Raw genomic sequence first — 121,896 nt, forward strand, 5'->3', positions numbered from 1 at the left:
TCTGCTGACCGAATGCCATCGAAGGACCGTGTTTCACTCAGCGGGACGCCGCCATGTGTCGCCAGCTGGGTAGGAGCCTGGTCGCCACATCGATACGACTCCTTTTCAAAAAAATCATTTCTCGCCAACAACAAAAAGTACATTTCCAATTTTCTGATATGTGAAACTAATTAAATGCGCTGACCATTCGGCTACTTTTGTTTTCTCTAGCTCCGCTGCCCACATAGCGCTTCCAGGTCCTCAATGTGGCCACTTTCGCAGAAATCGACAAATCTGTAATTGAATTACAGAACAACACAAGAGCAATTTTAAGCTTTAGCGCTAATAGTGCTATAACAAGGCTTTGTCTCAAAGTCTAGACTCCAAATTTACTTTGAAAAATGCGGAAGTCTTAAAATTTTTCTCCTCTATTGGGACTTGTCTTAATAAGAACTTTTTCAGCCAAATCTAAAATGTCACGAATATGGCGCGTCTCCTTTCGCGTGGAATGATCCCAGGGTGAGTTTTTGCGAACTTTATACGAGCTGTACAATCGTGCCCCGTTAATAGACGACCCCCGTTAATGTGGGCGACTCGACTTAAGAACAATATTTCTGGGGACCAAACTTTTTCAATGTATTTACTACGGCAACTCGCTGCCTGGACAATGGACAGGGTGACAATGCACGGAGCGAGCATATTGGGACCCATGTATTTTTCTCCCGTTACTATCGACAACGACGCGAACAAAATCCCGACTGGCTCTGCGAGATATGTTCCGTCCCTTGTATTCTCAGTGCAGAACACCAGCGAAGGGCAGTTCGAAAGTGCAAATGCCGTGGTAATGGCCTTTCTATGTGTGTTGTTTCACGCTTAACAATGGCAAGGTGCCCGGTCGCCGAGTATTATACCATGTACCGCATTGCACGAGTGACTGCGAAAAAAAAAATCGTTTTGTGCGCTCCGTTGTAAACTACATTCAGCAGCTGTCAGCCGAGTGAGTGCAGAGCTCTTGTGAAGTAAACAGATACTTCATCACACCAAGAGGGGCCATTACGCATTTCATTAACCACTATAGGCGCTCAAAAGGTGCTGAACCAGCACCGGACAATTTTAAAAATAATGGCGACCCGGATAATGCCCTTGGAGCTTCCATGATTGCCCGACTTCCACTTCACTGCCCCTCGTTAAGCAGAGAAGCAGACCCTAATCATAAAGCGTTTTTTTTTTTTCCTTCGTGATTTGTTATTACGAACGAATCGCTTTACGGACACTTTCGCTCGGGAACCGGGTTTTGGTTTAGGTTCGGTTTACGGGGGTATAACGTCCCAAAGCGACTCAGGCAATGAGGGACGCCTTAGTGAAGGGCTCAAGGAAATTTCGACCACCTGGGGTTCTTTAAAGGGACTCTAAAAGGGGCTCCAATAAAGTTGCGGTATGTCTGGGACGTTATTTGAATTTCACCGTCTTCGCGCCTTTCCCTCTGCTCTCGTCACTTTTTTCACGCTGGAAGGTCGGCGCTCCTCCGCCGGCCCCGCCTCCGAGGGGCGGAGCTTCCCGAGTCTCCAGAGTCTCCGCGGCAGCTGCCTGATCTGAAAGAATCCTGCGAGCGACGGAGGAGGGTGCGAGCATGAAAAAGTAGCCGTGACGGGCTCGCCAACTTTCGCGCGTGATTGTGGGTCCTCTGCTGCGTGTAGAAGTGTATTATTTGGCTCAGGTTTTCGTGACAACACAGTGCAGTGATTGAGCGAGTTGATGTGCTCACCTCGGGAAGGTGTTTCAGAGCCCCTTTAACGGGGCGCGACTGTGTATAGACCTCCTTCACCCCGCGACGTCACGAAGATGCGGCGGCGCTGATGTCAGTAGCGACTTTCGCGCGGTAGGCAAAACAGGTTCCGCCTGCCCATGCCTACCGCAGCTGCCGCAGCTACCGGCGACTGCATCATGCCTGCGCTGCGCACTGTAGAAGCAGCATGCACTGACCAGCTGCGTCACTGTTGGATCCGCGTAGTATCATCAAACAGAAAATTAGATTGCCTTAATAGGTTTCTCGCAAATAAATACCGCATTAGGAAATGGGCCGCAGTAGTAAAAGCGCGAGGTCTGGGTGTGACCGGCGCTGCCAGTCAACTTACTTCATAGCAGGGAAGTTGCTGCGCTCATTCACCTGAACAACAGCATGGCACGCTTAAAATTGCACAAGAAAAAAAAAGCATGTATGTTGCTGAGCACGTATTTATCACCCTTAGCTGGTGTGCACGGGCGCCGGCAGGGTCACTCGCCACCAAGGAGTGCGTTATTTTGTTTATAGCACAGCATGTTATAACGTGTGTACAAGTTATACGAAAATATAATTGCACGTTTTAGGGCATTTAATATATACTTAAAACTATTTCTGAACATGACCGACATAATTATTTGATTCTAGTAGAAAGAAGTCTGGTAAGTTGTGACAATCTTGCGCGGTCACGTTGGCAGCTTCGAACAGCGTACTTTTGTGCTAAAGGCCATATGCTTTTCATTGCATCGTGCATGTGTCGTAAGCTGCTTCATGAAGTAGTACATGACCGCGAAGCCTGTTTGGAAAGAAGCAACCGCAGGCTGGCTACCAACAGAGGCACGTAGCGAGATGGGATGAGGCAGTGAAATGTGTTGTCTTTATTGATGCATGAAATATGTAACCAAATTTGGTGCAAATATGAAATTGCTCTGCTAATTTCAGTAATGCGTTTTATTTTCACCTATACCTGGTGCAGTTCTTGGGTAATTACAATTAACACCCTCGCCAAGGCACCCCGTGTCTTGAATAATTAAGTAGAAAGGGCGGAAATTTTTTTACGCCAGCATGTTCCCAAAGCCCTATACTCTATGATGGCGGTATTACTTTTTTTTTAGATTCTCTGTACTTATGCATGCATGTATGAAAAAAAAAAAAAAGCCGAGAGATTTATTGCACTCCTCAACGTCTCTGGAATCATTCTATTTACATTCATTACAAATTTACGAAGGGGTGAGTGATGCCAATCGCAGAAAATGTGGTAGATCATAAAACAAACTTTTAAGTTTATTCCCTCGTTTATAGCCTCTTCGCTTTCGCTTTGGTCAAAGAAATGCGGCACTGAAATCAACGAAGCCTCTGAACCCTCTTCTTCGTAGTGATGCTAGCTAGCATTGTGGTGCTCCGTCGTCGGAAACCCGCAGAATTCGCGACGAGCCAGGACCATTATAAACCCCATTACCTCACAATTTTTGACGATCACAGATCTAAAAACCGCAATTTTATGAATTTCTACTGATGTTTGCTGTAGTTTTTCGTCACCAAACAGAAGACCCAGGCCTAGGAAAGAATATAATTTCAGGAATCCAAATTTTTCACCAAATCGACTAGTTTATGAAGGGGAGAAGTCGGCCTGGCTGGTGCCTGATCTGACGGCTAAAAACAGCTGCTACGCGAGACAGATGAGATCGGGACACAATCGACGCTGTCCCTCTTTTAGCACTGCGCGACTCGTGTGTCAACAGACGGTAAGCGCATGTCTTCTCTGCCGAAAAAACGCCAGTGCTTCCCTCACTACTGTCCCGAGATAAAATCATTCTGGCTAGTGCAGAGTGTCAAAAACTTATTTTTTTCAATGCCTAGGGTAGAAACCAACGGCGGAAACGCTTTCTAGCCATAATACAATACAGTGCGTCGAAATACGCCGTACATGGCCAACGCGAGCCCGTGTACTTCGAGGAATACTAAGTTGAAAGCATCAACCATTGCTATGATTCTCAGAAACTCAAAACGCACCTACAAGCGTTGAAAACCGGCGCTGCACCACCTCAACTGGACGCCACTCCCTGGCCTCTTGCCTACCGCGAGCCGCTAGCGACTGCAGCGCCACCTCGCTTGTTTGCAAACATGGAGGAGGTCTATACGCTTCGTGTACAACGCCGCAACGCTTCCCTCAGCCAAAGTTAGTATATTAAGCCGTGGAAGAGAGAGAGGCGATGGACGACGACGTTCTCAGGCGGGGCATCGCGCCAGTAGAGTACGCTCACAACCTGATTACACTCCGGCCTCTGCGCCGACTGACCTTCCTTGACATGCGAGCGTGCCGGAATGCGCGCAAATCATCGTCGCCGGGCGCACGCGCGCGATTCTTGGCTCGCCGCGACTGTTTTCATTCCGTGCTCGTAGCACGTGCACGCGACGTACGCTGTTCAAGGCTAGCCGTGACGTCACGTCCACGGAAAGCGGCGAACAACTCGATAGCAAAGCATAACACACGCGCACGACACACACAAAAAGGACGTGAAACAATCTGGCAGCCTTTTTTTTTTTTTAATAGAGAGAAATAATGGTAGGATTGTCGGGGAGCTATGCGAAAGAGATGTAGTGAAGCTACGAACATGGAATTCCTAACAGGCAGGCTCAGGTTGTTTTTCTGCGCATTTCTGTGCGTTGAACAAACATCGCATATTTCCTGTATGTACTCCACATTGCGGTACGTGAGAACGACCGAATCGGTCCGATACGAGCCATCAGGTTCGTGTCGTCAATGGCCTCTTGGAAAAGTTGCCTGAAATCAGTCGCTCCTTTTAATCGCTCAAACCTTCCAAGCGCGCGGCAACAGTCACTTCAACAGTCGCACATAGTTGAGCCCCGAAGATGGCACAGAGGCGAAAGAGGAAACCGCGTTCAAAAACCCCGACACCACTTCAAGAAGGGCAGAAATTCAATCAGTTAAGGATTGAAAATCGTAATCGCAACGAATATCCACCGGAGTACATCCATACGGCTAGAAAAAAAAATCTCTGCCTCTCCCGTAAACGAGAGTAGAGTAAGCATGAAATGTTTACGGGCCTAATGTCATCTCGGTGGACACCCGAACCGCACCGTACAGGAAGGGAGGAACGCCACAACCCGTTCAGCGCGATGCCTTGCCATTTGAACGCAAGGTTTTTTTGAGGAAAGGAAATGGCGCAGTAATTCTCTGCCATCTCGGTGGACACCCGAACCGCACCGTAAAGGAAGGGAGGAACGCCACCACCCGTTCGGCGCGATGTCTTGCCCTTTGAACGCAGCGCTTCTCCCCCGGGCCCCTGTGCGCCTGCGCGGCTTTGCTTCGATGCGCGAAGCCCCTAAGAGCACGTATGAGAACGAAGTGTAACGTGGCATTTATGTGCTTTTTGCACGCGTTATTAGAAATTTGAAATTATAATTCCGTGCATTATCAAACCCACAGCTCCATTGATATCTTGATAAACATTGAGAAGGCACTGGCAGCAGTTATATTTTGTCTCGTTTGGAGACCAACCGGCGCTTGCATGCCGGTCGCGTAGGAGGGCTTAGAGAGTCTCGTTAAATCTCGTTAAGTCTCGTACGGTGCCCGGATGTTCTCGTTTCAGAGCCCGGATGACTGGAATTCAGTGCCCGGATGATGGCTCTCGGTCTCGGCGTGACGTCACCACACTGCCGACAACGGGAGCTAAAAGCATTTCATGCTTAAAAAAAAAAAAACGCTACGCTGACTGTTTCATACCCAGCTTTTCTGGAGAAAAGATTTTCTGAGCAGGAAACCGTTTACGAACAATTTTTTCATATAATGTAAGAATTCGCTATAACAATCAATATATGCGCAGATCACCTGACAGCAGTCTTGTACATTTCTTTATATTCCCGTTTTCGCTATCGTCAAAAGCGTTCCCCATTGTTTTTCTATGGCAGTCAGCTAGCTGTTCGATGCGATCGGTGGAAACACGGTAAAAGAAAGATTTTGCTACATATCAGAATAATGGAGCATTATCTTCTATATTTCGATAACAGTGCCTTACAATTTTCCAATTCTCAGAATGGTTGCCCGAGAAAGCTGGACGTGGTTTAAACTTCACTCCTAATAAATTCCCCAGAATTACTGGACTACATTCGTAAATTTATTTCAGTAAAGAAATAAACACATCATATATGCGTCTGATAATTTTGAATATTTAATATCCTTAAAACTGTTGGTTAACGCGCGGCTGCATTTATTCGCGTGCAAGGCAAAAATAACAAAAATTTACGCCAATTTGCGCGTTAGCGCGATTACGGTCGGCATAAAAAAAAAACAAAAAAAACAGCGGCCGAATCGCGGTACTTCATTCAATGCACTGCTTCATCATAGTGCTCATAACTATTCGCGCGTGAAAAATGTTCGTGATTGGTCGACAGTTTGGCTGTCGAGCGCTACCTATTCCAGACGTCACAGCCGTGAGCCAATCATTAACCGTTCTTAGGTGCTTCGAGAACTTAGCCCCAGCTTTAGAGACACGAGTTGTAACTTCAACATGGTTGCCATATTTTAGCTGGAGAGATTCATAGCCGACATCCAAATCTAAAAGCGAAATCTCAAAATCTTTTCATTCGAACTTTTCTGATCGCAGAAAAAAAAAAAAAAAGGAAAATCGCACGTACTATATCAGTTCACTTCTCCGCTTCACCACTGCAAAATGCGTATTTACACACACTCGACGCCTCACAAACAATGGACTTTTCACAGCCTTCCTAGTTACTGCAGGAAAATTTTACAGCAACATATTTCTTTACAGAGGAGTTCACCAAAATGTCCTGTACAGAACCCCAATAAGCGTAGTAAAAAAAAAAAAACAGAATTCACTTTTTTTTTCCGGCAAAATTTAAACCAAACTTAACCGCGACAGTGGATTTTTTTTTTGCTGTTTACATAGTTCACTCGTGCACAGAAAGGCAACAGCACTGTTATACGCATTGCCTACATCCGGAGTTTGCCTTGCTTTAACACAGTAGTATAATCATATTCCAGCAGTTTTAACATTGCTGCCTGGCAGCTCCGGGTATGCATTTGTCACACACACACACTGAAAAGCGAAGGTTATGATCGCAGGCATTCAAATATCAGAGGCGATGTCGAATGTGAGATTTCGTATCGCGGTCAGGGGCACGAAGCCAGACTGCGCTCGCTGATAGTGAAAAGTTTATATGTGCCCTTGCAATGCAGGCTAGGCGTTTTTCGGAGGCCCAGCATCTGCTCTCAGTAAAAATAGACCTAAGCGAGATATGCGTGACCGATTTTAGATCTTCAAAACTTTTGAAGGGCTTCCGACACTCAGCCTTCCCACGAAAGAGAGCTCGAGGGAAGGAAAAATCAGATGCAACGTTACTGCAAATTCTACAGAAGAATATATACAGCCGGAGTGTCCTAACCCACGCACGCGAGTGCCTACAGGAAGGCAATTATCGGGGTCAGAGGATGAACCAACGCGAGTTTACCTTTGCAAGCGTCCCAGACAAAGCGTACCTCCATTCATTTCTTCAGCATTTTGACACCTAGCGCCGACAGCCGATTAGTGCGCGCTCCGTGCTGTCTCTGCGTGCGGCTGGCAACGTACGGACGCTTCGATCGCCTCGTTTCCGCCACTGTCCCTCGAAGGCGACACAAGGCGCACTAACGGCCTTTCAGCGGCTGCACAAGTGTTGTGCGTGTGTAGCCTGCAGGTCGAAAGAGCTCGTCAATGACGCACTCGCCCTGCGTCAAATGGCTCCGGTCCCATGCTGTTTCCTCGCCTGCAACGCTCGAAAGGCAGCCGTGAGAGGGGCATAAATTGCCGGTTTCGCGGTACGTTGTTGTTGCAGAGGAGTCGAAGGTTACATCCGTTTAAAGCGCCGGCCTTGGCCAGCCTACACGGTCAGCGCGCGAAGAAAAAATATAGCAAAAGGCGCCGGGCCGCAGTTTGCCGGAGAAAAAAAAAGGACGCGAACGCGCAGCTCGGACGATGCGCGTGCAAATCGCGCGCTGTCTTCGGGCCGTCATGCAACAATGCCTGACGGAGCGTGCTGGAGTGAAGAGCAAGCTGTCGTACCGAGAGCCGCAGGTGGTGACGGATGGCTTCCGAGGTGGGCGCTGCAACGGCAAAGTGGCACGGCGCAATGGCGGATGCTTGTCAGTCGGGACGAGGTGTGCTTTGCCGGCTCCTCGGGTGTGGGTGCCCGCAGGCGAAAGTCCGCATCAATGCTGCTCACTGGGCTCGACAGCCGCGCCCGACGCGCACGAAAAACACTATTCCTCGGGCGGCGTCCCGCCCGCGCATCCGACACTCCCAGCGGCTAAAATCAAGCACACGGACGGACTCGCGCAGGCGCTCGGACGGACAGACGGCGCTGCGGACCAACACAAGCCGAGAGGGCACGGCCAATCATAACAGACTCCTTCCTTCACGCTGGTTGGACCAGCTGGGTCACATGCGCAGCGCTCCATTTTGTGAACTTTTATTGCGCGCCATTCAGATTCTGTCCAAAATTGAAAACGGTGCAGCGATGCGTGAAGCCTGACATATCCTAGTTGATGCTGTATAAGTGCATAAGTATAATGCGTATGCGATCAGGGTTGCACAGTGAGCGACGTAAGTTCTAAAGGGGCACCGTACGAAGCATGGGAATAGGAAGCGACGAGAGGGTTGTCGGTTCGCCTTGGTCCTGAAGATCTCAAATTCCAATACAGTTAATATTTTTGCTTTACAAGGGGCTCATCAATCTGAAAGCATAGCCTTGAAAAATTATCTTCATTTCATTTCACACGACGTCTGGTCATATTAGGCCTCGTTTATCGTTTTTTTTTTTTGCCTGATGTATATTCAAACAACAGAACTCTGCTTTCATACCGAAAAATTTCCAACCTCACCCTTGCCGCTGAGGATGTCTTATACAGAGGATTATTATGCTTCCAGGCCATGCTCGTCATGCTCTCTTTCTTTCGGAATCCCACTAATAGATCCAGGCAGCCGCTTGTGTTGTAGTCCCCGTCAGCGTTCATCGTAACATTTCGTAAAAACTTTCCATTCGATTTTTCTTCAGTTCAAGGGTCAACATAATGGGCACCGAACAAGAACAAACCTTTGACTTACCCAAACGTCCGTGTAAGACATACCAACCCAGTACTGTACTCAGATTCGCAGCAACCCAGCTGATGTACCGTCACGCACCTATCCCATTCAGCGGCTCATTACTCATCTGTGACTTCAAATAGCCGACCGGCCCGCGGGTCGTCTTCCAAAGTGATGCCTAAGGAAAAGCTGTCCACTTTGTGCAAGTGTCATATGTACGGTGCATAGTCTACGCGTGCATTCTTCATGAGCTCATAAATATGATTTTATTTATTTCTCTTTTTGCCAGCGTTCTCTCGTCAAAACTGCGATCACAGCACAGTGATTGACGCCGTCTTTTCGCTTCGGCCATGGACGCCCATAGCGACCTTGAACGCAGCGTAAATGCCCAATTTTGAATGGGAGGAGAAAGCCACTTTTAACTGTTTGCAAGATGTATGTCTATTGCACTGTACTTAGGGTCATAACTTACTGAACGCCATACGCACACGCACACACAGCGTTTCGGGCGCATGCCCGTTATTCTCCTTGTGCCTGTGCCGTGCTTACTCATGAGCAAAAGTTATGGTTCAATAAGCTGTTTAGCACGCTCCTTATAGCGCCTATAAATGCCTATATCGGACGTTGGCGCCTGTAAATGGCTTTTATCGACCTAGGCGCGCACACACACACAAACAAAAAAAAAATGGCTCTCCGGGCTGCAGCTTCCCTTTTCACAGTTTCGGTTGTTCATATGGCTATGACAACTGTTTCCGCCAGCACAGCTCTCTCGCAGGTCAGCTTTTTTTTCTCCCCGCGATCGGGCGAGGATCTACACCTGAGAAATTTCTAAAGAAAAAAAATGTAGAGGATGAACCGTTGTAAATGTGCTGCTAATGACAGCGGCATCGTGTGCCCTGGCATGCTGGCTAAGATAGGTACTGTTGAAAGATTGAGTAGAAGAGGTTTGATGTCTGTTTTCTTGTAATTGCCATGTTCCGGTAATACTTTTGTTTTGTTACACTTATTATGTTTTCTTTCTTTCTGTTCTTGTACTTTATTTCTGCTAATTGTTTGTAGAATGCTGTTTCCACGTTCTTGAAACTGTTTTCTGACATATGTTGTTTCACTTATGTTGTTTACCTGCTATAATTTCAGTGCTACGGATCTTGTATAATTATTATTGCAAATTAGAGGTAACATGTATGTTTAAAATATATTATGATGTTAATGATACTGCTATGTACGGTCTTCTTGGCCTTAGTCGCGGCCTTAGTCAAGCTGCATGAGCGGCTTTTAGTCAAGGCACTTTCTGGAAAATAAACATTGAATTGAATTTAAATTGAAGCGGTTGAGGTGTTTTTGAGAGCTGGTTTCCAGAGGGAGATTTTCGGGATGATTTTGAGACGCGATTGCATTGCTGAAGTGTTCCGTATTGCCGAAGGTCGGGGTCGCGATGGCCCTCATTTAATCTTGATGCATTTTGTTCGCGGACCTCGGGGTCATCACGCGTTTGTGAAGGATACGTGCTAGTTCCCTTGCGTGATTGCCAGTCTTTGCGCGCCACTTGCTGCCGTATCAAAGCGGCAAGAGAGGCAGAAAAATATATATAAAAAAAATCGGAAGACACTTAGGAGGAGGAGGAAGAGGAAAAACTTTTACTGTGAAACTACACTGCACTTGACTTCTTGAGCGGAGCCCTCAGTCCAGGGCTCCATGTGGGGGCGCGATCCTGCAGGCCCACTAGAGCAGCTGTCGCTGGTCTTGCGGGTCCGTGCATTCACAGCGGTCTCAAGAAGAAGGGCTCTCACTCTTCAAAAAATTTCAAAGAACAAAAATGCTTCCCCTTTGAAGTTACAGTGAGCTTCCTGTTATGATGCAGCCTCTGATCATGAATACCAGTGTCACGTTCCCGGTGTACACTCTCGAGAAACTCTCGGGGTACTCTTTATGCGCAATATGTTTAGGCGCGGTGACTTTTTTTGTTGTTGTCGAGTGATAAGCATCGTTTACTCATTCTGAAAAAAAAAAATCGTTTTTGAGTGTGCATTAGAATACAGCGCAGACATGCTAACTAACAGACTGATGATCTAATATTGAATAACTAACTTTTCAACGATTAGTGTTAGGCTTATTTATCTAGAAGCTTGCAGTTCACCTTAACTAATCTCCATATCAGTTTTTAGAATGACGAAGAATGCCATTCTCGTCGAAGCAGCAGTGCAAGGAATTATGGGGCCGCACACGGGCCAAACGGAACCGCTCGGACAGAAAGAGCGCTAGCCAGAACGCGCGCCACATATCGGTGCGAGTGTCACGTTCTTCTTTCGCCGCAGTGCCATACTGAGAGTTAAAAAGGTGTATTTAGTATTAGTTAACCTGCAGCTGCAAGTTAGCACGCCTTAGTTGTATTTTTATTCACACACCCGCTGTCAATGCTAAACTGAAGAAAGAACTCTTCTAACCTGTGCAACCGGATTATTCTACTAAGCCTTACTGTGTTGCAAGCGTTAATTAATTAAACATTTATACAACATAAATGCAACGTTCCAAAATTACGTGAAAGAATTCAATTCAGTCATCGAAACCTTGTGATGTTCATCAGTGTGAAATTAATAGTGTAATTATTTCATGGTTGAAAGATAATTGAATACTCTCAATATTAGGTTACACGCAACATAAATACCCCTAAAGCAGAAGACTGGACAGCCACCGCCTTATCTGATTTGGTAGAGCACCATACGAGAAATTCGGAAGTCGTGCATTCGGATCCCGCCAGCGGCATATGTTGTTTTTCTTCTACTTGTGCTAATAAATTATCTCTCAGCCAAGAAAAAACTACACCATTAATTTCCCACTGACGAACACCACAAATAAAAAAATCCATTTCAGCTTGAAAGCTCGGTCAACACGCGCTGCGCTATAGCGAACTAATCGCCGGGCCCCTTCAATTTCGTTATAACGAGTTTCAACTGTATGGCTCATAACGAGCCCCTCATTCCCCTACCCTTGTTTGTTCAATTCTCGAAAATGGTAAAGCAACCCCGTACGGTCATGCAGGCTCGCCACTTGTGAAGCTACACAATTTAATCAGCGCCTTGCAAGGACCAAAAACGTGGACGACCCTTGAGCTCCACACTGGACCTTTTTCCAGTAGCGTAGCCCCCTAGCTCCCGCCAGGTTGAAGTACGGTCGGGGACAAAAGTTTGCGGAACTCGAGCTCTTGGAGAAACGTTTCTTGCAGCTCCACCTCGCTGCCCAGTCGCCTGAAATTGTATGAATTATGTACAAAATCCTCTGGCAACAAAATCAGGCAACAGGATAGCGAGGTGGAGCTACGTTTTTTCAATAACTCGTGCCCCGCAAACTTTTGTCCCCGATAGTACGTTTGCTAGGACGGGTCGCCGAAGCTCTCTCCCATCATATCGGCGAAAATTCTTTTACAATGGCGTGGTGAGCTTACTTCGCAGGCAGTAGACATAAGTGCAGCGCTGGCTTCGCCTAGCCTGGCCTAGCCAGAGCAGATAGGGCGGAATTTGTGGGCACACCTTCCGCACTGCACTTGGATTTGTTTAATCTGTGACTAAAGGAGGCGAGGCTGACGAGCCCGACCACGTCTTTTTCCTTAGGGCTGGTACCTGCGGGGACCACGCGTGCTTCTGCGAGGGTTCATATATAACAGGCTATGCGCCAGTTCACGCAGGCCAAGTCCGCGCCCAAAAAATAGTTCGCCATACAACGAAAGTGAACAGAGGCATATTTCGTAGAGACAAACCTCGGGTATCGTGACTGGCAACCTCCTGCACTTCGCTTCGCCTCTCGCCATATATTTACGTCCTGCTACTCATCGAGAAGCAAGAATTACATGTGGCGATATGATACGTGGCTGGCAGGGCAAATGGCGCCGACTCCGTCCGCGCCTAAAAAGTAGGCAAGACTCAGGAAAAATTACAGTAAGAGACCCTGAACACTGAGCGCCTCACAGCTTCGACCCTTACTTTCAATGCTACCACTTCGTTTTATACTGCTGTTAGTTTTCGTGCGAACACTGATCGAGGCTTCGAATACGTGGCAGAGTAATATCGTTTAGTGGACGCACTACTACCGCAGCCTCTGCAACGTTTCCTGATATGCATAATTACTGCCCCATAGTTCGTCGCGTTTAATGAGTAAACGTCGTTCGCGGAAGAACACGCGCAGCGAACTCCTCCCGTTTTCGCCTGCAATAGCCGGCAAAAAATGGCGGACGAGGAGGCGTGGCGTATGCGCATGTCGTTACTGGACAACGGTAATACAGCACACACGCCTCATACCGTCATACACACACCTTAGAACGGATACCACGGATGAGTGATATTGGCGAATGAGCAATAAGCAAAGCTTTCTAACAAAATGAGTCTAAGCATTGTGTGGCAGGCACAATCTAAGAGGCTTAGTTGCATAGAACTTCTAGTTGAAAAATTTATTTACTATAAGAACAGATGAAAAATGTCTGGGACCCAGTAATTGAAATATATTTGTAACGTTGTTTTATAGTTAAGATTCAAATATATATTTAGAGACCATACTAAAAAAATTGGAACGTTGATGTCTGTGATGCACATACTTTGGCAATTTTTAATGCTATAACAGCATTTAAAGTCAACAATGCCACACCATACATTTGATGAAAAATAAGGCTGCGCCAACGAAACAGATGACTGAAACTACCTTCGGCTCCCACACAGGGGCCTTGTTCACATTTTTTTCATTATGCATTATCTCGACCAGATGGTCTCCCGTCAAAGACTTCGTGTTAAACTTTTACTACATGAGTTTCAATTAATTTCAATGGAATAAGGAAACCGACGGTGCAACACCATAGAGCTAAATCCCAAGAAGGGAGGAGTAAGGTTATTCACCACGACGCCAAGAAAGAAATGGGTGAATAGCAAAGCTGGAAGAAAAAACTTGCCTACTATGAGACGACACCTAATAGAAGACTTTCTTTTCTCATCGATTTTCTCTAGAAGCTGCTGATTTTTTTCATCAATGAGGGCACAGTTTGCCTTGATCAAAAACTGCTCCGTTCAACTCCTGGCTAGGGAGTTGTCAAGGTGTGTGGAGGAGTGGGTACTCCTATTGGATGGGGGTACAGTTATCTGTACCTTGTTTTCCCATGCACAGCTGAAAAGTGTAGCCTTTTTTTTTTTATCAGGATTAACCAATAAATTTAACAATTCATTCAGATTTTATTTATGACTGCACAGAGTTGCAGTACCCGACACTAAAGAATTACTTTTGACCCTCAAATGTGAATTAGTCCTCTTTAATTTTAACAATCCCTTTTAATTTCGCATCAACAAGCCTTTCTGGAGTGCACGTTTGACACCGTGCTTTCATTTCGGTTGAGAAATATGAAGGGAGAAAGAGGGTTAACGAATTACAAGGAAATAAAACACTCCAATGTCTTGCTTGACCCGCGCTTGCAGAGTCCAGGGTACAGCTACACCACACGCAATTTCTTTTCCATTCGCTGATCCAGCGATCATTTTTAATGATGAAATATGCACATCCTAACGCTTTTATAAAATACAAAATCTGCTGGCTAGCTTACAGCACATGATACAATAAGATATTTTAATGAGCGATGGGGATCAACGAAATTATGGCGAGTGATGATCAGATTTGCTGACTTCCGTCGCTGTCTCATCCACACTCACACTAAGAATTAAAAACTCAGTCTTTCTTCAGCCGACTCGTATTCAGATTTCCACCTGCAGAGGCACAGAAATAGAAACAGTGAAAACATTGGCATGAACAACACTGATAGAGTGTGATGGAACACTTTCCTAAGGAACATTCTAGAATCGAGTGGTTGGCTGTAGATCATGGCACAGTTTAAAAAACATTACTCAGGTACTGCTATTTACAACTTGACATCGTGCAACTGAAGTGGTCACAATCTGTTGTTTCGGACAGCAAAGCGTCTTTTATCCATCGTGCATGAACTAAACCACATACATCAAAAGATTGCTACAGAAAAACTGAGTGTGATGATAAAATGAACTGAATATAAGCAGTGTTATTCTTCATGATTTCATGGTATAATAAGCAAAATAGTGGACATAATAAAGCCTGCAAAATCAACTTCAGTTGCAGTCATGCCTTTTGCCTTATAGAGCTGAGATTTTGCTAAAGTGTCATTAGAAAGGCATGGTTTATTTGCCGTCATATAACCAAACACCTATACTGTTTAGGACAAATAAAAATGGTGAGGCTGCTGCAGTCAAACAGCAAATTAGTGATCCCAGCCCAAATACAGCGGCCTGCACTGCAGGCAGCAGTACTTAAGTGGGAATAAGAAAAACCTGCTGCATTATCCAGAATTGCTCGCTTCATCTGGGTTCCTCACTTGCAGACATCAACAATTACTTTTACCTCATGCTGACAGGAGAAATGCACGGTCACATTCTCTGATGACTAATGCAGCCCGCTCATAGAAGCTTGGCATGAAAGATTTCAGGAACACTGCACAGATTTCAGAAGCTTAACACATCAAGCAAACTGTTTCGATTATGCAAAATTTTCTTGCCTTAGTATCAGCGAAAACCACATCTTAGGAAGAGACAGAACAGCGAGCTACTGTCCTTTCAAAGGAGAAAGGGTAGGGTTTTCATGACAACCCAAATTTCTTAAGTGCACAGGGTTGCTACTGAAAAAGAACATCTTTTCTTGCAAAATAATAAGAAGAGGAGAAAAGAAAAACGGAGAGAATGACAAAGTCATTGTTTACCAGTGGAAAGACACTGCCGGGGATTGTAAGTGCCATTTGCCTAATAGCCTTAGCCCCTTCTGAGGAAACAAGGATATTTCTCCCACTTCTCATATAACCAACCGAGGCCCTTGAAAAAATATTCCTACAAAACTCTGAAGGGCTCGGAGAGTTCCAAGAAATCCAGTGGTCAATAGCAAACCCATTGGCCTCAGTACTCCTGTTCCGACAGAGATGGTAACACGTTCTTGGATATGCATGAAGTCCCTAATAATATAAACTCAAGCACACAAACTGCAAAACAAGTTTTTCAGCTGCACATAATGCAGTAAAGCTGGAGTAACGACTCTGTATTATATTTACCTAGAGCCTAATTTTATGAATAGCAGATACCAGAGACCACGAGAGTGCCCAGCACTTACCTTGCTTGGCATTCACTATGAGAAGCAAGAGGCAAGCAATGAGAGAGCCTGTTGAGAAAAAAAGAAAAGCAAATGAAACAACTCACACACACACAAAAAATTTTGCATCGGGATACATTTACGCTATTAGCTACATCAAGAGCTATGCAGCACATAACTACAAACAAATATACCAGGTGTCCCAGCTAGCTTTAGCCAAGGTTTAAAGGGGCCCTGAAACACCTTCCGAGGAGAGCACGTCAACTTGCTCAATCACTGAATTGCGGTGTCATGAACACCTGAGGCAAATAATACACTTCTACACACAGCAGAGAGCCCACAATCGCATACCAAAGTTGGCAAGCCCTTCCCAGTGATTTTTTCATGCTCACGCCCTCCTCCGTTGTACACTCCGGGGTAAGGCAGTTCAGAAATGGCTATTGGTTAGATTCTTTTAGTTGTCAGGCAACTACCATGTACGCGGCCATTAGGCAGTGTAGCTCTTGCGAGTGAGGAAGTTCTGACCCTGGCGGTGGGACTGGTAAAGGAGCACTGACCTTTCCACGAGCAAAAAGTGGCTAGAGAAGAGGGAAAGGTGCAAAGACGCTGAAATTCAAATTTTGACTACAGATAACTTAGCTTCTACAAATCGCATTAAAAAAAATTCTAGCTGGAGGATATTTGTGAAGCGGTGCCCTTTAACATCCCAGGCATACCACAACTTTATTAGAGCCTCTTTCAGAGCCCCTTTATTACATGGAGCCGCACTCTCAAGTGGCTCTCTGTACGCACCTTCGCCATCCACGCAGTACAAAAACAGGCATTAGCAAACAAAGCATTTCATATTCTGTTCAACTGAACAATTAAATAACAAAAAAAAAAAACAACACTATTTGGCTATTGAATTTTCAGCAGATTCCAAGTGTATGATTCTACAGCATCCCCCCCCCTCCCCCTCCAAGTCTACAGTCGCCGACCGATTATTCGGACCTCACGGGGACCGCCGAAAAGTCCGAATAAACAGTCCGAATGTTGATCGCTGACCGCAGGTTGACAGCATACTGCTTGTCAGCGTCGATGCACAGAACCATGCGGCTCAGCAGGCGTGACCTGTATAGCACCTTCAAATTTTTTATCACGCCCTGGTCCATGGGCTGTAGGACGCTCGTTGTAATATGTGGTAGAAATTCCAACTGAATGGATGTGAGGTCATCAATGTGGCCATGTGCACCGCAATTGTCCACAAAGAGCAATACCTTGCGGTTTTGTGCTCTGAACTTCCGGTCCAGCTTGTGCACATAGCCAACGAAAAGCTGCTGCGTTATCCACGCCTTCGAATTTGCTTCATACCACACGGGCAATGTTTTCACCCCTTTGAAGCACCTCGGGCTCTTGGATTTTCCGATAACAAGAATCGGGAGCTTTTCGCTTCCCGACATGTTGCTGCCAACCATCATTGTGACCCGTTCTTTGCTATGCCTTCCGCCGTGGCAGGGGTCGCCAGACACGGACAGTGTCTTCTCGGGTAGCATCTTGTAAAACAGGCCTGTTTCATCACAGTTGAAGACGTTATCCGGCGAAAACTGGTGCAGCAGCGACTCCAGTCTGTCGGAGCGGTAATTAGTAACAAGAGCCTTGTCCACAGCACCACTCTCACCACACATCTTCTTGAAAGTGAGGTCATATCTTTTCGGAGACAGCCTGCTTCGAAATGCCAAACTTCCAGGCAACTTCGCTCTGCGGGCGGCCGTTCTGCACTTGAATCACGGCAATCTTCTTTGCCATCGTCATCGTTGAGTATTTGCCGCGGACTGCCCCGATGTCGGCGCCATTCTCGTATGCTTCGCTGGCTTCACTGCTAGGCGTACACAGCACACGAGCAACACAACCAGAAAGAGTACCGCGCCGCACAAACACACCGACACAAAGAAAGAAAGACGAGATGGCCGGGCCAGCAGCTACTGGATTGGATAGGCGAGACCGGAAGTAGACTAGCCATTGTACTGAAGCACACAAAAACGATGTTGAGCGAACGCCGCCACCACCGCCACCTCATGGGGCGGTAAGGAGGCTCACTTCAAAATAAAAATGGCGCTCGCATGCGGCGGTCAGCGTCGGCGTGGGGTCCGAAAAATCAAACGAGAGGCTGCAAGGTGTTCGAAATTTCGGTATTTGTTATACATTGCGGCCTATGGGGAGAGTGATGGTGCCGCGAAGCAGTACGAATAATCAAGCATGTCCGATTTTTCGGAGTCCGAAAAATCAGTCGGCGACTGTAAATCATCAGTAGTTTTAATCTTGATGTGCAGTACAGACTAGTTTTAGCCGTGTTGAATAGAAAGTGCACAAAATATGAAAAAATCCCACGTGACCATGTGATCACATATGCACGATGATAGCAGCTCTCTCTAACAAATACAATGTGGCTGCTAACACACAATTCATAGACAAATGTTCCAATATTTTTTTTCGTGGAATTGTGGAAACCTAGGTGCCCTAGCCATGCCCTTCACACATAAGCTGTGAATAAATGAATACAGGTGCAGTGCATGTGAAGTATGGATAGCATGAGGATTACAGTTCAGAGGGTTGTACGGTAGCAAGCCAAGAGCAGGCTAGCTGACTTACAGCAAAGCCACGCCATGAGGAAGACCTCGAGGATGAAATACCCACTGCTGTCAACAATCATACCGGACACCATTGCAATGACAGCAAGGCCCAGGTTCTGCACAGACTGCATTCTGCAAAGAATGCCAAAGAATTAGTCTGAGTTTGCATTCGTTAGTACTAGTAGTACTATTGGGAAATTAGTTGTGGAAAGATGGACAAAAGGTGATATAGGAATATACCCATTTGCAGGCATAATCAGTATGTTGTCAGTGAGAATAATACAGACTCAGCAGAAAGAATTCTCTGCAATTCTGTAAAAAAAAAAAGGGGGGAAATGTAATAACCAAGCACGGAATGTCAGTGTCAGTATAGAAGAATCGTGGACACACTTGAGTATCCACCTGAGTGCATCTGCAAGGCTGTGCCTGTGCTCAGGTGGATACTAATGAGCAACTTCCCAAACATTTTCATATATATTTTCAACCATGTCCTGCTCATTTCTAATACAAGAAAAGGCAAAGATGACACCTGCACTTTGTAAACAATGAGCTTTGTAAAATTTGTCACGCGAAACAACTAAAATTTAGGGGTTAAGAATATTTGAAATTTCGAATATGAATACGAATATGTTTGATATCCGATTCATATTTGTTCAAAAAATTAATATTCGAGAAGTTTCGAATATTCGCCACTGATCGAATACCGTGCCAACTTCCATAAATTTGACCATGGAAAACCACAATATCTGAGCTGCTATACTCCGCTTCATACATAGAAGGCGACGCTGCCAAAGCTAGCGTGCCAGTTTGCGCAGGCTAAGTCCGCCCCCAAAAAGTAGTTCGCCATACAACAAAAATGAACACAAGCATATATCGAAGGAACAAACCCTAAGTGCCTTGGCTGGCATCTTCTGGACTTCGTTTTACCTCTTGCCACAATTTCATCCTGTGACTCAGCAAGACTTTGAAAAGCAAGAATTACATGCGGCAATATGATACGCAGTTGGTAGGGTGAATCAATGCGCGCCCAAAAAGTGGTTCACACTCACGGAAAATTTTAGCCAGACGGCCCGAACACTGAGCGCCTCACAGCTTTGACCATGATTTTCAATGCTACTACTTCATTTTATACTGCTTTTTGTTTTCGTCCAAACACTCATCGAAGTTTCAAGAAGAACGAATGATATTTTCCATCTGCCATGACGTAACACCAGCGCCTCGCCGCGGAGCCGCCGGCACCGTTTGGTATGACGTCACACCACTTGCCCTGTCGTTGCGCTTGCCTCTGCTCGCTTTGCCAGCTGTGTCACATGCCTGCTTTCGCTATGTATATCCTGGCATAGCCGAGCTAAGCCACTGCCTAATAGTGTTTCGTGGACACACTACTGCAGCAGCCTCTACGGCATTGCTGCTACACATGAAACTGAGTATAGGATTGGAACTCGCATGAAATTCCATAAGTGGGCTTTCTCACACGACACCTGATGAGAACAAGATCGCCAACCACCCACTCTGAACAATCACAGTGAAAAAAATGCAAGCTTTTTCTTTGATCTTTCCATAATGTGTAACATACGTTTTACATCCACACTGATGTTATTTGTACTGTCACCTTCCTAACTCTCCTAGTGTGAGCTCCGCCATCTCGTTTTCATCTAATGCATGTGGGAAAGCCCACATGAGGAATCTTACATGAGACTCCTGAAGAGGAGAACCAAAGTGCCACAGCAGGGCAAGCAATTGTGTGAAAATCCTGCCTACTGTTTGGTCCATTGTAACCTGTGCACCTCTTCTGTGCACATAATGGCAGACATGATGTCAATCGGAGGGTCCCTGTGGCTGGGGCAAAAATAGCTGTGCTATGTAATTTCAGCTTCTGAACTTCATCACCAGCCCACAGCGGCTATTGGCTGCACACTTGCCAGCCGTCAGAACCCAGCCGGGGATCGCTCTCGGATGCCAACTAACATAATGCTGGTCATTTCTTTTTCCTAAATGCAATCTCATTGTTCTGCGACACCTATATGCATTTGCACGCTTGCGTTCACCTCATTATGTCCGCGTTGTTCCTCCAGCGCGCTGAAACTGCGCGCTCGTCCAGGACTTTTCAGTTTTTGTGCGATGGGGCCTATTCATAAAGCTTCATCGCATTATTATATTTTGGCCATTTTTACAAATTGACCTTAGGATAATTTGGGCATTTCTTCCAGTCTCTTTGAAGTCTGAATTAATGAGGTTTCACTAGCTATCACATTATTTTTAGTTGCCAGTCAAGCATCAGTTGATTGATTTTTATTTTTTTTCTCATTCTGAATGACCACATTACAGGTTTCATACTGTTATTCTATCTAATCAATCAGCATACATTTCTGTGCACACAATGTTTCTTTATATGATGCTGAGTCAGTCTAACTTTATTTATTTTAGTTGCAAAGACCAAACGCAATTTTGCGAAATGTAAGGGACAACATCTGCGTCTATATTTTTCTTAAATATTTTTTTCATGCTGATCAGATATTCGATATTTTAAGCCATTTTTTTTTCATAACTTTTATTCTATTTGTATTAGAAAATTTCAATATTCGCAAACCCCTCCTGAATTGTGCTTAACTTGCCCCAAGGCTAATTTAGGAATGAGCAATCAACAAAGGTCAATGTCAGCTACTGCCACTGCTACTACTGAGGGAAGCAAGATTGCAATAATGCCACGGTAATGCGATGTCCGACCAGCTCTGAATTCCTCTGGTAGACTATAACTGATTAATCTGCCTCCCTAGAGCATAAATAATAACACCACGACATGCGGCTTAACTAAAAGCAAACATGCGAGCTGATTGCGAGACTGTATTTTAGCCCTCAGAATTATTTAAAATGATGCAAGGTGTTCTATCAAGGCAGGGAGAATTCACAACCCCTTTAGAAGTGGGTACAGTAATGTCTGGCCCGGTGCTCGGCTTCTTTGGGTCAAAATGCTTCGGAAAGTGTGTCTTTGACCTCACAATGTGCAAAACAACAACACGTTAGCTAGTAGCCCTGGTAGGTTTAAAATCAAATCACCACAATGGCTATGTCACAAAATCATAACCACACAAGCAGAACCTGTGCAGGGAGCCATTATTGCAAAGACATCAACCAACACTCCTGCTGAAAAAGTTGAACAGTATCAGAGATTTGCAATCAGCAGTGCAGTGTGTGGGACAGCTGGGGCCACTTCAAATGCACTGCAAGCCCCAGGTGTGGCGACCAAGACCAGCAGGGAACTAAAAGGGAAAGTCCAATGAGCAGTGGTGACTCACATGCCGTAGGCTGTGCCCAGCTGATGTTCTGGGATCACCATGGCTACCAATGGCCAGAAGGCACATGCCAGGAGTGAGTACATCAGCCCCATGAGAACCTGCACAAGGCATTTGCAATGGCACAGTCTGAAGCAAAATGGAAATGCATAGTACAAAAAGGCCAAATTCTTTCCATTGTTTCTAAGCAGCTGCTCGCACCAACAATCAATGTTTAAGCAACCATGCTAAGTTTCAACACACTATTGGGATATCTTAATATTCTCCTTCTCAAAGCACAAGATCTTTAATATGGGCACTATCTTATAGAAAAATGAAACACACCATGCTGTTTAAAAGTGGGCTCACACAGTAAAAGAACACAGAACCTACATTGTGTATTATGCGTTGCAGCAAGGTGCATTTAAGCAGCACTCAAAGGGAATTCTAAAGTCCATTTATGTCAGGCATCAGGATACACACTCAACACAAAATTGTTATTTTCCCAAGTGAGCAAGGTGCATGCTATCATCTAATGTGTTATTACAGGGCAGGTGATCATGCACTGTTCATGCAGCATCTCCAGTCAAACGGACCAGAAGAACTACATTTTTAAGTTCTCTGACAGCCTTTCAAAACTTTGTACCCATGCATGTGTGGACAGCATTTCAAAGTGTCGAAGGCTGTGACAGTAAGGGCATCAGAGCTATGAGGTAAAGATATGCATGAAAATCAAGTGTAGATTAGAGGTCAACTCTGAACTAAAAAAAGGATCAAAGCCACTATGGTTTTCTAGTGGTAAGATTCTTACTCAACCCCAAAATTCTTCCACAATAATTGTGCACACAATCATACTCGTCTTAATTTGGTGAAACTGATAGAAATTGAATGAGATGCTAGTTCAAGCCAATGAGGACAAATCTAAAGAAGCAATCTGTGAATGAAGCCTCAGGGTTGAGCATGTTGTAGGTGAACCAGGACATGGACAGCAGAGATGTTTGCGGAATTACCATAGCGACCCAGGGAGTGAGGAAGGTGAATGCCAGTAAACCGTGAGCGCCAAGTGTCCCAAAGACAGCTACTGTGACCCAGATCAGGTTTCTGCCCAGCAAGTCCACAAGGATGCCGAAGACAGGTGAGGCGAATGCCGAAATGAGGTATGGGACACTAGAAAAAGAAGAATGACAGGGAGGGAAAGCAGGAATTTGCTTTCTTTAGTACTCCATGTAGCAAACTGCGGTTTGAATGCAAAACACATGACGGGCAAAAAGTAAGCATAGACAGCAGGCAAAATGTAGCAGACTCATGTGCAGTACCGTATTTTCCGGTCTATAAGTCGCACCTGTGTGTAAGTTGCAATCCCTTGCAGATGGGAGTTTTTCAGAAAAAAAAAAAAAAGAATGCACCAGTGTACAAGATGTTCCTGTTAATTTGGTAAGCTATATAAAAACAAGCTGTCCATCTCTTCGTAAGAAAGTGTGACAAAAATAGTACACGCTTACGGCAGCTGCCGCACGCAGATGACTCTAGAGGTCTGTCCAGCATCCCTCAGTCTGCCCTATTTGTTGGCTTCATAGACCAGAGAACTCTTGTGGCTTTGCACCAGTCCTGAATAATTTTTTTCACTCAAGTCGAACTGTCTCCCTGCTGCCTGGTTCCCGTTCTCCAGCCCATATATACAATTCAATGGCATGCAACTAGAATTTTGCATCATAGCTCCTTCGCCTCAAGCAGGCAGTGTCATGTTGAGCAAAAATAATGCATGACGAATGTGAGAATAATGCACAACAAATATGAGAATAATAAACATTTCATTACCTGCCATGCCGGCTCAGTGGCTTTAACATTTGGCTGTTGATCCAAAGGCAGTGGGATCAAACCTCGCCTATGGCGGCCGTATTTCTATGGAGGTGAAATGCAGAAACGCTCGTATGCGCTGTGATGTCAGCACACTTTAGAAGAACCCCAAGCGCAGTCAACTAATCCGTAGCCCTCCACAACTGCGTTCCTCATAGCCCAAGTGTCGCATTCGGGCACTAAGCCACACATACCATATGAACATTTCAAGCCATGCTGTAAGGATAGACCACTGACAAGTGAGTGCAAAAAAATCCCATGCTTAAGATAGATTTTTTTTCCAACTGAAACACCCATTGCCAATGACCATTTCATCAAGAACACAGCAACTTATACGCTTGAATATGAACTCATGGTATGGTGATCTTGCAAAAAATGAAAGGGTTTTAGATAACTACACAAGTAAACGTGGTTTGTGTGTTTTTGCATAAAGGCAGCAAGCTTTTCAATTTGTTATGAAGAGTGAGGGCAGAATCAGAAAGCCAAAGTGCAGTCCATATTAATCACTCCGTGGCTGCAATCATGAGAATGTTCACAGAAACTCTATTGAGTATGAACTCACCTGTCAACTGAGTTTGCTTCGACAGCTGACAACTGGTATTTTCTCTGGAAGAACACCCTGTCAATAGATAGAATAATCACTGTGTGAAAATTATCTCATTGGTAACACCATTTGATTAGAACTGCTTCGTGATCCAGGGATACTGTCATTACACTTTTAGCACACAACTGTATTAACTGATGCACCTACAATTTAACGTAAAAGACAGACCAGATGTTTACCCTCACGGTATAATATAAATTTCAGCAATAGCTGGGGCAGAGTAAAATGCTCAGGCCAGGCAGAGTATCTAGTAACTCTGGGTATTAAACATGCACAGTCATGGATGGCTGTCAGTCTATACGAACACAGTAACGTCACGACTCCGATCTGACCAATCAATGTGACACATGTTGGACCTGTTGTACTGCACCAATGAACACGAATCCCACATAAGTGGGAAACGTGGCTTTAACACTTGTTGCTGTAAGAAACCCGACTGTTCTCGACTCTCATATCCTCAATGTATGTCAACAGTGGGCAACACATGATATCTGAGAAACCATCCTTACGATAATAAAGTTTGCCAATGCAAACACCTGCAGATACTGCATTGCAAGCAGAAGATATCTTGAACCCAAAGAGGTCTTTTCATCTGACTGTCATGATGAACCGCTCATTACTCTCACAATCCAAATAATGACCTTTGCTTCAGAATAAGGTCTAAAATGCCCCTATAATTGTGCTTCTCTATCAACATCTGTGCAGAGCATGCTTGGATGGCTCCTCGATTCCAGTGACACCCCATGACACTAGCGGCGTTTTCATGAATATGACAGTATGATCACTGTACAGTCCGCAACTGCAGATAACCTGCACAGTGTAAGAATTTCAGAATTTTATATGTATTCCTGTGCACTGTATAGAGAATATTACGGTATGCTAGCTTAGAAGTGCTCAAGCAGAGATACTGCTCATATGCCTGCCCATAAGCTCAAGGTTCTCCTTGCCCATTCATCAGCCATCCTCTGCTGCTGTCACCAGAAATATCAGGGCTGATTTGCCCCAGCCACCGAGTGGAAGCAAAAAAATTCCAGGGGTAATGACTGATTTCACACAAGAGATCAATAACAGAACAACATTCACTATTAAATTTTCTTAATTGCACTCACGTGCCCAGTCCAATAAAAGGAAAAATGGTGACGTAGTAGGACACGCAGATGAAGCACAGCAGCCAGAAGGTCTTGGGAAAGTAGCGCACATCAGTCAGCTTCACCACCTCACCTGCATGAATACCACCACCACAAACTGTCACCGCAAGGCAAGAGTGATGCCATTTAGACATATCCCTTTAAGACATGCATTATGTTCTAGTACTACCAAGAAAAATCTGAAAATCTGTGTGGGTATATTTCGAGCCCCTATTTCACAAAAATAAGACAACATGACTGAATCAAGAACTTGAGGAATTCAGGCATGCTGTGCACTTCCACGCTCACAAAATTTCAGCCATATTCTATCCTCAGACGAGCAGTAGGTAGTGCTTAAGCAAACTTCCAATAATCACCGAGGCACGCGGTGCATGTCTCTAAATATGCAAAGCTAACAGTTTCCACACTCCCTTGCTGCTCCAAAACGTATGCGAAGTTCACAGGTGTTGTTGCCTGCAATGGCCAACACTCGGAGCTTTGCCCCAGCATGAGACATGCTGGAGCGTGAGGTTGCTTGGGAAGCACAATGTGCTAGAAGTGCGCGGTGCATGACTAAGCCAGTGACACAACAACACAACAAGGTGGGGCTGAATCACAGCTGCGCAGTGATGCCGGTCAGCCTTCAATTCAGCGATGGCAGCTAGTAAATGAAAGTTTGCTGCGGCCAGCCTAGGCCAGCCTAAACTGTGGAGCCCCCACATTGCAGAAAAGCAAATTCATGTGAGAACAATATGTGGTAGCTATGGATATGGGCACATATGCATGGATCAGAGTGTGACTGCTCGGACACCGGCGCCTGCGATACGGAGTGGAAACTAGAAGGGAGAGTGTTTTCTTTCCAGACGTCAGCAACTGCAAGTGTATTCTTTGCATGCTATGCCATGTTGCCAGTGTCACTGCCCTGATGCATCGCCACGATTCGATTTATGCACAGCAAGCCCCAGTTAAGTTTTCTTGCGATGTGCGGCGAGTTCATGGCTGAACTTGAGCTGACGATAGGTCTGCTTCAACTAAGACATTCACAATAAGCCACTGTGTCACTAGCGAGGATGCATGGAGTTTACTGCAAGTTGAGTAGGGAATTTCATGCAAGTACATCTCAAGTGGAACTACAGCCAAGCATACATGCCTGAACAAGGTTTCACTGTATTACGATGGAATGAATAGCTGACAAAGACTTCAGAAATGACTCATCAACAGCAATCATGCACCATGAAAAACAAAAGTGGATATGCCCTTTTCTATTTTGATGTCAGGCATGAGCATTCAACACTTAGAGTGTAATGTAAATTCGAAACAAAACAAAACTACATACATATATAAACAACGCTATTAAAAAACACACCACTTTTTCTTCAAATTGAATGAGATTTTCTGCCAATGTTGGCACACTTCCAACAACAAACTGAAGCATAAAGAGGGCGCAATTATTTCTGCTACAATGTGCAAATCAAAACTAAGTACAAAGCACTTTTTGTGCAGGAATCTTCCTCAATGAAACTCTGGGCGCTGGCATTCACTACATGAACTGCAAACAAATGCTTTTTCTTTTAGGTGACTACACACAGAAACGACTTAAAGGCACCCTGAAATGATTTCGATGGTCATATCCTAGTGCAACAGATCTGCACAGGTGGTCTTTGTGGATTTTCGAGTCCAATTTAAAAGCTCTGCATGGACCCTATAATTTATGAACAATTTTTAAAAACCGGTGCTTGCAGTAGCTTGCGACTGATCAGGGAGACGCCTCATTGCATGTCCCCTCCACTGATGACGTCAGTGGGCAGTCTGGGCGAGCCCACTGATGCCATCGGGACTGCTCAGGGAGCGTGGGTGAGTTGGTGGGATGGGGTCCAGCTGGGTGCAGTCCTGGCCTGTTCTATTTTTTCTTGTGCGCCAGTGTGTATGAGTTGAGGAGGGCGAGGAGGAGCACCATTTTTTAATATTCGATGTAAACAAAGCTAGCTTAAAATTTTTTGTGCTGTGTGACGAGTGATGAAATACTGATCGCTTATATCTAGCTTAAAAGTTCTTGCGGTGTGGTGACGAGTGATGGAATACCGATCACTTATGTGCTTTTCCTAATCTCAGTATGTACCATTTCATGGTCCCTTCAATAAGTGGCAAAAAAGCTGTGTGTGAGCTCTGCACTTTTACTGCTGTCCTCAGCAGCTTGCTAATGCCAATGTGCAATTATTACGGTGCGAGTCCACTTGCCTGTCATGGCATCATCACGTCCCATGATGCGTTGTGCTCTGCGGTCGAGCAAAGCCAGCACGACGGCACACAGCATCGACATCACGCACCATGAAGCAGCTGGAAGCAACAAAGAGAGTCATCGAGGAGAAGCTGGCAGGTAGTTTGCCGCAGTCTCTTTTCATACTTATGCAAGGTTGATAATGACCTGAATAAAACAGGCATTTCAAAGAATCACAATGTTTCATACAGTGCCAGGCTAGTGGGCACAGGTACTCACAAAGGGTTTTGAAATACAGTCAAACCTGAGTATAACGAACTCGGATAGAGCGAATAATTCCTTACAACAAACACTCGAAGTTGTGATATCGTTATCCATGTAAAATGTATTTTTTATAACGAACTACACATTGGATATAGCGAACTCTCAGCAAGCGCAATCGCTCGCCAAACGCCCGCCAACGCACCTTTGTGCCCGCATCCAGTATCTCTAGGCAGCCATTGCCAGGCCACAATCGGTGCCGCAATCGCGTGCAATCGGTCTCAAATGACCGCCAATGCGCTATTGCGCTGGTTCCGAGGAGCACGTTAAGCACCATCTTGAAAAACAAGTCGGCCATCAGACGAAATGCGCAGGAGCACCCAAACGCTGACGGCTGTCACCTCCACAAGCCGGCTTACAACCAAGTAGAGAAGGCACTGTACCAGAGGTTTTTGGAAGTTCGCGCGTGAAATCTGCCTGTATCTGGCCCCATGCTGCAACAAAAGGCAAAGGATTTCGCCTGCGTCCTGGATGTCGAGGGGTTTACGGCTAGCAGTGGTTGGCTTCAGCGCTTCAAGGACCGCTACTCCATCACCGGAAAGGTGGTTGCAGGTGAGAGCCAAGCAGTGGACGCAAAAAGCGCTGAGAAGTGGGTGCAAGACGTGTGGCGTGCTGTGGCAGAGATATACGAGCCGCGCAACATTTTTAACACTGACGAGACTGCCTTGTTTTGGCAGCTGCTGCCGAGTCGAACCTTGGTGCTAAAAAGTGAGAAGTGCCATGGCGGTAAATTGAACAAGGCCCATGTCACCACGACAAACATGGACGGATCATTGAAGCTCCGACCGCTTGTCACTGGCAAGTTCAAATCTCCTAAGTGCCTGCGAGGGTGCGCCTCGCTCCCGGTCATGTACAACTCCAACTCCAAGGCCTGGATGACTAGGGCGTTGTTCGAGGCCTGGCTGCTTGACTGGGACGAGGAACTTGCAACGAGCAGGCGCAAAATTTGCCTCCTCCTCGGTAACTGTTCCGCGCACCACTGCGGTGTGTCTCCCTCAAGACTTTTGTTTCCTGCCACCCAACGCAACAGCGGTTTTGCAGTCCCTCGATCAAGGGATCATCCTTGCTTTCAAGCTGGGCTACAGGAAGTGCGTCGCTGAGCGGTTGTTGGTGAAATTGGGGGTTAACGAAGAGCTCAAGATTAATTTGCTGGCCGCAATAGAAATGATCAGTCGTGTCTGGCAAGACGTAATGCAATCCACAATCCGCAACTGCTTCCACCGTGCTGGACTGTGTTGAGAGGATGCACAAGTTGCCAGAGCAGTGCAAGCTGTGCAAGACGACAGTGACATTGCCACGCTGTGGGGAGAACTTGCCGATGTTCCGGACGCGGTGCCTGAAAACGCTGACCTCTAGGATTTTTTGGCTGTTGACGACAAAGTAGCAGTGACAGCGAACCCATCGGACTCTGAAATTGTTGCTGACTTGCTGGTGTCTGGTCCCAACAAGGAGACCGAGGAGCCGCCGCTGGAAGAAAGACGATCGCCACCGCCTGACGTTGCATGAAGCCCTCGCTGCTACTGATGTACTGTGCCGATACTGCTCCGGAATACAGGGAAGCAGACTGGAGTTCGTGGAAATGATGTCGCGCGCCGGAAATGTGATTCTCACTGATGAGGCTAAATGCAGTGTTCAGGCAAAAACCACTCCCTACTGCAACTAAGTGTGCATTCCTCTGCAATAAATTTCTTTGAATACCTTACTCATGGTGATTGACACATTTTTTTTTTCGTTAGCACGTTTTCGCTCTGCCGTACAGGACATCGTGTATAACGAATTTGGTATTGAGGTTCGTTAAAGGTTTGTTAAAAGCGGGTTCGGTCATAACGAAATACTTCATATAACGAACAAATCGTGTTGAATCACGCTGTTCGTTATAACCGGGTTTGACTGTGTATATATATATAAAAGGCAAGTAAGGTATATGTGGGCATTCATGCATTAGGCGGAATAAATACCTCAGTTTAATTAGCTCTACAGAGCAGAATGAACCCAAAAAGAGCAAAACTCAGTGAGCACTATGCAGTGTTTCAAGGAGGTGCAAGGAATTAACATGGCTTGCACAACACAAAACCTCTTGAATGGTAGTAGCAGATGTATCCACTAGTGTTACAGCATTTGTTTCATGCTCCTTTATAGATCATGCCAAGCAAGACTGAGCAACATACAGTGAGCATTCTATCAAACTTTGCAACATGATGGTCACAGAAGAGGGCATGAATATGAAAGAGTTAACGGAAAGGGCTTGCCCACTTTTGCATGCGATTGTGGATTCTCTGCTGCGCGTAGAAGTGTATCGCTTGGCTTGGATGCTCATGGCAACACAGTGTGGTGACTCAGCGAGTTTATGTGCTCTCCTCAAAAGGCGTTTTAGAGCTCCTTTAACAATAACAGCTAGATAAAGAGAGAGAAAATATATACTCTTGTTTTAGGAACAAAATCGTACAGCGACAATAGTCCTGTCTGAGAGAGCGTAAGCAGCAGCTCAGCATGTTAGAAGATAGGCTGTAAGGCACTCAGCCACACTCACCAATGAGAAGAGCCATTCCCAGCCCTGTGACACCAGGGTACACTTTCGCCACAGCAGCGTACAGAAATGGCATGGTCATAAAGTTGGCTGTGCTTCCCTGCAATTTGAAGTGCTCAGGTAAGAAGAAAGTGAGCTCCAAACTTGGGAACCTCCACCATGAGAAAGCATTAGCGCTGATGTACACAAGGTCTTGATCGAGCTACTGCGCATGCTTCTTAACAGCACATGCAGCACAGAGCTACGCTAAAAAAAAAAAAAGAAAAATGCATGGCAACCACCAAAGCTTTATAGTGAACCCTCATTATTCAAACTCACTTAATTTGAACATTCAGTTTACTTAAACTGACACTTTGGTCCTGTAAACATCAAGTCTGTATCAAAAAGACTTCCCTAAATTCTAACTACAAAGTTCGAGCAAATTTTTGTTTCCTTTAGTATGAATTATTAGTGTGAAATTTAGCCTACTGGAAGTGTACCTCTAACCAGCATTGAGCTATCCTTGTCGGCTTTTTCTCGTGTTTTTTTCAGCTGTAACCACCATTCAAGACATCGGCATTGGTACATTCGAAGCTGGATACTGAACACAAAGGGGATCGCGAAGAAACTGGTAGGGACAGTTAAGCTCCGCCTTAAGGGCATGACCCAACAGCGTAAATCAGTCCCTTCAGTGGCCTGCAGTGGTCTTCTTTGCATACCACTTTGCAGACATGGTCCTTGCTCTTTCTTTTACCACCACATAACACTTAACCTACCCTTAAGAGTACAAAGCCCAGGCAGTTACCTTGGCTATTGTTTTCTTTTTACCCGTCTTACATTTCTATACTTTCACCTCGATTCTATGAAAAACTGCACGTGCCACTCTTGCAAGTGCATCTCCTTCAAACCACTTGTGTGCAAGTCTGCTAGAACTGGCAGTCAGTGTAGAAGTTTACTTTGAGCGAAAAGCACGAACAAGACTGTTCAACTTAAGCATTCTTTCTTTTCCTTTACGCTATATTAAGGCAAAGATCTAGCACTTACACACCGAAGAATTCAAGACTGCAGCTGCGCAGTCGGCTCTCGATAATCAAAACTCAAAGGGGACTGATATTTTGTACAACCTACGCTGGGTTAGAATTAAGATGAGCCTTTTTTTAATGACCACTTGATTGCAACTGAACCAAATTGTCAGTTCGAATGATAGGTTTTAATTGATCGAGTCGTAATGATAGTCAACAGTATGCAGGCAGGTGTGTTGACAGTTGGCTGGTACCCATCTATAGGCCGAGAGACAGTCCGGCCACATAGTTTTGTTTTCGAAACTTCGCCGCTTGTGTGCTGATTACTGCTTTCACCGCGGGCTAGCGGCAACAGCAGTGATCCACACACAAGTACAATGGCTCAGACTGTCAGATTGGCAAACCTTGCATCTGTTCTCGTGCCATCGAGACATGGCCTTAACTTCATGTCAGGCTGTCTCTGACTGCACTGTGATAAAGAGAATGGTGATCCTGACAATTTCAAAGTGCCAAATGTCTTCTTAAGATGGACCACTGACCAGCCTCGAGATGCTCAGCTGAAGACCGAAGACCGTGTTCAGCTCCTTGTCCTTGAACCAGGCCACCGAGTAGGTGTTTTGGGCAACAGCCAGAGATTCACCGCCAACCCTGCATAGAACGAAGCTCTAAATGGAGCTGCCAATACTTTCCGCAAATAGTCAACAGAACAGCTTAAGTTAATGCTCTAAACCTAGACATCAGAACTCACTCTGTTTGTTCTACTGTTTTCACTGCGTTATTCAACACTTAAAATTGGTGCAGTTTTCACCCTTCCTTGTTCACATCCTATGCTGTTCTGATTTCATGCATGTGGCTCTTGCAGTAGACTTCTTATTGTACTAGTTGCACCTTCCTTCAAATCCTAAGCACCCTGTCATGGTACTCTGAGAGTCAAAAGATGTGTGCATTCTTCATCAGCAGCCACCGTTAAACACTTAGAGCTATGGCGCCAGCCATCAGCAATTTTCGATCAGTATATTTTTCTACCAGTTCATAGATCACATGGCAATCTACAATCTCTATGCTTAGTAACAAATTCCACTGTTCTCTGAAACACTGAGCCTTTGGAGCTGACATGATTTAACAGTTCCATTTACCACATCCATGCAGATGTGATGCTGATTGTAAGAAAAAAAAAATTAACAAATTTAATGAAATTGAATGCTTGAATGGATGCCTCCATCTGTATATACAGTAGCTGATCTAAGAAAGGGACAACAAAATGATGCTTACTTCAAGTATTGCTGTCATTACAGCACAATGTTTCAAGCAGACAGGCACACCTTTTGGCAAGGTGTGGTGAAAGTGTGTTCAAGCACAAAAAAAATTGCCGACGATTACGTTCCTACCTAATGCGAAATTTGAGTGCAGCTCATCAGCTGCTCCAGCTTTTCAATAGATTGAGGCAAAGAATTCGAGCAAGACGTGTACAATTACAGACAACTTGTTATTTTTCACACATATTCCTTCTTCAAGAAACACTCCACTAACAGTCCTTTATTGTCATGAAGGAAGCTTTGTGGTCGGAGAAATATATGGATATATGCTTGACTTGCTGCACCAATGCCTGGTTCTCAAGGATAAGGTCTATGCAAGTATTTCGCGAGGTTGTCACAGCCATGGGAGGCATTACGAGCGAGAGGAACGGGATGTTCTCCCGCATACGCAGTAAGGAATTCTGAGCCATGAGCGAGGCAACCGGTAGAAGTCCTTCGTCTGCTGCTGCTGCTAAACGAGCCGCCAGAGCAGAGGCCTAGCGCTGTCGCCGCCAGAATCCAGAGGTGCGTGCCGCTGAAGCAGAAGCTTACTGTTGCCGCCGTCGAGATGAGAAATGGTGCCAAAAGCGCGTGCAGCTAGAGCAGCGCGCTGCCCCGGCCGCAGAGCTGGTTACGAGGGACAACGTCGCCGCCGCGAAACGCAGGAACGGGCACCAAAGAGCTGCGCTCTAAAATAAATGGCCACTATGACAGATTCTGAGAGGGTGCTCACCCAAAAATGAATCTTCCGAACTGCATCAACCAGAAGCGATTGACAAAGGCTCCCATAGCAAAGACCACCTGAAAAATAGTTAAAACAGAAGCACTTCAATATACAAAGCTTCAAAAACAAGCAGCAAAATGCTTAGATTCTGAAATAGAAGGAACGAATACTTAACAAAAGAGCTCTTGTGGTTGTGATCCAGGCTGTTTACAGAGTGCACGATCACAACAGTTTACAAACCTCACGCAGTTTTCTCCTTGCTGTGATAAACATGCTGGGTCTCTGCATAGGATGGCACTGATCCTAGTGATGCCTCTCTGCTTTGAAAAACCTACTAAAAATGGCAAAAACTGCTTTTGCAAATCTTTCAACTTTTGGGGGCTTTTTGACCAGCAGTCTGATTGCATGATAACTGCAACTTTTTGTTCCTATGGCGTTAAAATCCCTTCGGATACCTCACTGCCTATTTGACAAATAAATCGGTAAGACTTCTTAACCCAGCACAATTTGCCACAATTAACTCAATAATGCATAGCATTTATTTAGCGATTACTTCTTAAAGATGATGGAATATTCATGGCATCAGATGGTTGTGGTAGCAAGTAGGGCTAGTCTTATATCGAAAATGTTGGCAATTCCTCTGTTTGTGTGGCATAGTCTAAACAAGATATAACTCCTGTCACTGCCCCAGAAGGTCAATGCCTCCTAAGAATTTCAAAAGTATGCTTGCTACCATGTGCTTTTTAAGCTGCAGACCATCAGGGAACCCCAAATCAGCGATGCTGTTTGGTGGCACATTCCATCATCTCCTCAGGCTATGCTGAAATGTTTCATGCTCGTGAGAAAAACTGGGGCACACTAGGAGAAAATGTTGCACATCACGCACAATGGCATATTGGCATAATGAGCATACTGGCGACATATTGAAGATTTAAACAGATTGAAAGACGAGGACATGAAACGACAACATTAACGATAAAGTCAACTATGGAGCTGCTTTAAAATCGCTCTACCTAGGACCAACCCAGCGATCAGTCAGTACTCTTGTTAATAAAACTCAGTCAAAAAGAATTTACAGCGCACTTCTAATGACTCCTCTTCAACAATGGACCGCTTAAGTTCTTATTACCGTGCCTGTCTTTCTCGCTGTCTAAACACGCTTTAGAATTTCAACTCACACGAAGGAAGTCATCTAAGAGCCATTGCAATGCCTCTCAGAGAAGCCAGACATTTGAAATGGCCAAAGATTCCGCCACTGTAGACGATACCATTCTGTGAAGTCAAACTTCCTAAGATGTTTTGAGGTTAGTGGCCACAAATGTGGCAGAGCATGATTACTCTTAATCACTAACTGAGCCATTAGTGCACACTTTCACTGTTCAAAATAAAACCTACTAAACTCAAGACCTGCACAAATAGACTGCTCCAGTGCACATGACCTCGTTCATCCGTTCGCCGCATTAGGGCAAAGAACAATAATAGAGCATGTGGCGCTAATATATACCTCGCTGGAAAAAATGGTCTCCTATATCATTTTATCTCAAAGAGGACGTGTTTATTATTTATCCATGTAATCATCACGCATCATTAACCCCCACTTGCAGGTGATCTCTATAGTCACTGTTGAAAACAAGACCTATTGAACTGAAGACCTGCACAAATTTCACTGTTCTAGCATGCGTGTCTTAGTTCATCTCTTTCACCACACTAGGGCAGAAACAATACTAGAGCATGTGGCAATAATATATACCTTTTGGGAAAAATTGGTTCCTCTAACATTTTACCACAAAAAGGATGTGTTTATCATTTATCCATGTAATCATCAGTCATTGATCTATGCTAGGTGTGACTTTGCCGATGAAAAGAAAGGAACAAAAGAAAAGACACTTTTTTCTTTTTCTGTTTTACAGCGGAAAAAATTGTCGTTGTGGATGTTTTCATTTATTTTGAGAGAGCAGAGAAAGTCAAAGTATTTGCACTAAAAGTGCACGCACAAAACATCAGATGCTGATGGTGATCACAGCAGATGGAGAGGCCAATCGAGCGTCCTCAACGGCCGAGGAACTAATGAAAGTAGGTGCACGCGGCTACACAGGACCTCGTTATCTGTGCACGTCTGTAGTTCAGCAGGACTTCGTTGAGATACTCCAGCACCAGGGATCCTGTCTCCGCTCTGGGTGTGAACCGAGCATATAATTGGGATGACTTGCTGGCACATTATACACCATGGAGGATTCTGCAGACCTCCCAGTGGTGTGGAGGGTGCAAATGGCAGCAAAAGAGTGACTCAGTTTTATTAAGCGAAGTAGGGCTCGACAAGATAGAGTTTCTCCAAGTCGGACTAACGGTGCCAGTTGTCTATGTGAAGTCCGTAGAAGTAACGGAAGGCAATGAGCTTTGCCCCGGACTTTGTTAAAAGTGGCTTGGTTTGGGACTCCCGGTGCTATTTTTAGACCCTCTATTTAGGTGATTTTGAGACGACTAAATTGAATATTTGAAGGAATAAAAATGGTATCAGTTCTTCAGGTGTATGTGGACGCAAGGCTTTTATTTTAACGAAACAGTACGCTTGTGTGCCTTATAAGTGAGGTTGATAACCGCATGTGACAGTGTGAAATAATTCTCATTCTGAGCATTTGACAGAAACCAGGGCTACTGCTCTAATTTTAATAAATGGCATTGTGCTTTTCGGTGAAGCAGTGTTGGTATCAATGAATTGTTTAGGAACCAACACAACTAAAAAAAATAACTGTCACTGTAACCATCTCATACAGCACTGGTGCCACTGCAAATCTAGGAATTCAGAACTACAAACCGTCGCACTGGTTTTTCATGGTTTTCCTTTTTTTTTTTTTTGAAGTCACACACACACAAAATAACACCACTTTTGCAGGCAGCTATTCAATAATCATAACATTCCGAGTAGGTTCAAACAGAACAAGAGAGAGGAGTGCCTTGCCTGGCCCACGATGATAATAAATGAGAAGAGAAAGGCGCCAAGACGGATGCCAAAGACACGGTCGATGAGAAAGCCGCCGGCAAAGCAGAGGACTGTGTTTGGCCATGAATACCAGGAGTACAGGCTGCTGAAGTCTGAAGCCCGCACAAACATAACATTTTCAATTTGGCTCTGCAAGGCACCAGGGTTGTCGAAGCAGTAGTAACTACCTGCACACGTGAGCACACAGAGAGAAAAAGACATTCTCGCGATTAGTCAGCAGAACACAAAGAACAGGCTGCATATTTAATGACATATATGACTGACTGCATAGATCCCAGAAACGATATTCTTAACAGCTTAAGCTTGACAAGCAAAAACGACCCAAAACGGGAATAGATCAGTGTGGTAAGAGTGGTGTGCCTAGAGGGGAAAGGGCCTTCTAATCGCACAAGCACTGAAGTGCTATGCTATAAACCTGTAATCTTCGACTGTCAACGTATCCGTGGTCCCGTGACCACTGATAAGGGAGAAACAAAGGAAAGCCACCCCAGGATAAGATAGGTGGCGCAAAATCTTTACATTCTTCGCCATGTGGCCTGTACCGCGCTCCATTTTCATTTTTTTTCTCGGCACTGGCGTGCACGGGGACTTTCTCGTTGTGGGTACGTACTGATAACCCAAGCTATGAATGATGGTTCATTAAACGTACGTTGCACACTGCACACATAATAGTGGCACCGCAAATTCGAAAAAAGACAAAATCTATGATATAATGCGGATACACACTTAAACCGCTCGAGAACGAGGAAACATACACAGAGTACACAGCTGCACAAGCTATATGACAGTTATCAACAATGGCAGTTTCTAACGCTACCTCCTGAGTCCCAAGCTCCGTTTTGTTTCACCCTAAAACTCTGAATAAGAAGCTCCGCAGGCAATAACTGCTCCTGCAGCTGGCGAATAGCAATTAATCGTGTTCAAAAGAAGACCTCGCAGCTACTCGAACGAGCCAGCAGGCAAGATAAAATGAATGAACTTACCGAAAGCTAAGAAACAGAGGAAGAATAGCACGATAAGTCGATGTGCCCTGGTTCTGGGATCGCAAAAGGCGCTGGCGCAGTTTCCAAGCCGACGGACGACGACGTCATCCTGTTCCTCAGTGCCTTCTTCAGAAGGCACGAGCCCTGCTGTGTCCGACTCCGTCATACTCGCGCAGAAACACCTCTCACGTGCCTCCGCGAGCGCTCAGCTGTCACCAACTCCCCTTGCTTGTTCTCCTCCCCGACCGGAAAAGAGAGAGGTCTGACTACCGGATACGATACCTTGGTTTGTGGCTATTCATTCAGTTTGCTTTGCTCTTCTTTTAACGCAATTTTTAATTTATCATTTGAGGTTTCTAATCAACTGCGTAGCGTCGTTGCTTAACGTCAAAAAAGCGGCAATTTCAAATTTGCTCTTCCGTCATAAAAAGCCAGCAAAGGCGACGGTTGAGCATGAACGAGGCTGTGATTACAGAGATACGCCACAGTGCAAGCAGTGTAAGCGGCGTAATGCGGGAGGATGGTGATCGGTCGACACATAGGCGTTCCTCCAAATCGTTGTTGCTGCTTAATGAAAACTCTTGGTTGCGATTTTCTAGCACTGTCAAAATTGTCGAAATAAATGATTATTGCAGGCGTAGATAACGACTAAATTTAGTTAAACAATAATATGCATGCATGAAAATTAGTGCAATCAGTGCATTAGATGATAATTGAAAGATGGCGGAACACTAACAGATTTATGAGCCAATCGGTCATGAAGACTGCTCGAAAAAATCTGCTTGCGGAAAAAACAACGAACATCGAAATGTTACTTGCGCGACGGACATCGTTCGCAATATTCTCAGCCGCGGCCGAGTGTACAAGGGTAACTGTGCTAACGACAGGTTATGCCAACACGCATCGGCGTTGCAATCTGGGGCTGGCTCGCACCTGCGCTTGTATTGTAAAGATTGCAAAGACTGGCAGCACGAGTGTGTGCCAATTTCAGACACCCTGGGCGCTACTAGAATTGTCATTTGGGCAAAGCAGAGATTTTAGACGCCTCCAGCATAATCTCAACCAGTAACGACTCGTGTCTGTTGCACAACTTGGCATAGAGCAGACTTTTTTAAGGCTTGTTGATTAATTTCCGATGCGCTTTCCTTTGGCATGTTGATCATTTCAAGTCCAGAGACACGTGTCGCCGAGCTCACTTCACTTTTATCTTCGGTACCCTCCTTCGTCATGATTTGTTTTTATGCTTCTTTACCTGTTTAAGAATACGTACAGCGCACATGTTGATCGACAGCTGACTTTCCTGACTCGTTTCAGCTGTTTGTCGCGCCCGTTTCCTGCCTGTCTTTTCTTTATCTGTGCCTTGTCTTGTCGTGAGCCGTGTTTCGTGATAACCAATCAACCTCGGGGTAACCAAAGATCAGTTAAAGGGGAGACATGACGAGAGAAAGCCTGCTTTCGAACCGCCTGCTCAATTTAGTGAAATTTCGGGTGTGCACACTTGATCACCTTCAAGACATTTATTCTGTTCGAAGTTACGCGCATCCAAAAATGAAAACGACTGTGGCTACTTAGCAAATCTTTCGTTTTGTAACAAACGGTAAATTTCTATATTTGTGTGGGGATGTGCACGGGATTGTAGTCATGGCATTTTTGCTACTTTCGTACACATCTTCAGTCGTCGATTTAACGGTGTTTCAGAAGGTAAACTTCACACTTGTTGTTTCGTGAAAAGCAAAACAACAAGCACACAAAATCTTAGCGAAGGTGACTCTATCGACTCATGATCAATGTTCAACGCATTGATATCCCTCACGTGGTTACTGGGGCGACTTCAGTATGTAACTACGGCTGAACCTGTGGCATATAGAACCAACTTTATTGCTGCCTAACATTCTCCACACGATGGTACTGCAAAAACGCCTTGTGCTATGTTCGGGACAATCGCTATTATGATGAAGAGGAGGAGGAGGTATTCGGGCAGGTGCTAATTGGACTGCCTCCAGAAAATTTCGTCATGCAGGACCTCACGTTCCACTGCAGGACCTCATGTGCCAACTGCAGGACCTCATGTTCCAACTGCTCAATCTGTTCTATTAGATGAATAAATGTTGTTACACATTTCGGGAGACCGCCAAATGTATCGGCTCTGGGCGAGAGGTTGGAGGGAACAAGAGAAGGCAGAGGGCAGCGGTGCTTAGACGCTGCCCATATTTGTCTGAAGTACGACTGATAGGGAAGCTGGGTAGACTTCCCGCATTGCGCAATGCAAGCCGAATGTGGGCAGGCCCACAGTGGGCACGAATGGGCCCAATGTGGACCCAGTGTGTGCCAATGTGGACTCCCGGTGCAGAAACCACGCTGATTTCATGCACAGGGTCTCGGATGCGCTGCCCACATCGGACCTATACAAGGACTCTCACTTCATGACCCACTTAGTGTTACATGGAAAATTTCTAGACATCTATAAATATTCGCAGACGTGTGGAATACAACCTATTTTTTTATTGCAAGGGATAACTGCAGTGTTACAAATTCGGGGTGTCCGACGAAACGTATCGGAGGGCTGAGGCCATAGAAAGGGCGTGGTGCAACGCTGAGGTGATGACGCGCGCTGCGCCGGATGTTTCTGATACTTGACGCCTCGCGGAAACACACCTCGGCTCGGATCAACGCACGCTGACTCAACTAACACCCGTGGGAAGCGCCGGCTGCGAGCCAGAGGCACGAACGAAGCCAGTGAATACACTACGCGGGAAAGACAGGCCCTCGGATGTGAAGCTAAAGGATGGGGAGGGGGGGGGGGGGGGGGGGGGGGTTCAGGGTACACAGGGTATCTGGCTGTTGCGCAGCTGGCAAGGGCGCTTCGACGCATGGCGGCTGCGGCGCGCGTCTACCTTTTCTTTTATCTCCCTTTCTTTGAAGTCTATTCTGTCCGCCCGTGGCAGTATTGATTGTAAAACATTTTATTCGCCGGAAAGAGCTTGGTAAGAGGCCGCGTTAAGTGGTCGAGAGTACGCAGCCCTCGACGAATTTGTCAGCCCACTCCACCGCCAAAACTTGCGTTCTGGGGTTACAGCTAGCCAGCACGGTCTCCCACCGCTCGAGAAAAGGAGCTGTAACTAGATCACCCGGAGGTGGCTCTATTTTGCAGTCCCACAGGATGTGATCATAGGTGGCTCGTTGGCCACAGTGTTTACAATTTGGGTTGTAAAGATCTGGATAAATGTGAGCGAGGAGTGACCTTGTAGGTACTATTCAAAAGGCCCGCGCAGTTCCTTTTTCATCTTTCACGCAAACACACACACATAAGATTAAGAAAACACAAACAATTGCACAAAGAAATACTAGTTAACTGCAAGCTGACGTTCGCAAGAACCTAGTTAAGCGAATGAAAAATCAGAAAAAAAACTGAACGTTTTCAATTAAACGACTTTTGACGAACATTACATCTGATGTTATGTGGGTGACACATATTTGTTTCAGACAAAATTTATTAAGGAAGCTTACACATTGTTTTCGACCAACCCAACCGCGAACGTTTTCTCAAAGTGTGCGTAAAATGTGCGTGTCTGTGCGAGATTTCATTCGTGCTAAATGTTTTGTGATCCATGCTGTGCCCAAGCTATACTGAAATATTTGTGTCCGCTGTTTTCAGCCGCTTGTACCAAATATCCGTACTGCAATTTCTTGAGCAGCAAGGGTAACTGCTGCTCAATAAAATTGCTTCATGCTTCCTCCGTTGTCCAGCGGATATGCAGTGGGCATTTAGACGCCCAAAATGTCTGAAAAGGATATCTACCGGCGTTCCATGATTATACGGGGTTAGCAGTAAGGAGTTTGACGGAAGCTCCTCCGTTCGAGTTGGCACTTGACGAAAAATAAAACGACGCCGACCAGAGGAAAAATGAAATGATTTTTCGCCTTCACTGGGAACAGGGCTCTCACTCGGGAGTTGAAACTACAGGTCGTTTGTGTTTTGTTTGTGGACGCTTTATCTTTCGTCATACATCGACCGTCTCTTAGAGTCTTAATTGTAAACATTATTATTACCAAAGTGCGCATTCAGCATTTTAAACATCCTCCATTGTATCACTGGACATTCACCCCTCCCTCAATGCGCTTATTGCTCGGGATTCCGTACCACCATGCATGTGTTGTGGGGCTGCTCATTCAGACTCTAATTGTGCCAACAGCACATCGACTCTCTCCCACAAATTATTGACATCGATCTCCTCAGGAGCTCCTAAAATCCTCAAGCATCCACCAGGCTCTTCCGTATGCTTTAAAATTTTTGCCGTGACCCCGGACTTAGCACCCACTTCTTTCCTGCCACTTTCTTTTTTATAAAGTTTACTCACTCACTAAAATTAAGGCGAAATAATCTGTTCAAAGATTTTATAATCTAAGACAGTAGAATGATTCGAGTGTGTGTTTACGCTCACGCCTATTATGCAACCGCGTCGCTCGCACGCTACTGCAGACATCTAGTGGTCTCGCATCACTCACCGCTGCTCGTTTACTACGTTTCTGGCAGCCCCGGCGCCTCATAACCCTCATCTGGACGCCAGCACATGCTGACCTCCCTGGCAACGAGGAGGCTCATTCCCTAGCCCGAGGTCTCACATTCCGGGCAGGAGTCGAGCCCCCTCTACGAGCCTCGGAGCGCCTGCTCTCCTTCCGTGATATTCTCTCGTACTACCGAGACAAACGAATGGAATATGCACCCCCAGCTCCATCTCTCACCATAGCGCAGGCTGCACATTGGCGACAGCTACAAACCCGGACTGCTACATACCCAATACTGCTGCATGCCCGGTACCCAGACCAATTCCCGTCATCATGCAAACTTTGCGACAAACCAGGAGACTTCTTACACACCCTCATCACATGCCCCACCTTCCCTCATCCCCCATCACCAACCGCGGCGGAGTCTTACTGGTAGTCTCCTCTGACCAGCTCGTCCGCTCAAGACCAGCGCCGGATCATCTCCAGCGCTCACAGAAGGATTGCGCTCCAGGGGCTATCCTTCGCGTTGTAAGGGTGCCTCCTCCTCACATTGAGGAGGCATCCAAGTGCCATTTATGGGGCTTTGCCGCCACGGTTTACGTCACTGACACTATACGTTTTCACCACCACCACAGTAAACATAATGTTCGCATCGTCAAGTGCAAGCCTCGCATGGAAGAAGAAATTGATGAGAGGAGCATTCCATATGGCCTCGCAGAGCTCAAAGCTCAGCTGCCACAGCTCAGCTCAGTCGTGCGTGGCAGCTGAGCGTGCGTAGCATCAACGAAGCGCTTTCTTGAATATCTTCAAGATACGACCTGCGCGTGGCCCACGTGCCGTCGACCAAGCTGCCGAACCAGCTCATCCTCAGCATGACTGAACCCACTGCAGGGCAAATGCCTCTCCCATGTCTCTACAATTAACCCTGTCCTAATGAATCAGCTAATGAAAGTCAAATACCAATTATCTGATGAATAGTTTCCAGGAGTTGTCTGCAAGATATCTTTCCTGAACGGCAATCATGCCTATATCACTGAGACAGGAAAATTCTCGGGACGCATAAGGGAGTCCTCAACGGGATGTGAAAAACGACACGTGCGCCAGTAATGCACTCGGGGGCTACAAACACGATTCTGGCCACCAAACTGACTGGGGCAAAGCCTCCATCTTATCCACAGAAAGGAAACTGATGACGCGCCTTCTGCTCGAATCCCTAATAATCTAGACTACGCAAGCAACTTTATACAAGACCGAAAACCCAATGCCAAGCATCTACGCCCGTTCTTTATGTCATATTCTTCGCGTATAAAGTCGCCACCGCTCCTCTCCCGCTCATCGTGAACAAGAACTCATGTAGTCGAACTCTCGACTATATGAACTACCGGAACATTTACGGACAAGACAGAACATTTACGGAGCATTCTTGGACAAGACGTGGTAACCAAGATAGCTGCCGCATTCAACATCCACCTTGACTTCAACCTGATATGCAAGTGGGAAAACCTGGTACCCAAGTCCCTCCGCCTGAAAGCCTTTCTTCCACACCGTTTGGGGCCACCAGATCATCCAACAGGCCGAAAAAAAAATGAAAAAATAAGAACTGGCACGTGTCCAGAAATGCTCTCAGAAGATTAAGCGTCTTGAGACCGAAGCGTTTTTTGCATGGAGACAACTCAAGTACGTCGCTGAAGAGCGGTTTCCGGACATACAACTGCACGCCAACTACACGACAAGTGTGAGGGAACGGCGTCGCAAGAGAAGATTGATGCGCTCCGGCCTGGAAAGAAATGGGACGAAAAAAAAAAAAAAAAGGATAGGGTTTTAACGTAGTTAAACCGTGTAGACGCGCGAAAGCATTTGTTTAGTCTGGTTTGCTCATTACTGGGTCGTCGGCACGTCTGGCGACGGTATTAGACTCAGGCTAAGCTCTGATCGAGGTTAAGAGGATCTGATCTGTTCGCGCCGCAAAAGGAAGTTGATGAAGACGCCGATGTGCAATGCACAGCGCAAAAGTGTGTTGCAGCTTAACAGAAGGCGTGATTGGCTGCAGCGATAGCATAGTGCTCTCATGCAGTGGCTAGCGAAGCTGATCTGTTTGCGCCGCCACAAGTTCGAATCGCAGTGACGGCATTATTAATTAATTTATTTATTCAAGGCCAAGGCTTCAGCGAGGGCCCAGCTTTTGCAGCTTTGGTGGGGAGGTAGAGCTTTCGCTTTAAAATAGTTTCTACTCAACCTCTCCCCCCACAAGCCAAGTGCAGCCCCCCAAAAAACCGACCTCTAGTGCTGCTATAACTTCAACACCTGGCTACAAGAAGGTTATGTGTGCTGTAGGGCGTGCGGCAAGCCTGCTACCTACGAAGGTCCAAGATGAAGTCCGTTCTCGGGCCTTTGGCGTAGTTCCAAAATTGTGGCGTAAGGCTCTCCTCTTTGCGAGCTATACGAGACCTAAGAAAAAAAAAGACTGGAGACGGTCGTCTTAGCGGGCGAGAAAGGGAATGGTACCACCCCGCTCAATCGTAATGAGCGCAACAATAAAATGCTGAGTTTGTTGAACGACTGCACCTAAGCGCCTGCACCGTGCGATCTTACAACAACCAGACTGCAAACAAAACTGCAGCAACTGCTGCCGGGCATGTTCAAACTCGTGCCTCCAGACATTCATGGCGAAAAACAGCGCAAACTAGAAGGAACACAGAAGAAAAGTAAGACACTAGCGTTTGTGGCGCCTTCGTACTCTAGTGTGTTCCGTCTAGTTTGCACTGCTTTTCACCAAGAATATCCACCAACTAGCCCAAATTTCTGCTTTGCTGCCATCAGGCAACAAGAAGCCTTATTACCGCCTCTTGCACATAAACGGTTCGGCAAGCACTATATACGTTCTTCCCAAAGATCCACGAGCCCGGGGCCCCCTAGGACAGGTTATAGACTTCGAAAAGTCGCCCATGCGCCGACTTTCGGGTTACCTTCAAAACGGGCTGAGCCCTTTAGCCGGAATGACCACGACGTACGTTGAGAATTTTTCAACGTTTGTTGAAAAAAATGCGTTACCTGTATTTAGACGCAGAGGACATATTGGTCTCTCTCGATGCCACGGCGCTCTTCATCAGTATCTCAGATGATCTAGCCGTCACTAAGTGCGAGGAACCACTGCGGAAAGACAGCAGTCTGGCAAGCAGTACTCCCTTTGACGTTTTAGAGCTGAGCACACTACTACGATTTTTGCCTGAAGAACATGTACACCCTACCAATTTTTTAACGGTATCACGCGAGCATCGACCGTTCGCTTGATCAGCGCCCTATGACGGAACGAATCGGCAAACTCGCCGAGAGTTGCCGCATGCGCCCGAAGACCAGGTCATGGTGGCCGCCGTCTGCTAGGCTGTTTCAGGAGCTGCGCGCCGCCCCCGACGCTTCCCTTAGATCGTAATACTGCTGGCATACGAGCCGCCGATATTCAGGAGAAGCCACGTGCCGCCCAGACGAAAACAGCTTTACTCACCGTTTCTCGAACGAACCTTGCGATCAATCTTTCGTTTGCTCTTGTTTTGTTTGCAGTTCTATGCCAATATGGCTGTGGCCCATGATTTTGATATAAGCGGGAGATAAAAAGACACTCTGGAAATTCTAAAGTATGCTTGACGAAGCCTTGTGGTCAACCCACTGCCGCTTCCCCGAACCGCTGGGCGTGGTGGAATCACTGGGCCGCTTCAGAGCCATGCGTCTCACTCACTCGACTGCAACGAGACGTCTGGCGAAGGAGCGGCGGGGCAGCTGCCACCGCCGACGCGCGCGCGCTCGTTCTACCGCTACTGTGTGATGTCACGGTTGCTATGAACAGCTGCGCCCCCCACCGGCGCGCCGGTTGGTAAGGAGGGGAGGCGGTTGCGCCGCTGCGCGGAGGAGAGGCCACAGTTGGCACGATTCCAGCGCACGGACGGACACCGCGAGCATGAGCCATTAAAGGCTTTCGCCTTAAAAATACCAGATAGTGCGGTTAGCGTAGGAAAGGGTCGGGGGCAGCGTGCAGCTCCAGGAACAGCCTGACAGACGACGGCCGCCACGGCCTGGTCGTCGTGCGCATGTGGCAACTCTCGGTAAGTTAGCCGATTCTTCCCGTCATAGGCCGCTGATCAAGCGAACGGTCGATGCTTGCGTGATACCGTTAAAAATTGGAAGGGTGTACCTTTCGTACGATTCGAAGCTCTAGAAACAACTCAAGGCGCTTTCATAACAGTCACCACTGCAAACCTCGTCATGGAAGCACTAGAGGAAAAAGTTCTGGCAAACCTTCATAGGTATGTCGACGACTGCTTTTGCATTTTAAGGAAAGATGACACATCGCGGTTCCCACACGAACTGAATAGTGTAGACCAAAGCTTCAAGTATACGATCGAATTTGAACAAGAAAACTGCCTTCCCTTTTTGAATGTTCCGGTACAGTGAAAAAGCAATCGCCTTTTTATATCGTTGTATATAGAAAGCCAATGCACAAGCGCAGGGCTTGGATTTTAATTCAAACCATTCGGTTGTGTGCAAAACTTCCTTCATTGCCTCTCTAATAGTGATTCTGCCCTGAGGTTACATGCAAATAAATACACGTTTGACGTGCGTCTGGATAGAGCAAGACCTGCAAAATGAGTTAGGAAGATTGCACCGGAAACTTTCAGCCAATTGTTATCAGAGCCCCTTCATAACGAAGATATAAGAGCAAGTCACACATCCGGCGACCGCTGATCGCAGGGATCCCATACGTGTGTGGCATCAGCGAAGCGCTTCCTTGAATATCTTCAAGATAGGACTTGCGCGTGGCCCACGTGCCGTCGAAGAAAGTGCGGAACGAGCTAATGAGCGTCACAGACCGATTACAAGATAAGCAGTTTTGAGGAGTTGTCGAGAAGATACCTTGCCTGACATGCAATCATGCCTAAATCAGAGAGAGAGGAAAATACTCGAAAGCATAAAGGAGTATCAGCGGGATGTGGAAAACGACACGCGCGCCAATAATGCGCTCGTGGCCCACGCACACGCCGTTGGCCACCAGGTTGACGAAGGCAATGTCAGTCTTATCGAAAGAAGGGAACCTGACGACGCGCCTTCTGCTTAAACCTCTATTAATACAGGCCATGCAGGCAACATTAAGCAAGACCGAAAAACCCATGCCAAGCATCTACGCCCGACCATTACGTCATATTATTCGCATATAAATTCGCCACTTCTCCGGTCCGGCCCTTTGCGAACAAGAAGCTCGTACGCGTTTCGAAATGTCTTTTTCTTTTCGACTATGGTCAGTGACTGCATCTTGATTTCATTGCCTCACTTAAGTCCTGCAGGGTGGATTCAACAGTACCCGCGAAGGGGAGCAACGTGATTTGTACTTTATAAATTAGGAGCAATCTCACACGACATAAACGAAAGCCTGGGTGGTGGTGGTAAACTTTATTCAATAAAGAGCTTTGCGCCCCTTGAACTGGGAAAACGCCCCCTAGTCCAGGACTCCCACGGTCTTAGCTCTTTGCTGCGCCCGCTGAACCAGCTGTCTTTCGTCCTCTGGGCTTGAGCTGGATAGCACGGCTTCCCAGTGCAGGTTGTGGGTTCGGGATTTTAGAGGCGCATGCAAGCCCGTGTAGTGTGACGCAGTGTGGGGTGTTCCCCGCGTAGCGGGCATGTGTTTGGGTATTAATGTAATGTGTATGGGGTGTAAGAGGCTGGTGTATGGGTATCTATTCTTCTGCAGTTGCTTTCAAGCTACGGCTTCTTCCCGCTTCAGCTTCTTGTGTATACAGAGCGTGTGCGGGGGAGGGGGGGGGGGGGGGGGGGCAGATCGGCCGATATAGCTTGCTGTAGTATCTAGCTGAATGGTTGTGGGACCGGCTCCGGGGCCGCTGAGCCTTTTATCGGGGCCCGGTTAGCAAAAACTCGGGCTACGGCGCGCGCGCGCTGATTACAGCTCAGAAACTCGTGGCGTGATTTCCAGCTGAGTATAGTTTCAAGAAGTCGGTGTTTTCGCACTGTTAAATACGGTGTGCATTTACTGATATGCGGCCATTTTCGTAATTTCGGCATACCGCCTGGGAGTCTTAGATCACGTAGATTTTGTCTTCCGCGCAGCTGGAGGCCACTGCGAGAGCGATGGCCGTCTCTTCTGCTTCGACGGTTTTGGAGGCATTGTCTTCCTTCCGCCTCTTGCAAAGCAAGTGGTGACCTTCCGAGTCCAGGCTTGACGTGCCTCAACCGTTCTCCAGCATTCGCATCTTTTTCAAGTCTTCACCCATCACGTCTTCACCCATCAAGCCTCCCCCATCATTCCTTAGGTAACATAAGATGGTTCTCGCACAGCTTCTTCCCTCTCCGTCTGATAACGTTAAACGTTACACTAGCAGTAACAGCCGTTTTTAGCACATCGGAGACCTATTATCGTACACGTATACCTGTTTATCGGATGCCGGCTGCGCACGCGCAGTGGCATGGATATACGTATTCGATAAACCGGTATACATATACGATAATAGGTCTCCGATATGCTAAAAACGTATAATATAGGACCAATACAGAACGTACTGCATCCGCCGCTATGGACGAGGCTGGCGCTGGTGAACACTCTCAAACTTAGGTTACATGCGACATAAATATCCTTGGTGGTCGTGGGATCGGATCCCACCAGCGACGCACGCAAACGCGCACACACCGACACGCCCACATGTAGAGTACAAAATACTATCGACAGCTCGTTATGTTCGCTTTTGCGTGTTGCATATTGATACAATGGCATCGCTGTGAGTGGTATCGTCCAGTACATCACGTCAGCATCATGTACTCCCTGAAAGACGTAAACAGCGTTTGTATGAGATTCAAGAGGCGTCTGTTTTATCAATGTTCAACACAGAAAAGCCATCTTGAAGAACTTTCAAAAACGTTTTTTTTTTTAATGTTTGATACCTCGAATCACGATTCCGGTATCACTGCGGCGCTGCACCGGACATTTGTGATGTGCGGCACCTGTTGTGGACTTGCCCAGCGACGGCCTCTATTAGAAAACGGCTCCTCAGGGAGGTCGGCCTGTGGTGGAACCGCGACGGGGACTATGTGAAGTGGACTATGGACAATCACTTCACCAGCAGCCTATGCGAGTACCTCGCCGAAACTGGTCTACACTCCTTCTTTTAACTTTCTGTAACCTACATTCCACTCCCCTTTTCTCAACTTATGCCTCAAGGCAGACTTCACGAATAAAAAAACAAACAAACTGCTCTCGCGTTCGATTCTGACGGCTTTGAATTCCGCAGTTATAACCTTGATTCCTAAAATAAAAAAAAGTTAGTAAGATAATTTTAGTTTATTATTAGTCTTTTCATTATATTCTATCTCGTAAGTAACGTCCGCTTTAGCGTAAAATTCAATTTCGGAGACCGAACTGAAGAATCTTTAAAAAAATTAATTGAATTCCTAACTTCTAAGTGAAAGAATTCCCATATTTATTTCTTATATCAACATAAGCAGTATAAAAATAGTATAAGCAAGTGACATCATCCTGTGCTTTCCGTGGCCTCAAAGTCCGTTTGGTTTTAGTCATTGGTTTTATGGCGTTTAACGTCTCAAAGCGACTCAGGCTATGAGAGACGCCGTAGTGGTGGGCTACGAATAATTTCTACCATCTGGTGTTCTGTAACGTGCGCCGACACCGTACAGTACACGGCCTTCTAGCATTTCGCGCCCATCGAAATGCGACCGCCGCGGCAGGAATCGAACCCGCGTCTTTCGGGTCAGCAGCCGAGCACCAAACTACTCAGCCACAGCGGCGGCTCAAATACTGTTGATGTCTTTCTAAATATATCTTAACGAGCCCATTAACTTACCAATTGTGTTCTGATAGCAAAGCGAGGGATTGGGTTCTGGCAGTATTGATGACAAAGGTAGAGTAAGAGGGTTCTCCAACAGTTGCCGATGGCCATATTGACCTCGAAGGCCAGCATCGTCGATTCTGGACTGGTTTCTTCGTGTTCCATTTAATTTATACAGGGTTTCTCCTCCTGTCCTTTTATTCCCCCTTTTAAGGATTTCCTTAGCCCTGTTATTGCTGGCGTTTTGGGTTTTATGGTTTTATTATCTTTGCCTTTTATCTTTTAGGTTGCTCGGGAGGTGCAACCCGGGCCGCACAAGCACTACCGGTTGCCGCACCTGCCATCGGATGGCAGTGGCACATCGCTTAACCGCTGCGCCACTGCACCAGTTGTGGTATGAGGACTCCGAGGGATCTATGAATGTTAAGTAGAGAATGACCAATTGTGCATATATGGGCGTGCACAAAAAAAAAAAAAAACGGTGCCTTGACGATGGTGCCGTGTTTCGAATTAAGCACTTACCACACAGGAGGGGTACCACACTTACACGCCATCACTGCGGTACCAAGAACTCGAACTGAATCTCGACTTTGTGCGCAGTACGTTTCCATATAATCGTACGAGAATTTTATCACGCAATCTTCAGCGGAATTTCTTAGTGAGTACATTTTACGACACCGGTGGTGGTGGTGGTGGTGAAAACATTTATTAAGTCATAGGGAGAGGTGTTGGGGGTCGTGACCTGAAGGGTCACGCCCTTACAACCACTAGGTGGAATGCCTAGACAGGTACCCCATTGGCGTTTGCCGCAGCCCGGGCGCGCTGCGTTAAGGCCCTTTGGGCCTCGAGGGTGCAGCAACCGGACAGGGTCGCCTCCCAGTCCTCTCGGGCGGGGTTTGGGATAGGGGGTAGGGATGGGTTCTGCTGGCAGGCCCAAACCATATGGTAAGTGTCAGAGACCTCCCCACAGTGTGAGCACCGCCCGTCGAATTGAGGATCGAAATGTTGCAGAGTTGCCGGGCGCAACATCGTGTTGGTGAGCAGGCGCAGGAGTACCCGCTCGTTGACCTTCCCCAGCCCTTTGCACGGGGTGGGAAGAGTTTGGTGCGTGGATTTGTAATACTCGCATATTTCTTTAAAAGTATAAATCGGATTGAAATCAGTGTCCTGGTCGGCGTCAGGTCCCGTGGGAAATGCCCGGAGAGAGAGCGCGCGGGCGGCGGCGTCGGCTGCCTCATTTCCGTGGACGCCTTGGTGACCTGGAGCCCAAACGAGAGATCGGTGCGCGGGATCCGAGTCTCGGCTACAATTTTGGTAAATGCGATAAGCTAGGGGAGTAACCCACCCTTGCGTGACGTTACGGCAAGCCCCTCGCGAGTCGGTGATTATGTATTTGGAGGAAGTGTGAGAGGCTGCCAAAGCGATGGCAACCTCTTCTGCGTGAATTGCTGACTGGGCCTTGAAAGTAAGGGCGTCTACTGTTTTACCCTCGTGGACAACCGCGGCCGTGTACCATCCCCTGGCGTCCGGGCCGGACGCGTCCACGTAGAAGACTCCTGGTTTGCTCCGAAAATGGCGGTCCAAGGCTTCCGCCCGCGCCAGGCGCCTGCCATTATGATCCTCTTTGGACATATTGGTGGGGAGAGGCCGCACGTGGAGGGCGCATCTCCAGTGTACGGGAAGGCGGCACCTCTCCTCTGTGAATTGAGTGTGCTGGATGTGAAGTCGGGCTAAAAGGCGGAGACCCGACCCTGTCTTTGTGAGACGAGTGTATTGGTTGTCGAGGTGGGCCTCCCGAAGCTCCCTAAAAGTGTTAACCATCCCCAGTGCCAAAAGGCGGCTGGTAGAGGTAGAGACCGGGAGGTCCAGCGCTCGTTTCATGATTTTGCGGAGGATGACCTCGAGGGCATCCTCCTCCTGTTTCCGCAGGTGGACATAGGGAGTCGAATGCAAGATTCGATTGGTCACGAATGCGTTCGCCAGCCGCAAGGCGTCTTTGCATCGTAACCCACCGCGCTTGTTGGAAACCCGGCGGACCATGCGGCCCACCTGGTCCCCCACCTGCCGGAGCTTGGCGAGTGTTGTGTCGCAGCGTCACTGGTTAGAAGTAGCATATGAATGCCAGGGTAAACCTTTTTTGGCTTTGCCGCAGTACTACTGTGTAAGGCAAAAAGCTAGCTTTAGGTTGAGCATCAAACGGCCATTTTTTTTTTTTTAATATGGCGCAAATTAGCGCGTGCAGACACAGATACGCACACGCACACGTGTGTTATCGATTTATATTCTTATTAAGTGACAGATAATTGGGTATCAGAGACAAAACGCTGGCCAGGTGGCACTCCTGGTGGTTTAGGTGCGGGCAGTCAGCGCACTTCGCGATGGAAAAGTCAGTTGGTTGGGGGCTAGCACAGCCGCAGTGGCGCTTGACTACACGTTCACTCTGTCGAGAGATCCACCGCTATCACGAGAACATAGAAGACGAAGCAACTTGACGCGTACATAGCTAGCGACCGAAAGATGGCACCACTATCCACCAGAGAGACGTGGTGGCACAGCTATCGTGCCACCAAATCAGCTTGGGCAGCTTTAGAGGTTTATGGGAGAAAGAACCAGGATGCCAGACAAAAAAAAAAAAGGAGCTATGGTAATGTCTGCATATTCGCACAAGAACCTCGTTGCCACTATCAAACGACGCGAGAAACTAACGTTCTCTAGGTTGGCTCTGGCCAACGATATTTCTTATCTGATACCAACCGCTCCATGTTCTAGTCAATAAAATTGCGACTTAAAACCAAAATAAAACGAAATTCTACCTAGGCTACTACTTTGCTAACTCGAGTGTATTGACCTACCACTTCGGCAGTCCCTGGTGCGTGCTGTAAAAGCGCCTTTGAAAATCCCAGTGGAAACAAGTGCATGGAGTAATCGCCCCTTATTCTCGCGCGCTCAGTGACATCGGTGCGGGAGCTGGGAGAGGTCGCTGCCAAGAAGTTTTATGCTTACGTGCCCTGACGTTGTAAAACGGTTTCAGTTCACTGCGCTTACTCAATGTCGACCGAAGAAGCCCTGTTACGAAGTCTAGAGAGCAGCGCCGTCTTGAGAAACCATTCTTAAGAAACCATTTGAAGGACGTGTTCAACGAATAAGAAGGCAAACATTTGTTTTTCCATGCTAGCGGTCTAACTGCAGCAGTATAGGACACGCCAGAACTTTTAAGAAGAAAGGGTGCAGTACTAAAAAGGTGCTGACGAAAAGTTAACGAAGAGACGGACAAGTGATTGTGAAAGTTTGCGTCCGTCTTTTAGACCACTGAATCCCGCTGACGTAACGGGCACAAATCCAGAGACGAGGCGGCCGCACTGCGCCCCGGCGCACCTGGTTATCTCGCTGCCTCCTCCCCCTCCATCCCTAGCCCTTTCCTTCGCCCCGCATAGGTCCGTGGCCCGACCGAGTCGAGGAAAGCGGGCCTCGCTCAGTGAAGACGTCTCCGTTCGCTTCATCCCACGCGCAGCGCCTCTTCGCTTCGTTCGTCCTCTCCGCTCTCCCACCGGTGTTGTGAAAACACCGGCGCTGGGAGCGGGTGAGCGAGCCGCGGCTCGGGGCCGTGGGCGCGCGCCTGCGACCGAGACCGCTCGATGGACCGCGCAGGCGCGCTACCTCCGGAAGAAAAAAAGCGTCTGCCCGGGCGCCCCCTGACGCCGGGCCCGAGCAGCGTCGTGAGCGGCGGAGGCAGCAGCAGCCATGGTTGTTCCCAGGCGGCGATCGTCGACGACCGCGATGGCGGGTGGTGTTTCTCCTGGTCGCGCGCGATGAAGGTGGCGGCGGCGGGTGGCTGGCGGCCGGCCGCCTTGTGTGTGCTCCTGCTCGCGCTGGGCGGCGCCCGGGCCGAGTTCACGCGCCTCAGCTCACGCACGGTGACCACCAAGTACGGCGCGCTCAAGGGCTACATCGAGACGCCGTCGCCGCCGCCGCCTGGGCCGCAGCAGCAGCAGTCGCGCCAGCAGCACCCGCTGCAGCCCGTCGAGGTGTTCCTGGGCGTGCCGTACGCGGCGCCCCCGACCGGGGCCATGCGCTTCATGCCGCCAGTGTCGCCGGCCCACTGGAGCGGCGTGCGCATGGCCGACCGGCTGGCGCCCGTCTGCCCGCAGCGGCTGCCCGACATCGGGTCCGAGAGCGAGGCCGTCAAGCGCATGCCGCTGGGCAGGCTCGAGTACCTGCGCCGCCTGCTGCCGCACCTGCAGCGACACAGCGAGGACTGTCTCTACCTCAACATCTACACGCCGGCCATCGGTCAGTGCCCGAGCATCGTGCATGCACCCTGTCGAGCCCGCCACTGACGCGGTGGTGACGGAGAGGCTCCCCAACCTGAGCACTCGCACGGAGGGGAAGGAAACGTTACCAGAGAGGGTGGATACTGTTTCCACAGTGCCTAACGTTTCTGCTTCCATCCCTCATATTTGCCCTTTCGTTTGGGATGCGGGTCCTGGGTGGAGAGCCAGCCTCCGAGCGCTTGTATACGTAATGGCACAATCAGGTGAGCCATGGTTCCCATGCTGGGCATGGCGCTGCAGTTGTTGCCCGTTCTACCACTCCATCGGGGTGGCCTGTGGATCTCCGTTAGCGGGCGGCAAGCATTTAGTTAAGAGAAATAAGCTCTGATCCCGTTTACCGCGTTGAGCGATGTGAACGGAGAAGCTCTCTCGTTAGCTGTCCGATTCTGTATCGCCAAGCCTGCTCCCGGAGTTCTCGTGATTCGCTTCCGTGCACTCGAAGCGTCGTCACAGGCGTTGTTCGCGAAATGCTGCTTTTCCCGCCGTTCCCTATGTACGTACGGCTACCCACTGAGAAACATAACAGCCGTTTCCCTGGACCCAGTCAGTCTGCTCTCGAAAAAGAAGTGGTCATTCAGTTTTTTTCCGAAGGTGCGATATGGCCATTCATGGGTGCCCGTTCTTTACCTTATTCCTTTTCTTAGACTGTCTAAAGAATGACCATGCACTTACCAGACGAGCCGTTGTCGGTACGCTATGAGAGCCCAATGTTCGAACAACTCGCAGAAACCATGCTTACAATTGCTCACCAACACGATTCTTGCCGAATACTTGACTCACAATCTCACGTTTCGCAAGGTATCAGGACGCTTTAAAAACTTATGGAGGAAGTCACATGAGCTAAAAAATATCGGAAGTAAGCAAAAGACCGAATTATTTCGGCAAAGATAGAGCTCTATGCTTTTAAAGGCCCAGCCAAGGTTCAGTGAGAGCCCAGGATTTTTGTATTTTTGTCGGCATGCGAGGAACCGCTCATCTTTCCAGGCGTACATCAAGCGCTGCATATAATGAGACTCACCTCTGGCATCAGGTGCGATCTAATAAAAAGAAAGACTTAGCTCGAAATTAAGAAACATTTTTTTTTTTATTTTATACATCAACATGAAAAATGCATTAAAGCGATTATGTGTCTGCGGGAAAGCTGCTTAGAAAAAGAAAATGCTTCTCACTCATACTTGGCAAGCTTCATTTACATGCAGCCAATGTGTTCCCCGTAATAATGCCCTGAACTGTACAACCATAAGTACTCTGGCGACATCTTTCGGCATGCCGGCGACGGGGTGAGGTGTGAAGGAAGGAAAGTGGCAGTAGTGCCATTTCACGATTCCGCATGCCCGCATTCTCAATCGCCACTGTGTATGGAATACGAAAAAAAAAATAGAAAAGATGAAACTAGCATTCTTGGGCTCCTTTTGCTTGATTTGGTTAACTCCTAGTTATTTCAGCACACGATTAAGCCGACACGCAAGAGAGAACGGGTCCTTTGTCTTTGTGTCGTCGTCGTCGTCTCGCTGTAAAAAGTGAGCTCCAACCAAGCGTAGACGACTGCCGTGTGCGTAGTCTACCTTCGTAATACCGCCTGGCTGCCTCAGTGTTTGGGGATCTTGATGTCGGAGAGAAAAAAAAGAAAGAGTACTCAGTGCATCCACTGTGAAACAAAGGCCGTCCTTCTATTCTTTGTTTAAGCCCCGTGGTTACGCCTCTTCCTTATTTTTTTATTCTTTAATAAGCGCTCAACCCTCACAACTCCAAGGAAGGAAACAGAAAAGGCAAAAATAGTACGTAGTACAAGCGCGACACATATTTGTTAGCTGCAGGCAGTGAAAGAGAAGAGACTGCCTGAGAAGATCGAGCCGCGTTCGGAAGAACCGACTGAGTCCGCGCTGCTGTTTTGTTTTTACATTATGGGGCCATCCGCGATTTGTTCGCTCACCGGCGGCCGGGAGGGATTCGCCGTGCGGGGGGGGGGGGGGGGGGGGGGGGGGGGGGGGGGGGGGGGGCTACACATCGTCTCCGTGGAGGAGTCGTTTCGTATCGACTAGCCGGTTAACGGGGGCTCCGGTCGGGCGCCGGGAAACCGCGATTGCTCGGAGGACGTACGTCGTCGTCGAGGCCGAAAGAGCATGAACAAACAGGGGGCGTCACGCGGACCAGCTCCGTTCGGCGGCGGCCGACGTGGAAGCCGTAAGCGACGCTCGAGCGTGGCCTTCTCCGCCGCGCCTCATTTGCATGAGCCACGCAAGTCGCGCTCGGGCGCTGATTAAAAAGGAATGCAGCCCGCGAGGGCAAGCGGGCCAGAGTGTTCGAAATACAGTCCAATACTAATCGAATGCGGCGGCAGTGTACGCAATGGCGAAGGACTCAAGTAACTGTCGACGAGACATTTTTATTTATTTTTTTAAATTTTTTGCCGGATCGATATATGCAAAGATGAACGTGTATTGTTCGACTACCGGATGGGGTGAAGGAGCGGTGTTCTCTTATGCGTTTCCTGAATTGTTCGCTTTTTCTTTCCTCGCAGCAACGTTACAGCGCCCATGTAGCAAATTATGACAGCAAATGGCGACATATAACAAGAATAAGATGGATGAGGGCTGTCTTGGACCAGCGGCTGTGAGAGGCTCTTGTGTAAAGGCTGTTTCCGTCCTTTCCGCGTTTCACCGATGTTAACTGCCCAGACCTAGCATCCAATTCACAGCAGATGAATGACGTCATTTAAGTCGGTTTCACAGAATGGCACGTGTTTGAGATGTTTCGAGAAGCCAACGCTTTCCACTTTCAAAACCTCAAACGCATCAGAGATGGATCCTCGCATAGCCATGCCTCTCTCTTCATCCCACTTCGCCACGCACACACACACGCGCACACAAAATCGCGCTGAATGTCGTCGTCGGTAGCAGGTGACAGCTTGAACTGTTTTGCAGGAGCAGCGTGGCGCATTCTAGGAAAGGTCAATGGGCTGTTCCTGGCAACACTCTTTGCCTCGGTGTCCGCATAGGTGTTTAGCTTGGCGCTCGACTGCTTTTCTTTTCTGGCATTCAGCCACTTTCTCCGTCCGCGTGCCGTCGTATAAAGTATCAGTTGCCGATCAGTCGAGCTTTTTTGTTATCCGGGGTCCAAGTGTGCTGCGGGACAACATACATTAAAAGAAAAAAAAAAGCGCGCACGAAAAAAACTGACCCAGGACCTGAACGCAGCCTAAAACGCACCAAGCGCAGCTCGATCGACGCAATATGCAGGAAGTAGTAAAAATGTAAAACGAAAATGACCATTTTATGCTGACGTGCTTGTATACCTGGTGTTTCAGGGAATACTTTCAGAAATTAATAAAAAAAAGGCTTTTCGGGGTAAAATTATGGCTCTTGCGGCATAGCATTACCAGGGCTGTCGGACACCAGAAAACCAGCGAATTGTCTTAAGTAGTTAGATGGTTAACTAATTTTTACTGATTAACTTTTTAACTAGTAGAGTTAGGCGCCTAGCTGCTGCTAGAGATTTGTAGCCGGTCGTTAGTAATAGCTATATAAGTTTTAAAAATTTTGAAAACGCGATTATCCTCGGCGCTCTGGCTCGACATAATTTGGCTTTTTTTAACTAGTTACGTGCACTGGAAAGGTTGCTTTACCTGCGTGCTTTTCGAAAGCGCATGTGTTTTGGCACGATGTAGTCAAATTTTGTCGAGTTACAGCGCCGTGGATAATCGCATTTTCGAAACTCTAAAAGCTGATATGGCGATTACTAGCGACCCGCTACAAATCTCTAATTGCAACTAGGCGCCTAACTCTACTAGTTAATAAGTTAATTATTAAAAATTAGTCAACCATGTTACTACTTAATACGATTCAGCGGTTTTCTGGTGTCCGTCACCACTGGTAACACTATCCTGTAAAAGACATAATTTTACCCCAAAACGCCTATTTTTGAAAATGTTTGAAAGTAGTTGTTGACACATCTGGTATTTACGCGTCTACGTGTTGCGTTTCTGCAGGCCAAATTTTTGTTGCAAGACAGCGCTTTCAGAGTGCGTGTTTGCATCCTCATCCGGTCGTACTACAGCGCAGTTTTTCTTTTTTCTTTACAAAGTCGCCGCAACAATTCGCCTGACTTTCCGCAGTAATAACAGTGCATAAACATTTGATGTTCACAAATGACAGGATTTCGGCACTCAGAAAGACCGCGCAATACGTTGCCTTTCCGAGACAAGACAAAAGTCAGAAGTGCTTGTCTCGCGTTGTGCGGCACCTTCAAAGCCTAGATCAGAGGCTTGGGCAGGTTGGTATCACATTATGATGAACAGAGAGTGTACACGCTAAGAAGTAGCACGCGGAACAGCGCACGCGGTTGAAGCACCATGGTCTACAGTGCAGGGATTGTAGACGCGAACCATATTTCGCAGGAAATAAAGCGGTGAGAAAGAATAGCAATAACTTGCGAGTACGTTTTTCGCAGGCTAGTTGGTGAGTTACTCCAGAATTAATTCCTTAATAGTAATAAATGTACGCGGGAATTCAGCGAAGCTGCAGAAATCGTTTGCTTAAAGACTGCGTGCATTTGCGTCCATTCCTTGGCAAGACCCGCAAAGGAAGTTGAAGTGTCAGTCGCTAGATTGTGACGCCATTGTTGCTCAATCAGCATTTTAAAAGTTTTTGACAACTAGAAAACACAGCTGAACTTTAAGACAGGGACAAAGAAAAGACGGACACCACAGCGCTGTGGTGTTCGTCTTTTCTGTCCCTGTCTTAAAGCTGCGCTTTGTTTTTTAGCTGTCATGAATTACCAACTAGCCCGATCAACCGCGCTCGTGTTTGTGATTCGCTGTTTTTTCCTCGTTGTTCGGAGAAAGCCAGATGCATTTATACCAGGTTGTTCAGTCAGCAAAACTTTAGTCGTATCACCAGTGTGTCAGCCGTGTTCTTCTTCCTGGTACCCTGCCCTGTTCCGGATAACCTTTCCAACCGCAGGCAAGCCGCCATTGAAGCCATTGAAGCCGCCATTGAAAAGTACTTCCTCGGCAAGGCTCGCATTTTGAATTTGTAAGCCGCGTGTCGCGGGTAGGAAGACACGAGCGCGCGTGTTCCGGAAGTAAGCCTTCCAGGAAGTGCATTCACGTGGAGCGCCTCGTGATGGAAACAACTTCCGCCGGAAGTGGCCTACGCAGACCTCTACGTCAGACCTCGCTTGCACGCCAGTCACCTTTAAGGCACCACCAAGACACTTCCTACTAGAAATCAGCAGCAGTGAGTCTCCTTAGAGTCTGCGTCATTAGCGAAGTTAATTAAAAATCATGACCTTTGTCGTCGCCTTAAACCTATACTCTCGGAGATGAGTATAAAAGCATCGGGATATTTTGTTACATCTTGCCAAATGGTGCCAATCACGAGCACAGATATATTAGTGCGAAAACACTATTCCGATGGGTAAACCCCGATAAAGATCTTGCGATGTTTGTGGGTTTGTGCCAAGTGAAAGAACGAAATAAAAGTAAATATTCGCTACTGGGATTCGAACCCGCGCCGGTGCGAACAGATGAGCTTCGCTGGCCACTGCGCGAGAGCACCAGGCTATCGCCGCTTTTTTTTTCTTAAACATGGTATTTATTACAGCGAAGCAATGTTTTACGTACATGAACTATGTAAAAAGCATGAAGAAAACTATCGCGAATAAACACAATGCATAATAAGACACACCTAAACCAAGCACAAGAAAAGACAGAACACAGCCGTACACGCCTCGTGTTGAACTGCAATAAACTCTCACGCTGGGCACTGCACATCGTCTTCGGCATCAAATAATAACTATCAAACTAATATTCGCGCTATGAGCTATGTGGTGGCAGTGACAGAAGGATGTGCGTTGCATGCGTTGGCGTGGACAACACTGTGGCACAAACACAGCATTGGAGCATAGGCCACCAGCGTACGTTTGGTGCATTGGCATTGACGGTGAAAAAGTTAAAGACGTGCATAACTAGTTCCCTGGGTCAGTGACACGTGTCACTGACTCAGGGAACTAGTTATGCGCGCCTTGAGGTACCTCACTCTTTCAAGTACTTGGTGGTGGGGTTCACCTGCAACACCACCTGGTGGTGTCCACCTATTATGTATTAATGTTCTGTTTGGATCTGTGAGATGATCTGCAGTATGAAATAAAAATAAATGAAACTATGCCTTCCCAGAATATTTTGTGCTTATCAATGCTAAAACGCCAGTCATTTTTTTAATTGGCAAAGCCTGGTCTAAGAGGATGGTATCGCCAAGCTGTGTTCTCTTGTTTCGGCTAACATGGCAGACAACTATGAAACAACAAAGGATAGGTTGGGGCAACCAAAAGGAAATAAACATAATAAGCGCCTGCCTGCACCACGTACGTACAACAGGTTTAACCCAATTTGAAAATAAAAGAATAGGCCCGTAGGCAAATTATAATTTCACCACCCCTGGGTGGAAAAGTAAAATAAAAGGGAGAAAAGCTACTGTAGCGACCCACAGCCGGGGGAGCGGGCCCGGGGAGACTCCCCTGATCTCCCCTGGGAAGTAGCGGAAGGGATGGGCAAATGGATGGGAATTTGGAAATTGGTTTGGGTTGTGGGAATTAGGTGGGATTGGGGACAGCAGGGATTTTGACCAGATTTGATTTGATCCTGAGTTCCTTTTCAGGCCTCCTTGAAGGGCGAGCACTCAGTCCATCAATAGTGGGCCCTTGGCGTCGAGCGCACTCTCACACCACAGAGAACGTTTTGTGGGCGATCTCCGACCGTCTGAGACAGGGAAAACCTACAGGGGCTCGACTAGGATCCCCTCCCCCAAGCCAGGTTCCGCCACCCCGACCGTCCCACAGTACTAAGATGACGGCTTTTTCACACCACTCGTTCGGTGCTTCGGCTCTTACTCCACTGGTACTCACACACGCAAAAGTTATCCTTTCACGGTTTTCGCGGCGTTCGTGCCCACCGACGATCGCCCCTGGCAGCGCGAATAAGGACGGGGGCGAAAGTAAAGACTACACAACAGCGCTCGTTGTGCCGTCTTTACTTTCGTCCTCGTCCTCATTCGCGCTGTTGTTTCATAGTGGACCGACTCCAGCCCGCCCAACTCGCTCTTCTTCAACATGGCAGACGTCGGGAGTGAATATACTGACTGCACTTCATGACCACTCTCTAGTGTCATACAGCTTCATAGTCAATTTTTGTTCATATAAACTATAGGCCGCACACCTTTTGCTCTTTTAATAAATCACAGCGACTTTAATTGTTTAACCTTGTTTGGGAATATTTGAAAGCGTTTTCGAAAAAGAAATCGCGCACTGCCTCGGCTATGCTTGCAATGGCGCTGCCATATCGGTAATAGCGGTTGTTAGCATCTGCTATAGATGCCACCAATGTTATTTTATTGATAGCATCTTCAAAAGCACCTTACTGCTCTGAACTCTAGGTTTAATAAAATATATGCATTTCTGTTTATGTCTCGCTTCTCAACGCTACAGCCAGGTATTGGTCTATTTGTGCAAATTAGCATTCGATTGCCGGACGTGTTTTGTTTCGACATTTTTTTGATACCACTTTCAGAGGCTTTGTTAACAGTTCAGTGCATGGGACATTATATCACTGCAATAAATACTTCGTTTACAGCGTAAAAGTTCATGACCAAGTAGGTTTGCCGTTATGTACAGAAGAGGTCAGAGGTTCGGCTCCAGCTTCCACCAGTGGTGCACTGTTTGTTTACGCGATAGCGTTAAAGAACTCGTGTCGCGGAAAAACCGGCGACGGCGTTGACGTCGTTGACCACGAGCGAAAAATCTCCAGAGAAGCAACCTGAAAGAAGGAAGGCGGGCAATCTCGGTCACGTGACCTTGCAGCGTCATCACCGCATTGTAAGTAAACTGCCCACTGTGGCAAGTGGCGGTTAAATTAATGACTGGTCGCTCGGGAAGAGCAACCTGTGTCGCACAAGCCTCACCTGTGGCAGCACCTGCCATCCTAGTAGGGCAGTGGCGCATCGCTTAACCGCTGTACCACTGCGCCAAGAGTGGTACGAGGACTCCCAGGGATCTATGAATCTGGAGTAGAGAATCAACAATTCTGCATACATGGGAATTAACCCATTGCGCTGACGCGTCATACCCTTAAGGCGGAGCTTAAATGTACCCTCTAGCTTTTTCCCCCTAAATACCTTGACATCCAATTTCTGAGCGTTTTGGGTGGAGTCTCAGCAAAAGCTAGCAGTACATTTGCGAGAGTTCGGTCGACCCTTCGTTGATACCGCCTGCGAGCACGTCGCGGGTAATGTGACAGCTTGGATGTAGATGGCGTGTGCCAAAGAACGATGAACAACTAGAACGGAATGAAGAAACGGAAAGCCCCTATCTTTGACTCGATGTGTGCGAGCTTGCGTGTCATTGATTGCTTTCGTCTCGTCTCCCTCTCTCGCTCAATCTTTACAGAACACTAGTTGAGGCTTTGCTTTGTCATTGGTTTATAACAAGCGTTTGTTCTGCTTTCTAAACGCAGAGAGTAAAAGTAAATATTTGTCTGTACGCTTCGGCTTGCCCTAGGCTACGAAACAAAATTGTCGGCTGGGCATGGTGCCTTCCGTCGATACCCAGCGAGCGGTATCGTCGCCGTAGGCACACGGCTGTTCTTTAATTCAATGCGAACAATTATAAGCGTACGCCTTTCGCTGAATTAGGATTTCGCTGCGCGAAAGAGAAGACACAACCTAAGAAAGTGTTGGGGCACTAAAAAGAGTTTCCGATTGAGCGAAAAGCCGCCAAAAAGAGATTACCATTTCGCAAGAAACTGGAATCCAGTTTCTTTTCGCCGTCGTACTGTCACAGCAAATTTAGTAGATAAAATCTTTTATAAAATGAAATAAAAACAGAACAGTAGTTCAAAATGTGAGGAACTTGGGAGACAAAGCGGGCTTCAACCTCGCGATTGTCTTGTACATGCGCTGTTTTAAAAAGCACATAAGACTAAACTTGCCGTGAAATCCACAGTGCTTGAAGCCACATTGAGGAGAAATTCAAATTGGCCTAGATCGATGGATTACCTCTGCCTAATGACAAAAAGCTTTCTTTCACTTCAAACTGAATTTATATAAAGTAGAAAACTGCGAAAAATTAAAGATAAGTATCGCTACCAACAGCTTTTCCACAGGCGGACTGCGTTAGCATCGGGTGAATGTTTTGTTGAATATAAAGGAAAGAAACGATTAATTGCGCGCCCGGAAATTAGGCTCTTACATCGCGACAGCTAGTGCACTTTTAGCCACAATGAAGACAAAAAGTAAAGCTGGACGAGAAAAATAAACGAAGCAAACCCATGACAAGAAGAAAATCAGTGAGGAGAAAAAATATTCCCTTTAACACCAAATTTCTCGGCAACGTAAGCGTCTTAAGCTCCATAACAATAGTCGGCATAGTTACAAAAAGCCCTACTAGCGGATTTTATTAAGAATATAAATGTGATGGAATTGTCCTCTAAAACAGCGCCACGTTTTGCAAGTGGCGTACCAAAATTTTTCCAGACGGAAATGTTGTTCTCAGACTTTTTGATTTTTATTTGTTGCGAAACGCTGCCAGACGCAATGCACTTTCCGCAGGCAGTATGCTTTGCTGATAATCCATGGAGCTTCACCACAATGGGCCGCAGACAACAGCTCGGTACTACGACTCTGGGTTTCAGAAACCGGGTTTTCAAATGTGCGAACAAGAAATTATCTTTTCCTCACTCTTTTTGCATAGAAAAGCATTTCGAACTCTTCTCTGCCTTTCTTCCATCCATGCACCCCTCCCTTTTTTAGTGAGTTCCTTCCGCACACCATGCATATAGTGAATTTTTGTATTTGCGCACACTCACTCCAGGCCTGCGTGATTAATAATACCGAGTCACGACATTTCTGATACGACGGGTCGCACCCTCAACGCGAAGAAAAGTGGCGCTTTACCTGGAAGACAAAGTACGAAACTGGAAAACTCGCGACTGAGCGAGATTAAAAGTACGCCATCCGCGCTGTTTTTTTTCCTCTTGAACGCTTTTCTTTTTTTTCTCCATCCTCTCTGCTGTAATTTTTGGCGCCTAATAAGTCCTTCAGCTTTCCAACTTCGGTCGCGGTCTACGCGGCGTGTCCCTGCCGTTAGCCGACTAAGCGTACCTTCGGCTTGCGTTAATCTGTGCTTGAAATCTCTAATTGGTACCCTAATGGGGGTAAACCGAAAGCAGGTTTCGTTATGCCACGTGCTTGTCGGTTCAGAAGCGGGCTATTTTCCAGCGTTGCATAAATGCATGCTGCAGAGTTTAGCTCATGAACCGAGGGTTGCAACGAGTTCGAGTTTCCCAACAGCAGTGGAAAACGTAATAACGGAACGTCGAAAAGAAAGAAAGAAAGAGAGATTAAGAAAGGAAGAAGGAAAGAAGGAAGAAAAGAAAGAAAGATGGAAAGAAAGAAAGATGGAAAGAAAGAAAGAAAGATGGAAAGAAAGAAAGAAAGATGGAAAGAAAAAAGGAAAGAAAGAGGGAAAGAAAGAAGGAAAGAAAGAAATAAAGATAGAAGCAAAGAAAGAAAGAAAGAAAAAGAGAAAGAAAGAAATAAAAAGAGAAAGAAAGAAAGAAAGAAAAAGAGAATGAAAGAAAGAAAAAGAGAAAGAAAGAAAGAAAGAAAAAGAGAAAGAAAGAAAGAATGAAAAAGAGAAAGAAAAAGAGAAAGAAAGAAAAAGAGAAAGAAAGAAAGAGAAAGAAAGAAAGAAAAAGAGAAAGAAAGAAAAAGAGAAAGAAAAAGAGAAAGAAAGAAAAAGAGAAAGAAAGAAAGAAAGAAAAAGAGAAAGAAAGAAAGAAAGAAGGAAAGAAAGAAAGAAAAAGAGAAAGAAAGAAAGAAAGAAAGAAAGAAAAAGAGAAAGAAATAAATAAAGAAGGAAAGAAAGAAAGAAAAAGAGAAAGAAAGAATAAAAAATGACGATGTCACTTTCAGGTGCAGTAATCGCCTTTCGAATTTTGTGCACTTTCAAACCCTTTTGTTATGCATCAAAGCTTTCAATTTCGGTATGAAGACTGGTGCGGGAGACAGAGCTTGACATTTCGAAATATACCCTACATTGTTAGAGAGAGATGAGCTGTTCGATCCCGGCTGCGGCGGTCGAATTTCGAAAGAGGCGAAATTGTAGAGGCCCGTGTACTGTGCGATGTCAGTGCACGTTAAAGAACCCCAGGCGGTCGAAATTTCCTGAGCCTTTCACTACGGTGTCCCTAGTAGCCTGAGTCGCTTTGGGACGTTAAATCCCCATAAACCATAAAACATGTTTGTAGGCGTCATTAAGCCTTTCCAAAACTGAAAGGTAAAATCCGAAATATTATGAAACATGATGACAACTAGCAAAAATTGCGGCCTTTGTGAAACATAAACCTACGATGGGTTCAGCAATACATAAGCTTGAAAGAGTCTTCGATCGCAGCGCCACCACGGATGGGTGGATCACCACGACTTTTAAGTGTTTTCGAGTGGTCGCCTCTTTTCGCCAAAGGCACTGTCGGAGTACTAGCTGCCCAACCGAAAATCAATAGATCGATATATATTATGCACCAAGCACGCGGCGCAGCGCAAGTTACCACTTCTCAGCAACGCCATTGAAAAGATTTCAAGAGTGGGCGACTGAAGCACCACGGATTCGTCTGCCAGTGGCAGGGTTAGGCGCCCAGTGCGTAATCTTGGCCGCGCACTACGTGGCCTCTTTCCCTGCACTGTAACCATAGAGTCACACAGTTCCTCAGTTACCCGGAGCGAAAGTGGCGTCTGTGCGAGCACTTCGTTCAGCTCGAGAATGCCGGGAAGATAAGATTTCGTAATCGGCGCGGCTTATGTTGGGGTGTAGTTGGGCAATAAATGCAGATGCTGCTTCGGAACTGGTAGCAGTTGCCGCGCTGCTGTCCACTGTGTGCAGATTAAATATTTTAATACTGCGTTTTTCACTTCAATTAATTAAACGCGAGTAAAAGTTCGACGTTAGCCTGGTGCGGAAACTTTCACAACATTTCTTTGGGGTTTGCCTCGAGAAAAGTTAAATTGTTACGGGTGTACCATAGTCTTATGCCCAACAACCATGAAGCCAAATACGGCACCGCATCTTCTCGGCGGGACTCGTTTTTCGGACTTCGCTCGGTTCCGGTCACTGGATAAAAGTGTTCGAAAACGCTGGGGTCACGTGTTGCAAGCGTTAGGCCACAGCTGCTTTAGATAATTTTTTTTAGGCGCTGCGTGGACGTGCTCGCCGCCCTTTGGCTGGGGCGCGTTTTTTCTTGCCTTTTACAGTTCAGCCTCGCTATTTTTGTGTCTTCTTTGTGGCGGCGCGCGCGCTCTCCGCAATCTGACCAGGGTTCGGCTTGTCTTTTTGCTGCAATTTTATTCCTTGATGCCTCCCTTTTTCTGTTTAATTTATTCGATTCCTACTATTTTGTTTTATCTGCAGCTTCGAAGTGGTTAGCCGTGGTTCCGGAGCCTGTCCCCTTCTCGTCAAAATTAGTTCTTTCGTAAATTGCGCTTCCTTCATCTCGTTAACGAGAAGACGTCTCCTCATAATGCAGCCCGTATTAGGCTTCCTCGCTGGTAAGCGGGTACGCGAAGCTCTGGCTGCTGCAATTGGTATATTTCATTTATTTTATCTTCACGTGAAGCGGTGCCACAGAGGCGTCATGCTTCCTCCTATTCCTTCCTGTCCGAGCTACCTTACCCCGAATATCCCGGCGCCCTCCCGTGTTTTTTCTCTTCACCACCTTCCCGCATTATTCGTGCGTTCGGAACAAACTTTTTGGTTTATTGTATATGATGGTTTAACATCCCAAAGCGACCCAGGCTATGAGGGACGCCGTAGTGAGGGGCTCCGAGAATTTCGACCGCGTGGGGTTCCATGCAGTGCCATCGCACAGAACACGGGCTTCTAGAATTTCGCCTCCATCGAAATTCGACCGCCGCGGCAGCAGTAATAACAAACTTTTTGCTACTAAGCCTGCTCATCCACGTCCTTGTGCTGATTCACCTTGTGCAAATTTATATGGACCAGTTATCCCGCCTCGGTGTTGTACATGTACTTACTGTGCCTGTCGCCCGCGAGCAGAGCAGCGGGAGTTGCGAAAACGAGTGAACAGCTCGTGCAGCTCGCACAGATGCAGTGCCTACTTACAGTGAACTCTCGAGCCCATTGGCTACAGCTGGCGCGACGGCCTCCTCCCATTGGATACAGCTGGCGCGAGGCTCCTCCGAACTAACCCGAGCTTATCCGAGTTACCTACTTCGAGGCTTCACAGAAGATTATTGGTCAGGCATGACTGTGTTCAGTAGTACTTTCAAATTAAAACGCACTATTGAAATCACTCAGAGGATACCATCGCAGCGCAACTGCCCATCTCGAGTCAGAATCCGCGTTTCCGGCTCAACGCTAGCCGAGTCAAAATCCGAAACCGCGTCTGTCGGCATTCCCACGGTGCTAGAAGTGGCCTTTAAGAAACTCGCACCGACGGTGGCGCCTGCTCTCTTCTGGGTAATATCGAGAAACGATATGGACGCCGCAACTGGTGTTCTGTGCGCATGCGCGTACTCCAGTCCGTTTCACTAGTGCAGTCTTACATGGGACGCAGAACGGTCATCTGGTCGGCCATAGGCTATGGGTCGGTGCTCCGGAGACGTTGCCGCGAAGCTTTTTACTTTTGTTTGTTCACGCTGAAAGCCGCCGGCACGCGACTGTCACTTTGTGACGCGAGATGCGACCAGTTTTATTTGGAATGATCGCAACCACTCGCAACTGCTTCTACACTGTTCGAGATAGTTGTAGCTGCTTTTAGCTCTTTATCGCAGAGGTTCTTAGCCAGGTTTAAAATGAGCGTTGCCTAGAGCGGTGGTGATTCGGCACTGCAAACATTTGTTGCTATCACCGCTGCCGAGTTGTTCAGTCATTTATAACTTTAAAGGATCGCTTAAAAAGACACTTCAGTTTGCTGGTCCATCGTCAACAGCGTTGGGATCATCACGAAAAATATGACTAAAAAAATTGTAGAGCTGTACCTGATCGAGGAGTTATTTGAGCGTAAAATGATAATTACGTAATGTAGACCATCAGATTTCTTACCATTGAGTTCATTTTCATGATATTTGTGTCCAGTATAAATCCTTGAATTAGCACATGTTCTCTCTCCCCCCCCCCCCCCCCCCCCCCCCTTAACTGTACACCCTTACTTGCGGTTTTGTGCACACATCGTTATGTAATGATTACATTTATTTCAAACGCTTCCCTTATTTGGTCGTTAACTGGCAATTTAAATCACACTCCGCTGACCTCACCGCCTTTTAACGAAGCTTTATTCTCCAATATATTTCCGCACCTTAGTGCAAAGCCACACTGATAAGCTTTACCTCGTTGTCGGTCATGCTGTTATCGTTAAAATATGTACGAAACAGTTTCATCGCGAACTAGCACCTCGAGGACTCTTTCACGCACGCAAAAAAAAAAAATAAAAAGTGTAAATGACCTCCTTTTTTTTCCCCCTCGAAATCGATATTTTGCCAACGCGGCTAAAGTTGGCGCCCCAGAATATTTAACGGGAATTAAATTATGCGAGACCGGAAGAAAGACAAGTTGTTTTAATCTTTAATGAGATCCCGCGAACGCCAGCCTGCCAGCCAGCAGCCTCAACGCAGGGCTTCGAAACCGTCGAGCGCTATTTCGCATTTGGAACGATGCCGAAGGAAGCGCGGGAGTGCTTACGTCAGCTTTTCGAGAGGCTAAATTCGCTCTTAGTATTAACCAAATCGCACACATTTTTTTCTTCCCGCAAACAGTCGGAAGTCCGCGAAATTCTCTAAAATTATACTCTCGCTTAAATTAAGGTCCCGTGTGCAGCAACTAGAGGTACTCATCTCATCAGTTTCTTGCAGTTCCTGTGGATGAAGCAAAGTGCCGTGGAAATACGATTCCTTCAGCCGTACTTCTAAAAGTTTTCTCAATAGACAAACGCGAACACTCAAAGTTTTCAGAGGAGTGCTTAACCCAATCTGTTTTGAAACAGGAGGCAGTTCACGACAGCGCTCCGATTCTTCTCTGTCGAGAGCAATCTTAAGACAGCTGTAGTGCACTGGAGCACGTATCATTTCTCCTTCCTTCTGGGTCCCGTAAGGTATCATTTATTATCTCCTTGTATCTGTCTTGAGCATTTTTCAGCAACGTGTGAAATGTGACTGGCGTGGTAATTCCTGAGCACTAGTTGCTCCTCTTGAAGGTTGCGATGGAAGGATAGTTTATAAATTTTCACTGGCGGCTACTTTTCAAACAAAGCTGGCATTGCGCGCACTGAAAAGCGCTTGACAAGTTAGCTCGTGTGTACACGAAAAGCAGCGGAACAGAAATTGTATATCTTGGTGCAATATCGGCCATCATACCTAATCCTGACCACAACAGGCATTGGGTGTGTAACAATGGAGTCGTTCGGATTATTTTGTGGGGAAGAGGTGGCGAAGGTCAATAAAAAAGGAAGAGATAAGGAAAATAAAATTACGTGTAAAAAGAAGGCAAGGAACCAAGAAATGAGAAAAGAAGAGCGAAAGAAAGAACAGGAAAAGAGAAAAAGAATGGGGGAAAAATGTGAACAAAAGGCGATTCGAAATAAATGAAAGGAGAAACTGTCCTGCAGTGAGGAAAGAACCATAATTGCGACCTCGTTTCCGTATTGACTACCGCGTATCCAGCGCAACGAAAATCTGCTATCGGCTACTTGTCATGATTATTTGATTAATCTCAACTGCACGATGGGATGAAACAGATAAAACGCTGCGCCATAGTTCGGACGACTCGGAATACACGAATATGCAAATGAAGTTTTAGTCGCAGGCGAAGACGAGCCAAATATTTTCCTAACCCGAGTGCAAGTTTTATAGCTACGTTCTTTACAGGCGCCAATTTTTTAGTTTTATATTGTGAAATGAGCCCATCACCAGTCTGCAAAAGCATAGCCGAGAATTGAGCTTTTGCCACTAGTGCAAAAATAAAACCTGGCGAAGGCAAGTGTCACGAAGTTGGTGTGGGGTCTAGAAGTGTTGAGCATTTTAGCAGCCATTATGATGATGATGAACCGAGGCAGAAGCAATAGCTACTGCGTCTTCAACTTTGGTGTGCCGAATTTTAATAATAAGAATCTCCACTGACATATTCTGCGACAGTGTTGACTCTGGAGACTATGCGTGTAGTCCCGCCACTCCAGTGGCACTAAGAGTGGTATCCTGCAATATGACCGATTCGTGCCAGCCTATCTGAAATTTAGCAAGGTATTTTCTCCTAATCTCGGAAACGTTGGTGAATCTACCGGACACCTAATCCTGACAACTGTGAAAAGATGGGAATATAGATGAGCATTCATTTTGTTTAAAAATCTTCTTTAAGCAGAGACACACAGAAAAGGCACATGACACATGCGCTGGTGTCGTCTTTCTTATTTGCCGTGATGCAGTTGTAAGAAACGCAGCTGTATTTTATTCAATAAAAAATGTCACGTTCCGGTTGCGCTCGTTCCCAGATTTACCCTCGGGAGATCCTTTCTGGATACATTCTAATGGGGAAGTAATTTTACCCGACAGCCGCTGCACGGACGAAAACGAAATATATGACGCATTTGAAGGAGTCAATTGAGATATAGTGAATTTTGGAAGCAAAATTTGTATTTAGGTATGCCCTGATTTGATCGTTAATAACTGCCATAAATCGCAGAACGTCGCTATTATGGAATTTTGGAAAATTTAGCTTTGCAACTGAATGCTCTTCAAAGGACGCAAAACTACTATTGCTAAAAGAGATTATTTGTTTCGTTTTTTTTTTTCATGACACTTGCCAAACACATGTAACCAGCTTAAGTTTTCCTGTTGGTTACGTGAAATGCAAGTGCACAGCAGCATCACATTACCGATTTATTGTTTAAACGATGGAAGAGTAATTCACGCTATTTTGCATCAATTTTTGTTGCAAAGCTTAAGAGTTTTAAGGTCAAGCTCTAGCATCTTCCGATCCTGATACATTCTCTAACGAGTTCATCGTGAAAAATTAGTCCGAAATTGAGCTGTTAGTATCCGCATGGGCCTCTTGTGATCTTTATTTAGATGTGTGTTAAGGACTTGTTGACACCCTTTTAGATTTTGATTGCTCACTCTCTGGTTATGTAATGCAGCCACAGGTTTAAAAAAAAACAAAACAGAAAGACACCGAAACAGCACGGCCACGTCCCGTCCTGTCCTCCTGTACGCATAAAATTTCCTCATCCGAGAGCTTTACCCATAACACCACGCACGAAATCTTACAAATTCGAGAGCATTGGCAAAAAATATATCATTAACTAATTTGCCTTGAGCAAGGTGATACGCGTACCATACGTACGGCATATACAATCGCAAGACATGCAGGGGAAGACAGAATGAGAAGATAAAGGCACGCACCTAAATAAGGTCATGGTTAGTTATTGGTTATTTACCATACAGTTTGGATAGAGTACACTGATATCATTACATTCAGAACAGCCTTGGTTTCTGTGCAGATGCAATAAGTTTCATCCAAAATAGGGCAGTGGTGTCCCAAAAAAGCACTTCCCCCGTTTCCCTTGATTGCAATAACGAATGCGGAGGGAGGCTTGAGGTAAAGCTTCCCCCGCAGGATCGCCTGCTGTCTGTAGGCGTATGGCCTGTTGCGGCACTATGGAGAGTCAGTGTGGGCTGTACCCACCTACGCTTTAGGTCGTGCGTGGATTAGCAGTATCCCTTACAGACGACACACCGGAGTCGACTGACTCACCACGGGGAAATCATCTGTACACATTCTGCCTCTCTATATATCCCCTATATCCCTACTTGTCCCCCCCTCCTCCCGGTGCACAGAGGAGTGTGGGAGTAAGCAGTGCCTGAAGACAATTAGGGTGTGTGTGCAGCCGATTTTCCTTTGCAACCACACGCACGAACGCACGCACATACTAACTCTTACTCCTCAGCGCAGAACATCTTTCTCTGCCGGGTTCTGTGAGACGCACGTACGCCACCCCACTGCCCACCAGGCTCTTGCTGCAACTCGGCCGCAAGCCGACGGCGTCCACTTGCGGTGGATAAGGGACCCGCAAATGCCTCCTGATTGAGGCATAGAAATAAGTTTTCTTGCGGTTTTCCTTCCTCCATGTTGAAACTTGCAGACTTAGAACGACTTGCAGATAGAAGAAAGAAAGCCCGTCTCAACTTCCTTCATTCACGATACTTTTCTCGACTTGGTATTCGACCCGAAAATTACATCGCTAATGATTCTAGATGAGCCTCGCGCCATAAGCATATACCTTAGCCTGAAACCTATTTTTGCGCGCACAAATACATACAAGTTTTCTTTTTTCCCAAGAATAGTTTCTGAATGTAATGCTCTACCGGAGAACTTCCCGTTGCTTTCTAATCATTCTTGATATCTTCACTGCTGGCTTTGTAGCTGGACTGTAACCGCATTTTCAGTTGTACTTTCTATATTGTTCGGCACTATCGTACTTGCTTTGCTTTTTCTCCTGTATGTATTTCCCTCTCCTGCTTGCACATAGGGCATGTCCGCAGTATTTAATAAACAAATAAATAAATAAGTAATTGAGAGCGTGGTATCGGCACGGAATGGGTATTTCCCCTTACGCCGTGCTTGGATTTCGGCACTTAACACATTGCGGAATCTGGAAACTTTAAGAAAAGACTGAGGCCGCACCGACGTGACACGATGCCGAAGAAAGATCCAATGCAAACAGATTATTCGAGCTACAGCACTGTGAGAGCCGTCAGAACTCGACAAATAGGTTTCTCAGAAAATTCCCGGAATCAGCGCTGGGCTCAACTTACCTATCGTTTATTCTAAATTATTATTCCTTGTTTAAAATTACCACCCGCAACATGTGCTTCACCTCTTCATCTCAGCAGGGGCGGATTAATGGATACGTCTTGGAGGGAGCGGTTGGTTGGTTGGTTGGTTGGTTGGTTGGTTGGTCGGCTTATGGTTTATGGAGTTTAACTTCCCACAGCGACTCAGGCTATGAGAGACGCCGTAGTGAAGGGCTCCGGAAATTTCGACCACCTGTGGTTCTTTAACGTGCACTGACATCGCACAGTACACGGGCCCCTAGAATTTCTCCTCCATAGAAATTCCACCGCCACGGCCGGGATCGAAACCGCGTCTTTCGGGTCAGCAGCCGAGCACCATAACCACTGAGCCACCGCGCCGGCCCGGAGGGGGCGATTGGGATCGAGTACGAGAGGCGATCGCATATGCGCCGTGTATAAAAAAAAAAAATCTGGAAGAGAATACCGCTCCTGAGGAAGCGGTCTTCCCCAATGAAATTCTCCCCTACCCCTAACGCCATTACGAACCGCTTGGGATGGTTTCTGTGAGGCTGCCTGCTCGCAGGGCTGTCTTCTGTCCTATAGGCCTTCGGTGTGTTGCGAAATCACCAACAGGATCACAGCGTATGCTGAATTGACCCCCCCCCCCCCCCTCCCCTACGCTAATAGACTGGGCGAAGTCTCTGTTTCTACATTATCCCTTTTTCTTTTATTGCACCTCTTTCTTCCGTCTCAACTTTTCCCTTACGGAACCGTTCATGGCGGTCCACTCACGATGGAGCACTTACCACAGCTTCCCTCTCTTGAGAACCTCTTCCTCTGTGAGGCTTCAAATATGGCTCAACGGACGTAACTTCCTAGTTTTTATTTTTTCTTTGAACACGCAATATAAAAAATGACGAAACCAGACTATAATGTGCGTAACATGGCTAAAGTCACCCTCACTAAAGGAGGCAATCTAACAATGCTGTTTCCACGGAAGCCGACTCGTCTTAAGTTGCGGCCAAGTCCGGAAGCGAGAAGCGGGCAGGAAATACGCTGGGCGTCTCTCCACGGACGTTGTTGGAGTAAAAAAAATAAAAAAAATGAAGGAGGGTTAGAGAGTTGGGAGCGCGCTCTTCGTTTCAAGGGGGTGTGCGAACTCGCGGGCCCTATCTCAACGCCACCCCGGGGAGGCTGAAGTGAGCGATAACGCAGATGTTGCTGTCAGAAATCCGCCGGGAAAGAGAAGGTGAAACAAAAAAGGAAGAGGAAGGAAGAGAGGAAGAAGAATATGGGGAGAGATGTGAGCAGCGAGAACAGAAGGAAGCAGCAGCAGCAGCAGCGTTGGTAAAGAGAGGCCGGCGAGGCAGTCATTTTCCGTAAAACGGTCCGCGAAGAGGCCTCGCCCACTCCATATCAGTCAAACGGGCCGTCTCTCCGGGGGGGCGAAATCGATTAAAGCGAGCACCAAATAGTAGTGGACTGCTGCTGCAACATCTCAGCGCCGCGCAATTTGAGCCCCGCGCGAAGGAGTGATCCATGATTCGGCGCACGCGGACAGACAGGAGGAGGCTCGCGCGCGCGAGCCGTCGGAGAGTTTGTGCTGTGTGTGTTTCGCGAGGCTTTTCTTGCAGTTCCTTGCTTAGGTGACCTGTTGTGTGTATCGTTGTCTACATAAAGAAGAGATGTGGAGAGAGTGTCTAGCTTAAAAGGAACTCCGGTGGAGTACACCCTCTGCCCATCTCGCAGCAGAGTTACAACAGGTGGCCAGGGAAGAAATGTAAGCGATGTTTGGAAGAAAAAAAAAAGTGTGTCAGCCGGCCATTTGAGCATAATTGAAGTAGCCTGTTGGCCACAATGCATTCAGGGTTGCATCGGGATGTCAATGGCCGTGCAAAGATGACGACAAGTTTGGTATATCAAATTGCGCTGCAGAGACGATGGCAACAGAGGGAACGGGAGCAGACCAGTGCACACCAGTTGGTTGCTATTACATCTGTGTCCATCGTTTTTGTAACGCAGTTAAGTACACTAATGTCTTACCAACTATAAGTTGAAACCTTACTAAATGCAGTTCCGAATGATCGCAATTTATTTATTCCTCTCGTAATGCGTTGCCTGAAATCAAGGCACATGAATGCCCTTGTATTCCGGAGAACAATCAACATAATTTAATTGAAGGAACGAGTAGCTTTATGTGACAGAAGGTCCGGTTGATGAGACAATTTAAAGGGGGTGTGTGTGAGGGAGGGGGGGGGGGGGGTGATTTTCTGGGACAATGCGGCTGCAGCTGGCGTAGAAGAGGTTAAGTTCACAATATTGGGAGAGGAGTTAGTCCTGCATTGCACTCAGCCGGTCGGCTGACGATGATGAATGTGTAAGTAGAGACAGTTGCATGTGGCGGTCATACCAACGCGTACGAACTATTTGTCAGAACGTTGCCGAGAGGTCGAATTGAACAATTTCTTCGGGGTCCATTGTGCGTGACGTGAACCGTAAATAGATTAATTCTTTCCAATGTGCGTGCGTGAGATCCCTTAAATAGGAGAGTTGCAATGAACGCGCACGCGGTATTTGCAGGCGCGAAACAGGTGTCTCAGTTTCGTGGGGGCAAAGAAAACATCTGCAGTGTCTGCGTTGCACTTGATTATCAGCTTTTACGCCATCGGTGTCGTATTGAAGCTTCGTAAAAAAAAAAAAGAAAGGCGCTATGGGTACCTTCTGCGTCCAATGTAAACGTAACGCATAAAGAGTTGCTTTCAGTTGAAAGCCTCGCACGCAAGGAAATAAGAACTACATTTCCGCGAAGCGCAAAATTGAATAGCGTTTCTAAGCCTCCCAGGAGTGCTTTAGAAACTCAGTGAACTTCTGCTAAATTACATTTGAGGGCTAACGTATCGCGGAAACGATGAGTGTTTTTCTTAGGCCTTCAATCCCGGGAAAACATTCTTCAGAGATTCGAAACACCTTTTTAGTTCGTTTGGTGCCTTGAGCTAGGAAGTTACGGTGCTGTTGGCATCCTCCACTCATCCTTCCCCTTTTTTTCCCCCTTTAACAAACAACTTCAGTTTACTTTCGGGAGTGCAGCTGTCGTCTTTCTGATTCTGTTCCGCGATTCCACGTTCACCTCATCAAGTTAGATTAGGTTCGTTCTCTTTAAGGTTCGTCTGGTCAGTGCTGCACCACGTTCGGTTGATTGGATTAGCGAACGGTATCGAGTAATAGTGTGCATCGAAAAATAAAAGCGTCAAGTAATAGAGTAAGGTGGGCAAGCTCATGCGTCACGGTAGTCTTCTTCGAACTTCAGTGCACCTGACGGCTCCGACTAAACTTGTTCAAACATCGCTTGTAGCCCCAGCTTCAGTTGCACTCGCTAAATTCTGTGGCATCAGATGTGCGCCATCTGTAGTGGCTTAATAAAAAAGAAAGTAGCTTGCCTCGCAGGCCGAAGTATAAATGCGCATGATATGCCCAGAAAGGGGCCCTGCGTTGGAATGAGAGTTATTTATTTGTTTATTTATTTATTTGTACATACTATCGGTCCAACCTGGACCAAGATAGGAGTGGACACAACATTGAACTTGTGGCGGACGCAGACCAGCAGGAACAAGATGCAGTCAATATAGTAGAAACAATAAAACAGTGTTAACAAAGTACAGTCATAAAATACAGGTGAAAAATGGCAGTTCGATTGTTCGACTCCAGGTACTGGAAAAGCAGTTCACGATTTCCCTTCATGTATCATTAGTGTCATGTAATGAATCCTATTTCAAGAAGACCTTAGCTGCGGGCTAGGCTGGAACCTGGCCGGCACTGCTTAATATGAGTTTTTTTTTTTTCATCGACATTAGTCAGTGCATGTACGATAACTCCTGGTGATTTGTGCTCCACCTTAGCCATTATAGCTGCCCTAAGTTTCATTATGACAAAGTCGCAAGGGCCAATTTTATAATGCCTGTTGAAAGAAAAGTTGTTGTCAATGAGCGTACATTTTTGAATCCTGTCGAAACGGTAATGCAGTCGCGAAAATAAAGGAATATTTCTTCAGAAACTAGAAAAAAAAAAAGGTTAGAGCGTGGGCCCCACTGCCCCGAGAAAGTTTATTTGAAGCCTATTTTTCTGCGTTTTGCTACTGTGTCCGCACCAGACAGCGCAGCAGAGCTCGTTCTAGGCAAGCCCTACGAAATCCAGATGCAAGCCATGGAAAGAGTAAAGCTTACCTCGCTACAGTGAAGATTCCTCTCACCTTCCAACTCCAGCAATCCTTCAAGACACCTTTGATCATGCAGCTATAAGGTTTATCCGCACATAAAAAATCAGGAACAAGGAAGGAATGCTGTGATGTGCAGACGCAAGGCATTCAGAGCAAACAAATCAGTCTTGTATGAGGCTTAACAACAAGCTCTAAATACACTGAAGTAAAGATGCCTAGCATTTACTGTGGTCCGTCCCTGGCCCCACACCGCCTCCTTCGTGGATTACCGAGACCTTGATAAAGGCAAACACGCGCCTTTTTCACGTCTTTGCAGTGATGGATGCGTCCCCAGGTAACCCTCACGTGTATGTCGATTTATGCTGGCATAAAACTTCCTTTACTTCGCATTTACATTATGCAAAATGATCGCTCTTCTTTGTGAACAGAAGTGCAAATCAAGTTCGTGTTTAATAAGCAAACACCGAGGGGAGTTATACTCAGCGCGTCGAGCTTTAGTTTATTCAAAATTTTAAGGGCTTAATGTTGAGTATTCAATCAAGATCGGGACCCGTCTGCCTCCGAATCCTCTGGTGGTGTTGTAGGGGTTGACGAATAGTTATCAATCCTAAATCACCACTTCGCGTGCTTCATGGGTGCGCCCGGCATATGAGGTGCGTCCCGCTACAAGGCGTTGAATAATGGCTAGTGCGGAAAGGCTTCGGAGAAATCGATTTTATTACGTCTGCTAGGTGTCTAGCGTGCTTGGTTGCCAGCTATTCACACAGCGGTGAGCGCAGTGTTCTCCAGTTGCAGTAACCCCGGCGCACAAGTATTGATGCGTGCAGAATCACGCATTTTCTTGGACATAAGTTATGCTCGTATCTGAGAATATCTGAAGCAATCGAACGCATGTGCCAGAAGACCTTACACAGAACCTATTTTATTTTTGTTTTATTTTTGCATACTACAGTCTCGCGTGAGGCTATGGCAAGAGGAGATAAAAATGAAACGACGCATGGATGCAATTCTAACAATCATCAGGAGAAGACATACTGTGAAAGTACACGGAAACTCAGTCTAAAAACACGTCCTCTACAAATCACGGAATTTAAAAATTCTCTCAAAGCTAGCACACGATTAGGGCTAGTAAGGGAGGCGCAAATTTTTTGGCGTACGAAAAAAAAAACTGTATCTGAGCAACAAATGCGAAAATTAAATGTGAAATGTGTAGATCATGATAGCATCTAAACGATGACGACGTAAGAAATTTTAAATAGTTTCCAGGTGACTGAAATTGCGGAGAGTTAACGCGTGAAAAATTACAGTGACGTGAGGGAAATGTAGTGAGCCTTAGATAAGACAGATGAGATAACAAGAAATCTCTGTCGCATCGGTTAACAGTAAAACGGACAGCCTTTTCTTTTTTTCTTATTCGATTCCAATTGGTTCACATCCACAAGGTCATTTGGACCGCAAACGATGCAACCAGAATTTAGAATTGAGTGCAAATAAGTGACTTTGTATATATTGCAAGAAGACGCAAAGTGCGGCGTGAGTATCCAAGCCTTTGGAGAGTTTTGTTAGAAATAAGATCGATATGTTTAGACCATGACACATCTTGCGTGAATGTAAGGCCGACGTATTTCTTTCCAGAACATCTTTTAGGTAATTGTCTTTGAACGAACATATCGAGAATGAGATGAATGTCTGGAGAGCCATAAGAAACGGTTTTGTGGAAATTAATGTTAATTAGACTGATAGCGTGCCCCTTACAGAAATCTGAGAAAGACGTGTTAAAAAATCATGATCGGGGAGGGAGGGGGGAGGATCTAATTGTACCATACAGCACATAATCATCAGCTTGTACTGGCGCATGTTCATACATGAAGCAGTAGATCAATGATGTAGAACAATTAATTAGGTAGACCCAAAACAGAACCCAGTGTGACGCCTGATGAAACATCAATAAAATTAAACAGTTGAAATTAAATAGATGTACTGTGAGCTTAGGTAACAAAAAAACTAGCTATCTCGTTAAAAATGGTAAATTTTTGAATATAGGTAACCTTTGGAAGAATTTGTAGTGTGGGACAGTGCTAAATGCCTTCGGTGAGTCTATAAATATGTAATCAGTCTGTTCGCCCATATCATCGCAATGGGGGATGTCAGAGAATCAGACTAATTATGGGATGGTGCTAATCCACGACAAAAATCATGCTGGAATTTACTCAAAGCATTTTTGGACTCGAGGAAGTCTACGATATGATTGAAAATCATGTTTTAGCAATTTAAATGAATGGCCTGTCGAGGAAATAGGTAAATTTCTGAACAATATCTGCACGTTACCGGATTAGTGCAGGGGGATAAATTTTGCTAGTTTCCATGACAGCTGTGGCATTTGAGAGAGATTTTAGAAAATAGCGGTGAGGTTTGTACTGGTCCAAACAGCCGATAGATGAATTGGGTATCTCATCGGGTAAACTTTTATCAGTGCCGAAATTTAAGAAGAAATTAAGGACACTTTCAAAAGAAGCGTGAGCATCATCAGTTGAAGAACATGAATTTCAGGTGAAGGAAAGAATTTGAAGCTTGCCTACAGCGAACACTGATTGAAAGTAGGTCCACTAAGCTTTATGCAAACTGTACGAGGTTGCAACCTTAAACGAGTTAATACGCGAACTATCCTGACCTCGCTGCGGCGGCTTCAACTCGTTTGCACTATAATGGAGGCGCAGTTGACAGACAGGCATTATAGTATGAGGCCCGTTCTGAAAGCATTTATCGCGACTTGTTGCTTATTTTGAAGACGCAAAAAATACATTCGCACTTAGCTTTTTGAAGTCAACGCCCATTAAGCAGTCAGTACGAAGTATCGCGATTTACCTTGAAACGCCGCTGATTACCGTTTCTTACACATACTGCACCCGTTCGGTGGCGAAGGAAGAACAGCGTCATGCTACCAAGACTGCTTCTGAAGCGAATTTGACGAAACAACCCAATTTCGATGAGTTGTCAAAACAAAATTTCCTAACATGTTCGTGTCGTCCGGTAAACGTTACACAACATCAAGGATTACGAAAGTGAACGCAAGAGGCCAGTTGGTGTCATACTGAGAAGTGTCGTGAGGAAGCGACCGGGCGCGCATGCGCAAACAGCTCCAGACGAATAGTGCGTGCACGGCACTAGACTTTTCTATTAGTGAAACTATCCTGGCAGAAAATGCTCTGCCGCTGCGGTAATTGAGAACCGCCGCATCAGTGATAGCTGATTCGCTCGCTCAAATTTCTCGCCATCGATTCCGACGTACGTGCCTTTTTTTTCTCGTATAAACCAAATTCAGAGTTCCAGGAAGGAGCTAGAACGCTTTTCCTATCTGAACCACGCCAACGGAACTTTTTTCTTCCATGAAAGAATCTAATTTGAACAGTTTAGTTTGCTTTGCTCAGACAAAACTTTTGTTCAATGAAAAAAAAAAAAAAGATCTTTTCATTCCAAGTTTGGTCTAAAGGAGTCCTTTTTAATGCGCACTAACAGGGTAGAGGTGCCTTCAGGGCTTTTAGGATGAGACACGGCACTTCTGGGCTCCACACACGTTGTGCATGGAGACCTTGGGTCAGACTTTTATCCCGTACCATGTTATCTATTTTATGTGCTTTATGTGCTATTTTATGTGCTCGCCGAATTCTCCCATAGTTTTTTTGAATAAATTTAATTTAGTCTGAAGATAGTGTGGGCTACACTGTGTACTAAAGTAGTGCTAAGCATGAGAAGGCTGTTAACTCATTCATTGTTATAGATCATAACTTCGAAGGGAACCAATCGTGAACAAGTGTGGTGCCGCTTTACTCTAGGGTGTGCATTCAGAGTGAACGCCAAATTTGTACACGAGCCAACATAACTGCAACATCTTTTCTAGCTTACTGCGGAAATAACTGGTCGAATAAACACGTCAGTAGAATAGCAGTCGAAAAGAGAGTAGTCTGCGAGACTCTAAGTCAGGTGCGAGCTGTAATCAGCGTTGGAGTAATAACTAGGCGTTCCCTTTAAGAGTGAGCAGGAGTGTATACCACTGCGAACACACACATTATATCGGCAGTGAGTGATTTCCTTTTTTTTTATGGTGTGATTATTAGAGAAAATTAGGCTCCACAAGAACTTAGGAGACTCTGCCAGGTCGACGAGAATCCGCGGCGGCTTGTCAGAAAAGCTTGGTTCACTCCGCCGTAAGCTGGCACTTAGCTGTTAAAAAATATAGCTTGATCATGTGGTAGTAAAAATCGGGTGATTAGGCATTCCTTCTTTTCTAGGACTTTCGACTTCATCCGCTCATTTGCGCAATTAATTTTGCTCATTTGGCTAATCTACACACCTTTTTAGTTCACCCCGCTCTCCCTCACTCTCAGTTGTCCCTCTTTCCCTCAGCTTCATCCTCATTAGATGGAAAGCGAACACTTGGAATCTATTATGTCGAAGGGCCGAGGGAAAATCGTACGGAATTATGTTTTCATGTTGTGCATTTGACAGGGAAGTCAAAGAGAAATCGTTTTGTAGCATACCTGGTGCCCTACACATTCATGCTCCGTGTTTCGTTCGCGATATTTTGTGAGTACGTGAAAACGTTTTCTGCGCCGAATTCGTTGAGAGGCCCCGAATCTTTTTCAAGAACTTCCGAGTGAACCTGTACAGAAAGGCGCAGGTCGGCTTATTAGTAATTCTTTTTTTCGCCTTAATTGGAAACATCGAGGTGATTAGAAGAACGTTATAGGAGTAATTCTCTACATCGGTTCTTCGTTGCGAACATTCTCTCCGTTTTACTCTTTTCAGACTAAGGTTCTTTCAAGGAATATTTTTTTTTTACTTCGTTGCCTCTGTAATAAGGGAGTAGTTACTCATTTAGGAGCGTAGGAGTACATTTCGCTCGCTCATTAAAATTTTGCATGGCGCTTCTCGGAATCACTTATATTAAAGGCGCGTAGTTAGGAGTAATATTTTTTTCCTTGGCCTAGATTTTTTTATGTTCGCTCCAGCTGCGTGCGGCCGTTGAAAACTGCTTTCTTCGATTCGCAGTTACTCAGACGCATGTCCACACATGATAGGGGCACTTGAGCAAGTCCAGCAGTTTCGAAAATGCTTCATTCCAACTCGTGGTATTTTCTCCTGAGCTCGAGTTAGTATTTATATATTTCAGAACACGGCAATTTCTCGCTTTGAGGCATCGTCAAAGCACGTTTTGCAAGTGGCCGGACAGCGAAATTTCCTCAGAATTCCTCGAAACCTACCTTCAGCTGATGAATGTCTACCTTGAGTGCAAGAGAGACATCGATACCGCTTAAGAACAGGGCAAGGAGAAGGAAGTGTGATTCTTCTTGTCCTAATTTACTCGAGGATTTCTCCTACTCAGTCTGCACAGCTTACTCTAGGCCTCTGAGATGTTGAGGGGTTTAGCGTGGGTCTGACAGCAGCATTACTATTTCATTGTCTCCTTTAATCGCCAAAGCTTAGCTTTCAAAGTGCGATACGTGTTACTGCAGTGTGTGATTGACTGAAAATGGGTTTGCGATGAGGTGACGTTTCGCTAAATTACAGGGTAGCGACCAGAGACGAAGAACAAGAACGGTTTGCTGCTAAAGACTCGTTGCGCGTGCCATGAAAAACTGCGGCAGAAGACGGGTGCCTTGAAGAGGATAAATATGCTAGTGAAGTAGGATGCGCATTTATGCAGTTGTTGCTTTACTACTAAAGCGTAGAAAAAAACGTATTTAACTAAGAATCTCGCTCTCGCGCTGTACTGCACAAACGCAGTTATGGATGCTGAGTTCCATTGACCTGCAGATGCAGACACTTTCGAGAGAGCCTCCGTAGCATGCAAGCATGCTGGTTACCTCAGCAGAACTATGAACTGCCGCCGCGATGGCTCAGTGGTTATGGTGCTCGGCTGCTGACCCGAAAGACGCGGGTTCGATCCCAGCCGCGGCGGTTGAATTTCTTTGGAGGAGAAATTCCAGTGGCCCGTGTACTGTGCGATGTCAGTGCACGTTAAAGAACCACAGGTGGTCGAAATTTTCGGAGCCCTTCACTACGGCGTCTCTCATAGCCTGAGTCGCTTTGGGACGTTAAACCCCAGAAACCAACTAACCAGAACTATGAAGTGAAATGGCGCAGACAGCCGCTGAAGCACTTCTTCGCCGTTCAGGGCACGACGTGCTCTCTTCTTTCTTTTACTCTATCCATGTACACATATGATGTTACTACTAACGTGGCCAATCGGACGTTAAGCCTAGTTAAGATGCTCACCTTTCCTTTCTTCGCTGTAGCCTCCTATAACGTTATATGAGGAACGTTCACGCAGGAATCAGTGATTGAGAACTACGGAAGTGAAGAGTGCTTCTAACAAAACTTTGACCGCATTTACATTTTTTAACCGGACATGCTGTCACTGCCTTCCTGCGGGTCTTTTGTTGGCCTGCCCTTGTGTCTTTCTTAGCTGAGCCCATTTCAGGATCGTAACCAACCAAGGGGTGAAAAAAGGGAACCCGATCTCCCTCGATTCAAGATTCTCCCCACCATTCTGGAAAGGAGGTCTTTGGGCATGCGCCCCCCAGCCATACCCGCAACCCGACTTTTTTTTCCACAGGGAAACTTTGAGTCACCTATGAACAAAAATTTTCGCTACGTGCCTCGTCGACTTATACGGCCTTCATTACGGCTTAGAAACGAACGGTAAATCCGTTTCGAAAAGCTTAAAAAGCTAGACCTAGAGCTTAACGAGGCGCTGCATAGCGTTTGACGCTCTTTTGTGGAGATATACTGCATTTGGTACCCCTGGGAATTTCTCTTTTCGCGGCTTTTCGGAATTTCTCTGTGGCTCATTTCGCGGCTGGAAGAGGCTTTTTTATTTGCGCTATTTCTCCATACTGCGTATTTAAAGAAAAAGATAGGCTCATTTGGTTGATGAAGTCCAGCAATGGTGTATGCTGAGGCGCATGTGTTAACTTGCTCAGTGCGTCGGGTCGGGTCCGTACGCACGTGTCGACACATGTCCAATATTCTTGGACAAAAATTTTGAATATCATAATATGGTGGAAATAGTGAAGGTAATGGCCCATTCTTTCGATGCGTAGCAATATTTTCTTTTTTGTTCATTTGTTCGTTTATTTATAGTGAGGTGTTCACTTACTCCCGAAGGCCTCTTAGAACTACAAAATGATGCCAAACTGTATGAGTTGGAGTGGGGTTACTGCTGCACTGCAGCTCGAAAATATGAGACGACGGAGGAGGCTTTCGTGTGCGCTTTTCCTGTATGAAAACATGCGCAAAGAAATATGATGACTAGATTAAGAAACACCTTGCTTTGTCTGCGTTTTTCGTGATGTTTTCGTTCCTTTCACATTTGCTCGCTATCCTGTGCAAATTGCTGGCGGCCCCACCACGACTTGGAGGCTTTTATCAGCCGTTTCGGAAATATTCTTTGTGACATCATCTGCCTCTACCACACTGTCTGCTACAAGCTCTTCGCTTGATGGTCGTCGTGGTGATGCGGCAGCTTCTTCTTCAGAAGCTGTGTTTTCAAGCCTCTCTGCAAGAACCTCAAAAAGCATAAAATGCAGACAGCACAAATATCGACATATTATGAACCGATAGCATGCAAGAAAATGCATGAGAAACACAGACTAAAGCTTTTCTTTCTTCAGTATTGATAACCTCATTGTCTAAGACCAGGCCCAAAGATTAAGAGCCGCGGAGAGTTTACTATCCTAAGACATGCCCTTTTGTGCACTCTGCTCTTTTGCATCATTAAAGATGTAGTTGTGCCGATACTCTATTCAAAAGAAGCCAGATTTAACCTAGTTAAGAGCACAGGATTGAGTGAAACTTTACTAACGCGCACAGAAAGCCATTGCACCGATGTGGTGCGATTCAAAGCATTGGAACATGAACATTTCTACAGATATATGGCCAGCGGGTGAATCAGAGAGAAAACAAGGTAAAACTTTGACCAAAGGTCTGTTTTATGCTTCACAGCTAAAACTCCGCCTACTACAGTGCTGCTAGTATGCATTCCAAACCAAAAATTGTCCCGCCGTGGTGGTTCAGTGGTTATCACCCTCGGGTGCCGATCTCTAGGACGCCGATTTCGAGGAAGGGGGATTAAACCCGGCCGCGGCAGCCGCATTCCAGTTTGGGGGAATGCAAAGGGCCCGTGTAATGTCCGATGTAAATACGGGTAGGCGAAATATATCCGGGGCCCTTCGCTACGGCGTCCTTCATATAGCTCCAATCGAATCGCAGAACGTTGAAACACGCAAACAAGAAACCACTAGATGCACACACGCGTGCGTTAAAACGCTTACCTCACGCCGCTTTCTTTTGGCGAAGGCCCCTCTTGGAGGTGGCGAGGCGCTTCTATTGTGCGGGAACACTGACGGAACGACTCCGGGCTTCAGTCGCGCTGATTTAATTGGAATGCCGAGTTCCCGTATCATTTTCAAGCTTCGACAATAGTCACTGCCACGGAAATGGTTGGAGCATAACCCAGTTGATTTCGTAGGCACGAAGTTTTTCCTTTTCACGTCAGGGACCCAGCGCTCGGAAAGTTTCCTGTCCTTTGGGAACGTCATCTCGGCCGCCAGTGTTCGCGTAACTGAACGCTGCGCAGAACGAGGGCATGATGGCCACTCGTCGTTGCACGCACTCAACACAGGTCGCCCGAACCAGAGAAAGCAGACGGCACTGGCAGAAGAGTGCGTTGATCCGTCATTTACCAAAGCACGGGACGCAGTAGAGCAAGCAAAGCAGGGCGGCCGGCCGACTCTTCGTGGATGGCGTCACTTCCGCCAGTTCTCCCCTTTTGCCGTGGCCCCACCCGGCGCTTCCGGAAGCGACGAGATTGTTTCAGCGGCGGATTTTTAACGAGCGATTGCGGCTCTTTTTGCGGACAAAATGGAGGAAAAATATTTACGCACATGATTTTCAAGGTCCCTTCTTCCCAACCACAGCATTTCATGCAGTTTGAAAACCTTTTCAGGTTCCCTTTAATGGCAAAAAATAAAGGCAAGCCTGCCGAGGGGACGTCTGCGCATATATTAATTGTTATAGTGAAATTTTGCGATTTATGAAAGAATTCCGTTCATAAACTCTTTCCCGTTGCTTTTGTCCAGAATTGTTGGGCATGATTCTTAAGCACGCTTAAACACATGCTTAACCGCGTGTCCGCATGCCAAAGAGGAGGTTTGAACAGCGTATCTTCAGCACCTAAGACGCATTTTGTAGCGCGCCGGGAATTAAGTTACCACGCCGCTTGTGAGCGAAGACTGTGCCTGTTTGCGAAGCGTCTCAAGGCTCCAAAGTAAAGAGCCCACTTTCTTTCCTCTAAGGAGCGGTTTTTGCAATTACTTCCCAGCCAAGGCGCGTTCTTGTTGCTACCCTCGGTTCACCTTAATCGCGCAGAAAGTGCGCGGGGTTTGCTTTGATTTTTGACGCACACGCTACGTAGCACTTAATGAAAACAGGTCACCCCTATTATGTTAATGCACAGAGCTACCTAAATAAGAGGCAGGACGGACGACGGCGGATCGCCTATGCTGCGCAAAGAGCTGAGTCGCCCGCGTATAGTTCCTTCCTACGCTCGCCGCTGACTTTATTCACCGTGATTATGCATGAAAAAAGGAGTAAAAACGAGAAAAGAAGGTGACATTAAGGGAAGAAGGTGGGACAAGAGCAACACATCTGAAGACCCTTGCTTGTGGCGCTGGCCACTACAGCAGGTGTAGTCGTGGAGGATTAACCTCGTGGACAGCCGCTAGGGAAACGAATATCGCTGTGGCGGGGGCGGTGCAGGGCTATTTTTGCATTCCGACGAAACGGTCGCGTCTTGTGGAGGGCCTTGCTTCCACGTGCAGCGGCGAAGAGATACCTCCGAACACGTTAATTAGCTCTCGGTGGCTACCAACCGTTGCGGGAAGAGAATTTTAATGCGGAAATGCTGATAGCTAGGGCTCACAGTGGGCTAACACGACACGTTTGCGGCGGACTAACTTTTGTGCCCGCACTGCAGCTCGCCTACAAAACAATAAAACATCTGCATAACAACACAGGTTCGAGCTCACCAGCGTTGCTATATAAAGTACCCAAACGTCTATCAGCGTACACTGTATAGATAGCCACATATTGCACGTACTGTGTACACGGAGGCGTAAGTAGGAGGATCAGTTATCCATGCGTCATTCTGATGAGATTGAAAGAATAACAAGCAGATCAAGAAAAAAAAAACATAACAACGTGTATATTAAAGGTGGGCTTCTATGGATGCGTGTGCTGTGCGTTGTCAGTACACATTAATGATTTTCAGGTGACCGAAATTATTCCGGAACTCCTTAGTACGTGCCTGTTCCTTACTCTCTTCCTTCACTGCCACCATCCTTTCTTCTCCCACGGCTTGGCTGAGGTGTCCACCGAGAGGTGAGACTGTTACTGAGCTCCTGCGTTTCCTGGAATCTACCGAATTTTCAATGATGGCTTCCTCGAAAGGAAATGCACAGGAATGACGCGGTAATCCGCTACCAATCCCGAGTGCAGTCGGTCACAGTATACGTTTATGCAGCAGTTGTAGGCAGCGGTTTGCGGGTCTTTAGGGTTTTGTTCTTATTCTCGTTATCGCAATTCATCAGCATGGCTCTCCCTCCCTCTACCCTCCCTCCACTTTCAGTGAAAGAAAAAAAGAGAGAAAGGGGGGAGGAATACCCATTCCTGTGCACTATACATTATAACTCTCAGCCCTAAACCTTCTGCGTGCTCGGGTGCACGGACGCATCCTCACTTCGTTCCGCCGTCTGCGTTCACGAGGCTTGCGTGACCACAGCTTCGACCGGGTTGCGCGTCTCCCTTGGCTTGCGCGCGCATGACCTGTCCTTCGTATTTTATTCTTTTTGAACTGTCATTAACCCTTTTTATCTTACACTCCCACGCAGCCCAGCATGCGCGGTGCTCAGTTTTTAGCGTGCACTTCTGCAAATTTCGTTAGTACAATGCTCGTTTCCTTTTAGCTCTCCTACAATGTCGGTGCACAATACCCACCTCCCGTTTGCTTATGTTAATTAAATGCACCGATAGCTCACCGCAGAGAGCCTTGCACCCTTTCTGACCTGAGTATCGAAGCAGTACGGGCAGTATCCCTCAGATATAGAGCGTGCGAGCGATATTTGGTTCGACGTCTTGATGCCGCCATCACGTCGATCACGGGTGGTGGTCCAAACAAGGATGCTAATTGGCCATATTAGTACTCACTAGCATTCCTACGGCCACTCAACCCCCTTTCTTTTCTCGTCGAAGCCTCTTCCCCGTCGAGCACTTCACCTGACGTGGAGCTCAAGCGCACACGCTGCAAACTCCCCTCCTCGTTCACTGCTTTGAACACAGACCGCGCCTCACGGTCTGCGCTCATTCTGGCGTCTTTCCGGACCCCGCGCGTGTCATCTGCTAATACGCGCATTTAAATTTTAAGCGGAAGTTGACATGCTCGGCCTCCGCGACTGCTACGTGCGCTCTTGTAATGAGCGCAAAACCCTTGTCTGTAGAACAAAATGTCGTCCAGAACGTGCGATTCGAGTGTTTCGGATTGCATGCGCGACATTTAGCGACAACGCCACTGGTTTGATGCACTCTACGCATCAGCATGTGCGGCCTCATTGAGCTTGGATTGGATTGGAGAAACTTTATTGATCGAGAAGATCGATGGGGTGGGATTAATGGCCCCCTAACGGAGGGCGACCTTTCCCACCCAACCTCATTGAGCTATTGCTAACCTGCTTTCACGCGTTATCGCTAGATGCCGTGCGTGCAGGCCGAAGCCCGCAGCTATAGGCGTTCAGGATGAAAGTTTTGTCTCGTCGTTTTGTTTTGAAGTACGGCACGTCGTCCCATTGAACCCCTCCACCGCAGCCCCAAACTCGGGGTCTGCAAATAAGTGCTTTCCCCGACCGAGATTTGGCAAAGCGTGCATTTTCATGTTCGGAAAATGCACACTTTGGTAGACGATCATCCCACGGCAAACGGATGCCGCCTCAATACTTGAGAGCGCGTTTGAGAACGAAATCTTTGTGAAAACAAGTTTTTCAACAAGCGTACTGAAATCCCTTTTCATCGCTTTGTATGCGGTCCTTTCGTAAGCGCGCATCCATTTGCAATGCTTCTTGTATTGAACTAAGCCAAAAGAAAGGGTGACAGTGTGTTTGGTTCGACAGTGTAACCATCCATTCCACGAGCGCGATATAGGTATCCTCAAATCGATGTTTGAATTGATGTGTTTCTCCGCAAACACGGTCCGAGCTGCTTTTTTCTTTCCTGCATTTTTTCGTCCTTACTGCCGTCATCCATTTCATCCTTCTTTCACGCTTACCGCCGCAGACCACTCCTTTGAAATAACTACTTTTAGAGAGCTTTTCTGTTAGGTTATTTGATTGTGTGGTAAAGCTTCCTTTCAGTCTGTCATGCACTGTGGCTGGAAATACCAAACCACGATTTTACTGTCAAGATGCGCGCGAGAAACTCCTCAGAAAACACCGGATGGAAACGGCCGCTATACCCAGGGAAACATTATTTTGCTCAAGTAGCACTGAATCACAGGAGCACAGTGTTCAAAGAGAACTAGCCCCGTGTTTGCTATAGTCCACGCCCATAGTCCTCGCTCGTCATAGTTTAGGTCTTAGTGAACTTTACTTAACCCACCTTACCCTGAACGTCGCAGATACATATTATTGATTCATGAATTTTAGCCGCCAAAGCAAAGATCTGGGCTTTAGTAAAGGTCTCCGTAAGGGAGGGCTCAAAATTTGTTTTGTCCAACTGGACTACTTCAACGCGCACTAACATCGCAGATGTTTGTAATGCTAGCGTACTTTATTCAGAGTGCTGGTGACATAGTGGACGAGCGATTGTTGCAACGAAATTCATAACGTGAACGGAATGAGAAGAAAGATAAAGAAAGAAGAAAAAAAAAACGCGAGGTGAAAAGTTTTGCACCCTTGTAATTTTCGTTTTTTTCCCACCCTTTCATCGTGAATCATGCACCTCGCATGTCCAACCGTGCGACACTACGCCGGACGGCTCGTCCGCCAAGACACCTCTTGGTCAGTCTTCAACTCCATCGGGGACGCGTTGTGCCTGGACCCGTCGAACAAAGAGGCTGTGTACTGCATACGGGTCAACGATGCACCGCACAGCATATACTACAACCCTAGCGGCGGCGGAATGCAGGAAGAGCACAATGCAGTCGCACGAGTGAGGGAAAGAAAGAAAGATAGAGCCAAAACAAGAAAGTAGTTAGAAGGGGCTCTGCCCGTCCGGACTCCAGAGAGCGAGGCGAGCGGAGGGCAGAGGGAAGAGCGCCGGGCGTAACGTCCGAGAACCGCCAAACACGCAGTTAACGCTGACGCCAGATGGCCGCAGCACCAGCCCCGCCTCGGCTCCTTCGCGCACACACACACGAGCGAACAGAGCGCTGTCTTCCCGCGCGGCCCAGTGACGACGCCTTTTCCGCGACACCGCTCGCCGGACGGCGCGGGAGAACGCCTCCCTCGTCGCCTCCGGCGCATAGTGCCCGCAGAGGTCGGGAGCGCGCTCCGGTGTGCGAGGCGCTTTTGTTTTGCTCGGCTTCATCCGCGCGGCGGCTCCTGCTGACACTGATTACATGCGCGCGCCAGTCCTCACTGCGCGGCGGTAAGGAAAGCGGCGCCGGCCGGCTGGCGATCTCCGCTGTCAGTCTGTCCGGGCGCTGCGGCAGGCAGCCCATCCCCCGCCGGCCAACAACGTAGCGAGAAAAATGCGTCGCCCTGTGTGTATGTGCGGTGAAGGGAAAGAAACGGTACGCGCGAAAATGGGGGGGGGGGGGGGGGGGGGCGGGGCAAGCTAACGTCGATGCGACGGTGACAGAGGCGAATGCAAAAAAAGCGTGACCTTTCCGATGGGAGTGAATGAAGCAGTGCAGTGCTGATGCTGCACAGTGATGTGTGAGTGACGTCGTGGTGGAAAGGGGCTCCGGATTAATTTTGACCGCTTGAAAGGCTTGTTCAGACTCTTTCCTTACCGCTCCGATTGAGCGTTGGTATACAGTGACCACTTGATATCTAGCGATATTTTGAAGCTACCTGTGCGCTTTACGACTTATTACGTCATCAGTTATGTGTGCTAAGAAGTGAATTTTTAGTTTTGAGGTAATTAATAATTTTGTTCCGAAACAGTGAATTTCGGGGCGGGACAGAAGAGCGCGTTGCGCGACATTTCTTAACAAGCATGGCAGGCTCACTGGAAGCAGGACCATCCAGCGAACGACCCTGGTGTTGTGATTTTTTTGGGCTTAGAGGTAATTTTTTTTGGAATGCTAGCAGAAAAAAAGCACCAGTTTTTTTATATAAGAGCGAAAGATGCGGGGAACCTAAATGAACGGCTGTTTCTGCGCTTCTTATCTGTCGAAGAGCAGTAACCGCGGGACCGCGCTCGAAACTACGTCCTCGTACTCAGTACCATAACGCTGCATCCGCTGCCGGCCCGCCAGGCCGGATATTGCGGTAGGTATTGCCTATGCGCGGAACATGCGGTGACTTAATATTTGGGTCAGACAGAGGTGTCACTTTGCTGAGCCGGCAGCGATGACTGAAAGCGTCCCAAATCGCAGAAAAACGAGGCTCTCTGTGATGTTGAATAAATTGAAAAGACTGCCAGACTTGCGGTTCAGAGATCCAGCCACGCGAGAAATGCTAGTACTGCGAGGGGGAAAATGTTCATTCTCCACAGCCCCTGATTTGTTCACAGAAACTAGCGACGCTCTCTCGCGGTTTTCATGTGTTATTTTCAGAAACGCGACATCGGTCAACTCAGAAAACGTGTCACAATTCCCCCCCCCCCCCCCCCCCCCCCCCCCCCCAATCCTACCTCCCCCCGCCGATCTCAACCCCTAGCCAAAATTGAACTCGCTAACTCATGTTAGTGTGTAAGCGTGTGATAGTGGGATCAAGAGCGTTTATATGCAATTCATGCAGGGATGCAAATCGTTTTCTGCTACACAGTCGGCTGTCAACCCCCCCCTCCCGATGTCGCGGTCATCGTCCGCATAAAATGACGTCATCACATAGCACGGTCTGATGACCGCGCACTCATCCCATGTTGGTGGTGAGAGACAGTCTAACCATGAACAGAAACACCTGCATCGATATCAAGGTGATGCGGGTGTTCCCGCATTTCGATAGTGTTCTGAATATAGATGAAGGGTAACGAGACAGTCTGAGAGCAAGACAAAAAAAAAAAGAAAGAAAGAATGGGTTAGCCAGCAAACCTGTACCAACAACATTAAAACAAGATGGGGGTGAAACGCTGCGAGCATGTTGAGCTGAAAGCATTGTGAAATGGCAGTGGGCTGCTTGGCGTGCGCGAGTTACGCCTCGAGTTATACGAGGCGGCCGTTCCAGCATGAAATATGTTATGGCGGAGTGCGCCTTTTTCGGAAGGCTATAAATAACGGCTTCGACGCACCGTTCGCAAGTTTTATTTTCCGTCTGAAAAAAATTACTTGAACGGGAATTTCTCTTTGCATGGTGATTTGCGTGCGGTTAGTGCGCACGCGCGAGAAGTGTGAGAGGGTCGTATTATTCCATTAGGATGCAACAAGCGATTACTTGCGGAGCATAACTGAGAAGCATACTTTGCTGTCTTCTTTTCTTCTGCAACGTAGTTTCCTTCTGAAAGTATGACCCTCATAATGCTTCTTCAAGTCCGACTTTGAAAGTAAATTCGGTCCTTGAACAATAACTAAGAGTTCCACCACCACACTGCTTGTTGCTGCACGCAGTATATAGCAGGAAAGTGTGGCGGCGAAACGATTAATTAAAAACAGATTAAGCGCTGAACACAGTTTGAAAACGAAAAAGTTATAGTCAGCAGTGCCCGCACCGCGTAACCAAAGAGCAACAGAGAAAGAAGCAAAATAGCTCTTGCCAAACACTTTGACTGTTATTAACTAGATATCGAAAGCGACCAACGTATAGTTACCGCTTCGAAGACATCCAAACAAAAGAAAGAAGAAAAAGGTAAAGACAAGGGTTAGCTGCCAGAATGGCAATATGCATCGTATATACTGAACTGAATGATCGCGAACTTTTCTATTAACTAGACGATCCGAGGGGAGTATGCATGCACAAAATACAAACCAGACTGCTCAATTCCCGCGCCCAGATTTAGAAGCCGTCTGTATACAAGGGCTTCGTTAAGATATGCTGGCTGGTGTCTAACGAAAAAAAAAAAAAAAAACGAAAATGAGCGAAGTCGCCAGACGACTAGGATATTTCGCGTTCTTCCTAACATAGGTAATGATCAGTGCATGTGTTTAAATAGCATTCCCATACGAAGCAGAGGTGCTCTGCAGTTCTGGCCAGATAGCTGTTGCTTCTTTACACGAAAAGGTATACGCGAGTGGTTCGTCTGTAGGCAAACAATTTTTGCTTTGCTGCAGCAATAGTTATGCATGGGAGTTTTGAATCATCGTCGCCTTTGTATGCCATGACGGTAAACTTCCACGTTCACGCCAACATCATTGAAGATGCCTTCCAATTGGGTATGGGTCGCATGAGTGATAGGGCTGGTGGAGACGGGGAGGAGGGGGGGAAGGGGGATAAGGCACGTATATTACAGTAATCGCGGTTATTTCATCATTCCGACTGAAAGCAAAATGTTTTAAAGTTGTTTTTATTTTGTGACGAAACAGTGAGAGCTATCTTTCATACCGGGACTCGATCCAATGAAGAGTGACATTCGTGACTACGCAAGCACAGAGCATAAATCAAGCTACAGGTTTCTTCCCGAATTCAAGCAGGAAACACGCTAGAATGTAACCATTCGGGACGTCCTAACTTTCTAGTTTCTTTGTTTTTTGCCCTACTGCGAACGGGTTTCCCTTCGAGCGCCTTCGCGTTTGATGAATCGGCGCATAAACAGCCTCAGCAGCTGGCACTTCGAGTGTTTTACGGCCAGCAATACCCTCTCGTCATTCATCAGTTGTGCGTGTGGGGGCATGCAGTGCGAAGCGCGACTGCTGGCCAGGGTGCGTACGCGCTCGCATTGGGAGACAGTAGGAGTCCGCCTGAATGGGCGAGAGCGCGCGCGTAGTGATGCCTCCGTAAGCACTCGCAGCTCGTCTACGCTGAATCCTGCCTGCATCCGTCGCTTCTGAATGGCCAAGCAGGGAACGACTTTGAACGCCTGCAAATGCAGTTGAATGCCGCTGAGTGTCGGTGAACGCCCGCAACTGCGCGAGAAACTGCGGCGAACACGCGCGGACGTTCTTAGCTGCGACAGGCGCGGCCCGCTAGCAGTCATAGAGGCGGAGCAGAATTTCTGTGTAGCGCACATACGTCGGCCCCTCGTGCGGCCTCGTCGCCCACTCGGTAGCTACAGGATGTTATGCAGGAAGCGGGGTTGAAAGGGGGAGAGAGGGGGACAGCAGTCGGCCCGAGGTCTCGACGCGCCCTGTGCCGAAGCCAGGGCGAGCAAGGCTGCTGTTGCTCCTAATCCGGCCACGGAGGCGGAGGAGAAGGAGCGAGGGGGGAGGAGAGGTTATTTTTGCGCGGCCCCGGGAGGATGGATGCGTGCAGATGGATGCGTGTACGTGTGCGTGCAAATCACGCGCTCGCTTTCCAAAGCCGGCAGGCGTCAGAGCCGCTGTCTGCCGAACGTTCTCTTCGGTGGCCGTTTTCGAGCTGCCAGTGACACTTCCTTTGACCGGTGCCGCGCGGCGGTTTCTTTAACGCCTCCGTCCAACGGCAAAAAAAAAAAAGAAAAAGAAAAAGCCGGAAAGGTGATGGCGCGCGAGCGCTTTGGAAGGTCGTCAACCCTTTGGGAAGTATGGAATTTCGGAAGAGAGAGATATGAGCGCAAGCAAGAAATTATGCTCGAGAAAAGGAAAGAGCGAGGGCACTTGGGAGCTGCCGGCTCATAAGTTGAGCGCTTCTCTCTAACGCTACGCAGCGATGACAAACTCGGAGCCGCTGTCAGCGGGGCCAAAATAGGCTTCGCAGGCTTTCCCGGTTCGCCAGCGGATGTGGTGCGTGTTACACTAATTATCGTCTGATAACATGAGACATGGTGGATCACGTGCCGGCAAAAGAAGGAGGGTAAAACAAGTCACCCCTTTCTCTCCGCTCGCTTTGCATCCCCCTCGCATGTCGCGTCATCTCACGCCGAGCACCTGGATGGATGCTGAAAAAAGTGCGCTTCCAAGAAGGAGGCAACGTCGCCGAGCTCCGCGACGCGCGTCAGCCGGCTTCCTCTCGGAAGCACCGGGGAAGAGGGGGGGGGGGGGGGGGGGGGAGAGGGCGTCGACGCGACGCCGTCCGCGCAAGATGTCGTCGTCCGCCTTGCTTGTTTTGCGGCAGTCAGATGCCCGCCCCGTGACGCGACGTCACGCTTACCCGCGATGGTCTGGTGCATGCCAAGCTACGCTGACGCAGGTACTGCGCGAAGCACGCTCGGTTGCGCGCGCCGTGCGACGTCAAGCGCGAGCGCCCGGGGTCCTATGAATGCTTTTCCTTGTTTTACTTTTTGTGCGAGCGGAAGCGTTATCCTTGCGACGTTATCTTCCCAGGCTCTGTGCCATTCTCAAATCGCCAAGAGCCAGCGGTGCACCGCGGTCATTGCCGAGAAGATTTGATTTTTCTTTCTTTTTTTTTATTACTCGTGCGTGCGCATGTAGGGTGTTTGTGTATGAGGTAGCTAAAACTCAAGACGTGGCGGCCAGAGAAGCTCGCTTGTTTCCTGCTTTCTCCCTTCCTCGTCGCTTTAGTGCAGCTGATGCCTGCTCTGATAAAGCGAGGATGCCGAGGTAAAGAGTGTTCGCTCTCCGTCGTCAGTGAAGGGGAGGACAGCTGCTGAGACTTCTTACACGTCTAGTGCTCACGAGTGTTCTATTCTTCTCTGGTGCCGTAAGGCGACGGGGAGAAATAACCTCTGCGGGTACTACTTACAGTAGGGTGCCAAAAAAGTGTGCTGAAGAATAAATATCTTTAAACTCGAAAGGGCTATTTTCAAATGTTATTTGAGATATTCTCTCTGGCGCCTGGTGCAGGATTTATGTATATACATGTTCCACGCTTTTAAAGAACGCTTGCTCAGTCGCCACCTAAGTCGCAAGTGTGTTTCCTCATGCGTTTCCAAACTTATGCAGAGCAAACTTCGGCAGATCATAAAATAGCCAGCTGCTAGGTGAGCCGGTTGAGTTCACTTTCGTGTACTTCACGACAGCATCGAGGCTCAGCCGTTTGAGCCACCACTCCATGTGCGCCAACATGCGTTTAGAGGAAGCTGGAAAACGAGAGAGATTTTATCGAATAAAAGCAGCGAAGTCGGGGTCTTATCAGTGAACATCTGGCCTGCTACTAAGCATAGAAAAAAGAAGCAAAAGCACAAAAAAGCGGAAAATGCATAGGAAGGAATTTTGGTAATATATGAAGATGATGACCCACTTGCAGTACGAAGCAAAAATGCCACTGAGGGCTACGAAGTATACACAAGTGTTGAAACGCATCCCGAACAATCGTTGAATGTGCTCTTGAAAATGTGAGCTTCCTGCTGACAACCCAAGTAGCCCAGGCAATCGATCCAATATTGGGTATGGGTGGTCTCACTTTGGTCCATTGTACGACCGGCCTTTTCCTGTACATTTCCAATATAGGGGGGCGATGATTGAGTGCAAGCTGTACTAGAATGAAAATGCCGTTCGTCACAACGGTGAAGACATCGCGAGGTGCGTGCATCGCACTGTAAGGACAGCGCATAGCTCTTTACACCCCTCTGCTTCCCTTTCCACCCTTATTCCACTTTTCCTTTTCTCTCCGCCTTCCTTTCCCGAACGCGGAGATGCCTTTTCATTCAGCGAGTCTTGCGCAAAAGATGCGCTGAGCTTGGTGCTCCCTCAGCGACCAATAACCGCGAGAAAATGGACCTGCAGATACCGCATTAACACAAATGAGGCGCTCAGTCATCTTAAAAAACGCTGTGGCTATTTGGGGCTGCGTATTTCGGAAAGGAAATAAATATTAATAATAACAAATAAAAAGGAACCAAGCTAAGTGTACTGAACCTATGAGAGCTCCGATGCGAAGCACCCCTAGCGTGAAGGTGAGTGATTTAGAAAAAGAAGGAGCGGTGGTTAGGCTCGCGTTTATACGGTACATTACGCAACGTCTTTCGGCTCGCGAGTCGGGCAACATCGTCCAATTCCAATTTCACGAACCAGATGCCATTCCCGAACAGATAGCCTCAGCGTTACCGTCGGTGGCTGCCGTGTGCAAGAACTATCCACGAAGTCCCTTTGTGCTGCCGTTTTTCCGCCTAGCTCATTCAGCGCTCGAGGAGCTATACCGTTTCCTGAGAGTGTTTTTTTAACTTTGCAGCTTACCATGCCACGATCTTTGATTTCAGTTTCCTCTTCTCGATTCATTTGCTTAGACAAATACGCGGTTAGCGATGGACATATATCTGACCTAACTGCTTCTAACTAGAGTTAATAAAATTCGCACAAAGAGACCAGGCACTTTCGTTATTCCCCTGCTTGTTGTGCCGTCACTTTTCTTCTTTTTACCTTCTTCTTATTCTCTTTGGTTGCCTGGATACCCTTCGATTCGGAGAACTCAAATCGCTCCCTTCGAGAAACTACCTTTCTCGTCTTGCTGTTCCTGCGAGAAGAGCTTCACCGTAATCCGCATAAGTGTGCAGAGAAGCCACTCTCAAGAAGGGGCTCTGATCGGGGGGTACAGTCGGGCTAACTAGAAGTGGATCTTCAGCTGAAAATAAAACGGTGCTTTGGCAAAACAAAGATCAGATGGACACTTTTTTCGTGCCCTCCTCCTCCCCATTCTCCTTCTCTCCCGTTTTTATTACTTTCACCTCATTTAGATCTCAACATGCCAGAGGGCATAGAGTGATGGGTGGACAATTTCGCGAAAGCTCTCCGTTATGCTAATGACTAGAGGTCGTCGGTTCATTTTCGTCAGTCCCATGGCGGCTGCGCTTTGATGGGGGCGAACTGCAAAGGCGGCCACGCATAATGCTGAGAGACGTCCGTACAGAGACGTCGGAGAATCCCAGACGGTGTTTATATATATACTGTACGTTTTCAATTCGAAGCGTGCTGACCCGTGGCAAGGGCTGCCGGGAATTAGAAACCGACTGCCCCGAGCGTGCGCTGAAACTGTTCTTATTACATGGTCGAGAGCATTTGCTGGTTCTTTAATCTTGCTGACTTCTGTCTCTCCTTTATTTCGTAGTGGGCCGAGACGCAGTGCGTCTTCCCGTGCTGATGTTCATACACGGCGAGTCTTACGAGTGGAACTCTGGCAACCCTTATGACGGCACGGTCCTGGCCTCGCTGGGCAACGTGGTCGTGGTCACCATCAACTTCCGCCTGGGCATTCTCGGTGAGCTCGCCCGGAATCACTGCACGCAAACTTCGTGATGAATACTTTGCTGTGCCACCGGAGAGGGAGCTTGGACGCAGTCATTTCTCTCAATCTCCGTGAGCCTCGCGACAACCGTTTAAAGGACTTGTCAGCGCTATACAGACTAGAAGAGTTAGCAGATGGGCTCACGTAGTTGAAATGTGAGTGGATCTGTTGTATGGGAAAGCTGTGGCAAAGGAGGCTGCGGCTGTTAGCGCGACTTGAGTCAGCTTAAGGAAGAAGGTTTGCTCGGGTTCATTCGAGCGATGCTTGCATTGTTATGTTTTTAATGAGTGCATTTGACGTATGCATTGTATGCAGATGCATGCCTGCATAGTGCGTGCAAACGCAGGCCTTCTAAGTTTTCTCGGACAGCTTCTCATCTCCCCACATTTTTGACAGTTTGCGTCAAACAACGCAGAGTGGCTTGAAAGGAGAAGTGAAAGTGATGAAAGCTTGCTTGGATAACAATCTAGCCCCAAGATAACCTAGATAGCAATAAAGACCACCCATGTCTTTGGAAGTGCTCACTACTATGTACATGGCTGCGTATGGGTGACGTGAACCGTGCTGTATACAGGGCTGAGCAGGTGAAGGAAAGGTTATCAGAGTTATCCAAGCATGGGGCATGGAAGAGGAGAGATGAATAAGAGAAAAATTGTCGTTATCATCATCCTGACTTCGTCTACTGCAAGGCAAAGGCGTCTCCCATATCCCTCAATTAACCCGGTCCTTTGCCAGCTGCGGCCAGCTTATACACGCTAACTTCTTAATCTCATCCGCCCACCTAACTTTCTGCCGCCCCTGCTACGCTTGCCTTCTCTTGGAATCCAGTCTGTTACCCTTAACGACTAGCGGTTATGTTGCCATCTTGTTACATGCGCTGATCATGCACATTTCTTCCTGATTTCAACAAGGGCGTCATTAACTCGAGTTTGTTCCTTGACCCACTCTGCTTTCTTAATGTGACATCTATCATTCTTCTTTCTGTAGCTTTCTATACAAGGAAATAATAGACGAAGAAGACAGCTTGGACAGAAGAGGCCCGCATGAAAGTTCAGTGCATGCCCAACGCTCAGTGAGCATGCATGGCAACACAACATGCATACCTTGCGGTGGGGTGAACCAGACGTATGGGTTAGCCTGCAAGATTTTAAGGCGAAAGCCTCATAATGCCTCATACTGTCGTTAGCAGACGCGTCGGCAGCCGTGTCGGCAGATTTGTCCGCCTTTCGGCGTCACTGCTTAAAAAGAAACTGCGCCGAGGGTGGGAATCGAACCAGGGCCTTTGGCATTTGAAGAGGAGACGCTACCACTCCGCCACGAAGGCTCAAGGTTCGAGCATGAATAAAGGCGCATCTAGTGAATGCATGGGTTTCATAAATAGAATAAAAGGAATAAAGTCAAGAAAAGGAAAAATAAAAATAAGAAAATAAACAAAATAAGAACAAAATAAAAATAAGATATGAAAATAAAAACAAAAAATAAGAAAAAGAGCAAGCATAAAAAACAAAACATGAAAAATTAAAAAGTAAATAAAAACAAACAGTGCGCCAGGAAACGCTTTCGCTTTGCAGCACTTTAGAGAGCCAAAATGCCTCCTGAATTTTTTGCTTTATTGTCTGCTCAAACTTGAAATCTCACGCGGGCGTGGCCGCATTGCTGCTAATGAAAACTGCTTCCCACGTTCATATGATGCACGGGATCCTGGCCAGGTTATCAAACTTTTCATCACGGCACTCCGTGTCAGCGCGTAGCCGTCCGCTCTTTTCTCGCTGGTAGGGTCTTTTGAGGGGAGCTTCCTCTCGCGTGCGTGCGCTAAACCAACGCGCGGCTTCGTAGGCTTCCTTCCGGCCATGGGTAACAGCGCGCGGGCCAACAACGGCCTGCTGGACCAGATCGCGGCGCTGCACTGGATCCGCGACAACATCGCCGAGTTCGGCGGGGACCCGGCCAACGTGACGCTGGCGGGTCACGGCACGGGCGCCGCCATGGCGCACCTGCTGCTGCTGGCGCCCATGGCCCAGTCGCTGGTGCACCGCGCCCTGCTCATGTCCGGCTCGGCGCTGAGCCCGTGGGCGCTGGCGCGCGACGCGCCCGCCCACGCTCGCCACGTGGCCCGTGCCCTGGACTGCCCCGTGGCCGAGGAAGAGGGCCTCGTAGAGTGCCTTCGGCTGCGCCCCGTGGGCGACCTCCTGCGCGTCCCGCTGTCGGTGCCCGACCACCTGAGCGCGTTCGGCCCCACCGTGGACGGCATCGTTCTGCGCGGCGAGCCCCTGGAGCTGACCGAGTCCCTGGCGTCGTCGGGCCGCCGCCTCGAGCTCCTGATGGGCGTGTCGCGGTTCGAGTCGTACTTCTTCGTGAGCGCCTCGGAGGAGAAGTACGGCATCGAGGCGGACCGGCGAGACCGGTTGCTGCGCACCCTGGTGCGAAACCTCTTCTCCTTTCACCAGCAGGAGATATTCCTCACCATCGTCAACGAGTACACGGACTGGACGAGGCCCTTCCAGGTGGGGTCTCTCTCTCCCATTTTAACGCGAAAGCATTTCTTGGCTCGTCAGTTGCGTTCGTCCGACATACAGATCCATAGCCAATCCAACACTGCCCGCATAACAATCCACACATTGGCTAAAGTGGCTAAAGTTATAAAAACGAACATAAAAATGAAAATAAATTAGCATTTAAAAATGAGAAAATTTTAAAAAGAACAAAAAGATGACAAAAGTGAACAAAAATTAAAAAAATATAACATATCGAAAATAAAAAGAACAATAACGACAAGAAAAATGGAGGGAGAAATAGAGGATAGAGAAAGGCTTTAACATTTCTGCTCTTGAGCAGACAAGTGCAATCCTGTTATTTTTTTCATTTCCCTACCGATAGCTGAAGACAGCAAGTTCCACCTGCCTCTTTCCTTAGTTCCTTCATTGCTAACCTCCGTGCGGTGCAATGAGCAAACAGAGGAGGGGTAGAAAGATGTAATTGCGACAAAGAACACGCGTGCATTTATTCCGAGTTAACAGCCCTTATTTTACCCCTTCCTTTATGTCGCGCCCTACATGCTTCTTTCGTGCATGCGGACATTTAGTGCGCTGTTCGTGACCACACGTGGCGCCTAAATCGAAAGACAGTGTCGTTTCTTGTGAACCGTGGGGCAAAAAAGAATTCTCTATCTACGTCTGGTCATATGGGAGGTATCTTTGTCAGTTAGCATATGACACCAGTTAACATATGATACGTACACCAAGTATTTGTAGCACGAACATGGGACGTGATGGGCTATGATGCACGTACCTCAATTCATCAGATAAAAATAGAAGCCCTCAAACCGCCTAGTTTTCTGCGTACATGCGGCACATATGCGGGTGACATCTAGTTAAAAAAAAGAAATAAAACTTGTTCGTTAGCGTAAGGATTTTCACGCACTCGCTTTATCGGTGCGACGCTATACGTTAGGGTTCCTTGTATGCGGCCCTGTCTCCCGCAGAGAGAGGGGGGTCCATCTCCCCTTGGGAAAATGAAGTTGGGCAAACGTCAAGCCCTTGAGGCTGTTTTCTTTGCGCCCGAGCAGCCGTGCAGGCGCCGATGAAACAGCGTCGGCACTGCGGCAGGAGGCCTCCGTTATTGACATCTCGCTTAATTAGGCGACCGCGCGGGCACCGTTCGGGTGGCGTAATGCGAGCTCTTCGAACGAAACGCGAAAGAACCAATAGAGCTCTGCACTGTGCCTCGCTAACTGATGTCCCACTCGCTGGTGACGGAGGCCCGTGGTAAAAGCTGTCGCAACGAACGCTTTCACGAGCCCCCCGCCGCGACTCTGGCGCAAAGTCAAGCATATGGGGTTACGAAAACAATAGATAACACAGAGCAATGGCGACACAACCCGCGGCGGAGATTACGAAACATGATCGCGTAGACAGTGATCAAAGGTAAAGAAAACTTGTATCGAGTGGGTGGACACCAAGGGCCTAGCGACATAACAGGTTGAAGACACAGGCGACGAGACCGAAGAAAAAAGACATTAGGTCAATATACTTGAACTGTACTGTGAATAAAGCATGATAAATAACCAATAAACCTAAGATAAAACTGTTTCGTACGTTCTGGAGTTGCCTGTCAGGCTGATTACGAGACACACATTTCCAGAGAACAGTAAAGAGTGTTGCATAGCTGGCGTTGCATTCCTTGCGATCATGGAAACGTGAAGGTATTTGGAAGCGATAGCTTCACTCTGCTAGGTAAAGCTGGGTATCGCCGCGTGGGCAACATTACCTTCGGAGAAGCAATCCAGGTGGGCCACCTTGGTCACGTGACCTTGTGGCGTCCTCATAACCTGCCCATCGGATTGTGAGAAAACAGACTACCGTGGCAGGTGGCTGCTAAATTAATCATTGGTCGCGCGAGCACCATCGCGGCAGCATCCGCCATCGCAGGGCAGTGGCGCATCGCTTAACCGCTGCACCACTGCGCCTGGAGTGGTATGAGGACTCCCAGGAATCTATGAGTGTTAAGTAGAGAATGACCAATTCCGCATATATGAACCCATTAACGCTCTCGCGTTAAGGCGGAGCATAAGTGTCCCCTTCATTTTTTCATTCACTCCTTTAGCGCGCACACGCGCTCAGGCTCGCATTCGTCAAGTGCGCAGGAGCAGATTGTTCCCTCCTAGAGCAGTCTCCCTCAACGCAACGCGTCTGCCGTATTGGTGCAGCATCCTCTCAACATCCTGGACAGCACGGGTGAGGCCGTAGGCGACGCGTTGGTGGTCGCTCCGCTGGTGCGCGCGGCGGGCCTGCTGTCCCGCGCTGCGCCCACTTTCCTCTACGTGTTCGCCCACCAAGCCGAGCTGTCGTCCGACTACCCGAGCCGTCTGGGATGCGTGCACGGCGAGGAGCTCGCCTTCGTGTTCGGAGCGCCGCTCGTCGCCGCCTTGGGGCACTTCGGCCGCAACTACAGCCGACCCGAACAGGCACTCGCCGAGGCCACCGTCACCTTCTGGACGAACTTCGTGAAGTTCGGGTGCGTATACGTGCCGACGCGCTTACTAAACGTGGAACGCTTACAGCAGCCGGAGTTTGCCAGGTTCTGTCAAGGTCTCGCACTGCCTATAAACACTGACGAGGCGCGGAAAGCCCGGCTCCGGAGACCAGAGCCTTCGTTTCGCTTTACCATACGCACCAAATCATCATAGCATAAACAACCCAAACATCTTTACCGCCCAAATGAAGAACTTTAAGTTATATTTCATCAATTCTGCACAGTCTTTCTGTTCTTTGCCTAGGTGAGCATTGTTATGGGTACTAAATGTTTTTTAAGTTCCGCCATGTTGCCTGCATACTGCTTGAGGATCGTTGACATTCAATTACAGTCTTCATTCTAATTTGTTTGTTCCATGAGCGCAAGTATTTCCCTTGTTTTTTTTTTCTGTTTTCCATAGTACATAATTTCATTCTCTATATGTATGTTCGCCTTGAATGTGCACATGTTCTGCTCTTTGCCTTTAGCGGGCCTCGAGCATCTCTCAAGCTACCCTTGTAGCTTTTCGCCCGAGGCGCATTTCCTGTATGTCTAGAAACAAACTTTCTATACTGCAGTCAAATCTACCAGTTCTGTCAAGGTATCGGAAAGCGTAATAAATTCTGACGAATTCTCCACAGCCCCTGGCATTATCGAGTTTCTCGCTGACTGCCACCTAACACCGCCTGTCAGTGATCATGGCGCTTTTAGAGCGGTCCAAATCCCGCTGCTAGACAGGCGTACCTCTGACTGAGCCAGATGGCATAGTCCCAGCGAACATTTGGAAACGCTAATATTTCCGGCGTATACGGCGCGCTACTTGTAAGAAAAGGTACATAACTGTGATACATCTCAGTGAGGAGACGACGATGGTGATAACGAGCAGGCAATGGACCTCGATGATGGTGATGAACTGTTCAATGCCCACTGTTCAGTTTAATTCTATCTTTAATACCAGCTGTGAATTAAAACTCAATGTAATACTCTTTAGTGTCCTCTTGTGAGCACAGAAGCAGATGTGTACCGGTCCAGGACAAGCCACTAGTTGATGTTTCTTCCGCTCTTTGAGGATTGATATTCTTTGCGAAACGTCAGCTACACGGATACATGTGCACTTTTACACAAAGCTGGTACTTTTTTGGGTGGTACAGTTGAAACACGAAAGCAGTGTGCTCCAGCACAGTGGAGTTATGTTAGAAAATTTCTGGGACCTATTGATACCGATGGACGAGCTGCATGTAGACCAAGCTGCCACAACCACGATACAGTTCACGATAAAATAGTTTCCGCCTGATTGATTACCAAAGACGGGGTCTCACTGAGCTGCGTGGTTCTCACCACTTCAGGTGGTTTTGAACGAGGAGAGCAGCGTATCACGTGGCGTGATGTCACCAGTCCGCGATAACTGGTGCGCGTACAGAGAAAAAGAGAGCAAAATTTGTTTCCAAGATTTTTGGCGCGCATTTTATAACAAGACAAAAATAATGTAGGCCGACAAGTGACAGTTCTTTATTCATTTTTTTTGCCAGCAGTGTCACCGGTTGACAAACTTTTGACAAAATGTCAACTCACACCTGCTTCCGAGACGAGTCGAGTGCGTCTGCTGGAGCTGATGCGAGTGCTGCTTGACAATAGCTAGTTTGCTGGGCTTGCTCTGTCACATGCATGTTTCAGTTGTCGTGTGAGTGCTCTCAGCTGGTGGAAAGCCTGCCGAAATGTCGCGAGGTCAGGCATTCTTCCGTCAACTTCCGTCAACTTGGTGAATCCTCTCAACCGGTACGCGACCATGGCAGCGAGCGAATGTCCCGTAGACGTGAAGCGGTGCAGATGTGAAGGGTAACCTTTTCTTGGCAAATTTTGCAGCAGTTCACCATGATGTAGCGGATTTCTCGACGGCCACTCACTTTCTATAGTTACAACACACTTTGGGAGTGTAGGGACTTGGCAGCGATGGGATCACACGCTCGATATGATAGTCGCAAGAATGGCTCGTGGACTCACAAATGCCTATATTCAGAAGATTCCGACAGCCAGTGACGCAGGTGCGCTCACGAATCTTACACACATCGCACTCTGTTCGCAGAGGTGTCCGTGAAAGCTGTTTGTGAGTGTCACGTTCTTGCATGTACTGTGACATGCCTGCCGATAATAAAGGTCACGCACTGGCTGTCTCGATCCCACATGCCACCTGTAGATGGCGTTGCAACGCAGTTCTCCGTTGCTCCGGCTCCCGCCGCGTGGAGTATACCACTTTTGTCCCCGATAGTACACCATCCGTTCGCTGCCTTATTTCTAACAATCACGTGCCAACTCGGTCGCCTTTCGACGTTACCAGATCGGAAGTGTGACGCAGAACTGTCGTCGCCTGTGCAGGGACCCCAGCTACACGGGCCACACCGCAGGCAGCACCGGGGCCGGAGGCGAGCTGCACGCCAAGGGACGCTTCGAGCGCATCGCCTGGCCACCCTACGAGCCGGCGCACCAGAAGTACCTGCTCATCGGTACGTGGCACACGCAATGTAGCTGGCCGTAGCATGTAATCTTTTTCCTTCCTGTGGCGAGCTGAGCACACAGCGTACTTTATGCGGCGTGACTTCTATTTGCACTCTATTTGCAGGCACGGGCCCCACGATACAACAGTGGTGCAGGGGAGGTTGTCCTTTTTGACGCCAGTTTACACTCTGTATTTTCAGGCACTTAATTAGTGTCTCTCGCGATCTCATGGACCCAGAACGGGGACGTAGCCCGAGTGTGACGTTCCCACCTGTCGGGGGTCAGTCACAATGCAACACAGTTGTTTGTTGCTATCTACGGGTTCTGCTGAAGCGAGGAGAATTGAGCCAACATACAACGCCTCCAAGTCAACCTAATTTATTTACACTCTGCCTGAAGGTGAAACTGGGAGTTCCGCTCACCGCTGTCTTGAACTAGGCGTCGGTGCTGTCCGGCCAACGGGTGCCTCGCTCTCGGCTGCTCTGGCAGGTGTGGCGCTCAGGCTGGTGGCGGTCCCACGTTTCGGTGACTATGACGGGTTGCGGCGTCAGGCTTCTCGGACGTCTCGGCTGGCGGTCCTATGACGGGCTGTGGCGTCAGGGTTCTTGGGCGTCTCGGCTGGCGGTACTCTGACGGGTTGTGGCGTCCGGCTTCTTGGGCGTCTCGGCTGGCGGTCAGTTTGCAACGGATGCCCTCGGGTCCGGCCTCACCGACTCCAGACCAGCGCGATCTGCTTCCGTCCACCTCGCCCGTCTCTGCCCGTTCTTTCCTTTGTCTCTGTCCCCAACGCGTCTCTCTGAGGACTCCCTTTCTTTCCTTCGGTGTCCTCCTCGCCTCCTCTGCTGGGAGCCCTCTTGGTGCTAACTTGCCGGCCTCCCCCGCCACCTCGAGCCATTAGTAAGGCCGTCGCGCTGCAAGACAATGCAGGCCAGTGGGCCCGCGAACTCCGGGAAGCTGTTTGTGCCGCGAGCGTTCCGGCCTACCCTCCGCGCCGCAGGGTGCCGGCCTCTTCGCGAACGCGGAGCTCATGTTCAGCCGAAGACGCACTCCTCTCGAAGTTGACATATTTATGAGGGTCACGGCTGTCCTCTCTCTTCTCGCATCGGAACCCGGGGTGGTCTCTTCCAAGAACCGCGGCTTGGACACGCGACCACGGCATTCGAAAACTTGGCCGTCAACGGACAAAGGGAGTCCTCCCTTAGCAGCGGAAGAGAGCAGCTGCCCGGGGAGACAGTCTGTTTTCCAAGGGCATGGTGGGGCCCTCTTTTCTTTTGGGTTAACTTCCCTTAATAAAGACCCAACTCCTAGCCTTCTCCGAGTCCACAGCCCGTACCTCGCAACAAGGCCGTCTGCAGGCGTGCATGCACGCACACACAAACGCACAAACGTGCCTGTCTCTGCGCCAAAGGGGGGGGGGGGGGGGGGGAGTTGGGGACGCGCTGCAAAACGGGCCGCAGGGATGCGTGTGGTCGCGCTGGGCGCCCCGCGCGGCCTCTCCTCTTTTGCCCTCTGGCTATTTCGCACGTCTCTGTGTTGCGCCCGCTGCATTCCACACAACCGCCTTCGCTGACGGGACAGGGCGATAATTTTGAGACAGACACAGTGTCTCTGGTGTTAGTCGATGGAGAGAGTTCTTTTGGGCCATGCCTAGGCCTCCCGTACACAGTCCTTCACACGAGTACTTTTATTTTATGTCAAATGGAACACAGATTTTTAGTGCTTAACGATTTAGGAGTACTTGAGTAGGGCTAGTTGGCCTATGTTATAAATCTGAATGGCGTAAAGGACACGGACACAGGAAATGCAGAATGTACAGAAACGATATATTTTTTTAAAGATTTAGCGATTTATCGGGCTAGCTGTAGCACATGCTGCGCTTGCCACAGCCAACCTTTTCATCACTCCTGTTTCTTGTATCAGCCAGACATCTCCTGTCAGTTGTTCAGCAAAGACACGGTCGTCGTTACTGCCAAGCTGGACAGAGCTACCACAGCTCTGTCCAGCATAGCCAGGAGAGTTCTGTCTTGCGTTGCGTTATTGCGTAGCATGGTCTTTCTGCTCATTACTCGATGCCAAGTTTCTACGCGGTCTTTCATGTCGCATTGTTTCCTCTGTGGCGGAGTGTTTGTGGTGACCACGTGACCGGGGACCCTCCTCTGTCTCCCGCAGGGCTGAAGCCCAAGGTGAAGGACCACTACCACGCGCACCGGCTGTCCCTGTGGCTGCACCTGATCCCGCAGCTGCACCGGCCGGGCGCCCCCGAGGCGCACCACCTGCTCGAGGACCACGACAACCCGCTCAGCTACGACGGCCACGTGCGCTCGCTAGACGGCACCGCGCCCGCATCGTCCTCTTCCTCGTCCTCCTCGTCCACGGCGCCCAGCAGCAGCACGAGCAGCAGCAGCAGCAGCGCCGCCCCGCTCTCGCCGGCTCCGGGGGTGCCGCAGGCCTCGCAGGCGAGTGGCTGAAGGGGAGCGAGGCTGCGCTACGCGAGGGTGCAAGGGGGCAACCAACAACTGCGCAATGCATTCGACGCACGCCGAGATGGCCTCGCCGACGTTACGGGTTCAGCATGGGGTTCAGTGTTTCCTTGTGCCCTCTCCCTCCCCTTGCCTTCTCTCACCGACGCGCCTGCCTTTGTATACGCTTTCGCCATTTCACCACACTCCTCGCAGTCACATTTAAGTCGACGCGCGACCTGTCGCTTGCATGTGGATGTCGCCCGGAACAGCCGTAACGTAGCTAGCGAGGGGGCAGCGTTCTACCAAGGCCACTCATTCCACTGATTACGGTGCCTGAATAGAGCGTTCCTTTGGTACCACTATTTAAGTCGCGACGCCATTTTTCGGATTAGCCGCGGTGAAGTGCTGGTTGCGAGCTCCTGCCAACAGAATCAAATGAGCTTTATTGTACAGTTGTCTTTGACCTTGTACTCCTCGTCAAGTTGCCATTTAATGTCTTTTCACGTCCTGTGGGCTACACATCGATCAGTTAATTGTAACCGCTCTACGCCGTGCTCTTGACAAATATAGCTCGCACGACTGGCTCTTCATTTTTCGTATAGCTCCTCTTCAGCGTAAGAGCAATATTCTTCATAGTACCGAAGCCATTGACGTAATACTTATTTCTGTCGTCACAAAGAGGAAGGAATGGCGATGAATTTTTGTCATAATACAGCATCCTGTCATGGCTACAAGGCATAGCCAGGAGCTGTCGCTGGAAAGCTGCCTAGAAGATAGTTTTGTGAGGCTTGCTGGGCCAGTCACTGCATGCTTTTCACCCTTCTTCTGGCTGAACTTGAGGCTGAGGCTGGGCAGCAACTGACCAAGGTACCTTCAGACATTCTTCGTGTGTACAGAATTTGATCTCAGCTATACTGGAAACTGGTCTTCTGCCACATCGAAGTGTCGGGTAGTGTAGCTCCAGCGTCTCGGACTCGCCCACATCTGGTCCCAGTGACAAAAATGCTGCATTGCGACGTTGTCTATTGCAGTCCAGCAGTCACAGCAAAGTAGCCTCCTTTTGTTCCTCCACCTGCTTACAATCACCGTGTGTTAACGACGTCGGCACGATGAAATATGCTCGCTGTGAGAACTTACCCGACATGCCACGCGAATAGAATAGGTTTCTGAGAATCCAGGGTACGGTATACCTGCTGACGCAGAGGCCCCGGCAGCCATATCGGGATGGGAACCAATCGCGCCCGCATTCAGAATGGCTAAATCATAGCAGCGGAAATTCGCTTGACCACGTCTGCGGCACCATGAGCTCCGTAGGGTAGCAAAATGTCTTACTGCCCTTCTGGTCGGCTCGCAGGGCAACGAGAGCGGTGCGTGGCCCGCCGAGGCGGCGTCCACGGCGCGTCCTCTGTGGGAGCCGCTGTCCGGTGGCGGCTACTCGACGGCGCTCAGCGTCACCATCGCCGTCGGTTGCTCGCTGCTGGTGCTCAACGTGCTCATCTTCGCCGGCGTCTACTACCAGCGGGACAAGACGCGGCTCGAGGCGAAGCTGCACAAGCGCAGCTACAAGCTGGCCAAGCCGGGCGAACCTCCGCACCTGACCACGGCCGGGGGAAAACCGCTGGCGCTGCGAGCGCCGCCGCCGTCTCCCGTCGGGCCAACAGTAGGCGGAGGAGGAGGCGGAGGCGCAGCCAATATGTCGGCCGGCGGCAACGCGGCGACGCTGCCGCCGAAAGCGCCGCCGCTGCCCGAGGCGCAGCCTCTGCTCGCGCAGGGCGCCAGCCTGGCGCGACTCGTCCTACGCACCAGGCCGCCGTGAGTATGACTGCAAGGTCGATGCACGGCTCAATGGCGTGTGTCGGGGATACGGTTAGCTGGTGACCAACAGGAAAAGGCGAGAACGAAACCAACGGGACGCTGGCCTTCGCTTTATCAACGCCGGCTCGAGAATATGAGCTGAACAACGCGCAATGCATAATGAGATCCGCTGTCTGAACGTGAGATGACGCAACGCACGTCCGCATCATGTCGTTCAGCCCCCAGCATCCAGATTCGTGAATTCACTTTCGACTGGGCATAGGACGGAACGCCTAACGTTCTGTAATGGATTGCCATGTGGTACTTAACTGCATTGTGCACATTGTCATGGGGTTCCTTCTTTCATATATTTACGCGCTTATGCGTTATACAGATACTGCAGCAATTGAATAGGATGGTATAAAAAGCATCGGCTGCACGAGGTCGAACAGGACCGAAGTTCGACGTTGTTTAGAGTTACAGTAATTTTTTTTACTGTTTATTTGATTACTGAAGGGTCTCATATTGAGACATTACACGAGGGAGTGGGCGTTAAAAGGCAAAAAATTCAATAAAAATTTCGCTATAACCAAATGGTTTATAACGAACTAACATATATAACGATCGAATAACCATTCCACTTGGAAGCTCCCATAAAAACGGTATGCATCTCATATCGTTTCTACGAAGTGAAATTGTCCTACAATGGGATATAAGGTACCTCTAGTGAACCATGCTGGCCATTTTGAGTTGAGTATTTCAATTTGTTGCGGTACCGATTCGATGTAACGGTACCGAATCCGTTCCGATTCGATTTGACAAACTGAAATCGCCGCGCATAGCCTGCTTTATCGAGCACCGCACAAAACATGCGGAAAAGCTATTCCGCCTAAAGCGGGACTTGCATGGAGCGATTTTCTGGACAATTCGTCACCCTCAGCACGCGGTTTGATGCTGGGACGCCCTTCTTAGCTGAAATATGGATGTCCAGCCCCCTGAACGCTGACACGCTGCGCGGTGCGTACGGTACGCTGCGATATATCGCGCTTCGACAGAGTTTTCCAAGGTCGTCGCAGTTCCCTCGTTTCACAATCTCCTCGTCTTTGGTTCCATGTTGAGTTTAGCTTTCGCACCATTGTCTCATATTTGACACCGTTCCAACGCAGAGTCGACACCACCCTAGCCAAACTTCGCACGGTGGGAGACCAGGTGGGCCGCATGGTCCGCCGGGTCTCCAACAAGCGGGGCGGATTACGAAGCAAGGATGCACTGCGGCTTGCCCATGCTTTCGTAACGAGTAGAATCCTCTACTCAACTCCCTACTTGCACCTGCGCAAACACGATGATGACCAACTGGAGGTCATCCTGCGGAAAGTCATCAAGCGGTCTCTCGATCTCCCGGTCACCACGTCCAACCAGAGGCTTCTGGCTTTGGGCGTGGTGAACACATTTAGGGAGCTTCGAGAAGCCCACTTAGTCAACCAATACACGCGTCTTTCACAGACCACGTCCGGTCGCCGCCTCTTGGACCGGCTACACATCAAACATGACTACCACATTGAGGAAAGGGAGAGAGTGCCAGAACCCTGGAGACGCGCCCTCCGGGTCCGACCCCTTCCCCGCAACATGTCCAGAGAAGACCATAGCGGTCGTCGCCAGGCGCGCGCGGAAGCGTTGGCGCGATACTATGGTAACCAAGAACACGTGTATTACGTGGACGTTACCGGCCCACACCACGGGGGGTGGTACACGGCCGCAGTCGTACACAACACAAACACAGTTAACGGGCTCACTTTCAAAGCCTACAACGCAACACACGCGGATGAGATTGCCATTGCTCTGGCTCTCACGAATCCCAAGTCAAAACACATCATCACCGACTCGCGAGGGGCCTGTCGGAACTACGAGTTGGGCTGGGCTCCCCCGCTTGCCTGGCGCATACTGGAATATAGCTGTCGATGCGAAGATCCAACTCCACGCAACCTGATTTGGGCCCCCGGTCACCAGGGACTCCAGGGAAACGAACAGGCCGATCAGGCCGCCCGCGCACTCTCTTCCCGGGCTATCTCCCTGTCCTTAGAAGGGTACTCCCAATCAGACAATCTGGCCCTTACATTCAAACAAATCACCGATTACTACAAGGAGGAGCACCGGCGCTACCTGGCCCCTTGTAAGGGTCTGGATCGCGCTGACGAGCGCCTCCTCATCAAAATTCTTACTAACACTGTGCTGTGCCCGGCGGTGCTTAAACATTTCAATACATCCTTTGATGGCGCGTGCCAGTTCTGTGGGGAGGTGGCTGACACCTTCCACATGGTTTGGGCGTGTCAGTCAAACCCATCTATCCCCCCCAACCTCAACCTCACCAGAGAGGACTGGGAGGCGGCCCTGCTCGGCTGTCAAGACCTAAAAAGCCAACAGGCTTTGGTTCAACGGACGCGGGCGGCGTTGCTTGCCAATGGGGCACCGGAATAGGGGCTCCACCCAGTATTGTAAGGGGAAAGGGCCAATAGGGTCCTACCCCAATCATCTTTCTGTAAAAAACTTAATTTCCCATAAATGTTTTTCACCACCACCACCACCACCACCGTTCGGCAGTGCGCATGTTGTTCGTGACGGTATCGCGGTCCCACTGGTTCCACAGGTTCAAGCGTGGAAAAACGAAAGCTCCACACAATTCCCGTTTACCAGATGGCGGCCGTAATCAATGCCTTCGAAGGAGCGTATGCATTCTCCACAACACATTTGTGCCTTGCAAAGAAGTATTTTGGCGCGGGTGCTGTTGAGCTGTGCGGCAAAGCTAACCAAAACGACCACTCGCAATGAAATCACCGCCGCGTGTCCTCTTTTGTAGTGCCCTAATAGACAGAGCTAAATATTCTTAATAGGTTTTCTGAAGTTTATGCGGTCCGCGGGAGACGCGAGCGCGTTGGCAAGATTGACGTAGTCGGTTGAAGTACAGCTGCGGACATAAGTAAACGGATCACTCTATTCGGTCGCTTTCCCTACGGGAAATGAAACATTGTTCGTCCGTGGGTCAGCGTATTAACGTCCACTACCAGCATGCACATGCCGTAGCTTTCAATTTCAATTAGGTAACGCGTGCAAAATATTAGAATCCAATAGATTTCTTCCTTTACTTTTGCATGCACCTGTACGTATATTCGGCTACGAGGTAAGCACTCATTGCGCGTTCTGAGGGCTCTCGTTACGCTAGCTATGGTGTCAGTATATGCTATGGCAGGTAAGCTCGCTGGTATGCGGCAGTTGCAATCAAGGTCGCTTACAGCTATAACGAAGAACTTCGTTAAAACGATGTTCGACCGTAAGCACTTAACAGATGTGTTCACACAAGCACACAATCTTGAACATCTTTCTGTCGCCAAGAATTTCCAGGCCAAAGTGCTAGTGGCGTCCTTGTATTCCATAACAGAGCCGTGATGTACAGCTTGCTCGTAGAAAACGAAGGCTTCAAACTCAGCGTTGAATGTGGGCAGTTTCGACTTTTTAGCTCGAAGGCAGCAATAAAGGACACCAGGTGCCGCCATATCGAAGTGTACAAATTGACAAAGCTGAACACAATTGACAGTAGTTTTTTGTGAGAGCCGAGAAGTCCGCTCTGCTTCGAAGCCCTCCATGACGGTTTTGCTGAAACAGTGGGTGTGTAATGAGGAGGAAAGAATGCAAGTGGCTCTTGGTGGCCGTTAAGCGTAGCACAAGTCTCTTGCCGAAGTAACAGCTGGCAGGAATTCCGACTCGCTTATCCAGTTTCTGCACAGAAAATATTATATATTATATGGGTAACTCGTTGTTCAGCACCCTGTAGGCGCCACTACTGGGGCGTCTGACGTTGTCAAGCGAGAGTTCCAAATCTACCAGTGGACACCCATTCTCCTGACATCGACAAGACTAACTAGGAATTATTTTGAAATAAAGTTGTCGTGCTTGCTGTAACCTTGAAAGACCTTCTCGTCGTATTCTTCCATAATGCGCCAGGGTGATGCACTTTTATTTTTCTACAGGGAGCCACAGGAGAACGTGTGTGTGATGCAGTGGCGGAAGCCCGGCTGCTTGCCTCCCTCCGGCGCCCCAGGCAAGTGTTTATCTATTTATTTATTTGGTTTGATATCGCGAAGAGACACGGGAAAGAAATCAAGGAGGGGAAGGGAACCTGCTGGCAAATCCAACCAAAAGAGGCGCGATGCTTGCTTGCTCAAGAAAACAGCAAGAATCAGAAATAAGAAATGCGCAGAACATAGCCAATCCCTTATCGCCGTCATAGATTATTATAAAGCGTTTGACTCAGTCGAAACTTCAGCAGACATGCAGGCATTGCGCAGCCAGGGTGTAGAAAATCCATATGTAAAAATCGTGGGAGGGAACAGCGCGAAACAAAACGACAGACAAAGCAAGATGACACAAAGACGAGCGCTGTCCTTGTGTCCTCTTTGTGTCCTCTTGCTTTGTCTGTCGTTTTGTTTCGCGCTGTTCCCTCCCACGATGTATCAGTACAAACTCGTCCAGTTATCTATCCTTCTTCAATATGTAAAAATACTGGAAGGTTTCTACATCGGCTCCGCAGCCAGACAGTCCTCCATAAGAAAGTAGTATAATCCCAATAAAGAAGAGTGCTAAGCAGGGAGACAGGATCTCTTCAGTGCTATTCAGTGCGTGTTTACAGGAGGTATTCAGAGTTGTTGATTGGGAGCAGTTAGAGTTAGTGGAGAATACCTTTGTAATCTGCGATTGGCTCGATGGCAATGCAGTGCTAATAACTCAAGAGCTGAATTTCAAGGCATGATCAATGACCTAGACAGGCAAAGCAGAACGGTGGATTTAAAAATTAATCCGCATAAAACTAAAGTTATATTGATCCGGATCCCGAGAGTAAATAACTAGAATAATAAGAATGGGATGGAACGCATTTTGAAGGTTATCTCAGATCATGAATGACAGTTTACCAATATCCCTCAAGAGAAAATTATATAAGATCATCAATGGAAGTTTGCCAATACCCTTCAAGAGAAAAGTATATAACAGCTTTGTCTAACCGGTACTCACATTTGGGGCAGATACGTCGAGTCTAACGAAAAGGGTTCAACTTGAATGGAGGGCAACGCAGTGAGCTATGGAAAAAAAAAAAAAATGTTAGGTGCAACGTTAAGAGACAGGAAGAGAGCAGAGTGGGTAAGAAAGCGAACACTGGTTGATGACATCCACGTTGAAATCAAGAGGAAGCAATGGGCATTGCCCGGACATGTAATGCGAAGGCAGCGTAGCCGGGGGCGGCAAAAAGTTAGGTGGGCGGATGAGATGGCATTGGAGAGACTGGCTTTTCTTTTACCGTTGCCAAGGGGATTTCCCGTGCGGGTTCAGCATGCCAATACCCCGATAAGTTATTAGAGAAGCGGGCCAGCTTTTAATTCGCGCTTCACTGGCGCCACATTTCATCTTCCTTACCCTTCCGTGTACCGCTTGATCGTGTTCTTTGCTGTACCTGCAATGCAAGGATTACGCGGTTCAGGAATCGGCTACTGAAACTTGAGCAAGCCAGGCAGTCTATGCTTTCTTCACGACCGTCAGATATTCGTCAATTTATTCGTTAGCTTAGCTAAGCTCAAGTTCTCAATTGCTGCTTATCGCATAGGTGCCCGTGTGAGCCAATATGACTAAAGCTGCTCTCTCGCGGGTTCTGAGGTGCTTTCTCTTGCGGGCCCTGGTGAGAGAGGTGACGGCTCGGGACTATAGTGTCGCGGCGCGTTTTACATCTCTCGTTCCCGGTATATTTCCGTGTTGATGGCTGATGGCTCTCTAATTCGCGTATAAACACCACTGAGCAAACAGAGATCATGCCTGCGCGTCGGACGCAACCACGCAGGCTCCGGATAGCAGACGCCGGCCTCCGGGACTCTCTGGCCAGCCCGACGAGACTCGGGCCCTGACTGCGCACGGAGCTGAAGGGCAAGCAAGACTCGGATTCTCGCCGGTACTGCCCTCTACTCTTGACTTTACTGCTGCGTTTTCAAAAGCTGAGTTATCAATACAACTGAAAAGTGTCGACATTAAAAAAGGTGCCAATGCTTGTTACAGAACCCCAGGGGATCGAATTAATTCGGAGGCCTCTACTGCGGCGTCTTTCAGAGCCCACGTGCAACTTTGGGACGTATGGGCGATATAGTATGGCGTTAGCCGATACCATATTGCACCACACCACACTGCACCGCCACCTCACCTCACCTCACCTCACCTCACCTCACCTCACCTCACCTCACCTCACCTCACCTCACCTCACCTCACCTCACCTCACCTCACCTCACGTCACCTCACCTCACCTCACCTCACCTCACCTCACCTCACCTCACCTCACCTCAACCTCACCTCACCTCACCTCAACCTCACCTCAACCTCAACCCCGCCTCAACCTTACCCGAACTTCACCTCAACCTCAACCTCACCGCAACCTCACCTCAACTTCACCTCAACCTCACCTCAGCATCAACCTCAACCTCACCTCACTTCAACCTCACTTCAACCTCACCTCACCTCAACCTCACGTCATCGCGCCGCGCCACGCCACACCACACTTGGCTTGTACTCGTGGTCTGCTAGTTCCTTTCGTTCCAACTGCTGTAACAACTTGTGCCAAGTGCGTAATAGATATACCAAGAGCGCCACACGCCAGTCCCATTCGCAGGATCCAGCGGTGGCAACCCGAATAAGTAAAAAAAGAAAACGAGTTAAACACTCGTCATCAAGGCTTCTTGTGACGTTTCTTCCCTTAGTGAGCAGAAATTGGGGATAAGCCATGATTAGTTCGTTTCCATCGCCATGTGCTGCAAGTGATCACAGAGATTCTAATTTTTATAATTCAGCCGTTAAACTATTGTTTTCCTTCGCACTACGCAAATGACGATTCTTAAAGGCACACTGACACCTGAACTAAAGTAGAAATGCGCTTTGCTTCACCGCAGTGTGTCTGTACAAAAACAGTTCTTCAACCTACTCAGAGTATGCTGGCATCGCCACTGTGAACAACGAATCGACACGCTCCATACAAACTAATTGAGATTTCCTTCTGGCTTCTCTTTCTCCTCCTGCATTTCCCTTCCCATGTGTGGGGTAGCCGACCTGGAATTGCCTGGTTAACCTTCCTTCCTTTCCTTTCTTCGCTATTTCGTTAGTAAACAGTGCATCCAAGCTTACTCGTGCAGTTCGTTATCGAAGACCGACTACCTAAAAGTTACGCACGAGCCGCTGCTAATTGGTGTCAGGAGGCGTTAGTGGGTAAATGAGCACTATTTTCTCATATGTCTCAACAAAAGCTATTCAGTGTGACATAGCAGCGATTTCAGCACTGAAAAATTCTTGCCACCATGTTTATCTTTCTTGGCAACGTTTTTAAGTGGACATAATAGCACGCGAAAAGAAGGCATGTCGTTACTAAGCATAGTAATTCATGGATTTCTCGTTGGTTTTCACTTTTAGTCTACTTCCCGAATACCAAGCTTGTTTCGCGTGGCCTTCCTACCACGCGTTTAGAATTCCTTTCACGTTCCAGCTTACGAGTTCAAGCATGCATATAAATCGAACACTTCATTTCGTGCTCAATACTGCGAGTCAGCTCTGTCAATGGGAGTATGAGAAGCGTACATTTTTTTTTTTCAGTAGTTTTTATATATACGCACATGAAGTAAGAAGAGATTTGATTCTTGAGTGCGAGTTAAGCGCTCACTTTCATAATATTCCTACCTGAACAGAGCGACCTGAGACAGTGTTCTCGTTGCAAGCAGCACGATGCAATACCGGGGAAGCCATACCTGCACAAGGCGTGCCGTTACGAGTGTCCACATAGAGAGCTGTGACTCTTAGGTGTAGGTGAGCATTACTGCCGTTCGTTTTGCAGGTGTCCCAGGACCCCCGACCGAGGCGCTCGAAGTCAGGACTCCGGCGCTCGACGTACCCTGTGTGCGCTGCACTGCGCCGGACAGAACAGTGCCATGCAGGCGCAGGAAGCGAGTTGGTTGGGGTGAGGTGCGGGAGGAGTGAGGTAGTGTGCGGGAACGCTTCGTCGGCGCCGGACGCTGTGTTCAGCCGTCCCGCAGTGCACGCACCACCGAACTCCTACACGCACCTAAGAGAGCTTGGCCGCGTCCCGTGGCCCGACGTCGCTGCTGCAGACGAGCCCTTCTAAGCGTCATCACGTAATGGACAATGATCATCCCGGAGGATCAAGTTGAAGCGGTCTGCAAGAGTCCGAACGCTTTGTTTTGCGTCCATGCAACCCGCCGCGCAAGTGGTTAACGAGCGTTTTGAGAGACTGCGGCTTCGTTCCGAGTAGCCTTGCACGGAATGCGACAGCCGAGGCGGGACGTATGTTGGTGAAGCTGTCGGTTTCGGCGCCATTTCTGGTCAGTGCCCGTGCCTTTGTCAGACGCTCGGCGAAGGCCGCGCTACTGGTCCGCACGTGGTCGAGAAGCGGCGCCTTCTTTGCCTGCATATTTCTCGCGTCAGCATCACTTTACCGGACTTTGGCTGCTCGGACGCAAGCTTATACTTGAGGCCAAAATGGTTTTTGATCTGCGTCGAAACCGTGTCATTTTACATTCTGCCGTGTTAGTGTGAGAGACAAACACTGCCAGAACGATTTTGTCCTGGACAGTTTTCACCCCCCGTGTGTGCTCATCGCAAGTGTCAAAGAGATGGAAGGGTCCGCATCCGATTTGGCGCATCCACCACTGCGACGGCGCCAACGAGTTTGAACTGGTGTGGAGGCTCAAGTACGCGGCCGTTTGTCGATTGGGTGCAAGCTCAGCCGGAAAAAAAACCAACTTAACCCCCGCCAGCAAGCCCCACAACAAGGTTGCCCGAAGCAGCAGCCGACAGATATTACCAATAAACTCTGCTGAGAGCACGGCTATGGAATTCGGCCGCCAAGTTCTACCAATAAGATACAGAGTCAAGTTCCACCGGCAACGTTAACCGAGGGTGCATTCAGCAAGTTCGATCAGCATGTTCAGCCAAAGACGCGGCCGCTGATTTAGTTTGGCATGCTCTACCAGGAAGTTTGACCCAGTGACTAGGCGGAAAGCTCTGTCACCAACGTAGGAACTACGACCATCCTTCGGCTCGGAGACGTTTGAGCACTGCGATGCTCCGTTGTGTAGGAACATCCCGCTCGTCACTCCTCGAAGCTCGCTGCAGTTCTCAAGGGTGGTGACTGTAAGGAATTTGGATGCGTGTACGTGTACAATCACAAAACCAGTAAAGGAAAAAAGGTTGAGAAGTGTACAGAACGTCCAGTTTTAGGGGTAATCATATCATAAAAAAACATGCGCACGCGCCGACTCTGTGGTTTATGTGTTTTCACATGCAAATTCAAAAGAAAAGGAAAAAAAAAGATCCCCTTCATTTTGGTGTCTTAGAGTGAACAAAATACCGATATTTGTCGACTAAATAACCTGAAGTTATGTGTCGTGGACTGCAGTTCACAATTGAGCTGTATAATTTGAGATATTAAGAAATCTGTAAAAGGTCTGCAGTGACTGCAATGAATTCCTTTCTAGGTGAGTGGAATGCGTTGACATCTTGCTTGCATAACGGGACAACTCAGGCGTACTACTCCGGAATCGTACTGTCCTCACTGCTGAAGGGAAAATGTGATGGAACAGAATAGCGCTGCACTCGGATGTTGTATACACAAGGCTGCTGATCCGCACTGTGTGTTGTGTTGTTGTGCTTTATTATTCCAAAAGGCTGACCCGCTAGGGTCGTGCATATAATGCAAAAAAAAAGTTCGCTTATGTCACGGTAATGTTTTGTCATGTAACACGTATGAACACACACTGATTTTGTTGGTTCGCTCTCAAAACTGGCTGTTCTACATTTGGAACTAGTGAGTGGAGCCCGGGGAAAGTTTTCTGGGGTGCTGAATGGACTCGGCGCCGCATCTCACAGCAAGCAGTTTGTTTATATACACAATGCAGCGCTGCTAATCATGAACCTTGTGTCTCATGGTTGGCAGATTTGGTTGCAAACTGAGAGGAACAACACGGGTGTGGCCGCCTCCCTTGCCATGCTCCTCGCGTTGAGTTCCCTAATGTTTTCCACAGGAGGGGGCCAGGAGGCTATGCAACCGACGATTGTCTGAACCTAAGCATCTGAACCTGCTAAACTCTGACGCTGTCGCCAGGCAAGTCGGGGGATGTTCTTTTTTTTTTTTCATTTGCCCGCTCAGATGAAAAAGAAAGGGAGACTGGAACAGCTGAGCTTTGCCGGGCTTAAAGTCAATTTAATAGAATAAAAAAAAAAACATGGTAAGCGTTCAAAATAAAAAGAGCCATTTTAAAGGGAAACTGCATAGGTATTAAAAATAAACGAGCTTAAAAGGGTTGAATGCGTGAAACTTGCAGGCAAAACATGCGAAGTCTTTTTGGGCAAGCCTATGAAATAGTGACGTAATCGGTGATTAATATTGCGAAGATCTTGGAGCTTTTCTGCAGCGCACAACGCCAAGCGGGGGGCGCATGATGACGTCATCGATGGTATTGGTACATTCCAAGGCATAAACGCCTGCTTTGAAGGAAAGAAACCGACGCCACCGAAGGGAAATCGCGCCGAGCGTAGTTCGACAGCGTCCAACGAGGCACAGCAGGGTGTGGCTGACGACAGCGGTAACTTGAAATCGTACCTTCCGTGACGTCACACAAAACTTTCCCGCACTTCTTTGATGTATTGAGGAGAAGCCAAAATTCAATCGTCGATTACGTCACTGTTTTAAATGATAGTGTAAAAACACTTGGCATTATTTACCTACAGCCTATGTAGATTCGAATCCTTGAATATTGCGAAATTCCCCAAAAGTGCTGCAGTTGCCCTTTAAAGAAAAAGCAGTTTTATTACAAAAACAGTATCCGCTATCTGCACGACCTTTTGTACTTGTGCAGTGTGTTTATCTCCTGACCGTGCCTCTGCCATGCCGTGTCTTTCCGACCACCGCCCCTGCTGTGCGTGCAGCATCCGAAAAACATCTGCTCACCTTGTCGACCTTTCTTTGAACCTGAGAGACAAGTCACGTGGCAGAACAAAGCGCATAAAGTGGGGAGCGTTTACGGAAACAAAAGGTCGGGTTGAGCGATTCATCGCTGCTTACTCAGCAGTAAACGTCATAGTCTAATGACACAGCGGTCAGTAGCCTAGACGGGCAGATGAGCGAAGAACGCAGCACTTTCGGGTGGCGATTTTGCAAAGCTGAAGGTAAGTGAGAGGACGGATCCGTTTATTGGAAAAAATCCTTGTCACAGTTAAATGAGGGTGCACGACCGGAACTTCATTACTGCCCTTATTATTTCTCCTCATTCATATATATACGTCGACATCTGTCTAAACTTAAAAAAAAAAAA

At 47.7% G+C, this 121,896-nt stretch overlaps 3 protein-coding genes and 1 pseudogene across 7 annotated transcripts in view; 1 reads left to right on the top strand and 3 right to left on the bottom strand.

The window, feature by feature from the left end:
* Window positions 1-8,149, bottom strand: part of krz (beta-arrestin protein kurtz) — a 42,095-nt gene extending 33,946 nt beyond the window's left edge. For 2 of the 4 annotated variants that reach the window (XM_089543413.1, XM_089543412.1), the window contains exon 1: window positions 7,843-8,149. Coding sequence is in view for 2 of the 4 variants with exons in the window: in XM_089543410.1 (XP_089399536.1) it covers window positions 7,253-7,290 (38 nt within the window). In the remaining 2 variants the exon portion in view is untranslated. Of the gene's footprint in view, window positions 1-7,252; window positions 7,701-7,842 lie in introns of those variants that run through there. The other 2 variants (XM_089543410.1, XM_089543411.1) reach the window with 2 other exon arrangements.
* Window positions 8,150-14,341: 6,192 nt separating this feature from the next.
* Window positions 14,342-37,767, bottom strand: LOC149341349 (lysosomal dipeptide transporter MFSD1-like). 2 transcript variants are annotated; one of them, XM_089543418.1, is made up of 13 exons: window positions 37,536-37,767; window positions 36,511-36,719; window positions 33,561-33,628; window positions 32,072-32,180; window positions 30,535-30,631; window positions 27,704-27,802; window positions 25,448-25,559; window positions 24,297-24,353; window positions 22,888-23,044; window positions 21,902-21,999; window positions 18,625-18,737; window positions 16,018-16,065; window positions 14,342-14,597 (listed from the first exon to the last, which is right to left on the bottom strand). In XM_089543418.1, the coding sequence occupies exons 1-13, from the start codon at window positions 37,699-37,701 to the stop codon at window positions 14,560-14,562; spliced, it is 1,371 nt and encodes a 456-aa protein (XP_089399544.1). In that variant the 5' UTR covers window positions 37,702-37,767; the 3' UTR covers window positions 14,342-14,559. The 2 variants fall into 2 exon arrangements, with proteins under 2 accessions (XP_089399544.1, XP_089399545.1); XM_089543419.1 differs by lacking the exon at window positions 27,704-27,802.
* A 15,588-nt stretch (window positions 37,768-53,355) lies between these two features.
* On the top strand, window positions 53,356-120,212 carry LOC149341350 (neuroligin-4, X-linked-like). Its single transcript, XM_089543415.1, has 10 exons — window positions 53,356-54,172; window positions 98,562-98,711; window positions 100,575-101,242; window positions 103,444-103,751; window positions 106,122-106,249; window positions 108,411-108,697; window positions 110,058-110,515; window positions 114,520-114,590; window positions 116,376-116,483; window positions 118,401-120,212. The coding sequence occupies exons 1-9, from the start codon at window positions 53,518-53,520 to the stop codon at window positions 116,384-116,386; spliced, it is 2,736 nt and encodes a 911-aa protein (XP_089399541.1). The 5' UTR covers window positions 53,356-53,517; the 3' UTR covers window positions 116,387-116,483; window positions 118,401-120,212.
* Window positions 84,591-85,923, bottom strand: LOC149341351 (peroxynitrite isomerase THAP4-like; annotated as a pseudogene).
* Window positions 120,213-121,896: the final 1,684 nt, after the last annotated feature.

Source organism: Amblyomma mixtum, chromosome 5, assembly GCF_055824585.1.
Source record: "Amblyomma mixtum isolate Tamu chromosome 5, ASM5582458v1, whole genome shotgun sequence".
Lineage (NCBI taxonomy): Eukaryota > Metazoa > Arthropoda > Arachnida > Ixodida > Ixodidae > Amblyomma > Amblyomma mixtum.

What these genes read in the sequence shown, in the direction of transcription:
- LOC149341349 (XM_089543418.1), bottom strand. Translation starts at nt 37,701, where the DNA reads ATGACGGAGTCGGACACAGCAGGGCTCGTGCCTTCTGAAGAAGGCACT. An exon ending in CCTCTGTTTCTTAGCTTTCG is followed by an intron (nt 36,720 to 37,535) that starts GTAAGTTCATTC and finishes TCACGTGTGCAG; the next exon opens with GTAGTTACTACTGCTTCGAC. An exon ending in AGCTGAGCATCTCGAGGCTG is followed by an intron (nt 30,632 to 32,071) that starts GTCAGTGGTCCA and finishes TTCAAATTGCAG; the next exon opens with GGAAGCACAGCCAACTTTAT.
- LOC149341350 (XM_089543415.1), top strand. Translation starts at nt 53,518, where the DNA reads ATGGACCGCGCAGGCGCGCTACCTCCGGAAGAAAAAAAGCGTCTGCCC. An exon ending in ACGAACTTCGTGAAGTTCGG is followed by an intron (nt 103,752 to 106,121) that starts GTGCGTATACGT and finishes TCGCCTGTGCAG; the next exon opens with GGACCCCAGCTACACGGGCC. An exon ending in CCAGAAGTACCTGCTCATCG is followed by an intron (nt 106,250 to 108,410) that starts GTACGTGGCACA and finishes TGTCTCCCGCAG; the next exon opens with GGCTGAAGCCCAAGGTGAAG.